This window comes from Megascapheus bottae, chromosome 3 (assembly GCF_031878675.1).
Source record: "Megascapheus bottae isolate mThoBot1 chromosome 3, mThoBot2.hap1, whole genome shotgun sequence".
Lineage (NCBI taxonomy): Eukaryota > Metazoa > Chordata > Mammalia > Rodentia > Geomyidae > Megascapheus > Megascapheus bottae.
In genome coordinates this window covers 12,340,602-12,462,497 of record NC_143511.1, presented here as the reverse complement: position 1 = coordinate 12,462,497, position 121,896 = coordinate 12,340,602, and the positions used below count along the sequence as shown (strand labels likewise).

The 121,896-nt window shown below is 40.6% G+C and overlaps 3 long non-coding RNA genes across 8 annotated transcripts; 1 reads left to right on the top strand and 2 right to left on the bottom strand.

Annotated features, from left to right (window-relative positions):
• Window positions 1-2,100: 2,100 nt before the first annotated feature.
• Window positions 2,101-57,797, bottom strand: LOC150064945 (uncharacterized). 6 transcript variants are annotated; one of them, XR_016534856.1, is made up of 7 exons: window positions 57,700-57,797; window positions 47,870-48,249; window positions 45,365-45,463; window positions 43,468-43,576; window positions 38,065-38,121; window positions 20,340-20,465; window positions 2,101-2,182 (listed from the first exon to the last, which is right to left on the bottom strand). It is a non-coding gene; the product is annotated as an uncharacterized LOC150064945 (long non-coding RNA). The 6 variants fall into 6 exon arrangements; XR_016534855.1 differs by lacking the exon at window positions 2,101-2,182 and having other exon boundaries at window positions 20,067-20,465; XR_016534857.1 differs by lacking the exons at window positions 2,101-2,182; window positions 38,065-38,121 and having other exon boundaries at window positions 20,067-20,465.
• Window positions 57,798-58,028: 231 nt separating this feature from the next.
• On the bottom strand, window positions 58,029-68,978 carry LOC150064943 (uncharacterized). Its single transcript, XR_016534862.1, has 5 exons — window positions 68,688-68,978; window positions 66,484-66,598; window positions 62,501-62,666; window positions 58,202-58,317; window positions 58,029-58,062 (listed from the first exon to the last, which is right to left on the bottom strand). It is a non-coding gene; the product is annotated as an uncharacterized LOC150064943 (long non-coding RNA).
• On the top strand, window positions 59,809-62,431 carry LOC150064944 (uncharacterized). The gene is made up of 2 exons (XR_016534863.1): window positions 59,809-59,861; window positions 61,309-62,431. It is a non-coding gene; the product is annotated as an uncharacterized LOC150064944 (long non-coding RNA).
• Window positions 68,979-121,896: the final 52,918 nt, after the last annotated feature.

The following is a 121,896-nucleotide window of genomic DNA, read 5'->3' as shown; positions in this document are numbered from 1 at the left end:
ACCACAGACCTATGGCCACCTAATCTTTGACAAGGGAGCCAAAAAAATAGAATGGAAGAAAGACAGCCTCTTCAACAAGTTGTGCTGGCAGAACTGGTTAAGCACCTGCAGAAAGTTGGATCCTTCTTTGTCACCCTGCACTAGAATTAGCTCCAAATGGATCAAAGACCTGGAGGTAAAAGCTGACACACTGGAAACTTTACAGGAAGGAATAGGAGACACACTATGCCTCCTTGGCACAGGTCGAAACTTTCTTAATAAGGACCAAGAATCACAACAAATCAGAGAAAGACTGGATAAATGGGACTGCATTAAACTGCAGAGTTTTGGTAAGGCAAAGGACATAGCTAGTAAACTAATCAGGAAGCCTACAGAGTGGGAGAAGATCTTCACCAACCAAACAACGGACAAAGGCCTCATATCTAAAATATATCAACAACTCAAAAAATTGAATCACTCCAAAACTAACCTCCAAAGTAACAACCATCCCATTAAAAAAATGGGCCAAAGCCTTAAAGAGAGTCTTCTCTGAAGAAGAAACAAAAATGGCCTACAGACACATGAAGAAGTGCTCAACATCTCTGGTCATAAAAGAAATTCAAATCAAAACAACTCTAAGATTCCATCTCACACCAGTTAGGATGGCCAGGATCAGGAAAACGAATAACAACAGATGCTGGAGGGGATGTGGCCAGTAGCGATCACTACTACACTGTTGGTGGGAGTGCAAACTCGCTCAACCACTATGGAAAGCAGTGTGGCAGTGCCTCAAAAGGCTAAACATAGAACTCCCCTATGACCCAGCAATTCCACTGCTTGGCATTTACCCAACCATCCAGAAACAAGGACATACTAAATCCACTAGCACAACAATGTTCATTGCAGCACTATTCACCATAGCAAAGATATGGAACCAACCTAGATGTCCCTCAGTTGATGAGTGGATCAACAAGTTGTGGTATTTGTACACAATGGAATTCTATGCTGCTGTCAGAAAGAATGACATCGCCCCATTTGTTAGGAAATGGAAAGACAGAAAAAATCATATTACGTGAAGTAAGCCAGACTCAAAGGAACTTAGGCTCAATGATTTCCCTCATTCGTCATAATCAGTAGAAACCTTGGGCTCTACTAGCAGAGATCTGCAATAGAGCAAAATCTTGATACATAAGGCCATATAATGTGAAGCTAATTGAAAGGACCTCCAGGATATTGAAACAAAAGCCATATAATGAATGATTGTTGTCCTTAATGTACTATGTTGTCTCTCATCTCCTTTGCTGTCCCTTGGTTATCTCATATTGGTATAGTATCTCACTTTGTTATCTGATATATTGAATTTATTTGTATTTGGATATTTGAAATTTGATAGGGAAGGGGGGAAAACCAAGACGGGTGGGGGGTGTTGGGGGGAGGGAAATGGGTACCAAGACATGTGAAAGGGTATCAAGGTATGTGAATTAATGCACCTTCTATCTGGCAAATATCAGGTAACCCTTTTACTAATTACAATAAAAATATGGAACAAAATAAATAAATGAAAGGCCTGGGAGTTTGGCCTAATGGTATAGTGCTTGCTTAGCATGCACATACATAGAAAAGGCTAGAAGTGTTGCTGTGGCTCAAGTGGTAGAGCTCTAGCCTTGAGAAAGTCCAAGGTCAGACATCAGGCCCTGAGTTCAAATCCAGGACTGGCAAAAAAAATTGAAAAAGAAACTGCACCTGTCCAACTATAGCAAGTCCCACACTCTCCCCAAACTAGACCAGAGTTGGATGGGGCTGGGACTGCAGGAGTAGACTCGACCAATTCTGCCTGGATCACAAGATTCTGGCCACACCCTCTATTAGTTCCTGTTTTTCGCTGACCAATGGGATAGGAGATTTGGGGCCACGCCCACGTTCCACGCTGCCTAGCAATACTGGTATTCTGTCTGTTGACTTATACCACTACCAGCAACTGTTGAAGGGAGAGGTGGCTGAGTGGTGATCGAGAGAATCCAGGTGATTTGGCGATAGACTTGGATACTCGCTTACTTATTAGTGATTGGGTACGTACAGGAGATTTTGAAGAGCCTGGGAATATGGCCGGTCCATCTTTTCCATCCCAGAGCTGGCACGTCTGAACGATCAAATCCAAGAAAGAAACGACTGCAGGAACATCAGCAGAACTATCTTCATGGATCTGAAAAGATAAGGAAGAAAAATAAAAGGGGAGGCAAGCCCACGACCAACACCACTGGGGTCTGTAATTCACGTGAGGGTGCAGCCAGAGACCAAGCTGACCCTGAGCCTCGCCTGCCTTCAGGCACAGTCGGAGCAGCCAGGGTCAAGAGTGTCACAGGTCCCAATAACAACAAGGCCCACATGGAACAGGAAGTCAAACGAAGTCAGGTGGAGCATGAAGATCTGTCCAGCCGCCTGCAGGCTTCTCAGCAACGCAGCTTAGACCTAGAGATGGCCTTGTCTGCCCCCACCACCACGCAGAAGGACATTGAGCAGAAGAACAGACAGCTCATCCAAGACCTGGGTGATGTGAAGCTGCAGCTCGAGGAAAAGAGCAGAAGGTGTGACAACCTGCAGGAGCTGAATGCAGACTTACAGGGGAAGCTGGACGTGCTCCGGACCCAGAAGTCCAACATGAAATTGAAAATAGAAAAATTCCAACGAGTGCTAGAGGAGCGGGCAGTGCTGAAAAGAAGAATAGAAAATGTGCAAAGTGTGGTGAGTGCATTGAGGTTGGAGAGGGACAAGATTGCGGAGGACCTGAGGGTGGAGAGGTCCACGTGGATGGAGAAGGTGCGGCGGCTCTCACAGGAGATGAACCAACTCACAGACCAGCGCGAGGAAGACCTGTGGCAGATGGTGGATCTAGAGAACAAGCTGGCAGAAATGGAGAACAAGCTGGCAGAGGCACAGCCCCTTGCAGGACCATCTCAGGCTGACTTAAAGAACCTGGAGCAACAACTTCAATTCCAGGTTCAGGAAAACCAAAGCCTCAGTCTCCAGAACCTGGAGCAACAGGAACGGCTGCTGATACTGCAGAAGAGAGTGGGCGACAAGGCTCAGTCCAACATCTTTGAGACCCAGAAATGCACAGACCTGCAAACGAGAGAGCTGAAAGAGCAGCTGGAGCAGCTGCAGGAAGCTTTCCATAGGCTGAGCACTGAGAAGGACCAGCTCACCAGCCTCCTGACCTCAGAGCAAACGGAGAATGAACACCTTCTGGAGAAGCTGGAGCAGCGAGAGATGGAATTAGGAGAATGGAAAGAGGTGGCTGAAGGAAGTTTTCAAACAGCCCAGAGTCTTCAGGAGCTCAAAGCTCAGTACCTGGCCCAGCTGCAGGAACTCAAAACCACCTGTGAAGAGAACATGGCCTCCATTCAGCAGCTGAGTGCAGAGAAGGAGGAGCTGCAACAGCACCTGCTGAGGCACGCCCAGCTGCTGGAGCAGCAGCAGCAGCAGGACCTGACCCTGACCCAAGAGTTGCAGGACACTCTCCAGTGCCTGGAAGACACTACACAAGAGAAGGAGCAACTCCAGGCCCAGCTGAGCTTCCTGGCTTTCCAGGAAGGTAAAGAAGGGGACAAGGAAGAAGCAAGGGCTGAGGAGGCAACTCCAGCCACCGTGACCATCCCAGAGGCTGTGGACATCCCACAAGTCATGAAGGCCTTTTACCCGAAAGCAAAATCAGTTGCTGAGGTGAAAAAAGTGAAACACAGCCAACAGCTGCAGGAGCAGCAGGCCCACTGCCAGTGCCTGGCCAACTTGGCAGCCCAGTGCCACACCAAGCTGGAACAGCAGGCCCTGTTTCCCAAGAGCAGGAACCATGGTCCCTCAGGGGACAGGAAGCAGGACACGCGGGTGTCTAAGAAGATGAGAATGTGCTTCCTCCAGGCCCTGCCTGACAAAGTGGAGCACCAGAGTCCAGCAGGGGACCTCCAGCACCGGTGTGCCCAGCTGTCCAAACACATCAGCACCCTCGATGACTGCATAATGTTGTACAAAGAACAGATAGAAGTCCTGGACCAACTCTATAAGGAGAAAGATGAGTGTGTCATGGAACTCTCCCAGGAGAAGATGCAGAAGAAGGAGGAGCTGCAGGAACTTCTGGTGCTCCTTGTGGTTGAAGGCACACAGTGCCAGGGCCAGACGCCTGCAGACCCTGAGACCCCTGCTGCTGAGGTCACTTCACAACTGCCAAGCCCCTCAAACATTGAAGACAGCAAGGAGCAGAAAATCTTTGCAGATGCCCAACTCAAAGAGAGTGTGCAGCCTGCCCAGGTAGAGGCAGGGGGGCCTTGTCCCCGAAAGGCCTCCACCCAAGAGCCCACTGTGATGCTGATGCCTGATACCCAGCCGACTGAAGAGCTTTCGGGCCAGGGCAATGAGCAATCCCGATCCTCTCCTTTCTTCTCCAGGCTGAGGAAAATGATGTGCTGGCGATAATGGTTCTTTAAATACTTATTAGCCACCATGGCAATCTTTTAGGCCCGCACCTAACGGGTGATGACTGGACTTCAACCTCAGGCCAGATAGGACAGAGACTGCGGGAGGTGGCCCTAACTCAAAGTCATCTAAACAGCCACTGGTTGCCGGGGAAGGAGGGCCCTTGATATAGTTTCCACAAATAATCAATTTTTACAAAGAAAAATAAAATGTTATATTTACCGAAACCATCATGTTCCTTTTTTACATAAATGACTAAACACAATGTATTCTGTGAACATTTGGGGAGTAATATTTTGAACATGTATAGAAATAAAACTTTAGTTTACAAGTAAAAAAAAAATCAGTCTTTAGTGCCCAGTATGGCTTTGAACGGCAATCCTCAGTTCTCAGCCTCCTGAGTAGCTAGCCTCCATGCCCTGCTCAACAATTAAAATTTAAAAAAACAAGAAAAATAACTGTTTGGCTTCAGAATAGACTGTTGAGCTTCAGGGTACAGTTGGAAGGTTACAAATAGCACCCGCTGGGTGCCACGGGCTCACACCTGCAATCCTAGCTACAGGAGGCTAAGATATGAGGATCACAATTTGAAGCCAGCCCAGGTAGCAAAGTTAATTGGAAACTCATTTCCAACCAACTACCAAAAAAAGCTGTAAGTGGAACCATGGCTCAAGTGGTAGAGTGCTAGCCTTAAGCAAAAAAAGGTCAGAGACAGAGCCTAAGTCCTGAGTTAAAGCCTTAGTAACAATTCAAGAGAAAGGAAGCATGGAGGCAAGGAAGTGAGAGAGAGAGAGAGGGAAAGAAAGAAAAGGAAGAAAAAGAAAAAGTGAGGAAAAGCACATACTGTGCACAAGAGACACACAGAGAGGGTGGGAGTGAGAAAAAGAGGGGAAAAAAAAGAGAGGGAGAGAAAGGGAGAGAACATTACCAGTACAGGTAACCAAAATTGCAAACGAGAAAACAAAACAAAACAACAACAACAAAACAATGCCATGGTGATGAAGAAGCACTGCTTTCAACACACACACACACACACACACACACACACACACACACACACAAATACAAATAAAGATGGAGGAGGAAACAGACAGCTTATCTAAACCAAGAAGACACCAGGAGAAACCCAATCACATCTGGAAAAACAAGAAAAGCGAGGAAGAAAGATGGCGTCGAGACAGTAGGGACGCAGCCTAGCCCTCTCTGACAAAAAGAGAGAACCAGGAAGTCCCACGAGCCAACTACCTAAAGAAATCCACAACAACAAACTCAAAAAGCAACGGAGGAGGACTCAAACCGGAAAAGAAATCCAGATAAAGCTCACATCCAACTTTCTGAAAGAATTCGGAACGAAAAGATCCCTCACCCACCTCTCGCCGGATCCAAGCCACGAAAGCCGCGGAAAGCCGCGAAAAGCGGCAGCTGGCACCGGACCAAGCCACGAAAAGCGGCTTGAGCGGGTGCCGGCTCCACGCTGGGAAAGCGGCGGCGGGCGCCGGATCTAATCCACGAAAAGCGGCGGCAGTGGAGGGCGCCAGGCTGGGAGCCCAACGGCTGCGGAAACCAGCACAGAACCGGGCCAGCAAACGGTGGAAGCAGCGCAACCCAGACGTGGAACATAGGCGGCGGCGGAGACCGAGGGGAGTGAAAGACTCCCCACCACCGTGGAGCACCCGCAGACGGACGCAAAGGCGTGAGTAATACAGCGCGTCCCCAAACACATCGGGAAAGCAGAGTGGGTGCCAAGGAATATAACTTAACTCAGACCCCAACACCCCGCCCGAGAAAGAATGGCGGGAGCAGGGGGGCAAGGAATATAGAATCCTGTCCCTTCCCTCAACAGCCCCCTCCCTCAGGCCATTGACTGGAGATTGACAGGCGGGCTACCCATAAGACCCAGCACCCCACCAAGGGAGGCGGGGCTGTCCCAACTCCCACCCGCCCAACGGGCTCAACCCCCAGCCCTCTGACTGGAGACTGACAAGCGGGCCGACCCTAAGACTCAGCACCCCACCAGGGGAGGCGGAGCTGTCCCAGCTCCCACCCCCCCACCAGGCTCCTCTCCCAGGCCACTGGATCTGGAGAGTGGAGGGCGTTGGGACCCTGCCTTACAACAGTGGGTAGGGGGTGCGGGAAAATAGGAGCCAGCATCTGCACCCCCTCAATTCCTGAGCGGGGCATCCTCCAGCAGGGAATCCTGAGCAAGACACCACCGAGGGCCCCCCCCCACAGTCACAGACTCTGACAAAGCAGTGGAAACACAGCAGGGATCTGAAGGGCCGACCAGCAGCCAAGCTCCCCTTCTGAGAACCAAAAAGGCCCGGCTCCGCCCTTGGAGCCCACGTCCCCAGCTGGGCCCTGCCCCTGGTAACAGAAGGGTCTCCTGCTGGTCCTGCTGAGAGTCTCTGAAACTCTCAACCCTCAGACCCTTGGCTTGGGGCCGCCCCTGGAAACAGCACAGGAAAACATCCGCCAACCGCGCTCAGACGGAAGCTCGCAGAGCCATCCCATGGTCCACTGTGAGGCCACTGGTTGGGCTAAAAGCTAGTCGTGCAGCAACACATAAGTTTTTTTCTAATGCTTTCCAAACTTTGTACTCAAATACGCTACCTACTTACCCCCTCTGACCTCTCTCATTCTATTTTTCTATCTCTGGACCTCTGTTCGTCTTTTTCAACCCTTATACTGCATGGATCTACACTTGATGGCTGTTGAGCAACACTGTATATCTAGGTGTTTAATTATTCTCGAGGCTCAGAGGGACTTAAAGACAGTAGAGATTGGATTGAGAGGCTTATTGTTTTGGGTATAAATCGCTTATCAGTGGCTTATTAGACTGGTCGGTAACTGCACAAAAAGAAAGAGTGATAACACCAACCAAAACTTGTGAACATCTAGATTCTGCCAGCTACAGAGGTCTAGGTTGGTTATATCTGAAAAACTATAATCGTGTTTAGTATTAATCTTGCTCCCATTTTCAAATGGGCAGAACAAGAAACTCAAGAAAAATGTCAAATCAGGAAACAACATCCCCCACCCAATGTAAACAGACAATGGAACAGTCACTGGCAAACCTAGAGGAGAGTCTTCCAAGTGCTATACAAATGCAATTGATAAACATCATTAATGAAAAATGTGAAAATGTAAAGAAAGAGATAAGGGAGGAAGCCATAGCTGAACAAGAGGAAACCATAAGCAAGGTGATAAGTGAAAAAGAAGAAGCCATAAAGGAGGCCATAATAAAGGCTTTTCAAAGAAAGATGGATGAATTCATAGAATCCACAAATAAAACGGTGACTGAACTCCAGCAAATGTTCAAAGAAAGTAAAGCTACTGAGTTAACCATTCAAATGGAAATCAAGGAGCTAAAGAAATCCATACACGATCTAAAAGAAGAGATGCAAGGCATCAAAAATGAGCAATTAGAAGCAAGGGAGATGAAAAATAAAGTAGATAGCTTTGATAGCAGGTTAGACAATGCAGAGGAGAGAATTTCCGGGGCTGAAGATAATTTAGTTATTCTAGAGAAAGAACAGAAAATGAGTCAATCCAAATCTAGGAAAAATGAGAGAGCGCTTCAGGAGGTCCAAGATACAATTAGGAAGCCTAATTTAAGGCTAATAGGTATTGAGGAGGGCGTGGAGAAAGAGGTCAACGGTATTGGAAATATACTTCCGGGAATCATCTCAGAGAATTTCCCAAACATCCAGAAGGGCAGGCTCATCCAGATACAAGAAGCTTTTAGAACCCCAAACAGACCTGACCAGAAAAGAACATCCCACCGCCACATCGTAATCCAAACTGGATCAATAGAAACCAAAAAAAGGATCCTAAAGGAAGCCAGGGAAAAGGGTTCAGTAACCTATAAAGGAAAACCAATCAGAATAACCCCAGATTTCTCAGCAGAGACCCTGCAAGCAAGAAGTGACTGGAAGCATATATGTCATGCCCTTAAGTCAAATAACTACCAACCAAGAATCCTGTACCCAGCTAAGCTCTCATTCATAACTGAGGGAACAATAAAAACATTCCATTCCAGGGAAAAGCTGCAGCAATATGTCGCAACAAAACCAACACTACAGAGAATTCTCAAAGATGTTCTATACATAGAAAACCAAAATAAATGCAATATAGGGAAAGAAATGGCACCTAAACAGCATACCATCTAAGGACCACAAGAACTGTCAAGACACAGGCCCAAATAAAAGCTTTTAAAAATGGTAGGACCTAATAAATATCTCTCAATCCTAACTCTCAATATCAATGGACTTAACTCTCCAATTAAACGGCATAGGCTGTCTAGTTGGATCAAAAAGCAAGAGCCATCGTTCTGCTGTCTTCAAGAGACACATCTTACCCAAAAAAACAATCATCTTTTGAAAGTGAGAGGTTGGAATAAACTATCAAGCTAACGGCCCCCATAAACAGGCTGGAGTTGCCATCCTCATATCAGATAAAATAGACTTCAAACTAAAATTAGTAAAAAAAAAAAAGACAAAGAATGTTACTACATACTACTAAAGGGATCTTTCCTCCAGGAAGACATAACGATCCTAAATATTTACACACCCAATCCCGGAGCTCCAAACTTCATCAAGCAAACTTTACTTACACTGAAACCATACATAGATCCAAATACAGTGATTGTCGGTGACTTTAACACACCACTCTCACCTATGGACAGATCAACAAGGCAAAAACTCAACAGAGAAACCTTAGAACTGAACAACTATATAGACCAACTAGATCTAACAGACATCTGCAGAATATTCCACCCAGCAACAACACAATATACATTTTTCTCAGCAGCACATGGAACATTTTCCAAAATAGATCACATCTTAGGCCATAAAACAAACCTGGACAGATTCAGAAACACTGAAATTATTCCATGCACACTCTCAGACCACAAAGGCATCAAATTGGAACTGAACACACATCTCCACCAACGAAAACCCTGTGACGTATGGAGACTGAACAACACATTGTTGAATCACCAATGGGTCATCGAAGAGATCAGAACAGAAATCCAACAGTTTATGAAATTTAACAGTAAGGAGCACACAAAATACCAACTCCTTTGGGACACAGCAAAGGCAGTACTTAGAGGAAAATTTATAGCGCTGAGTGCCTACAACAACAAGTGGGAAAAATTGCAAACCAACAAGTTAATGTCTCACCTTAAGATCCTGGAAAAAGAGCAACAAACCAACCCTAATCCCAATAGAAGAAAGCAAATTAGTAAAATCAAAGCAGAATTAAATGATTTGGAATCCAAAAAAAAACTATAGAAAGAATCAACAAAACAAGGAGTTGGTTCTTTGAAAGAATTAACAAAATTGACAAGCCCTTAGCAAATCTTACCAAAAAAAGAAGAGAGCATATCGAAATAAACAAAATCGCAGATGAAAATGGTAATATCACGACAGAAATTACCAAGATCCAGAATATCATGAGGGAATACTTCTCAAACCTTTATGCCAACAAATTTGAGAATCTAGATGAAATGGATGAATTCCTAGCCAATATTAACATACCCACACTGAACCAAGAAGAACTAAGCCAACACAACAGGCCTAATTCAAGCTCTGAAATAGAAATGGCAATTAGAGAACTTCCACCTAAGGAAAGCTCAGGGCCAGATGGATTCACAGCTGAATTCTATAAGGTCTTCAAAGCAGAGCTCACGCCAATACTCCTCAAGCTCTTCAACGAAATTGAAAATGAAGGTTCCTTACCAAACTCATTCTATGAAGCCAGTATAACCCTCATCCCCAAACCAGACAGAGATTCATCAAAGAAAGAGAACTATAGACCTATATCTTTGATGAACATCGATGCAAAACTTCTCAACAAAATACTGGCCAACCGTCTACAACACCTCATCAAAAAAATTATACACTATGATCAAACTGGATTCATCATGGGGAGGCAAAGCTGGTTCAACATACGCAAATCAATTAATATAATTCAACACATCAACAGGAGCAAGGACAAAAATCACATGATTGTCTCAATAGACACGGAAAAGGCATTTGACAAGATCCAACACCCCTTTATGTTAAAAGCTCTGGAGAAACTAGGAATCCATGGAACATTCCTCAATGTAATAAAGGCTGTGTATGAGAAACCTACTGCTAGTATTACACTTAGTGGTGAAAATCTAAAGCCATTCCCTCTAAAATCAGGAACGAGACAAGGATGCCCACTCTCTCCACGCCTCTTTAACATAGTACTAGAATTCCTAGCCAGTGCAATAAGGCAAGAAGCAAGCATAAAGGGGATCCAAGGAGGGAGAGAGGAAATAAAACTATCCCTCTTTGCAGACGACATGATTCTATATTAAAAGAATCCTATAGACTCTACTTCCAAGCTCCTTGATCTGATTCAAAGCTTTGGAGGAGTAGCAGGCTATAAAATCAACCCTGAAAAATCAACTGCCTTCCTTTACGCCAACAGTGAGAGGAACTAGGCAATAATCAGGAAAGAAACTCCTTTCACAATAGCCTCAAAGAAAATAAAGTACCTAGGAATTAGCTTAACTAAGAATGTAAAGGACCTTTTTGACGAAAACTTTAAAACCCTAAGAAAGGAAATTAAAGCAGAACTAAGGAAATGGAAAAACCTCCCATGCTCCTGGATTGGAAGAATCAACATTGTGAAAATGACAATCTTGCCAAGAGCTATCTACAAATTCAATGCAATACCCATCAATATCCCAATGTCATTCTTTAAAGAAATAGAAGAGGCAATCCAAAATTTCATATGGAATAATAAAAGACCCCGTATAGCAAAAACACTTCTTAGCAGAAAGAACAGCGCTGGAGGAATTTCAATTCCAAACTTTAGACTCTATTACAGAGCTCTAATTATCAAAACAGCTTGGTACTGGCACAGGAGCAGGCCTGAAGACCAATGGAATAGAACTGAGGACCCAGATATTAAACCACAGACCTATGGCCACCTAATCTTTGACAAGGGAGCCAAAAAAATAGAATGGAAGAAAGACAGCCTCTTCAACAAGTTGTGCTGGCAGAACTGGTTAAGCACCTGCAGAAAACTAAAGTTGGATCCTTCTTTGTCACCCTGCACTAGAATTAGCTCCAAATGGATCAAAGACCTGGAGGTAAAAGCTGACACACTGGAAACTTTACAGGAAGGAATAGGAGACACACTATGCCTCCTTGGCACAGGTCGAAACTTTCTTAATAAGGACCAAGAATCACAACAAATCAGAGAAAGACTGGATAAGTGGGACTGCATTAAACTGCAGAGTTTTGGTAAGGCAAAGGACATAGCTAGTAAACTAATCAGGAAGCCTACAGAGTGGGAGAAGATCTTCACCAACCAAACAACGGACAAAGGCCGCATATCTAAAATATATCAACAACTCAAAAAATTGAATCACTCCAAAACTAACCTCCAAAGTAACAACCATCCCATTAAAAAATGGGCCAAAGCCTTAAAGAGAGTCTTCTCTGAAGAAGAAACAAAAATGGCCTACAGACACATGAAGAAGTGCTCAACATCTCTGGTCATAAAAGAAATTCAAATCAAAACAACTCTAAGATTCCATCTCACACCAGTTAGGATGGCCAGGATCAGGAAAACGAATAACAACAGATGCTGGAGGGGATGTGGCCAGTAGGGATCACTACTACACTGTTGGTGGGAGTGCAAACTCGCTCAACTCAACCACTATGGAAAGCAGTGTGGCAGTGCCTCAAAAGGCTAAACATAGAACTCCCCTATGACCCAGCAATTCCACTACTTGGCATTTACCCAACCATCCAGAAACAAGGACATACTAAATCCACTAGCACAACAATGTTCATTGCAGCACTATTCACCATAGCAAAGATATGGAACCAACCTAGATGTCCCTCAGTTGATGAGTGGATCAACAAGTTGTGGTATTTGTACACAATGGAATTCTATGCTGCTGTCAGAAAGAATGACATCGCCCCATTTGTTAGGAAATGGAAAGACAGAACAAATCATATTAAGTGAAGTAAGCCAGACTCAAAGGAACTTAGGCTCAATGATTTCCCTCATTCGTCATAATCAGTAGAAACCTTGGGCTCTACTAGCAGAGATCTGCAATAGAGCAAAATCTTGATACATAAGGCCATATAATGTGAAGCTAATTGAAAGGACCTCCAGGATATTGAAACAAAAGCCATATAATGAATGATCGTTGTCCTTAATGTACTATGTTGTCTCTCATCTCCTTTGCTGTCCCTTGGTTATCTCATATTGGTATAGTATCTCACTTTGTTATCTGATATATTGAATTTATTTTTTTTTGGATATTTGAAATTTGATAGGGAAGGGGGGAAAACCAAGACGGGTGGGGGGTGTTGGGGGGAGGGAAATGGGTACCAAGACATGTGAAAGGGTATCAAGGTATGTGAATTAATGCACCTTCTATCTGGCAAATATCAGGTAACCCTTTTACTAATTACAATAAAAATATGGAACAAAATAAATAAATGAAAGGCCTGGGAGTTTGGCCTAATGGTATAGTGCTTGCTTAGCATGCACATACATAGAAAAGGCTAGAAGTGTTGCTGTGGCTCAAGTGGTAGAGCTCTAGCCTTGAGAAAGTCCAAGGTCAGACATCAGGCCCTGAGTTCAAATCCAGGACTGGCAAAAAAAAATTGAAAAAGAAACTGCACCTGTCCAACTATAGCAACAACAGATGGGAAAAATTGCAAACCAACAAGTTAATGTGTCACCTTAAGATCCTGGAAAAAGAGCAACAAACCAACCCTAATCCCAGTAGAAGAAAGCCAAGACATGTGAAAGGGTATCAAGGTATGTGAATTAATGCACCTTCTATCTGGCAAATATCATGTAACCCTTTTACTAATTACGATAAAAAATATGGAAAAACAAAAATAAATAAATGAAATGACTGGGAGTTTGGCCTAATGGTATAGTGCTTGCTTAGCATGCACGGACAACCCGGGTTTGATTCCTTGGTACCACATACATAGAAAAGGCTAGAAGTGTTGCTGGACACAAGTGGTAGACTTCTAGCCTAGCAAAGTTAATTGGAAACTCATTTCCAACCAACTACCAAAAAATCTGTAAGTGGAACCATGGCTCAATTGGTAGAGTGCTAGCCTTAAGCAAAAAAGGTCAGAGACAGAGCCTAAGTCCTGAGTTAAAGCCTTAGTAACAATTCAAGAGAAAGGAAGCATGGAAGCAAGGAAGAGAGAGAGAGAGAGAGGGAAAGAAAGAAAAGGAAGAAAAAGAAAAAGTGAGGAAAAGCACATACTGTGCACAAGAGACACACAGAGAGGGTGGGAATGAGAAATAGAGGGAAAGAGAAAGAGAGGGAGAGAAAGGGAGAGAACATTACCAGGACAGGTAACCAAAATTGCAAATGAGAAAGCAAAACAAAACAACAGCAAAACAATGCCATGGTGATGAAGAAGCACTGCTTTAAACACACACACACACACACACACACACACACACACACACACACACACACACACAAATACAAATAAAGATGGAGGAGGAAGCAGACAGCTTATCTAAACCAAGAGGACACACCAGGAGAACCCCCAGTCACATCTGGAAAAACAAGAAAAGCTCTTTGATTCAGACAAATCAAAGATTCAAAGAAACTTCTTGTATGCTGGGATGAGTAGAATGCAGAGCATTAGAGTTTCTTTGAAAGTTTCCGGACAGCTTGGATCATAGATCATGGTGGAGTTCAGGAAAGGTGAGGTTCACCAAGTAGTTGATAAGTAAATAAATAAGACCGCATGAAGCAGCCAGCTGCTGGCAGCTCAATCCTGCAATCTTAGTATTCAGGAGGTTGAGATCTGAGAATCCAGATTCAAAGTCAGCCCTGACAAAAAGGTTTATGGAACTCTTATCTCCAATTAACTACCAAAAAGGCAGAAGTAGAGCCATGGCACAAGCAGAGGGCTAGCCTTAAGCAGTGCCCAGCCCTGAGTTCAAACCCCAGCATAAGGAAAACAAACAAACAGATATGGAACATTGTTACATGGGGAGCAGTGAGTGGCTCCTGATGTAGGGTACATCACAGCAAGCCAGGGAGAAGAAAAAATGTCAAAGGCCAAGCACATTAATACAAGGCAGACATTGTGGCTCACTGAGTTTTCCAGGGGAGACTCTCCCCCCTTCGAGAAAGAGATCTATGAATTTTGGAGAGGATTTCATAAACCAGCACCACTCACATATAAGGCCTTCCTCTATGAAAGGGGTAGTCATAAGGCCGCATTCTTCCTTTTAGAAAGCTTGTACTGAGATTTCAACTAAGGGCCTTACATTCCTGCTCAGATTTTTGCTTAAGATTGGCACTCTACCACTTGAGACACACTTCTTCCAATCCCTTCTCCTCTTATTCCCACTCAAAGTCTACATGAATGTCAGATATTAGTATGCAGTGCTTATGCATAGAATCCACTTTCTCTTCTGTGGAAAAAGCCAGAGCCCCCACACTGAAGCTCTCCTCATGACAGAAAAGATGGAAGAACAATTGCCAACAGAGGAGCCTCTATTATCATAGCCTAAGGACTCAAGCATCAGACTAAGCACAGAGACTGGATGGAATATGTTACAAACCTTTTTTTTAAAAAAAAATCTCATATCCTCCAGTCATGAAAGATAGGCTACAAGTTTCTTCTTATTCCTTCATTGGGCAATAAAAATTGAAGTAATCACCACAAGCAAAAAGGCATATAGCAGATGACACAAACTTTTCCCTTGTTACAACCACAATAACTTCAAAGGATGAACAAACAGTGCCATCAACACATTTAATCTATTCCATTCTTTTTTTCCTAAATAATTTCTTTTTTTAAATCTTTAAATTTTTTCATATATTTTTATTGTAATTATTAGAAGGGTTACATTATATTTGCCAGATAGAAGGTGCATTAATTCACCTCCATTGATACCCTTTCTCATGTCTTGGTCCCCATTTCGCTCCCCCCCACCTGCAACCCTCATCTTGTTCTACTCCATTCTTGAGAAAAGGCGATATCCCTATTTAGTGGTACTATAGGACTCTGGCTACACAAAGGAATTTTTCCTCATAAGTTCCTAACAATAAAAATATGTAGCTTTTTTAAAAAAAAAACTGGAGACAGAATGAGAGACTGCAGTTCGAGGCCCACTGGATTCCATTGATTTTCTATTCAAGGTTCACATCAAGATCATGCTCCCCATATTGGGAAGGACATCTTATTTACTTAGAACTTCTGTCCAAAGGCTAATACGCTTTTTTATTTGTTTTAATTATCTTTAAGTAGTTTTACAAAGGGGTTTCAATTCAGCAGGTCATTGTATGAGTACAATGCACCTTGATCGGTATCATTCCTTTCATCATTTTTACCCATCTCTCTCAACTCCATGCATCCTCTTAATTTTCCTAGTTCCATACATTAAATATTATGACTATATCTGCTATGCCCCCCTCTGCATTTGGCTCACCCTTTCCCTTGACCTCATCCTCCAAAACTCAAATTCCAGCTTCCTGATAAATGTTTTGATAGACTTAAGTTAAGTTGTTCAAAGGACTTACATTGGAAGTATCTCATGCATGATAACATATACAGGGTTTTTATGCATTTATACAGAAGCAAACTGACTACAGAAACATATATTTCTGGGAGAGATCCAAAGGTGTAACTCCTCTGAACAACTGAAGTACTCTTTATCAGAGTGAGTATCAGGAAGAAGAAACATGTTTTATGGAGGGGAAGGGAAAGGATGAGCACACAAATGGAGGAAATATTAAAAAATGCAGTCATTATATTTGATATACATTATGTAAAAATGTGAACTATGTAATTTGAGGGTAGGGGGAGTGATTTTTACCAAAAGGAATTATACTCATGACTTATGGAATTGTAAACACTTTGTACAACTACTTAGTGATGACAAATAAACCAAAGAAACTAACAGAGAACAAACTCAAAATGAGAATGAGCAGAGAACAAGGGGTTTTGTTAGTAACTATAACTAGACTAATCTCGAAAGAAAATACATCATCCAAGAAAATATTCAACAACTTAAGTCACAGGCTACATTAATAAAGAATAAAAAGGAAGAGTTAAAAAGAACTTCTCATATGCAAAGAGAACTTAATATTACCAAATTTCAACTAAGTTGTTGCTTGAAAACTTTTCTCAGTGTCTTAAAATGATAATCGTAATGGTTAAAATAAGAATGTTTGTACTACACCATTAAAAACATGGCACACCCAACAACCAAAAGACAATAGAAGAAAGGGAAAACGTCCAGGAAGATATAAGACAGTTTATAGAATGCATTATTTATACCATGTCTAGAGAGAAGAAATTCATAGATAGGGAAGGTCATGCTTTATAAAGGAAGACATTTGAGCAAACACAAAACATAACCACCACAGCCAAGAGCAAGGACTATGCAACACAGCACAAAGTATGTATCAGCTTCATCTCATATCCCCTTGCTGAAAGGTTTACAACACCCAAATATCCAATGGTTAAACCACTACTCCACCAATATTCCACCATGTTAGAATACTTCCCCAAGGAACTTTTCTACAAACAATTTTTCTGCAAACACATTTAGAGTGATATAAACAAAATCTTTCCCCAGGGTACTTTATCCAGTTTTCATGACATCACATGTGAGTTAACATATAAATTGGGATTCTAACACACCCAGTGTTATGAGAAATCTACATTTTTCACTTTCATGCTTCACTATATTATGTGTGTGAAGAAAAGAATGCCCCAAAGTGTTAATGTTTAAATTGTCCCCCCTCAAAATTTAAATTTTAGAAAATGAATCCCCTAGTTCATATGTGAAGTGTATTTGGAGATGATTAGATTTGGAGTAGGACATGAGAATAGGGACCCTATGATGTCATCAGTGTCTCTTTACAAAAAGAGAGACCTGAGCAAATGTACATCATAGGATACCCTCAACATGTTGTAATGCAGCAAGATAGCTGCTCACCAGGTGTACCATGCTTTTGGACTTTCAACACAGCTGAATAAATTATTTTAGTGGGAATTAAATTTGGATTGGAGTTTCCTCACAAAAACTAAACATCAAAGCCAGGCATGTTGGCTCATGCCTATAATCCCAGCTACTCAGGAGCCTGAGATCTGAGGATCAAGGTTCAAAGCCACTATGGCACTAAAGAACATGAGACTCTTATCTCCAATTCTGACATGGCTATACCACTCCTGGCCACCTACCCAGAACATAACAAGTAAGGCTATGGTAAAGACAAAAAAACACTCATTACCCTTGACACACTATTCACAGTAGCCAAATTATGGAAACAGCCCAGATGCCCATCAACAGATGAATGGATAAATAAAATACGATCTCTCAACTAGCTAGCAAGTTAAATAGAAAGCACACCAAATGGGAGAAGATCTTCAATAACTATACAACAGACAAAGGCCTCATAGCTAAAATATATCAACAGCTAAAAAAATTGAAACACTCCAAAACTAATCTTCAAAGAAACAACCATCCCATTAAAAGATGGGCCAAAGACTTAAAGAGACACTTCTCTGTGGAAGAAATAAGAGTGGCCTATAGACACATGAAGAAATGCTCGACATCTCTGGCCATAAAAGAAATGCAAAGCAGAACAACTCTGAGATTCCACCTCACTCCAGTTAGAATGGCCATGATCAAGAAATCTAATGACAACAGATGCTGGAGGGGATGTGGCCAGGAGGGATCACTACTACACTGTTGGTGGGAGTGTAAACTCATTCAACCACTTTGGAAAGCTGTATGGCAGTTCCTCAAAAGACCAAACCTACAGCTCCCCTAGGACCCAGCAATTCCAGTACTTGGCATTTACCCAATTGTAAACACTAGCACATACTAAAGCCACTAGCACAATGATGTTCATTGCAGGACTATTTACTATAGCAAAGATATGCAACCAACGCAGATGCCCCTCAGTAGATGATTCGATCAAGAAGATGTGGTAATCATACACAATGGAATTCCATGCTGCCATCAGAAAGAATGTCTTTGCCTATTTGTAAGGAAGTGTAAAGATTTGAAAAAAATCATATTAAGTGAAGTAAGCCAGACCCAAAGGAACATAGACTCAATGGTTTTCCTCATTTGTAATAATTGGTTCAAACCTTGGACTCTCCTAGCAGAGGATTACAATAGCTCAAAACCTAGATACATAAGGCCATATAGGATGAGGCTAAATGAAAGGACTTCCAGGATATGGAATCAAGAGCCATATAATGTGATTGTGTTCTTAATGTTCTATGTTATTTCTCACCTCTTTTTTTGTCCCTTGGTTAATCTCATATTGTTACTGTATCTGATTTTGTTACCTTGTCATTGTGTATCCATTTATTTGTTTATTTGAAATAGGAAAGGGGGAAAACAAGATGAGGAGAGAGGTCAGGGGAGGGAAATGTGGACAAAAACATGAGAAGGGATATCAGTGTGTGAAAAGTAATGCACCTTCTATCTGACAAATGAGACTGTAACCCTTCTATTAATTAGAATTTAAAGTTTATAAGGCCTAGATTCAAGATGCAAGGAAGCATGGAATGTTTCCAAGAAATGAACCAGGAGTCTTGTGATAGATGGAATGCAGGGAAAACTGTGATGAGCTCAGAACTTCATGCAGAAGATGAACAGGCCCCACGGGCACTGGCTGGGGAGGATTTCACATGCTCTTGGGCAGCCGGCCGCAGTGTGAAATTCTTACACACTCTCATTCCACTGATTCTGAATCCTCTGAGATAACCAGACATGGTGTGTAAAACAGGTGCTGCCCTAAACACGGTGTAGGTGAGCAGCATGGCCAAAACTCATGGAGAAGAACCCTGGCCCTGTGATGTGCCTGAACTCCAGTCCCTAGGGACTGGAAGAAAGGCTATATCAAGAACATGGTGAACCTCAGGGGCTCCCTGGTCGGAATATAAGCGTCAGCAAATACGATTATAATGAGAGAGCTACTTCATGGAGTGACAACAGGAAGATATTGGATGTGGGAAGATGTGTTTCTTGGTCTCACTTTCTAGAGGCCAACTGAAGGCCTTGGGGTAAACTCTGGAGGCCACAATTGTGTGAGGGAAGCCAGAAAGGTGCATGTAAAACTGTGCACCTGGGAGCCAAGAGAGGGGCCTAGGAGTAGACTGGCTCCCTAGCCAGCACGAAGCCCTAGGTTTGATTCCTCAGGACCACCGAAACAAAACAAGCTGGAAATACTTCTGTGGCTCAAGTGGTAGAGCACTGGACTGGAGAAAGCCCAAGGCCAGTGCTTAGGGCCTGAATTAAAGCCCCAGGATCTGCAAACAAAAATTCTTTAATAAATGAAAGGACTGGGAGTTTGGCCTAATGGTATAGTGCTTGCTTAGCATGCACGGACAACCCGGGTTTGATTCCTCGGTACCACATACATAGAAAAGGCTAGAAGTGTTGCTGTGGCTCAAGTGGTAGAGCTCTAGCCTGGAGAAAGTCCAAGGTCAGACATCAGGCCCTGAGTTCAAATCCAGGACTGGCAAAAAAAATTGAAAAAGAAACTGCACCGTCCAACTATAGCAAGTCCCACACTCTCCCCAAACTAGACCAGAGCTGGATGGGGCTGGGACTGCAGGAGCAGACTCCACCCATTCTGCCTGGATCACAAGATTCTGGCCACACCCCCTATTAGTTCCTGTTTCTCGCTGACCAATGGGATAGGAGATTTGGGGCCACGCCCACGTTCCACGCTGCCTAGCAATACTGGTATTCTGTCTGTTGACTTATACCACTACCAGCAACTGTTGAAGGGAGAGGTGGCTGAGTGGTGATCGAGAGAATCCAGGTGATTTGGCGATAGACTTGGATACTCGCTTACTTATTAGTGATTGGGTACGTACAGGAGATTTTGAAGAGCCTGGGAATGTGGCCGGTCCATCTTTCCCATCCCAGAGCTGGCACGTCTGAACGATCAAAACCAAGAAAGAAACAACTGCAGGAACATCAGCAGAACTATCTTCATGGATCTGAAAAGATAAGGAAGAAAAATAAAAGGGGAGGCAAGCCCACGACCAACACCACTGGGGTCTGTAATTCACGTGAGGGTGCAGCCAGAGACCAAGCTGACCCTGAGCCTCGCCTGCCTTCAGGCACAGTCGGAGCAGCCAGGGTCAAGAGTGTCACAGGTCCCAAGAACAACAAGGATCTGGAGAGGGGCTACCAATACCTGCTGCTAGCCCTGGACCTGAGCAAATTACGACATCAACAGCTCTTCAGTGAAATCCACCAACTAAAGCAGGTAAAGAAAGAGCTGCAGGAACAACAGCAGGAAGAAAATGAGAAGCTGGCCCAGGTGCAAGAAACACTGAAAGCAGAGTTAGAAGACCACAAGGTAGCCACACATATGTTGCTTTCAGAAAAAGGCCACTTACAATCTGCCCTAGCCCACATGGAACAGGAAGTCAAACGAAGTCAGGTGGAGCATGAAGATCTGCCCAGCCGCCTGCAGGCTTCTCAGCAACGCAGCATAGACCTAGAGATGGCCTTGTCTGCCCTCACCACCAGAAGGACATCGAGCAGAAGAACAGACAGTTCATCCAAGACCTGGGTGATGTGAAGCTGCAGCTCCAGGAAAAGAGCAGAAGCTGTGACAACCTGCAGGAGCTGAATGCAGACTTACAGGTGAAGCTGGACGTGCTCCGGACCCAGAAGTCCAACATGAAAATGAAAATAGAAAAATTCCAACGAGTGCTAGAGGAGCGGGCAGTGCTGAAAAGAAGAATAGAAAATGTGCAAAGTGTGGTGAGTGCATTGAGGTTGGAGAGGGACAAGATTGCGGAGGACCTGAGGGTGGAGAGGTCTACGTGGACGGAGAAGGTGTGGCGGCTCTCACAGGAGATGAACCAACTCACAGACCAGCACGAGGAAGACCTGTGGCAGATGGTGGATCTAGAGAACAAGCTGGCAGAAATGGAGAACAAGCTGGCAGAGGCACAGTCCCTTGCAGGACCATCTCAGGCTGACTTAAAGAACCTGGAGCAACAACTTCAATTCCAGGTTCAGGAAAACCAAAGCCTCAGTCTCCAGAACCTGGAGCAACAGGAACGGCTGCTGATACTGCAGAAGAGAGTGGGCGACAAGGCTCAGTCCAACATCTTTGAGACCCAGAAATGCACAGACCTGCAAACGAGAGAGCTGAAAGAGCAGCTGGAGCAGCTGCAGGAAGCTTTCCAAAGGCTGAGCACTGAGAAGGACCAGCTTACCAGCCTCCTGACCTCAGAGCAAAAGGAGAATGAACACCTTCTGGAGAAGCTGGAGCAGCGAGAGATGGAATTAGGAGAATGGAAAGAGGTGGCTGAAGGAAGTTTTCAAACAGCCCAGAGTCTTCAGGAGCTCAATGCTCAGTACCTGGCCCAGCTGCAGGAACTCAAAACCACCTATGAAGAGAACATGGCCTCCATTCAGGAGCTGAGTGCAGAGAAGGAGGAGCTGCAACAGCACCTGCTGAGGCACGCCCAGCTGCTGGAGCAGCAGCAGCAGCAGGACCTGACCCTGACCCAAGAGTTGCAGGACACTCTCCAGTGCCTGGAAGACACTACACAAGAGAAAGAGCAACTCCAGGCCCAGCTGAGCTTCCTGGCTTTCCAGGAAGGTAAAGAAGGGGACAAGGAAGAAGCAAGGGCTGAGGAGGCAACTCCAGCCGCCGTGATCATCCCAGAGGCTGTGGACATCCCCCAAGTCATGAAGGCCTTTTACCCGAAAGCAAAATCAGTTGCTGAGGTGACAAAAGTGAAACTCAGCCAACAGCTGCAGGAGCAGCAGGCCCACTGCCAGTGCCTGGCCAACTTGGCAGCCCAGTGCCACACCAAGCTGGAGCAGCAGGCCCTGTTTCCCAAGAGCAAGAACCATGGTCCCTCAGGGGACAGGAAGCAGGACGCGCGGGTGTCTCAGAAGATGAGAATGTGCTTGCTCCAGGCCCTGCCTGACAAAGTGGAGCACCAGAGTCCAGCCGGGGACCTCCAGCACCGGTGTGCCCAGCTGTCCAAACACATCAGCACCCTCGACGACTCCATAATGCTGTACAAAGAACAGATGGAAGTCCTGGACCAACTCTATAAGGAGAAAGATGAGTGTGTCATGGAAATCTCCCAGGAGAAGATGCAGAAAAAGGAGCTGCAGGAACTTCTGCTGCTCCTTGTGGGTGAAGGCACACAGTGCCAGGGCCAGATGCCTGCAGACCCTGAGACCCCTGCTGCTGAGGTCACTTCACACCTGCCAAGCCACTCAAACATTGAAGACAGAAAGGAGCAGAAAATCTTTGCAGATGCCCAACTCAAAGACAGTGTGCAGCCTGCCCAGGTAGAGGCAGGGGGGCCTTGTCCCGAAAGGCCTCCACCCCAGAGCCCACTGTGATGCTTATGCCTGATACCCAGCCGACTGAAGAGCTTTAGCGCCAGGGCAATGAGCAATCCCGATCCTCTCCTTTCTTCTCCAGGCTGAGGAAAACGATGTGCTGGCGATAATGGTTCTTTAAATACTTATTAGCCACCATGGCAATCTTTTAGGCCTGCACCTAACGGGTGATGACTGGACTTCAACCTCAGGCCAGATAGGACAGAGACTGCGGGAGGTGGCCCTAACTCTAAGTCATCTAAACAGCCACTGGTTTCCGGGGAAGGAGGGCCCTTGATATAGTTTTCACAAATAATCAATTTTTATAAAGAAAAATCCATCATGTTCCTTTTTTATATAAATGACTAAACACAATGTATTCTGTGAACATAGAAACAAATGACTCAGAGATTGGGCCAGACAAAAAAGAAAACAAAGTTCATGCAGTAGTATCCTGAGGATCACAGAACAGAAATAGCTCCTTAACTAAAAATCTGAAGCAATCCCAATAAGCCAAAGTTTACTTACCAGCATGGTATCAATTCTAATTGTCTGTTTTTATAATTATACAATGTTTATGGAAGATTTTGACATTAGGGAAAGTAATATGAAATGCTCAACTACTGCCTATGGACACTGTTACCAATTACTACAACTTTCTGAATAGCATTACAATAATTCTTTCTTTCCTTACTTCTTGGTGCAGGGGCCTAGGTACTCTCTCTGAGCTTTGTTACTTAAGGCTAGTGCTCTACCACTTGATCAATAATTCTACTTCTAGCTTTTTTGTTGGATAATTGGAGACACGAGTCATATGCTCTTTCCTCTCAGGCTGGCATCGAACTGAGTTCCTTAGATCTCAAACTCCTGTGTAGCTAGAAATACTCGTCTGAAAATCCAGCCAAACTGGCTTCTTTAAAGTTCTGAAAATCAGAAGTATCACTAAGTGAAAGTCAAGATGTCAGAAGAGCTGCCTTACTTCTCAAAACTTAATCTGATAACTGTATGATAAGCTACATCAGACAGACATTACTTTAAAATCACAAATTCAGATTTTCCAGGTTGAAAGACATAAAGGTCTTTCTCTTATCAAACTTGGGAGTCTTTAATGGTAGTGCTGTCTGAAAACTACCCCAGAAGCTATCTGTGAAAAATGCCATCACTGACCTGAGACTAAGAGTTCCTTTAGTGCTACAGTGCTTGGTTTAAACCCAGCTGTCCACGGAGACCTATGACTCCCTGCTCTCTATAGAAAGATCTGTAACTTTCCAGAGCCTCCCTGAGTCTCCAGATACATAGTCTGACATAAAAATATCTGATATCAGATATTGTGGACTGGAGATCAAACATTTCCCATGATGCACCACTATTGAACAATAAAAGAACTAGAAATAAGGAGTTGAAATCTGTGCTAAATCCTCTCCCCAGGAACATAGCCACAATGTATCACACTTTGGCTCTGCCATGCACTGTTGGCTCACACCTGTAACACCAGCTACTCAGGAGGCTGAGTGCTAAGAATTGCAATTCAATCCATATGAAGCAGTGAAGTTTGTGAGACTCTTTATCTCCAGCAAAAATCCCAGAGTTGAGCTGTGGCTTAAGTGGTAGAGTGCTAGCCTTGAGCGAAAAAGCTCAGGAACAGTGCCCACATCCTGAGTTCAAGCTCCAGAACTGGCATGAAATAGACTCTTGGCCCAATGATATCCTTGAAGAGTATCAGCGGGAAAACGGCTGCATTTTCATGTCTTGTCTTATAACATCCCCTAATATCTTTATTTTATTTCAGCCCCAGATATGCTTATTATTTATTATCAAAACCTTTCCTGAAGAAATTATTTTATTATCTTTGAGTAATTGTCCAAAGGGATTTCAATTCAACAGAATAATTTATGAATAAAAGCATCTTGATCAATGTCATTCCTTTCCCCAATCTCGCCTAACTCCACCCATCCTCTCAAGTTACTGGGTTCCTTTTTCACATAGATGCGTTGCATATTATTATTGTGCTCACATACACCTCATCTCTTCATTCACAAGTCCCCTGCTCTTGACTTCCTTCCCTCCCCAGCAACACACATTTCAGCTTCCTGGTATTTATTTTCTTACACTATTAGTTATTCAAAGGAATTATACCATTACAATACTCCCCTACATATACCATACTTTAGATAATACATTTAACTCTATAGACATATGACATCTCCTCAATCATAAGGAAATAGAAAGACTTGTAAAAACTCATATTAAGTGAAGCAAGCTAGACTCAATGGAACATAGACTCCATGGTTTCCCTCATTTGTAATAGTATACATCTAAGACTTTCCTAGCAGAGGATCACAATAGCTCAAAAGCTATGCACATGAGGCCATAGTGGATGAGACTAAATGAAATGAATTCTAGGATATGGAAACAAGAGCTTTATCTTGTGTGATTGTTTTTCTTAATGTACTATGTTATTTCTTCCCTCTTTTTTCCCCTAATGGTTAATTTCATGTGGATACTGTATCTGACTTTGTAACCTGGTATATTGTATATCCATTTATTTGTTTATTTGAAATAGAGAAGGGAAGGGAAGGGAAGGGGGGAAAATAAGATGTTTGGGAGGGGGTTGGAGGAGGGAAATGGGGACAAAAACATGAGAATGGTTATCAATGTGCAAGAAGTAATGTACCTACTACCTGATGAATATAACTGTAACCCCTCTATATAATACCCCGATGATAAAAAAGGAAATGAAAACTGCTTAAAACCAAGAAAAAAGTAGCATTGTATGTGTGTGTGTATCATGTTTTCTAATATATCCTTTCACAATAATACAATATGGTTTATAGAATTTATCCTTGCCTATTTCATTCCATAAACATATGAGAAAAAGCTTATTCTGGAGAAAAAATTGTATTTTTGATTATTTAAACCATATGTTCATTTCCCAAGAATGAAGAAAAGAATGATACAGGAGTTATATTTCTCTTTCTCTTGAACTGCAGGACAACCACTTTAAGGCTACTACCCACTGAAAATTCAGAGAAGTCGCAAGGTGATGTCTTGTAACCTAGGATGAGTAAAATTCCAATGAACGTGACAGATGCAGGAAATCTCTGTGAAACCTCTTTCACCAATAAGTGTTCTTTTTCTGACTTGTTCCTGGTCAAAATGAATTGAATGCTTCTTTTGGATTTTAGCTTTTTGACTTTTTAAGAAAAATTCTATGGCTGGATAAATGGCTTTGCAGTGAAGAGCTGGTAGATAGAAAAATGCATAGAATGAAGTCAAATAGAGAAGACATTCAGCATCAGGCAAACTCTGAATCTTAATAAGAGGAAAATCACCCCCCCAAGATAATGATCTATGTAAAAAAGGGAATAGTTAATAAATTACCTTATATTCTGAATAGATTATAAGATATGGCTTTTAAGAAATAACAAGTGTCATGAAGAGAAATATAAAATCTGTCTTGTCCCCAAAACATCTATTACTATCACTAAAAACAAGAAAAAATGCTTGATGATAAAAAAAATGCTTCAATGTCCCCCCCAAATTTTTGAATCTTCAAGAATAAGAAAAGGAGATGAAATTAGATTGACAAAGAGATCAGAGTAGTACAAAAGGAAGCTAACATCCCAAAACAATGAAAATAAGCATAATTGATTATTAGCTAACTCAAAGGAAGCTCAAAGTTCAAAATTAAACACACACACACACACACACACACACCAAAAAAGAGTAGACCAGAATATCAGCCAAGTAATTTATTTAAAATGTAGGTTCTGCAAAACTACAATAATTATTTACCAGTGTTATAAAAATAATTGAGCTTCTGGAACAAAAGGCCTTTGACCTTCTATCAAAACCAGTGAAGTACCATCTGAAGAAAGTAGTTAATGTGCTAAGAGATGTCTTCTAATAGAAATGTGATGCTCTTCCTGTAAAACCAATACAGTGATTCACCCTAGTGCACTTATTGAAAATAAAACTTTTAAAATAAGAAACACAGCGGAACTAGGGCATACTAAATCCACTACCACAACAATGTTCATTGCAGCATTATTCACCATAGTAAAAATATGGAACCAACCTAGATGTCCCTCAGTTGATGAGTGGATCAGCAAGTTGTGGTATTTGTACACAATAGAATTCTATGCTGCTGTCAGAAAAAAACGATATCATCCCATTTGTTAGGAAATGGTAAGTCTTAGAAAAGATCATATTAAATGAAGTTAGCCAGACTCAAAGGAACTTAGGCTCAATGGTTCCCCTCATTTGGCATAATCAGTAGAAACCTTGGGCTCTACTAGCAGAGATCTGCAATAGAGCAAAATCTTGATTCATAAGGCCATATAGTATGAAGCTAATTGAAAGGACCTCCAGGATATTGAAACAAAAGCCATATAATGGATGATTGTTGTCCTTAATGTACTATGTTATCCCTCATCTCCTTTGCTGTCCCTTGGGTATCTCATATTGTTACAGTACCTCACTCTGTTATCTGATATATTGAGTTTATTTGTATTTGATTATTTGAAATTTGATAGGGAAGGGGGTAAAACCAAGACGGGGGGTGGGGGGGATGGTAAAAGGTACCAAGACATGTGAAAGGGTATCAATATATGTGAATTAATGCACCTTCTATATGGCAAATATCATGTAACCCTTTTATTAATTACAATAAATAAATGAAAAAAAAATGAATGATTGTTATCCTTAATGTACTATGTTATCTCCCATCTCTTTTGCTGTCCCTTGGTTACCTCATATTGTTACAGTATCTCACTTTGTTATTTGATATATTGGATTTATTTGTATTTGGTTATTTGAAATTGGATAGGGAAGGGGGGAAAACCAAGACGGGGGGGAGGTGGAGAGGAGGGTAATGGGGACCAAGACATGTGAAAGGGTATCAATATATGTGAATTAATGCACCTTCTATCTGGCAAATATCATGTAACCCTTTTATTAATTACAATAAATATATATATATATATATAAAAAAAAGAAACACAGTGGGATAGGTGAATCAAAGAAAGTTTACCTCCCAAACAGAAGCCCTGGTGTTCCTTTTTTCTTCTTTCTTTCTTTTTCTTTCTTTCTTTTTTACAAGTCCTGTACCTTGAGCTCATGACATGAGTACATCCTTCGGCTTTCTCAAGGCTAGAACTCTACCACTTGAGCTACAGCACCACTTCTGGCTTTTTTCCATAGATGTGGTACTGAGGAACCGAACCCAGATCTTCATGCATGCTAGGCAAGCACTCTATCACCAGGCCAAACTCATGGCTCATACCCTGATATTCTTTTAATGAAGGTTCAGGCCTGTCACCCTGCCACACTCCCATAATACCAACAAAGTAACAAGTCTATGCAAAAACCTCTTCCATTACCCCAGAATCCACTATCTGGGCTTCCATGGGAAAAAGAGATTTGTTGGAAAACTAAACCTTCCTTAAATATTTATTTGGGAAGAATGGTGGAGACTTGAGGAATTGGATAGAAGAAATCCATATGTTGTGAAGCATGTTATCAATGAAATCCAGATATATAACACACTAGTGTATGTATGAGAAAATACCACATAACTGTGGCCCCCCCTCAAAAAATTTAAAAAGAAGCTGCTTTAAACACTCCTCTCAAAATCAAATTTTCTAAGTCTGTATTTAAAACAAAGTTTCTACTGATTTTATAAGACATCACCAAAACCAAATGGAACTGAAACATTAAAATTAAAAGGTTATAGTAGCTGTCCATTAATGATTATAACTCATAGGTAGCCATTTAAGTATCAAAGTGGAGTCCAAGGCAAAATGCATTAACTGGAGAAAAGGTTACTTTCTCTAGATAGAAAGTACAGTCCATAAAGAAGACTTCACAATCACGAACCTTTGAAAATGAATTACAAAGCATCAAAGTACAGAAACCCGACTATTAGGATTGCAGGAGAAAACTGACAGCCACTATTAACAGTAGAAGGCTCTCAGTGCTATAAAATGTCAAAGACAGATTAATTAGGCCAAAAACAATCAAGGAAATAAGTAAAAACATGAATAAGGATTTAGAGATTTCACACCACATAATAAATACATGTAGAGAAGTTTTATGACATGGACTTTGGATAGTAATGTCCTCTTCTCTTTTCTATCTTAGTCACCTCCCCACCATCTTCTATCACCTATAGTTTTCAAGCATATTTTTTTAAAGGAAAGCAGCGTGTTGTTAAAAAAGAAGAAAAAATACTACAGCATGCATTGATACATTTGAATTGGTGCAAGTCCCTTTAGAATGACAGAGAATGTTAATATTAAATAATCAAATGAGAAAAATGTTACAAATGGGTAGAGTAAAACACTCTAATGAGGGGCATGAAGCAGAAAAGCAAGCCACAGGAGTTGTCTCTGCCCTTGTCAGTCAGAGCCCTGATGAGGATTTCACAACCGTTCTTTGGTCTCATTACTACTTTCAAGGCACAGACTGCCTTGACTTCTGCTCAACTCCTCCTGTCCTTCAAGTCTATTGCTTCCACGTGAAGGTAAGGTGTTTTGTCACTATCTTCGATTTGATGCACTTTCTCCCTCCTAGTTGTGAGTTTTGTTTGTATCTTATGAAGACTGTGGGCAGTTCTTCTCAAGCTATTATGATCCAAAATGAATTGGGAAGCCTCATTTTGGAGCATTTGAAGTCAGACAAATAAAGGACTAGGACACTGATTCCTCCCTTAGTTGCCACCAGTTTTATTACGGCATGTGGAAAGTGACAGAAAGGATGGCCCAGCCTCAAAATTCCACTCTCAGTAACTGTGCAGCTGCTTCTAGAATAAATATCCATAAAGGAAGGAAGTGGAATTTGCCTAGCTCCACAACTAAGAAGACTGTCTAGCAATAAATAATTGCCAAGTGAATGTAATTTATTTAAACTAATATTCCTTGTCTAGTGTCAAGCATACTAGAAAATACATATAACTCATAATGATCTTATAGAGAGGAATAAATGACTGCAGAAGGTGGTTGGCACACAACAAATGCTCTGTACAGATAGCAATTATAGTCAGTAACATCATTATCAATATAATCAAGTTCAGAAGGACAACAAGCTTAGATATGGATGGAAACCTCCTGTCTTTGTCAGTTTTCATCTACTGTAACAGGATATAAAAGGCTGATAATATATGAATAGCAGCAACTTACTTGGCCCACAGTTCTAGAGATTACAAGGGGCCAAGAAAGCAGGGAAAGACCACAGAAGACAAACGCCTTACTTCTGTGACAGAATTACAAGCTAACCCATGTTAAACAGAGGGAGAATGAGACCAGACTGGTCTTTTTTACAATCAGGAACCTGTTCCCCTATGGTCCAGCAATCCCACTCCTGGGCATTTACCCAAATGATCACAACTAAGGCCAACCTTAGGCTACAAACACAACCATGTTCATTGCAGCATAATTCACCATAGTTAAGAATGGACTCAACCCAGATGGCCTTCAATGAATGAATGAATCAGAATATGTGACATTTATACACAATGGTATTCTATGCTTCCATCAGAAAAAATGACATAGACATTCCTAAGGAAATGGAAAGGCTTGGGGGAAAAATCACATTAAATGATCCAAGCCAGATCCAAAGAAACACAGGTTCCATGGATTCCCTTATTTTTATTAGTATCTGTCTAGGGTGGTCCCATCAGAGGATTACATACTCAGTGGATTACTTATATAGTTCAATAGCTACGTACATATGATCATATAATATGGTGTTAATCAAAATGAACTCCGAGATAGAAAAAGAGAGTATTTGGGTGGAGAACAGTTACGTATTTTTCTTTTTTGTTTTAATGCATTGTGTGAAATTATTTCTTTTCTCTTTCATTTGATTTCCTTTGGTTTATCCCCTCTTGCCACTGTTTGTTTTTTTTGCCAGTCCTGGGCTTGAACTCAGGGCCTGAGCACTGTGCTTGGAATTTTTCAAGCCTAGAGCACTACCACTTGAGCCACAGCACCACTTCTGGCTTTTTCTATGTATGTGGTACTGAGGAATTGAATCTGGGTCTTCATGCATGCTAGACAAGCACTCTACACTAGGCCAAACTCCCAGCCCTGCAACTGTTTTTTTTGTTGTTTGTTTGTTTGTTTGTTTTGGTACTCTGTGCTTTGTATATACATTTATCTGATTTGGGGAAGGAAAGGAGAATAACAAAATGATGAGATGAAAAACAAAGGGTGAACCAGTGGAAAAGCAAGACTCAGATGACACTATGTTGGAAATGAACTTTACAATTTGAGGGGAAAGGAGGAGTGTTGGTGAGTGGGAGAAAACAAAGGAGAGGGTACCACTGTTCAATAAGAAATGTACCCATTACCTTAACATATAACTGTGAACCCTCTGTAATCACCTATTTAACTATTTAATCCTATTTTTAGTCATTCCTGCTAAAATCCTCCTAGTTTACCATGATATATTGTTGTTCTTTGAATTTCATAGATAAATAACTATATTTATATTTTCACTTTTAAAAAATATAGATATTTGAAACTATAAAAAAATTCCTCCTAAACAATCTATCATAGGTTTGACTGGGTAAGTTATATGTGAACAGTATGTATTCTATGAAACAAATATATTATTTGTATTTATTTCAGTGGAATCTCACAGAACTTAATGAACTTGGAGATGCTGCTTTGATTTTTTTGTTATGAGGTTTCATGTGATTACCTATATGTGCAAGCATAGGTAATTTCTTTGTTCTTTATGCTGGCCTTACAAGTATGATTCTATCAGATGGAGGATTTGAAAGGAAGAAACCCTATTAGGTACATTTACATACTTTGATGCCATAATTATACTTTTCATACTCTATTCTCCAGAAATATTTCTAAATATGGAGACATATTTATTTACAGAGATATTTCTTATATTCTAACTTACTGATGAAAATGATTATTGAAATAACTTAAATATTCAACAATTGCTAGGCAATTTTTATTATTCCCATCTGCTGCAATATTACAAGTCACTAAAATTGTTTATAAAGAGATGGTAATAACCCATAATGCAAAACCAAATGTCGAATAAAAAATGGTAATTAGGAAAAAGCAGGCAGAGAAAAAATGAAAAGAAATTTATTTAAATGCTATTATTTCTTATCTTTGGGTAGTAAGATTCTGGCAAATATTTCTCTTCCCTCTTCTTTTTTACTTTCCAAATTTCATGAAGTTTGTTTTTGATAGGACAATATTCTCTGTTTTTATTTTTTAAAGAAAAAATAGAAATGTATTTAGTAAAAGAAATGGTAAAATGTGTTTAAAAAGACAGGTCAGCTCAACAAAAGTTAGGCAAAGACACCATCGACTTAAACGACACCATAGCCCAGCTAGGCTTAACAGATATACACAGTCTTCCATCCAACGCCGAAACTTTTTACATTTTTCTCAGCAGCACATGGAACATACTCCAAAATTGATCATATAATAGTTCATACAGAAAACTTAAGAAGATACAAGATGACTGATATAATCCCATGCATTCTATCTGATCACAGTGGAGTCAGACTAGTTCTGAACAATGCAGTAAAAGTCAAAAAACATTCAAATAATTGGAAGCTGAACAACACACTTTTGATTAATTCCTGGGTTACAGATCAGATCAAAGAAGAAATTCAAAACTTTCTTGAATGAAATGACAATAAAGAGACATCACAAAGGAACTTATGGGACACAGCAAAGGCAGTTCTGAGGGGCAAATTTATCGCACTAGGAGCACATATTAAAAAGACAGAAGAGCATGTAAATAACCTAAAAAAACCTGAAACACCTAGAGGAGCAAGAAAATGTTAATTCTAAAACAACTAGAAGGACAGAAATAACAAATATAAAATCAGAAATATCAGAGGTTGAAATAAGATCCACTATACACAAAATTAATAAATCAAAAAGTTGGTTCTTAGAAATACTTAGGAATTAACTTAACCAAAGATATAAAGAAATTATTTAATGAAAACCATAAAAGATCAACAAAAGAAATTAAAGAGGACACTAGGAAATGGAAAGACATCCCATGCTCATGAGTAGGGAGAACCAGCATAATGAAAATGGCTATACTGCCAAAGTTGATATACAAATTTAATGCAATCCCCATCAAAATCCCAAAGGTATGCTTTACTGAAATAGAAGATACAATTCAAAGGTTCACATGGAGAAAGAAAAGACCTAGAATAGCCAAAAAATTCTAGGCAAAAAGAGCAATGCAGGTGGTATTACAATACCAGATTTCAAACTCTACTATAGAGCCACAATAACAAAAATAGCATGGTATTGGCACAAAAATAGACCAGAAGATCAATGGAACAGAATAGAAGATCCAGAAATAGAACCACATACCTATAGGCAACTTGTATTTGACAAAGGAGACAAAGATATACACTGGAACAAACATAGTCTATTCAATTATTGGTGCTGGCAAAACTGGGCAGCCACATGCAGAAAACTAAAAATTGACCCTAGCCTTTCACCATGCACAAGCATTAATTAAAAGTGGATCAAAGACCTCAATGTCAGACCAGAAACGGTGAAGCTGCTACATGATAGAATAGGAGAGACACTGGAACTCATAGGCACAGGCAAAAGATTCCTGAACAGAATCCCAGGGTCACAACAGATTGGAGAGAGACTCAATAAATGGGACTACCTAAAAATAAAAAGTTGCTGCACAGATAAAAGCATAGACACTAAAGTAGAGAGACAGCCAACCAACTGGGAAAAGATATTTACCAATAATTCATCAGACAAATACTTAATATCCAGTATCTACAAGGAACTCAAGAAACTAATCCCTCCCAAACCCAACAAACCATTCACTAAATGGGCAAGGGAACTAAAGAGAGACTTATCAAAAGAAGAGAATAAAATGGCAGAAAAGCATATGAGAAAATGTTAATCATCCATGGTCATGAAGGAAATGCAAATAAAAACAACCTTAAGATACCACCTTACCCCAACAAGAATGGCCAAGATTTTGAACTCAGACAATGACAGATGCTGGCAGGATTGTGGAGAAAAAGGAACTCTACTGCACTGCTGGTGGGATTGTAAGCTAGTTCAGCCACTCTGGAAAGCAATTTGGAGGTTTCTTAAAGAACTGAAAATTGACCTTCCCTATGATCCCACCATAATATTTCTGGGCACCTATCATGAACATCATAACCCAAGATATGATAAGGACACCTGCTCAGCTATGTTCATCTCTGCACTATTAAAATAGCCAGGAGATGGAAACAATCCAGATGCCCTACTGCAGATGAATGGATACAGAAAATGTATATATATGGATACAGAAAATGTGGTATATATATATATATATATATATATATATATATATACACACACACACACACACACACACACACACACACACACACACACAATGGAATACTACATAGCCAACAGACAAGGTAAAATAATGGCATTTGCAGGGAAATGGATGAATCTAGAGCAAATCATGTTGAGTGAGACAAGTCAAGACCAAAGGAACAAAAGGCACATGGTATCCTAAAATAATATGTGACTATTAGATCCAAACAGCACAAGAGCGAGGACTCAATATTTGTGTACCCAGTGTTATGGACATGGTACTGGAAATAAAAACACAACTACATAGACATAAAAACTTATGACTCTATAGACATAATGTTTTGTTACATAGATTAATATGTATCTATGATATACAAACCCTTCGCCTAATTTTGATTATGTTCTAAAAAGTAAGTGCCAGTGAATATACATAGAGATTCCCTTCTTGAATACTTGTTTGTCAAACACATCATTTGAAATATGATGTAAAAATCAATGTTAATAAATTCTTTCATAAAAAATAAAGGAAAACTCCCAGCATCTATACAATGGCTAGGACTTGAAAAGGCTAGAAGACAAATTTGGGAAAAATGAAAGGATCGAGAAATTTTCTACCTTTCAGACTTGCCTCCATTCCTGTCCTACCCCTCCATACCTTATACTCTCTTCTGCTCTCCAAGTCAAAGTCTTCCCTTGGACAGCTCACATTTCAACAAATTTGTAGCTATTTGGTTTATCATCACTGGTTCAGGGACAATTTAGAGCATACTTAGGCAGGCTCTTATAACAATCCGCCCCGTGGTGTTCCTTATGGAAGACACCTGCTTTGCCAAGAAGATGCATTAGCTGTGGGTGACTGAGTAAGAACACAATTATGCTGTCAAAGATTCTGCCAGACCTGGGCACCTGCTAAGCCTGGGCACTATGCATTTCAAGGATGCCTTGTCTCATGTTGGCCTCAGTAACTGTCCAAGCAGAGGGTGGGGCTTCTTTCCTTCCTATATTTTGTCTCATGAAACACCAATACTGTCACAAGTTTCTTAGGATAGCGAACAGGGCTGATTGATATTTCATCCTCCATTCCTTCCAGACTCATTCTAACCTAAAACAATGCTGGAGCTTGCCTAGAGCAAAAGCAGCACCTAGAAATCTCAACAGAGCCAGAATGGGCTTATATCAGGGACCAGGTACTGCTTCAGTTGGGTCTTCACCTAGGTCAACTATTGATGAATGGAATGACAGCTGAAATTTTTTTCAGCAGAAAAATGGCTATTTTGGGAGGAAGAGAAGGCCAGAAACTTCTTGAACTTTTACATCATTTTTCCCCTGACCCCAGCCTAGTTAGATTCATGAAGAAATTGTTTTTGCTGTTGTTTTATTGGTTGTTTTGTTTTTTAAAGGGAAAAAAGCCTCTTTGTATTTTTTACTTTTATATTTATTGTTTTGCATTTACGTTTATTTTGATCATGTTAACTATCTTTAAGTAGTTGTGCAAAGGAGTTTCTACTCCACATGTGAACTTATTTATACAATATTTCTTGATAAATGTCATGCTTTTGGGATTTTTTTGCCAGTCCTGGGACTTGAAATTTAGACACTGTCTCAAGGCTTGTGCTCTACCACTTGAGCCACAGCACCACTTCCTGCATTTTCTGTGTATGTGGTACCGAGGAATCTAACCCAGGACATACAAGGCAAGCACTCTACCACTAGGTTACACTCCTGGCCCCGGTGTCACAGTTTCTATCATTCTTCTCCCTCTCCATTTTATCCCAACCTTACTCATCCCTTCAAGGTTTCTCGTTCCATTTTCAGCCTGTACATTGTGTCTTATGACTCATCTTGCCTGTCTCCATTCTTGGTTTTGCCCTCTCTCATCAATGCCTCAACTACCCAAAGCCTACAGTTTCTGAGCCTCTAGTATATCACGCGCGCGTGCACACACACACACACACACACACACACACACACACACACACACCTTTTAATACCATGTTGTTGATGGAAAGGGCTGGCAGCTGCAGATCTCGCTCTGATCCTTTAAAGCTGCAAGGCCGTGACCTCTAAATATCCTATACATTCAAATGTTATGTAAATAAAATTATATTGAGAAAATACCTGATAATGGCCTGATAGGTAATAGTTCCATCATCATACACTCAACCAGTGTATGATACTTACAGGAGTACAAGAGTATTTAGCCTCTTGAAAAATTAACTGAGAAATCCTCATTGTATAGCTGGAAAGGAGCTGACCTGGTTTTGTGATGGGGCAGGGCTTCCTGAAAGATGCATAAGCACATTGTGGCCTTCTTTCTCAGCAGTGGGTTTGGCGATTGGGAACTTATAAATCTACAGCTGGCTTTACTGTGCTACCACGCTCTTCCACTGTGTCCCTAGATGAAGCTCAAGGGAAGAACTTACTCAGGCTGTGGATCCCTCAGAAGACACCCACATCTCACCAAACAAGGGAAAGCCAGACTATTTCTTTACATTAGAAACAGAATGAACTAATTGCATGTGCTTCTCACCACAGAGACTGAAAGCACAGATCTTGAGCATGTGCCACAAGACACCTTCTGCCTGTGTGGGAGCCAGATCTGGCCCCAGTTATCAAGTATGCCTAATATTTCTTAGTTGGGAAAGAAAACATCTCCCTAGTAAGAAGAGAGAATTATGTTGTTATTCCTTAGAGAAATGTAAAACAAATAAAGTAATAATTTAAAACCTCATTAATCAGCTAGAATCTTCATCAATAAAGTATCATCTTCTTCATAAAGTCAGAAGAATTCTCCATGCCGACTAAGATGAATGGTGTAACTCAGACATTATATATTTTTCCAGTCCTGGGCCTTGAACTCAGGGCCTGAGCACTGTCCTTGGGCTTTCTCAAGGCTAGGGCTCTACCACTTGAGCCACAGCACCACTTCTGGCTTTTTCTATGTATGTGGTACCGAGGAATCGAACCTGGGTCTTCATGCATGCTAGGCAAGTACTCTATAGCTAGGCTAAACTCCCGGCCCTCAGATGTTATTTTTAAGAGAATAAATTTCTATAAAGTTTTAAAAGGAATTTGGAACCTGGGATATATTTTTATATTTATACCCAAATATATATGCCACTATGATTTTGCAAATTGTGATTGATTTATGGAGTTCCAAGGCATTATCCATCCATCTTGGAAAACATCTAATAAAGTTACTGAGACAATCCTCCTGTAGGTGGCAGTGGACTGTCTGGTGGACAGGGTACCTGTCTATACTTTATATGAAGTTGCCTTCATCAGCAACTGGCAAAGGTGATTTATACACATGAACATGGTAGCTCTATTTTTATGACAACTATGCAAAGCAACAATTTTCACCCATGTGGGAAATGTTTCATTTACAAAGATGTTCATCACAACATCACTCAAATAATGCAAACAACCTGAATGTCCAATAGTACAGAAATGATTAAATCAACTTTAGTGTTCATAGTTGATATTTATGAACTGCTTATAATATCATGGGAGAAAAGCCTTGCTATGCTATCATTATAATTTTATACTTAAAGGATAGAAAACTGCATATGCTGCGTAAATACCACTATGTAATGCAAACAAAGCAAATTAAAAGCTATTCATAATGAAATTGTAGAAATGTAATAAACTGAAATATATATTCGCAGCAGTTGTGTAGGGGGTAGGATTACCCATGCTATATTTTGCCTCTCTAATTTGCTCTATTTTCCATATCTTTTAATGAGTATGCATTCATTTTTATATTAGAGTCTACCAAGAAACTTTAGAAACAGAAAATATGCATTAGAGGTGGAATTAAAAGATTTCATTGCTGAAGCATAAAGACATTGAAGCACCTGATGTAGTATTTCAACATTTGTAGGAGATGCTTCAGTACCTTGACAGAGAAAAGTCTTCGTACTAACTTCTCCAGAAATCTTCATAAAGGACACACCTAGGAGAATGGGGAGTTCAGAAGAAAAGAGATGAGATTTCTGTAACAAGTGTACCATAGTATGATTTTCCTCAGATTTCTAAAACATTTCACCAGTCCCTGGTGAAGCACAATATCAACTAGCATGAGATCAGTAAGGAAGGAGCATGCATCTACACTGAAGGATGGGAATGAGCCACTTACGCCAAATTCTGGCTTCATTTAGAGCTTTCACAGATAAGCTCGTGCTTCCTATACCCTACAAGCACAGATCATTGCAATCTCATTACTTTACTTGAATTTTGCCTTGCCTGTTTATGGCTTCCCTTTCTCCAAGGGCTTTTCTTTTATTTCACTGATGTCTTATTCATGAACCTATCAAAGCTATGGCTTTTGCAAGAACTAGTATAAGGAAGTGACCAAAAGTAGCCATGCAGACAGAGCATCCTCGTCCTTCCTAAAAAGTCAGCTCTCAGATATTACCGGATATACAATAGTTTTACTGATATAGATTATTTTTCCCAAGAGATTTTGACTCCATATTCCTGGATAAAGGTCAGGAATCTAAATTATTCATTTTTTATTGTCAGGGTAATGTATGGAGGGGTTACAGTTATATTTGCCAGGTAGCAGGTGCATTGTTTCTCAAAGATTGATCCACCTTCTCATGTTTTTGACTACCTTTCCCTCCCCCACCTCCTCCCAATCCTCTTGTTTACTTGAATTGTCTTAAGGCTTGAGCCAAGGGCCTGGGACTGTCCCTGAGCTTTTATGGTCAAAGCCAGCACCCTACATTTAAGCCACAGTTCCACTTCTGGTGCTTTGCTTGTTCACTGGAAATAAGAGTCTCTTAGACTTTCCTGCTCAGGCTGGCTTTGAACTGCCATCTCAGGCTCCAAAGTAAGAGGTAGGAAAAAAATATGCTAATATACAGCAAACTAATATTAAAATTAGTATTAATTAATCAATTAATAAATAGTTAAAACCAGTATTACTAGTATTAAAATGCTTTGGGATGCAGTGGGGCATAGTAGTTCAATATAATGGAGCTGAGAGTTGAGAAAATCCAACTTAAACTTTGATTTTAATTCACTGTGACCTCAGACAATAATCTCTTTTCAATGTACAAAATAACTAGAAATAAACATACCCATTAAGAAGACAAAAAAAGCGATAGTGTTTCATTGTGAAGAGAAAATAAAATCATGTATAAAGGCATTTGCCAAAGAGCCTGCTACTTCTTAAATTCTTAACAAAGCTCTGTTTGATGGTAATGATTATGGTGATGATTGTGACAGTTATGATGATGAGGATGGTAGTAATTGTAGTGATGATGACAGTGGTGGTGATATTGCAGGAGGAATACTTAAATCTACAATGGGCTGTAAAGTATGATTGTTCATTCTGAGTGTGTCACATTTTTCCCAAAGAAAGCATCTGGTTTCTGAAGTTCTAGTCTCAGAGGAAAGAAAACTTACATGAACAAAATGGAGGAGAACAAAAAACAAAAGTCCCTCAAAGAAAATGGCCCAGATGTCACACACAGAAGACAAAATGTCAAAACTGGATAGAATCATTAGATGTATAATCTAATATTTTGTCATCATTGTTTCTTTCTCTTTTTTGTGCTGGGCCCAGAACTTGAACTCAGGGCCTTGTAATCTCATTTGCCTTCTTCACTCAAGGCTGCCACTCTACCAGTTCAGGTACAAACTCTTCCCCCATCTATTGGTCAATTAGAATTAAGAGTCTCTCAGACTTTTGATTTCCTTACAAATGGTCAATGTCATTCTTTCTGATGAAAGCCCATTGTGTATATGTACCATCTCATTTTCTTCCATTGAGGAGCATCTGGGTTGATTCCATATCTTAGCTATGGTAAACAATGCTGCAATAAACATGATTGTGCTGGGGTAGTTTTAGTGTGACCTGTTTTATTGCCAATTGGATTGCCCAGGAGTGGGGTTGCTGTATCATAGGAAAGCTCTATGTTTACTTTTTCAGGGAACCATACTGCTTTTTTTCCAGAATGCTTGAACAAGTTTACATTCCAACCAATAATGCAGTAGTGTTTCCTTTTGGCCCCATACCCACCAGCATCTCCTATTGCTAGTTTTCTTGATAAGGGCCACTGTAACTGGGGTGAAGTGGAATTGCAATATTTTCTTGATTTTCATTTCTTTTCTTTCTCTAGAGATGTTAAAACATTATATTAAGTGAAATAAGCCAGACCCGAAGAAGTGTAGGTTGCATGGTTTCCCTCATTTGTAATAATTAAAATGTGCCTATAACCCTAAAAGTAAATTCAATGAAGAGTAAAAGACAAAAATAACAGCTGGACATGATAAAACAGGACTCTAAACATTCGCACAAAGGAGGATATTTTCAGGAGAGGATCATGCCGGCTCAGTAGCTAGGTGCTTATAATCATATAAAAATGATGTTTGCTGAAATCAACTCCAAGAAGTGGAAACTAGAGTGGCTTTTTGTGGTTGTTTATTTTCTGTTTCTTCCCAACTTTGTCACTGTTTCTTTTCTTTTTTTTTAACTTCTCCACTTTTGTCCTTGCATTTAAGTTTATCTGATTTGGGAGGGGAAGGGAAAGCACAGAAACCATGGGACAACCCCTACACTCCACCCCCCCAAAAAACCCCAAATAGTAGGAAATCATGTCACTTCTTAAAACAAAAACGTTTCCAGACTTTTCCATCCAAGCTGGCACTGAGCTATGATCCTCGAATCTCAGCTTCCTGAGTAGCTGATAGGCATGAACCATCAGCTCATTCTTTTTTTTTATTTGCAGCATTTGAGCACTGATTTTTTTCTTTGGAAAGCCTCTCTCTCCCACTCTCTCATCCTACATATGTGGTTACACTAAAATCACTTCCAAAATCAAAGCGTGAGTTCTAGAACCAAGCTTCTCTGACCTGTGTCAGTGGGAAATGGCTGGCCAGGTCACTCAACCACAACATGTCTAGATCAACTTTTAGAATGCTCCCTGAAGTTTTCAGGAAAGAAGCTTGATGCTGCTCATAGATTGGGTTTATTAGTTTTAGACTTATCACTGCCTCAGTGGTGAAGATACATTCTTAAGAAAAACCCAGATATAAGCCAACAGGCACATGTGCAAAAGCTAGAGGTAACGTTAGAGAGAAGGAACACTCACCATCCCCACAATATGTTTGTGCTTCTGATTATTTTTGTGTATTAAGCCAGTCTTGGGGCTTGACCTCAGAGCTTAAGCACTGTACTTGAGCTATTTTGTTTGAGGTTATCACTATACCACTTTGAGGCACAGCACCACTCCTGTTTTTTTGGGTGTGGTTTTTTTCTGGTTAATTGGAAATAAAAGTCTCAGGGACTTTCTTGTCCTGGCTGGCTTGTAATCACAATCCTCAGATCTCAGCCTCTTGAGTACCTAGGATTATAGGTTGAGAGTCAACAGCACCCATTAACAGTACCTCTCCATCTCCAGCCATAATTCAATACTTTCAGTCTATTTCTATCTGAATCAATTCTACCCCTTGGCATCCCACATCCACATGTGTTCATCCATAGGAGTTTAAACAGGGTTCATTTCACTTATAAATAAGGTATTCTGGTCCAGGATGGAGCTGATGCCCAAGAATAAAGAAAATTGGGATGAGAATGCATTTTAGAGGACCTGTATTGGAGTCTGAGCTCAAGGCTTCACACTTGGTTCCGCTGATTCTCTATAAGCTAAGCCATGCATCCAGCTTAGCATTTTGCTGGTTATTTTGAAGATGGAGTCTCATGGACTGTTCTGCCTAAGCTAGCTCCCAATATGGATCCTCCAGATCTCAGCCCTCTTAGTAGGTAGGATTACAGGCATACCTTACCGCTGGCCAGGCACCTGCGTATGCTCTCTGTGCCTACATACATACATGTGTATTCAGATGTTCATGAAAAGGAGTTCAGATGAATGCATGTGAACTCTTCAGCTTCTCAACAAGCTAGAGCTAGCAATTATTATGTATACTCTCAGATATAAAGAAGAAACCTTCGAAGATATAATGGGTTTGGCTACTAATTAAAAAGGATGGACTTCATGTCATATTAATTGGGTTTTAATGCCCATATCTGACACCAGTTCTGACAACTACAGTTTGAGAGAATTAAAGGGACTGGTCAATAGAACCCGTGTGACAAATGGATAGGGCTTAGGTGAGGCAGTGGTACTAAGTGATAACAAGAGTAGCATATTGTAGGATTCAGAACAGAAGAGTTGATTGTCCTTTTTTTAGAGAAAAGCCAGCTGGGCAAGAAACAGACGTAGAGAGCAGATTTCAGTTCATAATCTTTCTTCATACACATTTGAATGATCTTGGAGGATTCCCTATATCTATTTCTTCAGTGAATTCTAAGAGTCTTTAACAATAGTATCAGAGATCAGGTACATATTAGAGAACAAGTAATAGTTACACGTGAAACAGGCAAAAAATTGATATGTTTGTTCATTCAACAAAACTTACTGAAAGCCTATAGATAACAATAATGTATTTCAGAATGACACTAGAGAAAATTTTGAAAGTCTTCAATATAAAATAATGATAAAGTAGGCAGGCACGGTGACTCAGGCCTGTAATCCTAGACTCATAGGAGGCTGAGATCTGAGGATCAATGTTCAAAGCCAGCCTGGGCACAAAAAGACCTGAGACTCTTATCTCCTACTTACCTCTAGAAAATGGGAAGTAGGGCTTGACTCAAGGGTAGGGTAGTAGCCTTGAGCTGAAGAGCTCAGGGACAGCACCCTAGCCAAGTTCAATCCCCAGGGATATAAAAAAAAAGTAATGATAAAGTGGGAGAAAAACATGGGAAGGGGTAACAATGTTCAAGAAAAAATGTACCCACTACCTGATAAATGCAACTGCTGTAACCCCTCTGTACATCACCCCAACAGTAAAATAAATTTAAAAATAGGTAATGATAAATGTTTGAGAAGGCAGATATGCTTAGCTGTATTTAAGCATTACGTGGGGTATATATAAATGGGAATATTTTGTGACAGTTCATTGATGAGTATATCTTTTATGTTCATATGTATCAGGTTAAACCTCTTTTTTTTTTAAACTGCCAGGTGCCAGTGGCAGACACCTGTAATCCTAGCTACTCAGGAGGCTGAGATCTGAAGACAGTTGTTCTAAACTAGCTGGGGCAGAAATTTATCTCCAATTAACTACCCAAAAAACAGAAGTGGCTGTGGCTCAAGTGGAAGAGCACTAGCCTTGAGCACAAAAAGGCTCAGGGACAGTACCCAGGCCCCGAGTTCTGTTCTAATAGAACAGAATAAAGAACTTTAATTTTAAATAACTGCAGGTTAAAAAAGAAAATCAAGTAAAAATTTACCATTGAGTTTGCTTTTAAAAAATTGGAGATTCTTGGATTATTGTAAAAACTTCTCATCAGTCCTCATTCCTGAATGTCACAAAGAATGGCATCGGTTTCAGAAGATGGCCTGGAAGGTATAACGGAAAATTAATAAAGGCTAGTGTTTCTTTTATTACTCAGGTAGCCAGTGAAGAAAGACAAGGAATTAATGTAGTGCCAGCACAAGTACCTCAGCTCCCTGTATATGCCTATGATTTATTACCATTACCTCTCTTCCACCCCACCTCTGGCCCACCTGCACACAGGCAAGCCACAAGACTATGGAGAACTGAGCCAACATTCTAGGCTTGTCTCTTCTAATATCGACACAGCTGGAGAGATGAGTTATTTTTCCCTACCTGTTCTTTGTAGTTGAAGATACATCTCTGCTTAGCCTAGGGCTCCCGGATTCAAAATGATAACTAAGCTCGAAAAGAATGCCCACAGAGCTCATATCCTTCCTGTCCTAGGCTGCTGGAGGTATGAGCATCAGGCATACCTATGAGCCCCTGTCAAAGTGGACCGTGAGTCCCAAATGCAAGGCCTTTCCAAGAACTAAGTGAGTTGCCTCTCATTGCAAACCAATTGGAGGAACCTTCGCAGGCTGAGCTGCCACCTGTGGAGGATAGGGCGTGCTGCAAACACCTGCTCTGGCAGGTGAAAAACTAGCTGGTAACTTGCTTCCATCTGGAGGGAATGGACATTTGAGAACATAATTCCTATTTGGGATTTCATTCCAAGACTTAAGGTCAATAAATCAGTTGTAGCAGTATAAAGAGGCAAAAAATGTACTTGTACTTGACTATGGTGCTACATGGAGCATCCAGATTTTCTGACCAAATCAAGAATGCTTGATAGGCAGGGGCTGGTGGTGGCTCACTCTTGTAATCCTAGCCTGAGATCTGGAGGATGGTGATTTGAGCCCAACCTCAGCAGTAAAGTCTGCAAGATTCTACCATGAAAGAAAAATAAATTTCAAAACCTTGAAACTGCTGGCCAATGCTTCACATTTGTGATCATAGCTATTCAGGAGACTGAAATCTGAGGACCCAAATTCAAAACCATCTCAACATCTCAAAATTGGTGAGATTTTTCTGTAAAAAGCCAGAAGTAGAGCTGCATCTCAGGTGGTAGAGCACCAGACATGAATGGGAAAAGCTAAAGATTAGTGCCCAGACTACGAGTTCAAGTCCTGATCCTGGCACAAAATATGACAAAATAGGACTGGAGGCCTGGCTCAAGTGGCAGAGCACCAAAAAGCCACCAACTAAGGTCAGGTTGACCACTTTATGTTGGTTAATGGATATGACAAGAACAAGAAAGAAGTGACTCTACTTTTACAAAAACTCTGAATTTCTCATTGTCTGCATTACTGATAGGCACGCTTTATGGGCTACTTTCTTCTCCATCATTAGCTTGTAATGATAAAACTCAAAGCATGTCTTTCCATGCTAGGTGAAAGAAAGGTAAGTAAAATAAGGAGCACTAAGACATTTGTTAGTTACTTTTTCTGCACCAGACACCTACCAGACGCTTTTTATTAATCACTGTATATTCTCACAAAAATGCCTGCAAAAGATGATGAATCATTTTCATTTGCGGATGAGAAAGCTATGAGTGAGAGACCTAATGTTGCTTAAGAGCATAAGGCTAAATAAGAGAAACATTCAATTCACAAATCCAAACCTCTCTGATTTCCAAATGTCTACACTCAGAGATCTTCTACTCATGGGAATACACACATATTTGCACATCTGAACACACACCCACACACACACACACACACACACACACACACACACACACACCTGGAACCCTTTTGCTTTAGGCACAGAGGCACACTATAGGAAGGGACAGACGAGCTGTGTATGCATACCTGCCTGTGTACATATTCTCTCCAGGCTTAGTCTTCAGCTCTTGAAATAAAAGCTCATGCTCCTGTGAGTGAATGATTTTACTCCAGTTGACTCCAATACTAGAAAAACAAGTTAAAAGTAGACAAAGTGGTATTGCCACCTTCAAAGGGCTGGATACTTCACTGACTGAGTCAACAACTGCCAAGGGATTCCCAGGAGCTCTTGAACATCTGGATCTACAGCTACTCATAGACATTTACCAAGACTCTGGGATTTTCCTTCTCCCAAGTCCTGAAATGCTTCTATGAGGAAAGTAATGACTTTGGTTTAAGTGCTGAATTACATGAGGACTGAACCCAAAAGAAGAATACTTCAGTCCTTAGGCAGGCCTTAGTCTAAGCCCCACACACAAAGTAGTAAGTCACTGCTCTGTGTAGTGGCTCCACTTGCAAATCTTCTTCTGTGAGTGAACATGTTTGCTATACTGCAAGTCTGCAACTGCTCAGAAAAAAATCCAAATCGATTTATCTTTAAGCACAATTTTTTTGGATGAGAAAGAAGCCTTTGGCAGCTTGGTTGAGTCTCTCACTTTCCAGATGGCATGGGCATCCTTCAGTGATGCCTGCCTGGTGATTCCATCAAACCACATAGGCCCTGTGCCCCAGAAATAGACTTCAAACCTGAGCACCTGAGGCAAAGTGCTCTCTGCTTCCTTGGGCCACTTCTCTCTCTCAACCCCAGAAGACTGACTTCCTGTCTGTCAGTTCATCTGCTTCCATTTGGCTACCTTTGTAATCTCCTTTAGGTTTCATTCATTTGGCTTTCTGCTCACATATAATTCTTTGGATTTACATTATTTCTAGCATCTGCTGGAAGATTTTTGTGTGTGTATTTTTTTGTAGGTGCTAGGGCTTGAATTTGGTGCCTGGGTGGTATCCCTTAGCTGTCTTCTCTCAATGCTGGCACTCTACAAATTCCACACCTCCACTTTCAGGGTTTTGCTGGTTGTTTGGACATAACTGTCTCTCACCCTTTCCTGCAGGATCTGGCTTCTCACTGCAGTCCTCAGATCTCTACTACCTTGAGGAGCTAGGATTACAGGCATGAACAACAATGGCTCAAAAACATTTAAAACAGACCTAACACCCTCCTCGCCCCCCCAGAATCTCAATAAAAACGGCTCCTTTTCCGTTTCCCATCTTGAAGATCACTCCTCCCAATATGTCACAAGCTACTGAACACACAAGTCCATACAAAAATTTGAGAAAAAAAGGGAACTAGGAATCTGCTAGACCCATCGTTGTCATTATGAAAGGGATGTACAGTCTTCCATTCCTTGGCAAGTCTACTCAGTTGTACAACTTCCAAATTTTATGTAAGCAGAATTTGGCCTTATAAAACACAGCTCCTCCCCGACTCCCACCAGGGACTTTATCGGTAACCACGGCAACAGCCCAGGTGCAGTAACAGAGCCAGCAATTCTATAAAGGTAGAGAGCCCAGAGGAAACAAGAGGGAAAAGTTCTGGAATGCCCCACGAGCCTGGGACTGCCCAGGAGTCATCCATCCTCACTTAGTTCTGCCCAAGAGAGGCGGGAAACATTCACATCTGCTTCACCAGGTAAAATGAGCCTCTACTAGTAGCAAAATCCTTCTGCCTGATAGCAAAGCCTCAGATCCATCAATGTACTTTAGCTAAAAGAAATGGTCAGTTTCAGGACCTAAATCTCTAAAATCATTGGTTGACCCTGGAAAACAAAGCCCTATGTGTTTCAGTTTGCTTTTTCAATGGGATGAGATATTGCTTTCCATCTTTCTCTGGGTTTCGGTTTCAGTCTGTCCCTGTCTATCACTGACTCTTTCCTTCTCTCCCTCTCAATAACAAATGTATGTACACACGCACTGGCAGAAGGGAGGAGGAACAGGGAAAAGCTATGATGAAATTCCCATCACCTGATCACAAGACACACAGCTAGTGCTTTACAAATAATATTTTCTAAGTGCAGCAGCCATGCTCTGGTGTGTATGTGTCAGTCTCTACATCTCTATGTACGTGCACATACATAACTACACAGAGATTTAGCAACTCTCCTAAATTACAATAACTGTCAGAACTAGGCATACTCAAGGTTTATGGCTACAGGAATTTCTTTTTAAGATGCTCTTATTCAAAAGAATATCAAGAACTGAGCAGAGGCAATAAATTAATAATGACTTTTACGGCAATTTGACTAGCATTCTAAGCACACCACTGTTGGTGAAGAGAATAAACAGGATATCACTTCTGATGAGACTCGGGACCAGACATGCAACAGACATGTCCGTGGATCATGGCTGTGCTGGCCCCTGGGAAGGCTCTGTGACTACACATGGATGTCCTCTTCCTGCAGGCACACACTGATTATTGGAAGACATTAAGGTAGAAGAAGCCCTTGAGGACACAGTTACATTTTAAAAAAATGCCTGAAAATAAGGTATTAGAAAGGATTCTCCACTAAACACACACACCCAGAAATCATTTTTTACCTTGTGGTGAGGATCTCGTGATCTCCACCTTGGTACTGTCCTTTGTTCTGACAGAGTGACAGCCATTTGTTATGCATCCCTCGTAGGGTTTGACTCTCAGCTTCACTTCATTTACACTGGCGACTCTGACCACTCAACCAGTTCACTTTCCAGCTCTATTACTGATGTCTAATGGAAACTCTGCTCCACAGAATTGGAGAGCAAATCGCTCCTACACTTGGACAGTTCCTTCCAGATCAACTCAGTCAGGTCAGGGTGCGGCACTTGACACTTGCCGTGGCCTGCTCTATTCTGCTTCATCACGACACTTCAGTAACAGGATGTTAAGTGGGAATCTTCTTTTGATTCAGTACATCAGCTACGCCGCTCAAGTTGAGAACCTGGTAGTAAAGAAGAGATCCCCAAGAATTAAAACCAATCAAGAGGCCAGCAAAGAAATTCCTTTACGGTTGGAAAGCTGATTCAGTTTTGAGGTCTACATGGTTTTGAAATCTGTAGAATTTTTAAAACCTAAGTATATAATTTTGAGAATATTTTTAGAAATTTTATTGTCGGGATAATGTATAGAGGAATTACAGTTACATTTGTCAGGTAATAGGCATATTACTTCTTGGATACTGATACTCCTCATGTTTTTGTCCCTGTTTCCCTCATCCCACTCCCTCCCAATCATCTTGTCTTCCCATCTTCCCTTCCCTATTTCAAATAAACATACATACAATATACCAGGTACGAGATTTTATTTTGGAATGAGGAAAATGTTTTGGGATGATGTAGTGGTGATATTTCCATAAACTCTGTGAATAGTGTTTTGAAATATTGAATTATATCCTTTAAAAGATGAATTTTCCAAAAGTGAAAGTAAATTCAATAAAAATGTGTAATCTCAGTCTAATCATAAGAAAATGGTAAAGAAACACAAACTGAGAGTTTTATATTATAAAAGAAGTCTGAATGGGGCTGTGAATTTGGCCTAGTGGTAAGAGTGCTTGCCTAGCATGTAATGAAGACCCGATTCCTTGTTACCACATACTTAGAAGAAAGCTGGAAGTGGTGCTATGGCTCAAGTGGTAGATCTCTAGCCTTGAGATCAGGAGGCTGAGATCTCAGGATAGCAGTTCAATGCCAGCCCAGGCACTGAATATTAGGAGACTCTTATCTCCAATCAATCACTCGAAAATAGGAAGTAGGGCTGTGGCTCCAGGGTAAGATGGTAGCCTTGAGCTGAAGAGCTCAAGGACAGCACCCAGGCCCAGAGTTCAAGTCCCATGACCCACCAATGTGGGGAGCCGGAGCAGCCAAGACGGCGCCTGTCCCCTGCCTCGCTCATTGTATACAAATTTCTTAGTTCCCCTTAGTGGGTGTGTGAGTGCAGAGCCTTTGCTCGCTCCGCTGCGTCTGCGCGTATGACGTCTGCGCGTATGACGTCAGAGGCCTGACCAATCCCGAGTTTTAAAAAGACCTTAGCGGCACAGCAGCCAATGGAAAAAGTCCCGCATTCTTTGATTGTATATAAGCAGCTGCACTTCCCTGCCCCGCGCCCCTCTGCTTCAAGCCTTCCCTTCAAACGAGTTGCTCTTCATTAATAAAGCGTGATCGAGAAGGATCCTCGTGTGGTGTCCGTTCTTCCCTGCTGGTCAGGGGTGCCGGGCGCCGCAACTGGTGCCGAAACCCGGGACCTGCGGAGGGGCCGAAGAGGATCCAGAACTTGACATGTGAAGAGGACTCCTTCTAGGTATGTTGTTCTGAGAAGTTCCTGTCTGGGTGCTTGTTATCGTTCTTCCTCTGTGGTTTGTGTTAACTCGGTCTTTAAACATCAGTATGGGTAACTCTTTAGGAAGTGTGTGCCGTATAAGGGACTTCTGTGCCCCCTTACAGGCCCTTCTTAAACAGCGTGGGCTGAGAATTTCCCGCGACACAATACATAGAGTGTTAACAGATATTGAGATACACGCCCCATGGTTTGCGGAGTCTGGAGATCTCTCACTGGCCTGTTGGGATATATTAGGCGAGGACCTGAATAGAGCTCTAGAAAAGGGAGGGGTCTCCCGCGCCACGTTGCCCATATGGAGAATGGTGCGTGCTTGTTTGGAGGAGGGCAGAAATACTGAGATTATTAAAGAAGGGAGGAAGGTATTAATTAAGCACCAGGATAGTCTCTCGGAGTCATCGTACAAGGAAGGAGGGACCACCAAGAGTGGGGTAAAATGTAAGAGAAAACAAAAGAATGGAATTGAGGGACTGCAGCCCTCACAAAGTACAGTGCAGGAGGAGGAGAGAAGAGAAAAGAAAAAACAGGAGGGACCAAGGAGTTCCCTCTATCAGGATGCAGGAGAGTCAGATCAAAGCACAGATAATGAGGGGGAAGGGCCCCCGGAGGAACAAAGTTCAGTGGAGGAGGAGGAGTTACAGGAACAGGCTGCCAGGTATGAGGCTGACAGATACAGCCCCAGGGGAGGATTTGGTGCAGACAATGGCCAGGCTCGACCTGCCCCTTCTGCCCCGCCTCCCTACATCCCAAAAAAGGGAAGTTCCTTTATCAAAGCCCGCACCTGGTCTCGGTTGGCCTCTGCTTTTCCTGTTTTTGAAAATCCCATTACGGGACAGAGAGTTTTTGAGCCAGTTTCTTATAAAGCTTTAAAGGATCTCATGGCCGCTGTACAAAATTATGGTCATTCTGCAAATTACACCATTGCACTGGTTCGTCGATTGCAGACCACCAGCATGACTCCAACGGACTGGTATGAGGTTGGACGTTCTTGCCTGACGCATGGCCAGTACCTTGATTATTGTGCTTCCGCAGCAGATTTGGCCGCTGCCAGACATAGGGAGAATGTACTGGCGGGCTGTCCTCACTGGTCAGCTGAAATGTTATTAGGAAAAGGCCCTTATGCAGCGGACCAGACTGGGTATCCTAACGAAGTCTATCAACAAATTAATAATATTTTTTACAGGGCTTGGAAGTCCCTTGCCAGTCGGGGGGAGCGCCGTGGTAACCTTACTAAAGTTGTTCAAAAACCTACCGAGCCTTTTACAGACTTTGTTGGGCGAGTCCTAGAGACCGCAGATAAATTATTTGGGGACCTAGAGGATCACATGCTTTTTATCCAACAAATTATTTTTGAACAAAGCCTCCCTGAATGCCAAAAGGCTATTATTCCTATAAGAGATAAGCCCTTACAAGATTGGATTAGGGCCTGCCGGGAGGTGGGAGCCCCTGTGAGCTTGGATAAAATTGTTGCTGCAGTAGCTGAGACCACTAGAATTAATTCAGGACTATGCTTCAACTGTCAAAAGCCAGGACATTTTAAGAAGCAATGTCCCAATTTAAAATATTCAAAGCAGAGGCCCCCTCGCGAACCGGGACTTTGTCCACGATGTAAAAAAGGAAAACATTGGGCAAATGAGTGCAGATCAGTTAAAGATGTGAATGGACAGCTTATCCCACAACCTCAGGCCTTGGAGCCAAAAAACGGGTGGAGGGGCCCGCTGCCCCAGGGCCCGCAAAATCAGGGGATTCGGTGCCAGGAAACTTATCAGAGGCTTTCACCTCATCTCCAACAGCCATTTGTTCCCGCAGAGCAACCGCAGGATCTGCAGGGCTGGACCTCCGTGCCACCGCAGGAGTGGTCATAACGGAGGACATGGGGGCTCAACTCATAACTACTGACCTAATGGGCCCCCTCCCTGAAAATATGGTGGGAATAGTGTTGGGACGTGCTTCCAATACTATGAAAGGCCTTGTAGTGTTCCCTGGAGTTGTTGACCCTAATTACAGGGGAGCCATCCAAGTCCTCTGTTCAGTCTCTCGAGGGGTCATTTCAGTGGCTCCTGGAGATCGAGTTGCTCAATTAATCTTAGTGCCTTCCCATCATCAAGTTTCCCCGGTGCAAGAAAAGGAAAGAAGTTTAAGTACCTCAGGAGCAGACCTTGTCTGCTTGTCCATGGCCTTAAATAACCGTCCCATGTTAACATTAACAATTGAAGGAAGGACCTTTAATGGTCTGGTGGACACGGGAGCGGACCGGAGTATCGTCCAAATAACTCAGTGGCCAAAGACATGGCCCCTACAATTCTCTTCACAAACCCTGCAAGGTTTAGGTTATGCAGATACTCCTCGGGTCAGCGCAAAACAGTTGACCTGGTCCACAAAGGAGGGTCAAAAAGGAAAATTTCAGCCGTTTGTCCTCCAGGTCCCAGTTAATTTGTGGGGCCGGGATATCCAACAGCAAATGGGTTTAATTCTAACTACTGATTATTCTTCAACGGCACAGACTATATTGAAAAATCAGGGCTTTGTCCCTACTGGTGGGTTAGGAAAATATTTACAGGGCCGGCATGCCCCTGTGGAGCCAGTAGCCAATAGAGATAAGCAAGGTTTGGGTTTTTCTTGGGGGTCACTGAAAATTTAGCCTCTGCCAGTCCAACACCCATACCCTGGTTAACAAATAAAGCGGTGTGGGTGCCTCAGTGGCCCCTGTCCCAAGAAAAATTGGAGGCTATAACTCAATTGGTACAGGAACAACTAAGGTTGGGACATGTGGAGCCTTCTGTTTCTCCATGGAATACCCCTATTTTTGTTATTAAAAAGGCCTCAGGCAAGTGGAGACTATTACATGATCTCAGAGCCATTAATGCTCAAATGCAAATATTAGGGTCAGTCCAACGTGGCCTCCCACTGCTTTCTGCTTTGCCCCAAAGATGGCCCATTATATCTATTGATATTAAGGACTGTTTCTTTTCTATTCCTTTGCATCCCAGGGATAGAGAACGTTTTGCCTTTACCCTGCCTTCTGTTAATCATGAACAACCTGATGCGAGATTTCAGTGGAGGGTTCTTCCACAAGGGATGGCTAATAGCCCTACAATATGCCAACTATATGTTGACACAGTTCTTTTCCCTGTGAGACAGCAATTTCCCATTGTTAGAATTCTTCATTATATGGATGATATTTTAATAGCTGCCCCAGAGCAGAATATCCTTTTTCAAGTATTTAGTAAATTGTCTAAACTTCTTGCAAAGGCAGGCTTAAACTTGGCACCAGAAAAGGTGCAATTTTCAGAAAAGGTTCAGTTTTTAGGTTCCATAATTTCTCCCACAGTTGTTACACCTCAAAAGGTGGTATTAAAAATGAAGCATTTGCATACCCTTCATGATTTTCAAAAATTAATGGGGGACGTAAATTGGGTCCGAAATTTTCTTAATGTCCCTCGCTCTGAATTGTTGCCCCTCTTTTCCTTATTGGAGGGAGATCCGGATGTTACTTCACCTAGAAAATTGACTGTTCAGGCTAAGAGTTCCATTCAGCGTCTTGAACAGGCCATAGAAAATGCACAACTCTTGCGTGTAAATCCATCAGCGCCAATCTTATTGTGCATATTTAAAACAAAAAATTATCCTACAGGAGTATTATGGCAAGAAGGCCCATTGTTATGGTTGCATGGAAATTCTTATGGCTTAAAAACTATTCAGTATTTTCCAGAATTAGTTGCTTTATTAGCTCTTACAGGTTGCAAGGCGTGTTTGACTCACTTTGCAAAATTTCCTGACAAATTAATTATTCCTTATACCCGGCAACAAGTACAAGTATTGGCTGCCTCTGTTGACTGGTGGGCAGTTTTGGTGTGCTCCTTTCCAAATATAATTGACAATCATTATCCCAAACATCCACTGCTGAATTTTGTGCGTGAAGATTGGGTGTATTTCCCCAAAGTTACAAAAAAACTGCCTCTGAGTAATGCCCTAATTATATTTACAGATGGGTCAAAAACAGGCCGAGGTGCCTATGTAGTTCAAGGAAAAGAGCCAGTAACTTTAAATTTTCAACCAGAAACTCCACAAGTAGTTGAATGTCTAACAGTCTTAGAAGTATTCAGGAAATTTTCTGAGCCTTTTAACCTATATTCTGATTCACAATATGTAGTTAATGCAGTGGCATCCCTGGAAGTCGCAGCCTCCATAAAAGGTAGCAGTACAGTTTCAAATATATTATCCCAACTTCAGAGTTTAATTTTACAAAGGAAAAATCCTTTTTTCATTGGTCATATTCGGGCACATACTGGCTTGCCTGGTCCCATGTCAGAGGCAAATGCCTTAGTGGATTTGACTGCCAGAGCCCTGGTGGGCCTTTCCCATAATTCTGTTCAATTAGCACGAGATTTTCATCAACTTTATCATGTTTCTGCAAAAACCCTTCGTTATAAGTTTTCCATTTCACGCCAACAGGCTAGAGAAATTGTTAAAGCTTGTCAATCTTGTGTAGTATATCATCCCTCTTTCATAATTGGAGTTAATCCTAGAGGCCTTTGCTCTAATGCCTTATGGCAAATGGATGTTACTCATGTGCCTGAGTTTGGCAGGACAAAATATGTTCATGTTTCTGTGGACACTTTCTCTGGCATAATGCATGCCACGGCCCTTACAGGGGAAAGGGTGTCCAATGTTAAAGTTCATTGCTTGGAAGCATGGGCAGCATGGGGAAAACCATTAAAATTGAAAACAGATAATGGCCCTGCTTATGCCTCTGCCGGATTTCGCTCTTTTTGCACTCAAATGCAGGTAGTTCATTCTACTGGCCTCCCTTACAATCCCCAGGGTCAGGGAATTGTGGAACGCGCCAATAGAACACTTAAACAACTTTTATTTAAACAAAAGGAGGGAATAGGCCGAGATGTCTCCCCCAGAGAAAGGCTGGCCATTGCACTGTTTACCTTAAATTATGTAACAGTGGATGACAATGGACAATCAGCTGCTGATCGGCATGCTGGAAAAATGGCAATACCACCCACACAAAAAGTAATGTGGAAAAATGTTATCGATAACAAATGGTATGGACCGGATCCTGTAATTCAGAGATCCAGGGGAGCTGTTTGTGTTTTTCCACAGGGACAGGAACCCCCCCATTGGGTGCCGCAGCGCCTCGTAAGGATATTGGAGGAAAATCAAACGCCTAAAGAGGATGATGCGAAACAAAATCCTGGGAATAATCCTGTTAATAATTCTTCTGCTGCCACGACTTTGGATGAAGAGACAGAAGGGAAAAAGCAACAAAGAAAGGACAATGTGGGCAGTGATGAAGACCTTTCCATTACCAATGCCTGTGACTAATGCTTCTTCCATTTTCCCCTTTGTGCCACCAATTCTTCCTTGCAACTTCCCTAGGACTGCAAGGTTCCCTATGCCTTACCCTGTCAAAAAAAAAATCTGTCCTTCTGTGTTAGGCTGGTTTCTCAAAAATTGGGTCGCTCTGATTATTTTAAATTGTTCTGCCATAGAGTGTAAATTGAGTCAATGCTGGAGCCGTTGCCTACATTTGTTCCAGTTCCTGTGAATGTTTGTTGCAGTTTGTTTTGGGTTTTGTGTCTTTAGCCTTTGGTTGCTCTGCTGAATGAGGTCTCACAATAAGAGAGAGAGAGCAATGCTTGTTCATGCACTCACTGCCTTGGAGCAGGGACACTCCCCCAAAATTTGGCTTGCAGCTTTAAAGGCCAACTAAAACTGCCCTGTACTGCCTTTGCACCCTCAAGACCTTAGTCTATTGCACGAGGAATAGGAGTATAGGCAGCCAAGAGTTGTGAAATGATGGACAAAGTACCACTCCTGACCCTAACAGGTCAGGGAGAGCATGTGCGTCAGCATATGGGTCTGCACCCCTAGCCCATCTCCACAAAGGGAAAAGAGGACCTGGAGGGGAGGGATCCAGGGTTGGCCGCCTGGGTCACTCCTCTAGAGTAGGACCTCAAGTTTTACTTTGGAGGACAGCACCTCTACTCTCTTCACAACAGGTATGTTGGCCTGCTGCGTTAAAACAGAAAGGGGGAGATGTGGGGAGCCGGAGCAGCCAAGACGGCGCCTGTCCCCTGCCTCGCTCATTGTATACAAATTTCTTAGTTCCCCTTAGTGGGTGTGTGAGTGCAGAGCCTTTGCTCGCTCCGCTGCGTCTGCGCGTATGACGTCTGCGCGTATGACGTCAGAGGCCTGACCAATCCCGAGTTTTAAAAAGACCTTAGCGGCACAGCAGCCAATGGAAAAAGTCCCGCGTTCTTTGATTGTATATAAGCAGCTGCACTTCCCTGCCCCGCGCCCCTCTGCTTCAAGCCTTCCCTTCAAACGAGTTGCTCTTCATTAATAAAGCGTGATCGAGAAGGATCCTCGTGTGGTGTCCGTTCTTCCCTGCTGGTCAGGGGTGCCGGGCGCCGCACACCAAAACAAATGAAAGTAAGAAAAAGGGGAAAAAAAGGTAAAAAGAAACAAAAAATAATGACACAAACCTGAAATCAAGCTATAGAATGTGGCTATAGTAAAACTAATGTTGCTTTTTTGTTGTTTAAATTCATCACCAAATTTCAGGTAGCCATTACATCTGTCTTGAACATCTGCTTGAAAACATTTTTCCCCTCATCCTTATTCTTCTCCCTTCTCCTCCATCACAGTTTCTCAACTCTACCCCTAAACTTCAGGAGCTTGTTCACTCCAGGAGGAATGAGCAGACCTTTACATAAGAATTCCCAGGTCCTGTCCTGTCTACATCTCTCCTATCTCTTTATCCTGGCTGCCATTGTCAACTTTCCAAATTCACATCTCAACTTCCAACTTCAACCTATATTCATGCACTTCTTTTATCAGACGGTTATATCTCTCAAATCAAATTCCATCTTCCCCTCAATTCCAAATAAAGGTAACTTTGTTTCTCTTCTAAACTTCATTACTTCTCTGTCATTTGTTTAACAACCAGGAAATACTTCTTAGCCCTTTTTCTTAACATGAATGTGAACTCAAACAGGGAGTTGGCCTTTTCTTGACATTTAGGTGCAATGAAGGTCAAAATTGAATATTCACTTCTTTTCAAGACTAATCCATTGAATCTTCTTATTCTAGGGTAGCTGTAGTAGCACTTGGAGCCATGAAGTAATATTGCAACCACAAAATGCTACAGATGCCCTTAACATACAGTGCTTGGAAATTACACCTGGAGCCAGGATTCACATAGATCATATCTACTCTCTGTAAAAGTCCTTCATGGGGGGGAGAAATGTATAGTTATGCAAAAAAACTCACCAGATTATTTTTAATATATATATGTATATATTTGGGGCTAAGTCACTATTATCTTGAAAATAGATTTAACCTAATTTATAAGTTATAAAATATACTTCCTTGATATTCCTATAGGCTAAAACTTTATGGATAATTACCAGACTTCCCTTTACCTTGTTAGTATGATTGGAATTTTAAATTTTCATTGAGAAGGTAATTTTAGGGAGGGTATGGCTCAAATGGTAGAGGACTTGCCTAGCAAGCACAAGGCCCTGAGTTCAAGCCCCAGTAACACAAGATAAAAAATAAAATAAAAACAGGAATAGAAAATCATTAAAATGGGTAATGGCATAAGTGCAAAAGAAGTTCACCAAGTCAAATAATACATTGAACAAAAAGGCTACAGAATGATGACGTACTAGGGAGAACATCCAAAAAAAAAGGTGAATGATTTTGGTAGTAATTTCATCAATACTCTGTCCACTGTGGGACAAGGTAGATATGTATTAAACTGTTCATTTCTTCTACATGTTTTCACACGAGTAAGGACTGGCATGCAACTTTGTACTTTTTCTGGAATAAAGAACCAGAACACTTTCTGGTTAGCTTCAGCCAAAACTTAAGGGCTACAAGTTACCCAGCGCCTGGCAACAGTACCTTCTTCCTTGACCCAACAAGGCAGAGTGCCAGAGGAAACAGCAGAGTAGCACTATGTAAACAGGGCAAGTGGCACAGAGCAGAGGCAAGTTATATAACCAAAATATTTTAAAATATGTTCATATCTCGTAACAACCTTTGCCTTTGGTTGGTTTCTTGTTTGGAGTGTTAGTTGAAACAGTTAATTCAATATTATCTGGATCGCAGATCGGGGATCTCCAGAAAAAGGCCGCGGCCTCCGCCACCGCCGCCGCCTCCGCCGCCGCCGCTCCGGCACCGCTGCTTGTGGCCGCTGCCGCCGCCGCCACCGCCGCGGCCACCGCCGCCGCCTCTGCCTCCGCCGCTGCCCTGCAGCCCCAGCCGTTGGACTCGGTAGCACGTTGCTCTCCTAAGATGGCTGCCGCGACCGGTGCTGTGGCAGCTTCGGCTGCCTCAGCGCAGGCGGAAGGGAAAAAGATCCCGGATCTTTTTATCAGACAGGTTAAACGAGTAGAAGGCTCTATATGGAGGAGTAGAAAACAAATGATTAAATATTAATTCGAAAATATTTGTCATTTCTTAGAATTTTTTCCAGTTTTTATATACTGGATGATATCTTGGGGATGGTGCAAAGGAAAATTGAAACAAAAATGTTCTACCTTGTGGAACCTGCATTATGAAGGAGGTAGATATATTTGAAACAAACAAACAAGATGGAAAGTCAGTTTTCAGTAGGTAAGGGAAGGAAGGCTTTCTTGATGTTGACAGATTAAACCTGGAAATGAAAGATAAAAATGATTATGGGTCAAACTCTTGGAAAGATGAAATCACTACTAATTTCATTGAAGGCTCTAGAAAGTTTAGGGTGGTAGAAATAGTAGGGGGGGCTTTATTCTTGTTATGTGTGATCTGCCTCTTAGCCAACCAAGTTGAGATTTAGTGGTGATTGGATGGATGAAGATGTCTGGAAATCCAAGTGGAAGCCTTAGCTGGAACTATAAATATAAGAATCATTGGCATAGTCATATTATATAAATTAATTGCATTATATAGGCTTTTATAGGATTATGTGCAAATAAAAATTGAAGGCTAAGCATATGAAGACTGGAATATCTATTGGTCTGGTAATGTGGAGATTCTGATAAGAGTGGCAGAATTGTAAAACCTGATCACACAGTGTCCAGAGCAAAACAGAGCAAGAGAAATTGAACCAGTAAGTTAATGTAATTCATCAAATTCATTTCTTTATAAAGAGAACTTTGGTAGTAAATGGAATTTGGGGGTCGGAGTCAAGCATTTTTTTTAATAAGAGAGAAATGACATTGTGCTTTTGAATGTCCACTAGAAAGGGGAAAAATTATGATACACCAGAGGAGAGCTACATTTACGAGTATGTGTAAAGGACAGAAGCCTTGTGCACAAAGGGTTGACTATAGCTAGGAATTAATGCTGTTAATTCATGGCACTAAAAAAAAAAAAGACTAAAGTCATTCTACCCTGACTCTGGATGGGGCATACAGGAATTGGGGGTTATTTAAGGTGTCTGCCTATGGCTTTCATTTGACTGATGGGAGTATGTGAGGGAGATATAAAGTTAGATAAACTGCATTCCAGTGGATTTGGGGGAAGGCTAGTGCGAAATTGAAGTGCTTGGTTAACTGTGAAGGCAGTATATGGCTGGAGTCAGTGCCTTTCTAAAGAGTGGCTTTCTGTAGCCTGTCTTTTCCACTGTCACCCAGGAAACAATCACTAAAGTGATCCTACATCTTAGGTACTTATTTCTCTATTATTGTTCATTTCTGTATTCTAATGTTCTGGGTTGAGAGAGAAGGCTATTAGTTTGGAAAGTACTTGGATGTAAAGGTTAAAAAAATAGACCTTACTGTGTAATATCATAGTTTACCTTTACCCATAAGAAGGTATGTTCCAATACACCCAATAGATGCCTAAAATTGTTAATAACACTAAACCTTATACACAGGTTTTGTAAGGTTACCATAAGTGAGGTGACCTCTGAGAAGGCTTCTGAAGGACTAATGGGCATATAAAATCTAGAGTATGGTTTTATTGGACCAAAGAAGGATTCAGGTCTTAGGTGGAACAGAATAAAATGATATCGATATCATCGTATTTCCTGAGAGTGGCATGCAATTAAAACTTTATGAATGGTTTATTTCTGAAATTTCCCATTTAATGTCTTTTAGGCTTCAGCTGAGTATGGGTAATTAAACCTATGGAAGCCAAGATTGTAGGAAATAAGAGATAGTGTGTCAGTAACTAACTTGAGCCACTTTTAAATGATACTGCACGGTTCCAGAGGTAGGTTGGGAATTTCATAACAAAAAGAAGTAAATACCCCCTTCTATTATAACATTGCTGTTATTCATTTTGCTCATCCACAGTTACAAATACTCCTTATGTTACTGCTATCATTTTGAATAAACTGTTAACCTCTCTGATCAAATAAGAATCAGAAAATATACTGCACTGGTTTCTCACACTTGTAGTTTTAGTACTTTAGGAGCTGTGGTTGCAGTTCAAAGTCAGGCCAGGCAGAAAAAACAGTGAGATTCTATGTCCCCCAAAAAAGCAGATATGATTCAAGTGGAGGAACACCAGCTAAGCAGCAAGCTGAGCAAATGTGGAAGCTCTGAGTTTAAATCTTAGTACCCTCCCCAATGTTTGTTTTTGTCTTTATCTGTGTAGAATTGAGTTTCTGACCTATGTCATTTTATTTTTATTTTTGCCAGAAAGTCTTTTTCTCCTTCATTTTGGTAATAATGCCCCTTAAGAATACAGGATTCTACAGTTTGGTCAACTCTGCTTTTGCTCTCATGTTTGTAAATGGAAATCTGCAATGTCATTTGTATTTCTTTTGTTGTTGTTGCCAATTCTGGGGCTTGTACTCAGGGACTGAGCACTGTCCTTGGGCTTTCTCAAGGCTTAGAGCTCTAGCACTTGAGCCCCTAGCAACTCTTCCAGCTTTTTCTATGTATTTGGTACTGAGGCATTGAACCCTGGTCTTCATGCATGTTAGGCAAGCATTTTACCACTAGTCCATGCTCCCAGCCCTGTAGTTTGTATTCTGATTCTTATTTTAAAGGATAGTTTATTTTCTGTTCCTTCAAAAATGGACTGATTTTCCTTCTCTTTCCTTCTTTCCCGTCTTTATATCCAGGTATGTCTACCCTGGGTATTTCTTTTGTGTGGGTGGGATATGCTGGATCTCCTGGCATGTCAGATATGATGGATTATGTTGGGCTCACCACAGTTTCACACTAGAGCCTGCCCCTAGACCTTTTACATGACTAGTTAGGTACACTTTATTTTTTTACATATTTTCAAATGACTTATAGGCAGAATGACACACAAACACTCAATACTTAATATATACAGTTGGATAAGTTCAGAGCTAAGTAAGCATATGTGGTACATCCAAATCTACAATCTGTGTTCACAGCACATCCATCTACTAGAAGAAGAATCCCAAATGACCCTTACTGTACACTCTATTTTTATTGACAATGAAACAGATAGAGGAAAGCTTAGTTCCCATGGGTTTTCTCTGGAGACACATTCTTGACTTGTGGGAAGTTGATTTGCTTACTTACCATGTGCTGAGTATGGCTTTTCTAGAAGGAAATTTGGATGCTACCAAGTTAGAGTTTATGATGGTCCCATTTTTATTGTTTTTAATATGCTTTGCTTATACTCTTGCGAACCATTTCAGTCTTCCTTAATGCTATTTTTGTTTTTGTTTTTACAGGGCTCTAGCTGTAGAATGAACATGGAAGCTCTCCTTTTTGGCTTTACCAGAAAGTTATTCCAAAGCTGCTACTGCCACCTGCAGAGTCAGCAGTTCTAGCTTCTGAAATGAACTGGCAGTCTCAGGGCTAAGTCTGTGTGGAGGCAAGCACTCTGCTGGATGATGAATACAACCATAAACAGCCTGGACAATGGCCAGCAGACATGTTACTGATCTGGATGATGCCTATTAATACTCTTAATAAGGACATGCAAGTGTCTTTTCAATGTATTATCAGCAAGGACTATTTTACTAGGCCCCTAAATGAAAATAGTCTCAGGGAATTGTTTCACAAAGCTTGGGGACTTGGGAAATTCTAGGAATCTATTTAGAAAGCGGAGGCTGCATTTTTGCACAGTACCAGTCTTGATTTTCTTTAGAAGGGGGGGTATGGAGTTTCATAAAGTCCTTAAATCTGGTAGAAAGTACCCAAGGGCCTTGAATAGAGATGTAAGTGAACAAAGAGCATGGTGTGCATTGATCATGGAGAGAAGGTAGTGAATTTTGCAAAGGGAGATAAAGAGAAGATCAAATTCTTTAATGGTTTGCAAGGACTATGTAGAGGCCTGGATTGTGGAAGGGAAGAAAACATTAAAAGGCCCATGCAGATGATCCCATGGAAATGAAATAGAATAAAGTCACCTTTTGTAGGCAAATGTGACTTTTGCTCCTGTATTTCAGTTAACTCTCATAACAGCTTCAGGAGCAATTTCCAGAATGTAAAAATCCAAGGTTTATTGATGGCTAATCTTAGAGATGAAAAGTGGGATTCTATTTGACGTTACCAGCAGCTGAGCCAATGTCTGGTACTTACTGTAATGGGGAAGGCTGTAGAGATAATTTATTTGGAATTGAGGGGAAGGTGGAATTTGATTTGAGAGATATAACCGTCTGATAAAAGAAGTGCATGAGAGTGGCTCATTGTGCGCAGCGTTGCACGGCGCCGCGGGCCGCCGTGGTCTAAGGTGGAAGTTCGTGCGGCCGCCGCCACCGCCTCCGCCGCCGCCGCTCCGGCACCGCTGCGGCCGCTGCCGCCTCTTTTGCATTGCAAACCATTAAAAGTGGACAGCTTCATACAATCCAATTAGTGACCCCTGCTTTTCACAGGAAACCCATCATCGATGGGTTGCAATTCTCCATGAAAATCGTTTACCTTCCGGGAAGCTGCTGCTTTTGATGTGGCATTCCAGGAGGGTGTTAGAACAGCCTGTGTACCTCTGCTGTTTCAGAAACTTCTCCAAATTCTTTTGCGTTCAGTGATTATCCCAAATTATTTAAATTGGTTCCCAGTCATCTTTGATGCAACTCTGGAATCTTTTCTGAATGTAAGAAAATCACACATATAGCACAGAGAGAAGATTACAGAATCAGAATGACTTAGTACTTCCCAGGGAAATTCTATCAGAACCAAATAGCAGGTGTTTGAGTTGAATTTGAAGCTCCACAGCCACACTTCTATTGTACCTTTACCCACAGCTCATAGATGAGTACATAAAAGTTCACAATAATTGCTCATAAAAAATTCTCCACCCAAATGAGGAGCAAGTAAGGCAATCACCGAAGTTAATGTAATTATACAATCAAAATTTTATTAATATGTCCTCATTTCCATTCCCCAGTTGTCCCATATCATTTTATCACGCTGTATTATTCTCCTTGCTTCTCCTGTTTTGCAAGCAAAGGAAATGTCAAGTTAAGATACATCCATTCAGGGGGACCAAAAATAGCCATTTCTCACTTCCCATGATGCTTTCTGTTGTCATCTTTCATTGAGCCTGCCTCCTGTATGAAGTGTTATTCTTCTGCACTTAGTAGAGTCTTTTTCTGCCAGAGGCCTCAGAAAACTAGGTTCCAACACACACACACACACACACACACACACACACACACACACACACACACACACACACATTCCTTAAATACAAAGATATTTTCAGTAAGTGTTCTAGTATGTAGATGTGGGATTCCCTCAGAGAGGTCTGAGGAGTCATAGGTATGGACCACTCTAGTAACTATTTCCCTTTGACCAAGGCCAATGTCACCATCTGTGTGACATATGTCACACTAGAGCTGCATACTAGTAAATTTTCAGCCCCTTTCCAGGAATGCTGTAGGGAAGAAATCGTTTTGAATTTGAGTTACACATTAACAGATTTTCATTAAATATAAAATCTTAGGTAGTTTTATCATCCCTATTTAAATTTCTGAATAGGCATAATTTGGTCACTGAATTTCCTATAATAAAAGAAAATGCACAGTATGCTCAGTGGAATAAGACAGATGAAAACGAATGAACACTGTATGATATCACTTGTACATGAAATTCAATAAAGTTAATTTCATAGAAACTGAGTAGAATGGTGGAACTACCATGGTGGTACTACCAGAGAAAGTGAGATATTGATCATGGGTAAAAAGTTTTAGTAGGGGGGCCGGGGGTTTGGTCTAGTGGTAGAGTGCTTGCCTAGTATGCACAAAGACCTGGGTTGTAGAAAAAAGCTAAATGTTGCTGAGACTCAAGTGGTAGAGCTCTGATCTTGAGAAAGCCCAAGGATAGGGCTCAGGCCCTGAGCTCAAGCTCAGGACTGGCAAAAAAAAAGTTTTAGTAGGACTTGAAGAACAAGCTACGATATGAGCTATTGAAGTACTCTGTGACCACAATTAATAACACTGTACAATTCAAAATTGCCCAAAGAATTGATTTTTAACATTTTCTTCACAAAAATGGTGAGTTAGAAAGGTGATGGATATATCAGTTACCTCTATTGAATATTTCCATACTGTATAGACAGATCAAATATTATGTTGTACTCTATAAATTTGCGTAAGTAATGCCAATAGGAAGGAAGGAGGGAAGAAAGGAAGGAAAGAAGGAAGAAGGAAGGAAAGAAGGAAGGAAGGGGGAAGGAAGGAAGGAAAGAAGGAAGGAAAGGAGGAGGAAAGAGAGAGGGAGCATTTCTAGAATGTACATAGCTGATCCAAGAAACAATCTCTTTTCCAAATGTCTGAAATTCTCCACTCTACTAAAGCTTTCCTTCCATGCTATCCATGCTGTACACTCCAAGCTTTGTTATCACTACTAGTAACTACTTTACCACCGAGCAATCTCCAATACATGGATCCTCTTTATCGAGCCTCCACCTGCTGTCGTTCCCGCATACTGTTTATGATATTGCCCCCCTGCCATTCAATGATGTGATTGGGACCAGGAATCCTTCCTGTGACTTCCCTCAAGTCTTCCCTTCCCTTCTTGCCAAGCTGGGAGCCAATTGCAGAACATACTAACCTAAAAGTTTCATAAACACCCTCCCTCTTTTCATTGTCCTCTTGGCGAAAAACACTACATGTATCTTCTGCTGTCACTAAACTAAACTAGATGTCAGTAAGCTATAATTTTGGACCAAATGCAGACCACTGCCAGGTTTTATAAATGAAGTTTTATTGGAATAAAACAACATTCATTCATTTCTGTATTATCTATTTCATGCAATAATGGCTGTGTTAAATACTGGGACCAAAACTGTGGCCCACAAAGTTAAAAGTACTTTATGTGTGTACTGAATACATTTGTGAAACTCTGAGTTAAATTATTCCTTAAATCCAGATTTGCCAACCATTCTTAGCTTTGATTTATAAACTCAAGACTCTAATCAACACCCAACTCTCTAGCTCACATCTGTATTCCTGACTACTTAGGAAGCTTAGATCTAAGGATCCAAGTTTGATGTCAGCCTAGATAATCATGAATATCATGCCTCAGTTTCTTAACTCTAATTAATCAGCAAAATTTGGAACTAAAGACATGGCTCAAGGATAGAATGTCAGCCAGGAATAAAACAGAAAACCAAGCATATGAGGGCCTGAGTTCAAGCTCCAGTAATGACAAACATGTTCGGATGCATATTCGGGCATGTATAACACTGACACACGGACAGACAGACAGACAGACACACACACACACACACACACACAGATAGAGACAGAGAGACAGACAGATAGAGACAGAGAGACAGAGACAGGGAAAAAGGTAAATCAGAGGTCTTAAAGCCAAAGCATGGGAATGCCTTTTGGAATTTCCCTCCTTGCACTCTCCCTATTTACCTTTGCTAAGCTGTGTTTCAGTATTTCATTATGTTCTGTTTTGTATTCTGTATTTATTTGAGACCAAGCCTTGCCATGTAGCCCAGACTGGCCTTCAATTCACCATGTTGTCTAGGCATGCCTTAAGTTCTCTGTCTTCCTGACTCAGATTCCTGAGAGTAGAAGTATATATTACCATACTTCACTTTTGCTGATTTTTTCCCCTAGAAACGGTCACAGCAATGTTCTCATCTCATTTGCCCATTGAGTGTGATTTTAACAAGTCTTCCACAACAACTAATATCTAGATGCCCTCTCTTTGTATGAGAACATGCATGTATGGACTTCACAAGTAGAATGTGACCACAGTGGTGCTTCCTGAAGCAAGTCATGAAAGAAATTACAGGTGTCCTTGGTTCTCTCATTCTCAGAGCCCAGCTGCCAAGCTGTTAGGAAATCTAAACAACCCGTGGAGTGTCTCACAGAAAGCTGCCTATATAGAAAAGGAACAGAACCCCTGGCTTTCTACCCAGCCAAGCTCCCAGCCAATAGCCAAGAGTATCTTACCATCTGTACATCTCAGAAGTAGAATATCCATGCTAGGTACCAGTGGCTTACCCTTAACGACTCAGAGAACTGTGGTTCAAAGCCAACCTAAGCAGAAAAGTCCATGAGACTCTTATCCCCAATTAAACATCAAAAATGGCAGAAATGGACTGTTACTCAAGCAGTAGAATGATAGCCTTGAGCAAAAACGCTCAAGCATAGTGCCCATACCCTGAGTTCAAGTCCCAAGACCTGTACACAAAAATAAATGAAGTAGAAACGCCAGTTCTGCTCCAGTTTTCCCATTACACAAACTACAAATTTTTGACGTATAAAATTACAGCTATTTTGGATTTTAGTTTTTTAAGATTAGAAGATTGGGTATATACAAAATGGTAAGACCCAACATAATTCACAAGATTCATTACATTTGATGTGCACCTTATACAGATAATCTGAAAATAATTTTATATAGTATTTGACTGGGTCTGCAATTTGACTATGACTCACCACTTGGGTGTGGAATTTTCCACTTGCAGTCATGTCAGCATTCAATATGTTTCAGATTTTGGAGTGTTTCTGAGTTCAGGTTTGGTGGCTGTTCATCCTGCACCGTTCTCAGTGACTATGGGGGAGGGAAAGGGCGCTCATTAGTTACACATGGCACAAAACAAACCAAAACAGCAGCCATCTGGTCTTTTCCTCTCTAGGCCTAGCTTTCTTATCATACAGACGAGGTGGTGCGTCCTTTGACTCCTCTCTCAATCATCATGGGACAGTTCTGGCCTCTCACCTCACTCAGAGTCAATATGCTATTTGTCTTTCAGCTTCTGAACTAAGCACCACTACTAGGTCATTTCTGTTCCTGACATGTATTATTTTAGGCCCACTCCCAGCTTCATGACCTCCTTGGGAAGCCAAGTGTGGGAAGCCATATTCTCATAGGCCCATACCTAAAGTGGTGGGTTGTCTAGTTTCAGATGCACTTAAGATTGATGCTGTTGAAAGCATAGGCTGAGAAGGAAAGGACAGGTCTCCAAAATTTGATAGTTTCTCTGTATGAATTATTAGTGCCAAGACAAACTGTGACACAGTCAGTCATCAGTAATGGGTGACGGGTTGGCAGCACAGCATACATAGAATCCAATGTGAGTCAGAGCAGGGTTGTCAAGCAAGGCAGTAAGTAAATGCTTGAGAAAAACTCATCAAAACAACAACATTCTACTAGTAATCGGTCCTTGAAAGAGGGTCTTGAGTGTCAATCACTATCTCTGGCAGTAATTGCTGAGGTCATTCTCTTGGTAACTTGTCATATTTAGGAACTCAATCAAATAGATTGCTGTAGTAAAGCAAATTATGTCTTAGTCACCACATCTTCTTTAACACATGCACAAATGTCCCCCATGTCTCTTTATGTCTCTCTTATTCCTGTCTCTCTGTCTCTATCTCTCTCTGAAATGTGCATACATGGATATTTACACATGCATGTGTGTGTGTGTGTGTGTGTGTGTGTGTGTGTGTGTGTGTGTGTGTGTATGTGTGAGAAAGCAGATCCTATGTCACCACCTGGCTGAGCCAAATATAAGAAAGACAGTTCATACTGATCTTCCACCTCCAAATTGTGGAGACAACTGGACAATGTGTAATGCAGATTTTACCATTTATCAGCTATGTGACCTTTGGTTAGTCACTAAATCCTTCTGAGCATCTGTGTCTTAATTTACAAATGAGACTTATATTAGACAGAGTATGACAAGACTGTATGGTGTGTGTGTGTGTGTGTGTGTGTGTGTGTGCTCACACATGAGTGCATGCAGGTTCTTGGGCTTGAACTTAAAGTCTGGTGCTATCCATGAACTTTTTTTCTCGAGGCTAATGTTCTACCACTTGAGCCACAACTTCATTCCCAGCTCTTTGTTTAGAGATGAGAGTCTCATGGATTTTTCTACCAGAGCTGGCTTTGAACCATTTTTCAGTCTCTTGAGTAGATAGATTATAGGCCTAAACCACTGGCACCCAGATGAACTTATTTTTGTTTTTATGACTAAATAAAATCACAAGGAAAGTATCAAGTATTTCTAGTGAATGGTTCATACATGTTGAATTTCCTTCCTCTGCTGGACAAAACAGCCTGGTCTAGGACTGCAGTACTAAGCCATTTGTCCCCACATTTTATTTAAAGTTTAACCTAGCATATCCTAACTTTCATGTTTAATCTAATTAGTCACTTCTAGTCTGTAGCTTTAGGAGTCCTGACACCATGCTAAAAACACTCATCAGAAATTTTCTCCCTTACTTTGGCCATTAGTTTCTTTCTCATTTTATCACCAACAAAATCACATTTTCTTCCTTAGCCCTGTCGAAAGCAACAAGCTTACCACTGAGATGCTTGGACTACATCCTGCAAAGCAATCCTGCCCCAGAGCCAGGGCCTGATTTAACATGGTGCCAGTGGCTCTCTTAATGAAAGGCAGGTGGCAAGGCCTTCAGAGATTCTGTCACAGTGGGAGCACAGCAGGAAACAGATTGGGTTAATCCTCGATGTGCCTCCTGATTTGCCAAGCTTTCAAGCATAGCAAAACTGAAAATAGCCTACTTTCTCACATTTTCGCATAGGCATTCCCTTCTAAATCATCTCTCCCCCCCCCCCACCGAATGCCTCATCTTTAGGGATATATATTGTTAGCTAAGACAGGAAGTATTCTGGGAAAAACCTCTGTGTTATGCCCCGCGATGACTTGAAGGTGGCGGTGGCCTCGAGCCCAGGCTTCATCTTGCCAGGCCCAGACGCAGGCTTCGCCTGGCTGCCGAGGACACGGCGCCCTTGAGTGGTGGCGGGCGGGCATGGCACAGCAAAGCCAGAAGAATGGCGGAGGCTTTGTGGGGCAGGAGGACGGAGACCCTAGGCGGCCTCGGAAGCTCACCAGCATTCCAGGCCGCGGAGCCCGCCGGTCCTGGGCCTGGGGTGACCTCCCTGCCCCGCCACCAGGACCGACGAAGACCCTAAAGGTCCTGGAAGGTGAGCGGAGCCCCAGAGGCCGGCAGGTGCAATGGTTGGCTGTCAGAGACCAAGGAGTTAAACGGAACAAAGCAAAGACCCTCTAGCCTTGAGCAAATCGCATCTGGTTGAGTCATCTGCACAAAATACTTCTCCGAATAACCGCAGGTTGTTGCTTGGGTTAGCACAACGGCCAAAAGAACAGCCTGACCCACCCCTAACCTTGAGATTTCCCGTTCTTGTTATCACAAAAACTCTCCATCCTCCCCCTCTATACTACCTTTCTTACACTCAGGTTATATAAACCCTGCTTTACTTTTAATAAATGAGACCTTGACGTGACTCAGATTGTCTCTGTCTTTCTTTATGCGCCTGGTCTCCTTCCTCTCTTTCCCCTATTGGTTTTCTTCTTTTAGGAGGTGCCTCTTCAAGCCGCATGAATAGCTGAACCCGCGGGTCAGGAGAAGTGGCGCCCAACATGGGTTCGAGGCACGGTGACCTACCGGACGGCGTGGAGAACAGGGGACCCCGATTATATTAAGGTAGAGACACCCACACCGCATCGCTCGTGCACCGTGGGAGAGTCTTGAGGTAAGTTCTGCCGTCCCATCAACCATGGGCAAAGCGTTATCAAAAGAGGTTTTATTTATAAAAGAAATGAAAGGATCACTTAGGGAGAGAGGAATAAGAGTTAAAAAGAAAGATTTGGTAAAATTCTTTTGTTTTGTTGAAAGAAAAATATGTCACTAAAACCTTATAAAAATATTTATCCTATTATTCCTAAGACTTCTTCTGATAATGGCAGGCTCAACCCCCCCTCTGAGGTGGAGCTAGAGGAGGAGGCAGCGCATTATGAGGAAGAAAGATATGGCCCTTTTTCTCTTCCCCAAGTTTCTGCAGCTACACAGACTCCAGAGATAAGGGCCCTTCACTGGCCCACCCCTCCCCCCTATCCAGACACCTCTCTCCTGTCAGCCCCACCACAGGAAATGGTGAGATCATTCTCTGTTCCTCCGGAGGTGCAAGGTCTCCTTAAATCCAAAGACTCTCTCTTGAAACAAGTGACAGAATTAAAAAATGTGCTTCATTTAAAAAGAAAGTTAAGGGACCTCACTTTGCAAATTCATGATTTACAAATGAATCTTGTTGGGGAAGCCGTGACTACCCCCCATGCCTCGGGTAACAAGCCCGCTAAAACACCCTCGGCCTCAAAGAGCCGCAATAAGAGACTCAGATCCGGGGCGCAAACTGTTTCCCTCTCCTTCCCCGTAATTACTCGCTCTAACACTCAACCTCGGGAACAAGAGGGGGAGGGAGGAGAAGCGGGAGAGGAGGAGGCAGACACCACCAGAAGGCAGGAGGAGGGACAAAACCTAGATTCCTCTGCCTCTGAGGAGGAAGGGGGTGATCAGGAGGAGGCAAGGAGACATTCTCAAATTACATATAGGAGATTGACGTTTAAACAAATTAAAGAACTACATTCGGCTGTTAAGAATTATGGAATTAATGCCCCTTTTACTTTAACAGTACTGGAGGGCCTCCGGGGTGAGGGACATTTATTGCCTCTTGAGTGGCACAAGATTGTACAGTCTGTTTTAACCAGGAGTCAATATCTAACCTGGAAAGCTGAATTTATAGATAAGGCAGAAAATCAAGCTATTACCAAAAAAAAAAACATACACAAATGGCTTCATGGTCTTCTGATAAAATTTCAGGGAGGGGCAAATTTGCCTCGGAGGAAAAACAACAAAAACTCCCTGCAGGAATATTAACCCAGACTGCTCAGGCTGCCCTGGCCGCCTGGAGAGCAGTGCCTGCTGCAGGAGCGGTTACTACCTCTCTTTCCAGGGTAGTACAAGGCAATAATGAACCATATTCTCAATTTGTTGCCAGACTGTTAGAAGCAGCTGAAAGAATATTAGGTGAGGTAGATACAGATGATATTATAGTTAGACAGTTGGCCATAGAAAATGCTAATGCAGCCTGTAAAGCTGCTTTAAGAGGCAAAACAAAGACCCTAGATTTAAATGGTATGATTAAAATTTGCAATGATGTGGATTCCTTTGAACATAAAATGTCTAAATCTATTAATTTGGCCATTGGAGCCATACTCCAAAACCAGACTCCACCTTCAGGAAAACTAGGACGAATATCTAGCCCTAAAAACTGTTTTAAATGTGGACAAATTGGACATTTTGCTAGAGAATGCCCTGGAACTATTAAACAACCCAACGTTCCTGGGACAATTTCTCAAATTGGACATTTTGCTAGAGAATGCCCTGGAACTATTAAACAACCCAACGTTCCTGGGACGATTCCCCTCCCCCTTCCCCTTGGCCTTTGTCCTAAATGCAAAAGAGGCCGTCACTGGGCTAGAGAGTGCCGGTCCAAGACCGATATAAATGGCCAGCCTTTATCTGCGGTCTCGGGAAACGGGCTATGGGCCCCAGTAGGGGGCCCTACCTACCCACCACGACAACCAATGATCCCTCCCGCCCAAAATCTGCCTCTGATGCAAACATCGCTGACTCAGACTTATTCCGAGCCACTGCAGGCAGCGCAGGACTGGACCTCTGTTCCTCCACCACCAGAATTATAACTCCAGAGGAAGGAACAGTTGTTATAAACTCTGGAAGGTTCGGGCCTCCCCCGCCAGGAATGTTTTTTTCTTATTATAGGCCGAGCTTCAAGCTCACTGCAAGGACTCTCTTTAAAGTGGTTTATCTGAATAAAAAAAGGATCTGAAAGGAATTCTCTTAAATGTTTGCTCAAAAGGGAAAATAATCATGGAATGTTCATGTAAGTCGTAAAAGGTTTGAGTATGTCGCCAATGGTATGAGTATGTCTTGAGTAAAGTTGGTATGCAGTTAAACTGCAGTAATGTAAATAGAGTCAGAATTGATACACTGATGTGAGGGGTTGCTATACTTGGATGTATATTTTCTAATTGTGTGGGTTTTCTTGGGTGCAGAACTGGGAGGGAATGCTGTATGCCCCTCCAAACCAAAGAATGCTGTCTGCCCAGCATTCTGCCCAGGTCTGATAGCAATTGTTAGCCCCCCACCACCACCAGGCCATATGTTATCTCTGGTATCAGAGGCAGCCCCAGGAGTCATTTAAAGGAAAACTTGGGAAAGCTAAACTAGCTGACAGTGCTAACCATAATTCAGTCCAGTCCTTCCAGGCCTTACAGGTTGATCTAGGGACATGTTCATCGTCTGGTTTCTAACATCCTGGCTCTCCCACAGCTATCCCTAAAGAATATTTTAAAATTGTAATAGATATAAAAGACTGTTTTTTCTCCATTCCCCTCGATCCTGGAGATTGTAAAAGATTTGCCTTTTCCATACCCATGATAAACCATAAAGGCCCTAATCCCCGCTTTCAATGGCGAGTGTTGCCACAGGGTATGGCTAATTCTCCCACTCTTTGTCAAAAATTTGTGGCTCAATCTATAGACCCAATTCGTGTTCAATACCCTCATATATATATTATACATTATATGGATGACCTATTAATTGCTGCCAAACTAGAACTGGAGGCACATCAAGTGACTCAAATAATAGTTATTGCTTTACAAGACAGAGGACTTTTTATCTCCCCAGAAAAAATTCAAACTTGCTATCCCTTCTTGTTCCTAGGTTTTCAATTAGAACCCTCTTTAATATATGCTCAAAAAATTCAAATCAAAAGGAATAAGCTAAATTGTCTAAATGATTTCCAAAAACTCCTTGGAGACATTAATTGGCTACGTCCTCACCTTAAATTAACAATAGGGGATCTCAAACCCCTGTTTAATATTCTACAGGGAGATTCTGACCCTTCCTCCCCCAGAAAACTTACGCCCGAAGCTGAAAAAGCCCTAATAAAGTTAGAGGAGGCCATTACACAACAAAATATAGGTTACTTCAACCCCTCCTTGACCCTTTATTTAATCATTTTTGCCACAGAATTTACACCCACCGGTTTATTGTGGCAAAAAACCGTGCCCCTGTTATGGATTCATGCCTCCGCCTCTCAGTCCAAGGTACTCCCCTCCTACCCCTCTTTGGTCTCCCAACTTATTTTTCTGGGGCTCAAGACTTTTGTCAGATATTTTGGCAAGGATCCTGATATCATAATCACCCCTTACTCTAAGGAACAAATTAATTGGTTACAACAAAGACAAGATGATTGGACTGTTTTATGCACTGGGTTCCAGGGTAGCTTTGATACTCACATGCCCAGCGACAGACTTATTCAATTCCTTAATATCACTCCTTTCGTTTTTCTAAAAAATACCTTGATAAAGCCCATCCCCAATACTTTGAGCATCTTTATTGATGGTTCAAAAAATGGAAAAGCTTCATATGTTATTAATAATGTTTTCCACTTTGTAAATACTTCCTTTAAATCTGCTCAGTTAGTAGAATTATTTGCTGCGCTTTGTGTTTTTCGGTTATTAAAGACCCACCCTTTTAATCTGTTTTTGGATAGCCATTATGTTGTTAGAGCTTTACAAGTTTTAGAAATGGTTCCGGTTATTCAGCCTACTACACCTACTTTTCAATTATTTTTTGAATTGCAAAAACTTATTAGACAACGTTCGTACCCTTTCTTTGTAGGACATATTCGTGCTCATTCTGGCCTACCTGGGCCACTAACTCGGGGCAATGAATTAGCTGACTTGGCAACCCAAATAGTTACCCTATCTCAAACAGTTAATCCGGTGACCCTTGCACAAGAGGCCCATGCTGTTCACCACCTTAATGCTCATACCCTGCACTTAAAATTTAAAATTACTAGAGAACAGGCAAGACAAATTGTTAAAAACTGCAAAAATTGCCTAACCCTGCTCCCTGAACCCCATGTAGGTGTAAACCCTAGAGGGCTCATACCTGGACAACTTTGGCAGATGGATGTTACTCATGTCCCCTCCTTTGGAAGGTTAAAATATGTACATGTTACCATTGATACCTTTAGTGGATTTATTTGTGCCTCTGCTCATTTAGGGGAGGCCACAAAAGATGTTATAAACCATCTCCTATATGTTTTTTCTGTCATGGGACAACCCCAAACTATAAAGACGGACAATGGGCCCGGATATACCAGTCAAAAGTTCAAGCAATTTTGCTCCCAAATGAGCATAAAACATATTACTGGAATCCCCTACAACCCCCAAGGACAAGGAATAGTGGAAAGGGCTCATCAGACTTTAAAAAACACCCTCATTAAACTTGCCTCACAAGAAACATTATATTCCCTTAAAGGAAACTATAAGACTTTACTATTACATGCTCTCTTTGTTTTAAACTTTTTAACCCTTGACGCTAATGGCAAATCTGAAGCAGAACGCCTTTGGCATCCAACCACACAAACAGACTACGCCCAGGCCCTATGGAAAGACCCACTGACGGGAATATGGAACGGCCCTGACCCAGTCATTATCTGGGGAAAAGGATCAGCTTGCATTTATAATTCTAAAGAAGGGGGAGCTAGATGGTTGCCTGAAAGTTTAATAAAACCATATAATAAACAATAAAGCCATATAACTAATTCCAGGGTGGCGCCTGAGAACAAAAATATTTTTCTTTTACAGGTCAACAACCATGATGACGAGGCCTTCCCCGTCATCACTCGGCATGATGCTATTGACGGTGATGCTCTCTGGCAGAAGTTGTCCTCCAAAATCGACGAGGATTAGACTTACTTTTTCTACAGCAAGGAGGCTTATGCGCGGCTTTAAAGGAAAAATGCTGCGTATATGTAGATAGAACAGGACTTGTTAAGGATAGCTTAGAAAAAATTACAGCTAGCCTAGAAAAGCGAAAAAGAGAAAGGGAAAAACAAGAATCTTGGTATCAAAATTGGTTCTCCACATCTCCCTGGCTATCAACTCTTTTCCCCTCCCTCTTGGGCCCCCTTGTGGGACTTCTCCTCCTAATTTCTTTTGGCCCTTGGGCTTTTCAGCGCCTTACGCGATTTATAAAAAATCAAATTGATTCTGCCTTTTCCAAAAACTCAATCTCGGTGCATTATCATCGCTTAGAGGCTCAGGATGACCCTGTAGGGTCCGAAACAAGCACTCCCGAAAGAGGGCTCCAGTTTCATACACTTCTTGGCTGATAAACCCCAAGCGGCTAGAGAGCATCCAATGACGGGATTATTATGGAGCTTACCCTGGGTGGCACAACATACAGAGGCCATCGAGGCCGGCTCAACAAGGCATGTTGCCAGGAGTAAGGGTCCCTCCATATAGCCTAAGACAGGGTGTTCTCTCCACCTATAGAGACCTTGTTCTTTAAAGGAAAGGGGGAATTGTCAGAGACCAAGGAGTTAAACGGAACAAAGCAAAGACCCTCTAGCCTTGAGCAAATCGCATCTGGTTGAGTCATCTGCACAAAATACTTCTCCGAATAACCGCAGGTTGTTGCTTGGGTTAGCACAACGGCCAAAAGAACAGCCTGACCCACCCCTAACCTTGAGATTTCCCGTTCTTGTTATCACAAAAACTCTCCATCCTCCCCCTCTATACTCCCTTTCTTACACTCAGGTTATATAAACCCTGCTTTACTTTTAATAAATGAGACCTTGACGCGACTCAGATTGTCTCTGTCTTTCTTTATGCGCCTGGTCTCCTTCCTCTCTTTCCCCTATTGGTTTTCTTCTTTTAGGAGGTGCCTCTTCGAGCCGCATGAATAGCTGAACCCGCGGGTCGGGAGAGTTGGCGGCCCCGGCGGTTGGGCTGGTGCCAGCGGAGAAACGGTGGTGACGACCACGGGTGCCCACGGAAGCCCGCGAAGACTTACTGGCCGGTTCTAGGCCTGTGTATATAATATGAAAAAGCTGCTCTCAACCTCCCCCAACCTTCAAAAGACGACTTTTAGTCCTTCTGGACTTTGCAGACGTGAAGAGGTTGCCGACGTATGATACAGTAGAGGTAGAAAGTCACCCTTGTTGTCAGGGCCTATTTTCTGTTTTGTGGATGGAGGACGTGGAACAGAAGAGAAGAAGAGGCTATCGACGAATACGATCCAGTGACAGTCACGGATCTGTGTGCATCTCATCCCCCTCGCTGTATATAGAGTTGACTGTGCTTAAGTATCTTTTATGTTCTGAAGGGCCTGATGTATTTTTAAAGTAGGAGTAGGGGAATAACACATTGTGTAAACGTCTGTCTTATAAGCCTTGTGAAATGCATGGGGTGGGGGGAGAGGGGGACAGTCCAACGCTTGAGTTGTAGGCATGGTGCTTTGTAGGCCCTGGTTCCCAGGAGAAAGAAATGTAAAGAGGGCCACACCAGTGCTTACAGTGAAGAGTAACATTGTCCCATTTTGTTCTACTTTCTTGTGTATATAAAGGACAAAGAGGTCCTAAAGTACATCTAGGCTTTCTAGATGTTAAAGAGGTTGCCAGTGTATGACAAAAATAGTTAGTAGACTTTGTATGTTTTGTGTTAAAAATCTCTAAAAAAGGTCTTCTGAAAATTTGAGCATTCTAGCATACTGGGTAGGTGGACAAAGGTTCTAGAATGCTCATATTTTGAAGACACTTTTCAGATTATAATTTGTTACATATGTGCAGTCAGTGAAGACTGCTATGTATATAGTGGACAAACTGAGTCCTTACTTGAAAACATCTAGTCTGTCTAGATGTTTAGAAGCGCCCAATGTATGTTAAATGTAGAGATAGTAAAATAATCACTTTTTAGATATCTTTTTGCTAACATTCACATGAAACACTTGTCTTTAAGGAATGGAATGGGGAAACCACCACTGTGAGCAGAATGGCATGTACTGCCTGTACTCATTCATTGGTTTGGAGGAGGTGGAAGGGAGCAATTGTGAAAGGTCATATGCTAGTGTGTTCATACCTGGACATCCTCAGGTGCCATTTTTCTATAGTGTGCATTTTGTTTTGCTGTGTATATAGTGTATATATAATGGACAAATAAAGTCCAAATTTTGCAGCATCTAGTCTCTAGATGTTAAAGAGGTTGCCAGTATAGATTTCAATTTATTATTGAGTAGGATATGCACATCATGACAAGAATATGTAATGCTTTCCATTTGGTTGGGAAGCCAATAAAATAAAAGATTTTAGAGTTCCAGAAGCCCTATTGAAGTCTTGACCCCCAACAACCTTAAACCCCCATTAGTCCCCACCAACTAAAGCTTTTACCACCTCTCAGCAGTGCCAGAATAGAGACTACGCTTTTCACACATGGTCCACACTGAATTACAACACCATTGTAAGCAATTATTCTTTCTTTGTTTCTTTTCTTTTTCTTTCTTTAGTTATGGCACTTGAACTCAGAACCTGGGTGCTGTCTCTGAGCATCTTTGTGCTCACTTAAGCCACAGTATCACTTTCAGCTTTTAAATGGCTAATTGGAGAGAAGAATCTTACTGAATACTTTTCTGCCCCAGCTGGCTTCAAACTGCAGTTTCCCCAGACCTCAGCTCCCTGAGGAGCTAGGATTGCAAGCATGAGCCACCTGCACCCAGCTTGTTTAACCATTATTATTAAGTCACTCTATCAGGTCCTGTTTCATCTCATTTCAATAAAGTCTGCAATCTTGCTCTTTTCTGGGTTTTTGGTCTGGCTTCTGTTATTCTAGTTGTTACATTTTATTGTACTTTATCTAATTGTTTTGGTGAGGAAAGTCACTAAGAGAATACAATATTCTCTTTTGTTTTCTCTATTAAAACATCAGCTCTATCTCCTGTCTGTGTGCCTGTGAGAGAGAGAGAGAGAGAGAGAGAGAGAGAGAGAGAGAGAGAGAGAGAGAGAGAGAGAGAGAGAGAGAGAGTGTGTGTGTGATTTCTCGGGCACTGACAATCTTGTATTTTTAACTTTTAATATCTAGTCAGGTTAATATTGTACTATTTCACACCTGACACTCTCCACTTCAGATTTTATAATGATCCACTCTACCCTTCACACCTCCTATGGAACATTTTTCGAATGTATTAATTAAATAATAGTGTAATTTCATATGAACAATTCTTTCTTAGTGCTGGGTCATTTCCTGTGTCTAAATACATAGGGAATCCTATCTTTTGAGATTATGCTTTGTAGTACTTTGAATAGAAATGATAAGCAGAGAAAAGGGATATTCCTTTATTGCAGAACTCCACAATTTCTTTTACCATTGCCTTCCTTTATTTCCTATGTATCTGTTTCATATATGACTTCTCTTTGGCTTTAAAGGTGTTATTGAAAATTTCTTCTATTGAGCAACAAATTCTCATTTTTGTATATTTTTATGAACCATGCCTTTGGAAGAAGGTTTTCAACTTACACAGAATTCTGGTTTGACTGACCTTCCCTGCCAAAGAGCACAGTAAGGATGTCATTGCACTATGGGCTGCTCTTTGGGGAGTGGGTAGGGATAGTAAGTGCTGTGGCTTGAATTTAAGGCATGAATACTGTCCCTTACCTTTTTGACCAAGGCTAGCACTCTACCACTTGAGTCATACCTCCACTTTTGCCTTTTTGGTGATTTGTAATAGAACTCTTATGGACATTCCTGTCTGTGCTGGCTTTGAGCTGTAATTTTCAGATCTCAGCTTCCCGAGTAGCCAGAAATATAGACTTGAACAACTTGAACTTGACTGAGCTACTGTGTGCCTAATGTGACATTTTCCTCACCTGAATAATGGCAATATTCCCTTCTGTTTTGATTTCAACAATTTGATAACAATATACGTAGGAATGCATTTTCTTCTGGTTATCCCGCTAGGATTCCATTGAGTTTCTATCTGTAAGTCAATGTCTTCCATCAAATGCAACATTTTGGTGTTTGTAAAGCATCTCGCATTTTCTGTATCCTTATCAATCTATTTTTCTTTTAGAGACCCCATCCACACAGGTATTTGACTACACACACACACACACACACACACACAGCTCTGTATAGCCCAAGGCTCTATTTAATGATTTTAGTTATTTAGACATTCTTCAGGTTGGATGATTACCTGACTCCGTCATCTCTTTTTTTTTGTTCTCTATCACCAATCTGCTAATAGGGTGATTCACGTGATTTTTTCATATCTACTTTATTCATAATAATTTTTAGAGCCATGCCTGTAATTTCACCTACTCAGGAGGTTGAAATTCAAGGATCATGGGTCAAAGCCATCCCAGGAAGAAAAATCTGAGACTTTTATCTTCTAACTTTTAATTAGAAAGAGGGGGTATTTGATTAGTTCTTCATTGTTTCTTGTGATGATACCTGATTTCTTTACCCTTTTTGATAATGTTTCCTTCCATTATTCAAACAGATTTCCTTAGCTTCTTCAAGCACTTTTATAGCAGTTTTGTGGAACATTTGTTCTGGATTCCTCCTGTTCAAACCATATTAAGGGTCACCTTTTCATTAGTCTCCATTGAGTTCCCCAAAGCCTGTATCTATGTATCACACTGTATACACTCTGTCCATGCTCAGTAATGGTTGTTGCATATTAGACATCATTGTGCTTGCTTGTCTGGTCTTTGGATTCAGTTATCTTCTTCCGAAGACTGTTAACTTTCTTCTTGGAAATTTGACTACTGCCTGCTCCCCTTAGAACTACATAGGATTGATATATTCTCCATTGTGGAAGATCTATTGACAACCAAACCCTCTTCCTTAGCTTCACTAAATTGGGAAAATGCAAGCTCCAAATTCTCTTTTTCCTCTGCATTGTGATCAAGTTTGCTTTTGGACTTTGTTTCAGAGAGGTCTAAAATAAATCCTACTTCAAGTTCAAATCTCGCTGCGAGACAGTGCCTAAAAGCCTCCAAACTCCCACATCCCAGCAAAATGCTTGATCTGTACTACATTCTAACTCATATCTGAATTCACAGAATGTATCTCTTCATCAAGGACCTACAAGGACTCAGGACAAAACCTCTGCCCAAATCCCTAACATCCTGGTGCCTATTTTAAAAATTACATTACTTTTAGCTTCATCAAATTCTAATATCTGCCACTTTGATCAAGGATAATTACTGTTCCACTCTTGGAATCCAGCCTACTACACTGCCTTCAAGAAATCCTGAAAGATACTTCAGGCTGGGAAGGGTCGCACCTGATGAATTATACTTCTTTTGGAGAAACTGCCTTACGGTTTTCAAAAATAACATTTCTACCATTTCTTACCCTTATTAGCAGTGAAAACGCTTCAAAGAACTCGCCAACGTATGTTTTCTATTTTTATGGTGACAGCTTATGATCCTAATGTTTAAGGTGGGGTTCCCTGCTCCCCCCCATCCGGGTTTGGTATGCAGTGATGTTGAATATCTTTTTATATGTCTATTAATCATGTGTATGTTTTCATGGAATTTTGTTTAATGGGTCATTTTGGTTTTTGCTGTTTTGAGGTGTAGGAGTTCTTGATGTATTTTGATTATAAGCCCCTTATCAGATGTTCTAATTTTTCACAATAAGCAAATGAAGTTTTTTTTGTTTATTTGATTTGTGTGTGTGTGTGTGTGTGTGTGTGTGTGTGTGTGTGTGTGTGTGTGTGTGTGTGTGTCCTAAGGCTTGAACTATGAGCTTTATGCCTCTGAGCATTTTTGCTCATGGCTAGCATTCTACTACTTGAGCCACAGTCTCACTTCTAGTATTTTTTTTGTGTGTGTTGTTAATTGTAGATAAGATTTTCACAGACTTGGGCCAGGAGTTTAGCCTAGTGGTAGAGTGCTTGCCTAGCATGCACAAAGAGACAGGTTCAATTCCTCAGTATTGCATACATAGAAAAAAGCCAAAAATGGTGCTGTGGCTCAAGTAGTAGAGCCCTAGTCTTGAGAAAGCCCAAGGACAGTGCCCAGGCAATCTCAGCTCTCATCCTCCTAGATAGATAGGATTAGCCTAGCCACCAAATAAAGTTCTAGTTATGTCAATGACATCCTGCCCATGCACTGATGAAAATTTTCCAGGGGATTTCCACCCTGTATAGCAGGAAGAGACACCCAGCACCTTTAAGGTTGCAATCAGATCCTTGTCTACTTCCCTTTACTAAGGTATTGTACCATGTAACGTAGGACCTGGGCATATTTGACTTCAGAATATTTGTACCTGCCAGATACCTGGATTTTAACAGGTTCCACTTTTCATATGACCATCTCTTTCTCAGTTGTAGAATTCATCTTACGTATTATTTCAGGAAGCTAGTGTCTCTGCCCCTCCTCCCATGGATTTCCGGCACAAGGTCCTGCCAATTGACTTTCTGTTAATACCCACAGTCCTAGATTTTTTCTGTTTACTTATTTAGATGTCCTAATTTTTCTGCTGTGAAGGGAGCCACTTGCCTGCCTTGATGTGATATATGAACTATCCAGAAAGGACTGTCTCCCTCATTCACTCTGGTGTGTTACCTTGACAAAACTTCAACACTCACAAATGCATTGGCTTTGCTAATCATGTTTGTAGCTCAAAAGTAATCTCAGTAGCTCTCAAAGGGGGACTTTGATAAAATTATACATTTTGTGCTTGGTAAAGCTTTGAAATCTGAAACACAGTAAGATGATGGTCCATGTTATTAAATATTGATCTGAAAGTGGAACCCAAATCTGATTAAGGTCTATATAGCATATATTAGGATGAAGGGAACATGCTAACTGAAATGGCTTTGTGATAGGATTAATTGAACTGACCCTCTTTCTTAACAGAATGGGCTGGTAGTTATGATCTTTGCCCTGTACTTAAAATAATCTACTTAGACTCCTGACTTGTCACTCGCTGGCACTGCCTCACTGGTAACTTAATCTCTGCAAATCTCTGTAGCAATGAAAGGTTCAATTCACTTTGCACAAGGACCTAGATACCAAGTAGAAACTCAGTCAGTGTGAGCCATTGCTTTTTATTGGTAATGTTTCTAGGATGAGTTTTGTTTTTATTAGACACATTGAAAGAAAATTTATTAAAAGTGATTAAGGGCTGGGAGCCTGGCTTAGTGGTAGAGAGCTTGCCTCGCATGCACAAAGCCCTGGGTTTGATTCCTCAGTACCGCATACCTAGTAAAGGCTGGAAGATGTGCGGTGACTCAAGTGGTAGGGCTCTAACCTTGAGAAAGCACAAGGACAGTGCCCAAGCCATGAGTTCAAGTCCCAGAACTAACAAAGAATAAATGATTAAGCAAATGAAAACAAATGAGAAATATAAACAAGCTATAATTTTTACCTACTAAAACCTGCCTCTTTAGCTGAGTCTCTCCCCACACTCCCAGCCTAGGCTTCATTCTTTTTGGATACTGGAGGTTGAACTCAGTGTTTGCACTTGCTAGGCAGATGCTCTATGACTCTAGCCATGCCCCTAGCCCTTTGGGCACTGGTTATTTTTGAGATAGTCTCATTCTTTTTCCCAGGCCAGACTTGTCCTGTTCCTCCTTCCTGCCAGAGCTCAGATGACAGGCTCATGTTACCACATGTAGTTTTGGGGGTGAATTGGAGTCTCACACACATTTCTAAGGTTGTATCCCTGGTGGCATGAGTTTGAAGGTTAACCTAGCACTTGCCTCCTATGAAGGAAAACAGAAGCATAGCAAAGAGAATAGAATGTTTCGTGTTTCTGTGCAGGTGTCTCATACTTCTAACCCCATACTGGATCTGTCCTTTGCAGTATTTTGATTGCCTGTGAACTAGAAGACTGGATTACTCTTGCTTTTCTCCTACCCTCAGCACTACTATCTGTACTTTGTCTTCAGTACCTACCTATTTTGTGGTCTAAGAATAAAAAAAGGAAGGATGTATGGGGGAAAAAAGAGGGAGTCAGGAAAAGTAGAAGTTTTCTCAAATCCAATTGCTCATATCATAGTGTTATTACTACATTGAATTGCTTGCCTTTTCTTTTTCAGTAGCACTTCTTAAAATAACCTAAACCTATGAGCCATGAAACTGGGAAAGAAATGAAATCAGAGGTAATCTGATTTTGCTCTTACTCCCTTTGCAATTGTCTCTGAAACAGTTGAGAACAACTGAGAGACCATGGCACATGGGAGAAATAAAGTGTGCTATGTCAGATGCAGCATGTATAGCTAAGGCACAGATGTGTTTAAGGCAAGCCTTGTTGAAGTTTCTGGAAAGAATTTAGGGTGAAATTTTCTCTCTATCCTCCACCATCAAGAGACCCATCCTAGCAGAGATTTGCAATAGAGCAAAACCTTGATACAAAAGGCCATATAGTAAGACACTAAATGAAAGGATCTCTAGGATATAGAAACATAAGCCATATAATGAATGATTGTTGTTCTTAAGGTACTATGTTATCTTTCATCTCTTTTGCTGTCCTTTGGTTATCTCATATTGTTACAGTATCTCACTTTGTTACCTGATATATCGCATATATTTGTATCTGGTTATTTGAAATTGGATAGGAAAGGGGGGAAAACAAGATGAGGGGTGGGGGTGGGGGGAGGGAAATGGGGACCAAGACATGTGAAAGGGTATTAATGTATGGAAATTAATGCACCATCTATCTGGCAAATATCATGTAACCCTTCTATTAATTACAATAATAAATATATGAAAAAAGAGACCCATCCCTCAGAGTGTCAATTACGCTTTTTCAACTTCTTCATCCTGTATGCCTCCTGTGGCTGAAGAAAGACCTTTCCATCACAGATAAGTGTGCTTACTAATTACCCTGAAGGCTTTCAGTAGCCAGACAATGGTGAAATTATACTGAATTGATAAGATAAATTAGGACAGGAGCAAAATATGGCTTTAAAACAACAGAGATTCCCAAGAAAATATAGTTGGTCTTCTGAGTCCATAAATCTGGATGGATTCATCCAGATTAAAAATATTAGAAAAACATGTGCCTGACCTGAGTAAATAGACATTTTTGCCATTATACCTCAAACCATTCAATATGACAGTTATTTAAACAGCTCTTATATTGTAATGGGTATAAGTAAACTAGAGATAATATAAAGTATCTGGAAAAATAGGCTAAGCTTATATGAAAATTTTATATAAGAGTCTTGAACATGTAGTGCTAGGGTAACTGACTGGTGGCAGAATCAATGTCTTTGAAGTCACTGAGAAGCACCATTTACTTTTGCCTTTGTTCTGGTGATGTGCATCCAGCCCTGTGTTCCATTTTTCTGAGGTGTGTGTGTGTGTGTGTGTGTGTGTGTGTGTGTGTGTGTGTGTGTGCATGTATGTACCTACAAGTATGTGGGATGAGGTTTTGTCTATGAGTTCTGTGTATGTCAATATCTGAAAAGGCCTACAGCGGCAGGCAAGGCTATACAACCTTCAACCTTCAAGACTACCCTGGTCTGGTAAATGTCAGAGAGCATTTATGCTCACTGTTACCCTCACAAATTGAAAACATACTAATTTGTGAGGTAATATATTCTATCCCCCTAGATGTGTTGTCCTTGAAAGGAAAAAGAGAAAATACAAATAAGTGGGGAAAGTGGAATGCAGAGCTACATGTAAGACAGGAATGATAAATCAGAAAGATTATGAATTAAGATACCAAGTAGAGCTGGTGTGGTGACATACATCTATAATCTAGCCTATTTAGAAGAGGGGGCGGGAAAATTGTGAATATGAAGGCAGTTTGAGGGCAGCCAAGACAAAGTCAATGAACCCAAGGCTTTCAGTGGTTTCAGCCTAGTGGCTCAAGTTGCTTGAAAGAGGATCTAAGGAAAGAAGAGAGGGAGAGTAGGAGGAAGGGAGAGGGGAGGGAGGAAGGGAGAGGGGAGGAAGAAAGGGAGAGGGGAGGGAGGGAAGGAAGGAGGGAGGAAGGGAAAGAGACATAGAGGAAGGAAGGAAGGAAGGAAGGAAGGAAGGAAGGAAGGAAGGAAGGAAGGAAAGAAAAGGAAGGGAAGGGAAGGAAAGGGAAGGGAAGGGAAGGGAAGGGAAATGACTGTGGGCACTGAGCTAGTAAAATGGGTCCCACTCTCTGAGACTGGAAAAGTCATGAAAATGGAACATGGAGGACTGGGTGGGCTGAACGCAAGAATTGCAGGTGTCTGGGGAAGAACCACTGGGTGAGGGACTGCAGCAGAAGGCACAGATGAGGAGAGGCTTGATTGAGAAAGGGAGTCTGAATATATAGAAACCATGTCTGGGTTCCAAATCTTTTTTTTTGCCAGTCCTGGGCTTGAGTTCAGAGCCTGAGCACTGTCCTTGGACTTTCTCAAAGCTAGAACTCTACTACTTGAGCCTCAGCACCACTTCTGGTTTTTTCTATATATGTGGTACCAAGGAATCGAACCCGGGTCTTCGTGCATGCTAGGCAAGCACTTTTACCACTAGGCCAAACTCCCGGCCCTGGGTCCTTAAGATTTGAGATTCACTCTGTGAGTTGGAACATTTTTTTCCCTTAGACCTCAATGACATAGTGACCAAAGTTTCAGAAATGTCCTTTCATTCACTCCACAATTGTTATTCTCATTTTTACCAACGAGGGCACAGAAGAGTTTGAAACACTAAGAAGCTTGCCTGTGATCTGTTTGACAACCTGCGTTCATTTTAGTTTGATCGCACCACCTCTGTCGTGGACTGTATCTCCTATTGCTAATCTGCTTGCTAGGCTTGCAGCCTAGGTAACTTGATATTGAAGTATGGATCTTGACCGAGGGGGTTGTGAAGTCTCCCTAACATTCTAGGCATGTCAAGATAGGACAAAGCGGGCACAATTTGAAATGTACCACTAAAGAACAAGAGTTGCCTGGCACTGGTGGCTCACCCTTGTGATCCTAGTTATTAAAGAGGCTGAGATCAGAGAGTCTCAGTTTGAAGCCAGCCCAGGCAAGAAAATCTATAAGACATTTCTTGACAGTTAACCGGTAAAAGTCGGGAAGTGGGAGCTGTGGCTCAATTGGTAAAATTCTAGCCTTGAACAAAAAAGCTCAGAAACAGCACCTAGGTCGTGAGTTCAAGCCCCAAGACCTGTACACACACACACACACACACACACACACTATAAAGGACTGACATTCATGACGGATTGCCACAAACAATGGACTACGGTTCTCTATACGGGACATTAAAGCCATTAGATGAGGAAGTTACCACTTCACCTCCCAATGTATCTTTAACAATGTGACCCTGTATAACTTTCTTAACAGCTCTGAGCTTTCAGGGCTTATGATTTGCTTAGATTTTGTTTATTTTTGGCAGCACTGGGTTTTGAACTCAAGCCCTCATATTAGTCAAGCAAGTGCTTTAGCATTTGAGCCAACCCCTGACCCCATTTTGCTCTCATTGTGTTCTGAATAAGGGCCCACTCCTTCCCCAGGTGGTCCATGAAACTAAGATAACAAATGCATATCAATGAAATAAACTTTGGTTTGGTTGAGATTGAGTCTCCTGAAACTTTTATCCCTGTCTAGCCTCAAAGGGTGAACCTTCCAATCCCAGTCTCCTGGTTGACTGGGGTTATAAATGTCAGCTGCCATGCCCAGGGAGCTTTGATTTCTTTCTCTGGCAAATGAGAATAATTGTACTGATTGAAGCAGCTGCATTCAGAATCAAATGAAAGGGCCTTCTATTCTTTTGTATAAATTAGTGAGTGAGTAGCTCTCCCCCTCTCCATAGCCAGTCTCTCTGAATCAGGGTCATTCTGGTATATCCTGCTGGCCCAGTTCTCTGGAAAGTGGAAATAGTAAATCCCAATTTGCTATCCACAATGATCAAGTCCTAAATGATGCATTCCGAGTGAGATGTGAGGATGGAGGGATTATTCCAAGTGCACAAGCATTTTTAAGTTACTATTCAACCCTTCAGGCTGGTACCTCAGAGAGGGTGTCAGGTTGGCAGGTCCTGTAGACACAGAAGAAATCTTTAGAATGATCCCTTCAAAAAAATGAGATAGGCTAACAAGGTCACAGGCTCTCATGGGATACTATTAGCTGAGCATCCTGGGCAGAATCACAGATCAATCAGGAATAGTCTCTGGAAATCCCTGATAAACTCTACCTGTATACTGCCCCAGAATAGGGATGCAGAGCTCTGACCAGTATAGTTTCCCTAGAAATGGGAATGAAGAAAAAGGAAGTCTGGAAAGACCTAAGGCCAAAAAGCAAGGCTAGCATGGGACCTATGCAGGAGTCAGCTATTAGGGCCAGGGCACTGTCCTCACGATGCCTTAACTAGACTAACGGCCCCTCCTCCACTCTGAAAGAACTGCTGGCCATGATCTGCCCAAAGGAGACCCAAGTTAGTAAAGTACATGTTGATTATACCTGTCCAAATTCAGCTTGTCATTTGACTCATGTTTTATCTCATTAATCCTCACACTGATGTTAGGAAGAGATAAAGAGGCCCCAGAGTCCAAATCTAGTCCATAGTCATATATTATGAAAATGCAAAATAAAGAGGAATTTTCTTGGTAAACGGTTCAGGCTCAGACATTTTCCAGGTCACATTTACTTTGTGGCCACAGTCAGAGTTGACATGAGGTCTGTCAGGGCTGAATGAGGTTGTCACACATCCAGGCATTGGACTGTGTATGAGACCAAGGGTGAAAGAAACTGTGAGCTGATCAATTGCGTACTTACTTATCTTTCTGCTGAAATTCCATATTTACTTTGTGGCCACAGTCAGAGTTGACATGAGGTGTTGTCAGGGCTGAATGAGGTTGTCACACATCCAGGCATTGGACTGTATATGAGACCAAGGGTGAAAGAAACTGTGAGCTGACCAACTGTGTACTTACTTATCTTTCTGCTGAAATTCCTAATCTGTCCTGCAGATTTGGGGCTCACCTCTGATTTAGTCAGTGCCCCAATGTACCTGCCTCCTGCATGTGCTCAGGTTTCTGGGGTCCCCAGCAAGAGGCCTGAATCATGTCCATGCTCTCCTGCAAAATGGCAGTGTCAGGATAACACAGGATGCTGCTAGGTGACAGGAGCTCTACCTTCTGGAGCTTTCTGGAAAACCTTTAACCTCCCACCTCCTACTTGAAAGAACCTGTGGCTTTGATCAGCAATGAAACACAGACACAGATTAACAGTAAGTGCAATGAAATGACCACACCGTTACAATGGGCCATAAGGCTACAAGGAGACTTTGGTTCCAGTTCCCCTCTGTTCACCTCCTGGTGACCTGCAGGGGTGGAGAACTTAAATGGAGGCAAAGACAGTTGGTCCTCTGCTTTGTTGGCTCATTTTTATTGCCCTCCTTAATGACACACAAACAGCATCGAAAAAACGACTGTGACCTAAATATGTAACACACACAGTGAATGAGTAAAAGTCCATTAGGAACCAAATTGGTCCTTCACTGCTACTTTTCTGATAATGAGGGGAAGGAAAGTCTAGAAAAAAAATTACAAAGCAAATAACTGGGACATGATTGGACCTTCCCCACGAGAGACAGGCTTATGCTCAGGAGCAAGGGCCATGTCTTAAAGAAGGTAGATATAATGCAGCGACTTTGGCCTAGAAGTAGAGTGCCTGCCTACTATGCACAAAGACACGGTTCAATTCCTTAGTACCATACATATAGCTGGGAGTGGTGCTGTGGCTCCAGTGGTAGAGATCTAGCCTTGAGAAAGACCAAGGACAGTGCTCAGGCCTCGAGTTTAAGTCCCAGACTGGCACACATACACACACAAAAAAAGAAGATACATGTAAAACTTCCTTTCCAGAAAACAGCATTCTCCTAAAACAACTTGGCTATTGGTGACAACTCTTGAAAATAACTAAAACTATTGCTGTCCTATCTTCATTCCTAAGGATTTTCAGGAAAGTATAAAACACGTCATTTGAGATTTATTTTGTCATTGATCATGGCAGCAAATTCTTAAAATAACTTGAAAGGAGAACAATATGGGAATAATTAAGAGCATTTTCATGGGGACAATGGAAAATTATGCCACCATCACAAATAATGTTTATAAAGAATCCTTCCTAACCAAGGAAGATACTTTTTAATAGACTTGTAAACCAATCAAAGCTCAGACATCTAAAAATGCATAGGGATCTTCATTGTTTTATCTACCAGCTAATGTCTTTATCCAGCTTTAAAACTCATTATACATATATAGAACTTGTCAATACTAGATTGAGAGAACTTGAGTGAGTTTAAAAATTCTGTGTTATTTTTAAGTATCTTGTAAATTATTTATAAATGATATGTAATACTTACTAAGCTGAAGATTAATATGTCCTTTTTGTATTAAAAATTATACGTCTGAGAACAAAGGAAGGGATAACATTCTCCACAAAGAAATGTACTCAATACCTGACTTATATAATTATATTCCCTCCATACATCACCTATATAATGACAACTTTTTTAAATTTAAAAGTTGTTCGTACTCCTCTTCTTCATCTCTGTTCCCATGCCAAATAAGGCTGCTTTTTGAGATCAGGGCTATAAATATTTTCCCTGCAACTCGTGTTCTCCCCAGAAGAATTTTGGTGCCCTTACAGCAGATTCTCTGCTTCTTTGGGATCTCCAGAGAAGTAATTGTTTTTGCCTCTTCATGGACTTAACCCACTCATCAAAAGCAAAGTAGCTGGGTACCAGCGGCTTATACCTGTAATGCTAGGTACTCAGGAGGCAGAGATATGAGGAACATGGTTTGAAGCCAGCCCAAGCAATAAAATCCATGAAACTCTTGTCTTCAATTAACTAGCAAGTAGAGCTGTGGCTCAAGTTGTATAGGATTAGCCTTGAGCAAAAAGCTCAGTGAAAGCACACAGACCTTGCCCAAACCACAGGACCAGCAACAACCGCCCCCCTCTCCTAACACCGACATATACATACAGAAGCTAAGTAGTTCAAGGACTCATCTCTTAATCAGGTGGCAAAATCCAGCTTTCAGAAGTGGTTTCAAATCCCCAAGTAAAGACTAAAGAGACTGGGTCACAGGTACAGGCTCGGCTGCCAACTTCCCCAAGTGCTGAACTGGGGTCCCCAGCATCAGAATCACCCAGGAGCCTGTTACAAATTCAAGCGTGTGGGCCTGACAAGTCTTTGGGAATCTGCATCACATTAACAAGACTGCTAAGAGAATCTTGTTACAAATGCATATTGGAAGGCTTCTCCAAGAAAATCACTGGGACACATACATAGGACAGGAATCGCATGTCAGAATCCTGACAGGCTACCTGCTGGGCTGAGAGTGGCAGCCAGGGGAACCAGAAAGCACAGTTATAAGGGATCCAGTTTATGTGAGCTGAGGGATGGGGGGGTCTATTGTGGTGGGGCTGCAATTTATGGTTGCAGCTGCATGAGCAGGAAATTGCTTCAGGGGGATCTGTTGTTACCATTTATGGTTGTAGCTGCACAAAGGGGATACTGCTTCCTGGGGGAGCTGTCATTATCGATTGAAGTTGCCAGTTTCGAAGGGCCCTGTGTCAGCTAATTTCAGGGAAGTACCATGCTTTAGTACAAGGCCTAAAATGGCAGAGCGTCTCCTGAGATGGAGGACATCCAGCTAATACATATTTGTGTGTTTTAGCCAAGTCTTTTGAAACCTACATTAACAAAAATGTGAAGCACACTTTAAATAAAATGTTTGGGAGATGTTATCCAATAAGATAGGTTTGCAGAAACCTAGTGTATTAAATAAAGCACAATTTGATGAGATAGGACACTTGGAAATTTTTTCATGTATTTTTATTGTATTTAATAGAAGGGTTATATTATATTCACCAGCTAGAAGGCGCATTACTTCACAAACATTGATGCCCTTTCTCATGTCTTGGCACTTGGATATTTTATTCCAGCTCTATAGCCCAAAAGTTACATGATCCTGAAAAACTAAATGTCCTTGTTTGAAGGAAATAACAAAGGCTGGGGGAAATAAAGTGTCCTCCATTATAGGGTTTGGGCGTGTCAACTTAGTTGTATAAAAACCTCTAGAACACTACTGGGACAAGAATAAGAATTAAGTGAATTTTATCATCGTGGTGATGATTATGCATGACAGTTGTAAGGATCAAAGGAGATAATGAAAACTCAAGGCTGCTGCAGATGTAAGAGATTCCTGTGCAGCTGGGAATAGAGATTATTTTACAGATGTTAGGAATCATTTTCATCCTGAAAGCTAACTGTGAAAGTTGGGGAAAACAGCAGGAAAAAAAAAACAGAGCCTCCAGAGCGTGTATTCCTTAGGGGCTGAACTGACAGGAGCAGAGCAGAGTGGGTGGAGGGAAGCCTCCCCTTTTATTCAGTGCCTTCCAGACAACTTTATTGGGAGATTTGAAAGAAATCTGCTCTCTCTCACTCTCCCCAATACCCTTTCCAAACAGACCTTATCCCCCTGAGGCTATCCATGAGTCATCTTCAGAAACTTTTCCCAAGGCCTTTATGGCCTTGAGCTAGAAGGAAAGGCTGAGCTTCCTGCAAGCCACATCAGCTGTCAAACAAAGCAATCAACTAACTGCCCTGGACAGTGAAGTAGCTAAGCCAAGTTTTCGAGGATGTTTCATAGCACTTTGAACTTGAGCACAAAAAAAAACACCAGGGATGTATCTCTGTAAGGAGGATTGAGTTTGAATGATCCAGAACAGAATAGACAAAAGCTGGGAACAAAAAACAAAGCTAATATTCACAAACAAGAATGGACTGGGCATTGGTGCCTCATGCCTGTAATTGTAGCTACTCAGGAGTTTGAGATTTGAGGATTATGGGTCAAAGCCAGCCTGGGCAAGAAAGTCTGTGAGACTCTTATGTCCAATTAACCACCCCAAACTGGAATTGAATCTGTGGTACAGCACTACTAGACTTTAACAAAAGAGCTCAGGGACAATGCCCAGGCGCTGACTTCAAGTCCCATGACCAATCAAAAAAAAAAAAAGACTGGATGTGAAGATAGATGTCAGAGAAGAAGGGATGAAGACCATGAAGAAATGGATTATGAATTTGCTCTTTAGAAGTAGTTTCTAACCACTTATGCAAAATCTCAGTTGCATTCTCAGAACCCTCAGGGCTCTGTCAATCATAAAACACATTTACAATAAGTTGGTCCTTATTGTGCTGATTTGTGGACCAGACCTGAGGGACTGCTTTCCTGGTACTGTCAGTCACTTGGTTTTGCAAAGTTGCATCCAGTGGAATGTGCGTCTTGCATGATCTTCCTTTGACAATAAACTTGTTTTTCATATTTTCTTCTCTCTTCTAAGAAGCCATGCTTTCTCTAGGCCTCAGTATGCCATTATGACTACTCTTCCTCTCACCCTTTCACTCTGGACTTGCCCAAGGTGACCTGGTAGCATCTAGAGTACCATTATAATCTAGCTGCCAGAGAACATCGAGTCCAATGTTTTGACTAAAGGGAGGAAGATGAATATGTCTATGTATAAGGAGTCTAGTGGAGAATGGAAAGCAAAATGATATGTTCTTTTTTTTAAGGGTTTAGGCAGCTCACACCCATCATCCTAGCAACCCAGGAGACTGAGATCTAAGAATCACAGTTGAAAGCCAGCCCAGGCAGGGAAGATGATATATTTGTCTTTAATTAACCACCAAAAATGAGGATGTGGCTCAAGTGGTTGAGTGGTAGTAGCCTTCAACAAAAAACTCAAGGACCAGGGCTAGGCCTAAAGTTCGAGCCTCAAGACACCTGCACACACACACACACACACACACACACACACACACACACACACACACACACAATCTAGGACTTCTTTCTTTGTCCTTGTTTAATTGCCTGGCTCCTATTGATTCCTTACAGTTCCACTCATTTTTTTAACCCTTGTAAGAAGTCTTTCATTAATAGTCCTGCAAAGGTAATATGTTAAAAATAAAATAGTCATCAGCCTATTGGGAGAAAGCTGAGACTTTAGGAGATAGAGCTGAATGGAAGCCTCCAGGATGCCCCTAGGTCATTATTGGAGCTTCCCTCCTCTACTTCCTTTTCCATCAGGAAGTGAGCAGCTTTCTCCACCAGTTGAAGCTCTGCTTCCCCACTGGCTTCCAAACCATGGAGTAAACAAGCAATGAACCTATCAGACTGTAAGCCACCATAACCCTTTCTTCCATGCAGGTTGATAGTCTTAGATATCTTCTCATAGAATCAGAGTGCTGGCAAACACATTTACTTCCTTCTTTCTTCATGTTAGATCCTTTCTTTGTGAAAGGATCTGAATTCTGCCAATTTAGAAGTTCTTATCTTTTTTTTTCTTATAACCAAAAATTTCTCTTTTTGCTCACCCGTACTTTAGAAGCTCTGTAAAGGACAGAAGATGTGTCAATTGCCTCTCTATTTGCATTCCTAGTGTGTGACAAGCAGCTGCCACTAATTAAACATTTGTAGAATGAATGAATGAATGGTTCGCAATTATGCTTAGAAGATTCTACTGGCACAAAATATGTCATTTTGCATAAGAACAGTATCAAAATTATTAAATACTTTGTGGGAATTCACTTGCCACATGGAAATCATTCAATCAGTGGTGAGACCTTATTTGCACTGCAGTTTAAAAAAAAAATTACTCAAGAGAGTGAAGGAAATGAATGTATATACAACAAACCTGACCATAAGGTTTTTAATTACTTCATGAATCAGAATGTGTAAATACGTGCCTGATTATTTGATGGAGCTCATGGGATTATGGGAAAGGGCTAGAGGTAACTAGAGACCAATATTCATTCTAAGAAATACTTAAGGGGCAGCTAGTTAATGTCAGGTAAAATATATAGCAAGACTGAATTTAAATGCAGAGTATCTCAATAATAACCAAGCTATAATCACTTAGAAAGCAAGGGAAAATTAGCCGGGCATGGTGGTTCACACCTGTAATCCTAGCTACTCAGGAGGCTTGATCTGAGGATCGAGGTTCAAAGCCAGCCTGAACACAAAAGGACCTGAGAGTCTTATCTCCACTTAACCTCTAGAAAATGGGAAGTGGGGATTAGTTCAAGGGTAGAGTGGTAGCTTTGAGTTGAAGAGTTCAGGGACAACATCCAGGCCCAGGGGTAGGACAGTAGCCTTCAGCTGAAGAGCTCAGGGACAGCACCTGGGCCAAGTTCTAGCCCCATGACCCACCCCCCAAAAAGAGAAAGCAAGGGAATGTTCACTTGATTTTACTAAAATGTTAGAACTTTAAATATCTTGACAGTAAAATTTGATTTTTTTTGCCAGTTCTGTGCCTTGAACTCATGGCCTGAGCATTGTCCTTGGGCTTTCTCAACGCTAGACCTCTACCTCTTGAGCCACAGCATCACTGGGTCTTTGTGTATGCTAGGCAAGCACTGTAGGCCAAACTCCTGGCCCTTGATGATAAAAATTGAATTCAGGGTAATAGAAAATCCTAGCAATGAATGGTTACTTCCTCATAAAATCTAGTTCCATATTAGATTTTGAGTAACAATAGACTACTTGCACCTGCTGCCCAAACCCTGAGTTCAAGCTCCAGGACTGGCACATATGTACACATTCGTATAATTGTTATTTAGAAATAATGCCAATTTTGTTGATCTATATAAGAGAAAGATCAGACACAGCACTTACAAATCTGTCATTACAAATTTTGAATTTGTTGATATCTATCTACTCTGAGCCCTCAGGTTACCAGCACAGATAGATACCAATGTGACATCATCAATGTTGAGTTTGTCACCTGTGTTCAATTCCTATTCACCTCTGGCAATGGCAGAGAGGAAGTTTGAACAGTAGACATGACATAGGCTTAGGGGTTATGTGCATATGTACATAAGCAAATTGACTAAAGGATGGCATACACAGGGGAAAACATTTTGCCAGTCATGGGGCTTGAATTCAGGGCCTGAGCATCCTTGGACTTTTTTCTCAAGACTGGTGCTCTACCACTTGAGCCACAGCAATACTTCCAACTTTTTTTTCTATGTATGTGGTACCGAGGAATTGAACCTGGGTCTTTGTGCGTGCTAGGCAAGCACTCTACCACTAGGCCAAACTCCCGGTCCCAGGGGAAAACATTTTGATGTTGTAACTCCTCTGAACAACTAACAATTTGACAACATGAATACCAGGAAACTGACATTTATTTTATTGGGGGGGGGACACAAATGAAGAGAGGAAGAACAGTAAATACAGTTATTATATCCAATGTATTCTACATAAAAATGAAACTATGTCACTTGAGGGTGACACTTGGGAAAGATAGGGGAGATTGACAAAAAATGGTGACATCGATCAAGATGCATTGTACTCATAATCTGACTTACTGAATAGAAACAACTACTTAAAGTAGTACAACCGCTTATTTAAACAATTAAGGAAAAGTTTTGCAAATCTGAACAAATCGGTTCTCCTCTTGGAGGTTGGTTTAGGCACATATCGCTAGAAAATTATGCTACTTGTGTGGGAATGGCGGAAGATGCCAGTGAGAGTACGTAGGTCCTATGAGCTATGCACATCTTCAAAGAGAAGCCAGAGGAGACTTTCCAAGGGAAAATGAAGTTTTGTGTTTTGTACAGGGTATTTTGAAGCAATAATCCTTGACTATGAGAATTCATAGCAAGAGTTCAGAGTTGGACAGGAAGTCACTGGCAGGGTGTGTGTGTGTGTGTGTGTGTGTGTGTGTGTGTGTGTATGTATGCAAGGTTGTGTTACTTTTTGTGTAAGGTTGTGGTTCTGGTAGACTTCTGTAATATTTACTATCAGGCAATCATACACAAGAGGTCCTTTCCTTCATATCCTCCTGGCTTTGTTAAGTTTTGTGTTTAGAGTTGGCATAAATAATAACAATTTGATTCTGACACATTTCACATGTGAGACACCAGGACAGAATCTAATAAGATGATTCTGGTTTTATGGGAGAGTAGCTGTCTTTCCACTCTCTTCCTTATTGTTCTGATCAAAAGTTCAATGTCATACAGAAGAAACATAATTTGGAGCCAAGAATCCAAGGACAAGGACTCTTTCTCTCCTTTTTGTAAGGTCTCTTGAACTGTCCAGCTTCTTGCCTTAACTAACCACAGCATGAATAAGACGGTCAGGTTCCCTGGAGAGGGCTCTGGAATTATTGTTTTCCATTATGTATAATGACAATACTTGGAATGGATGTGCAAGTGACCATTTGTTATTATGTGCTCATACTTTATCTTCATTTCATGTTGCTGTTTAATCAACAATAGCTTGGAACACTTCAGCTTTCGGTTTCTTCCTTTGTTAGGCAAGTAATGATCTGTAAATAAACATTTAAATAAGTAGTGCCACCTAAAAAGAACTTCACATCCTTTTCTAACATTATCTGGATGCCAATGATATGTGATGCACCCTCTAATGTAAAAGTAGGGTGTTCAGGGAGTCTATTTACCTATTCTGTTTAGAACTTCACTGCATATGATACACTATGTATGAGGTTGTTTTCGTTGCTGTTGTAATAAATTACTATACTTGGCAGCATAAACCAAAACTATTTTTTTTATCAACTCACATTTCTGCCAGTCAGAAGTCTCATGCAGGAAACTCAGCTGGATTTTTCACTAAGGACCTTATAGAACTGAAGTCTAGACACTGTCAAGCCAGGTCTGTTTTGGGAGCTCGAGGAAGAATCCATTTTCAGTGTTATTCACACTATTAGCAGAATTCGGCTCCTGATTGTTTTAAGACTGAGTTTTCTGTTTCTCTGCTGGCTGTCAGCTGCTGGGATCGATTCTGTGTTCCTAAAGACAGAGACCACCTACTTTTCTGCTCATTTGGTCCTCTCTGTCTTGATGCCAACAGTTGTTTACTGCATCCTCCATGCTGCCTTGTGCTTTCTTCTTCTGATAACTTCTAAAGGACACTCATTAGAACACAGGTATACTTCAGTCTTTGCAATGACAAAGTGATGGGGATCAGTTCTAAGCAGAATGCGAGCAAAAGGGAAATTGTAGTCAAGATTCAGGCTGGAAGTGGTGAATGGAAAATGACTAGGAGAAAAGATCAGGAAGGAAGACAATGACAAACCAATGCTACAAGCCAGTGTTGTTATCTGTCATCATCTAAGAGATGAGACAGTAGAGAGCATGGAGTTTGATTAGATATGGAAGGAGATTGGATAGCTTGGATTGGGGTTCTTGGTAAATGGAGTTGGCATGGTTTTTGTTAAAACTGCATATTATAATGGGAAGCATTCATTAAATTGGAAGCTCTAAAAAAGGGTCATGAGCCTGACTAAAGTTTGTCAAGGTGAAGAATCTCTGTCTCCAAAAAAAGTCTCGTGCATTTAAAAAACTTTGGCTAGATTGGGGCAACTGTACAATATAGCATAACCATGGGATATTATATTTCCCTAGATATGAATTCCAGAGATTAAGCCATAGAATCTGAATATTAGTCCTTCCTAGAAATTCTGTCTAGAGAAGTATATCATATTTAATGTAGAGGAAGCTATTAATTTGGGCTAAGTGCTTGTATAAGGCCCCAGTGAACCCCACAACAATTAAAACAGAATCAGCCACACTAAAATTTCACCCCACCAAACTGCAATGAAGATATCAACCAATCTTTCAAGAAATCAATCGTAACCTAACTTTCCTTGCAGAATAACAAAGTTTCTCCTGACCTAATTCTTATTTTAAAAGGCACCATGAAGAGGGTGTTTACCAGTCCATTGTTTTGCAATTGTTCTGTTCCTTTGGCCTTGCTTGAGAAGGGAAAAGACCTTAGAATGACCTTGAAATGCTTTTTGTTCTTGATTTCCACTTCTTTTGCCCCTCCCCTGCCAATGAAACTTCCTCTGCTCAATCTATCTGAACATGCATTCTATTATATGGAATGAAGCATTGTTCATTTCGAGAATCAGAAATAAACCCTACTGAGATCTTTGAACTAAATTTGTTGTGCTTTTGTCCTTTGATAATCTCTACAAAAAGAAAAATGACTCCACACTCTGTCTCCTCATCTAACTACCCTTCCCATGACTTCTCTTGAGGAATGTAGTCATATCCCTAGGCAAGAGTAACTGGGAAATTGGATAAAAGTAGACAAAGTACTGGTAGCAGAGGAAAAAAATCAAATAAAAACAGGGATTTATCAAAAAAATTCTTAAGTTAACATCACCAAAAAATACAAATTTCTGTAGTAGAGGTGAATTCAAGTTCCCAAAAGATGGGCTGGAGGTAGAGCGTGTGTGCTCTCTCTCTCTCTCTCTCTCTCTCTCTCTCTCTCTCTCTCTCTCTCTCTCTCTCTCTCTCTCTCTCTCTCTCGCTCGCTCTCGCTCTCTCTCTCTCTCTCTCTCTCTCTCTCACACACACACACACACACACACACACACACACACACCTGCACACACAACTGAAACAGGAACACACATGGAAGTAAATATAGCTGCCTAGAAAGGTCTGAAAGGAATTTCTTCCCAAATATGTGTCTCTGATAGGCTGATTATTTTAAATTCAAGGAATTCAAAGAGCTGGTCAAGCTGACTTTGAACCATGATCCTCACAGCTCAACATCTTGAGTAGCTAGGATTGCAGACATGAGCCACTCATGTCTGGCAAGCAAAAGCAAGTCTTAAAAATGTTTATATATTTTCAAACAATTGTATCACAATCATGTCTTCATATCCAAATATTGACCCCCTAGGTATAGGTTGTAGACGAAATTCCATAAAACTCAGGATGCAAGTGACCAGGTTGTCAGTCATTCCTGACTGAACTGCATGCAAGGCCTATGCTTACCCCATGTCAACACTGAGTAATGATAATATATCCCGTCTTTGTCCCCACAGACTTAACATTTACTTAAATCAGAGATATGCATCCATACAGCTGCAGATATTCCTGCACAGAAGTACCAGAAATGGGTCCTCTGGGACAGTGATCCCTAAGACTTGAGCTCAAGCAGTCAGCTACCAGGGGTTGTGGCTCCCGTTCGGTCAGAATGAAGGTTAAATCAAAGGGCATGTCCTTGTACACAGGGGCTCTATAACCTTGCATCAGCTCAAGGTCACCAGTTGATACTCTGAGAAGGTAGAGCATTCAGTCAGGAAGATGGACCATAGCGACAGCAAGAATTGTCTTGAGAATATAGGAGCTCTGTGCCATTAAAGTACATAACAGAATTCTAGCTTGCATAGGAATTTGAGTAAGACAGTGCTTCAGGCAGGGAAGTCTAACTGCCTTTCTCTCCGCTAATCCTATTACAAGGATTGATAGGTAACAAAAATAGGGAGAATTTTCATCAGGCCTGAGCTGCCATCAAACATAAAATAAATAAATGAATAAACTTGAAAGATTTGTAAATTATATTTTATTTCCATCCAGGGGAAAATAAAGAGGCATGGCTGAATCTCCAGAGGGGTATCAAGACGGCTGAGAAAACAGAGTCTAAAAAGGGCATTCGTTCACAAGTAAATTCCAAAAGTGAATTTGGGAAGGAAAAAAATATTCTGATTGAAATATGCAGATGCCGGAGACAGAGGCCAACTGAGAATGGAGAATAGTAGGAAAATACTCTCCTGAACTTAGCACAGGAGGGAGAAGAAAGGAAGAACATCAAGCCCAAGATAGTGACACAACTATCCTCCCAAGACCAAAGTTCTGTCTGCACAGAGTGGCAACAAAACCCAATCCTCACTTTTCATGACAGACATGAGCTCTTTGTCTATGAAGATAGTAGCTGCTCGGTACCAGTGGCTCACGCCTATTGTCCTAGCTACTCAGGAAGCTGAGATCTGAGGATCACAGTTCAAAGCTAGCCAGGGCACAGAAGTCTGTGAGACTCTTATCTCCAATTGACCACCAGAAAAACTGGAAATGGCAATGTGGCTCAAGTGATAGAGTGATAGCCAAGAGCTGAAAAGCTCAGATACAGAGCCCAAGCCCAGAGTTCAAGTTCCACAACTGAAAAAAAGGACAAAAATCAGCCACTGGATGCAAAGCACAGTCACATCTCCATAGAGATTCTTCTCTTTTGTATCCATGGAGCTCTCTCTCACTAGACAGCATCCTTCTATCACTACCTGCCTCATTCTTGGACTTCCAGCTCTGTAGCTACCTGCAGAAGTGTGACTTTGTACTTTGCAGCCAATGGCCAGCCTCTTTATTGACATCTGATAAGTTTTGCAATCTTTTATGACATTCAGTACATAATAAATAATAATATACTGCCAGATGATTTCGATATGACAGTTGCAATGATGAACCACTCAGGAGGAAGTAATAACCATGAGTATATAGAAAAACAAACAAAGGAACAATCTGCCCAGCTACACCTAAAAATAAATCTAGGAACACAGATTCATTAGAGAAGGGGGTATTTTGTTGACAACTCTGTAGTTATAATAGAGGCATTTAAACCTTTCTTTTCTCTCCTCAATGCAGCTTCATTGTGCTATGCTAGCACACTTGTCAGCCTTTCCCTTGCACTCAGATGGAGGCAAAGAGGGCCAGCCACACCGGTGCCACGGAGAATGAGTACATGGTCCCCTTGTCATAGTTTGTGACTTGAAGCTGTGACTCACAGTATTATAGCTAAAGGATGTAGTTTCATTCTGAATGCAGCAAGCCAGCAGTTAAGAGACACAGAAATGGACAAGAATGAAATAATGGGGTGTGTGATTTTTTTAACAGACCCTAGTCAATAAATGGGATGTATTGTACATTTTTTTTGGTCTCAGAAAGGGAATATCACTGGATGTCTGAATGTCTATCAGCAATAAAACATACAGTGCCCCAAATTGGATTCTGTTAAAAGAGGAAAGATATACAGTCTGATTCCACTTATAGAACAAATCTTGAAATGACAAAATTATAGTGATGGAGAAGAGAGCAGTTGCTGTGCCAGGGTTTAGGTCTTGGGGAAAAGTGGTTGCACGAAGGCAGCAGGAGAGAGACATTTTGTAGAGATGGAAGAGTTTTTATCTTGATGATGATAGTGGTAACACAAATTCAGAAGGGTGGTGCTCTTCTATAATACAACACACCAACCACACCACTCCACAACCCCTACCATCAAACACTTATGTCAATTATATGGTTTCAGTAATATATTTTGGCATATAAGATCTAGTTGTTGAGAAAATTTGAAAGTCATACTTGGAAATGTTTTTCCAACTTCTCTGAGTTTTAAGTTAGTTTAAGATAAACTATTTTAGAGAGAAAGAAGGAAAGCAAGAAGGAAGGAAGGAAGGAAAGAAGGAAGGAAGGAAGTTGAGAAGGAGGGAGGGAGGGGGGAGGGGAAACCCCAACATAGCACTGACTACCAAACCAAGATAACCCATGGCAAGATTGTTTTAGAATTGTGTAATGCAAATAGGAGCAATGGATTGAGAATGAAGACCAGAATTCAGGGTACTGCCAACATGGTAGTGTGTTTATGTGATATTACCTAGCATCCCTGGGTCTGAATGCAGTTCAGATGTAAGCTTGAAGTCGGCCCTTAGCACATTCTGAGACCTCCCAGCAAAGCCTTTCAATTCTGGGATAAACAGCTTGATACACACATGCTTTAGTCCTGAAGAGACTTCATTAAGTTGTTGTTGTTGTTGTTGTTATTTTTGTAGTTACTATTGCTGTCATTTGGCCTTGAACGCCCAGACTTCAAACAACAGCCTTTAGGTCAGTGTAGGTCCAATCATCCAAGAATAGGGGAGACTATCATTATCTTTTTCCATCATGGCTTTTTTTTCCAGTTGACCCCAGACAAAGGATGAGAAGGGGACATAAATAAAAACCCAGGGGTTTATGTAACAGTAACAAATAATTCAATATTCATCCCCTTAGAATCCTAGATATAGTGGATAATCTGATAAATTTAAAACTTTCTTCTTTTCATTTTTTGAAATATTTTTTGAAATACTAGTGGTTGAACCCAATATTTTTGTGATACTGAGATTTGAACTCAGGGTCTTGTGCTTGGCTAGGCAAGTGCTTTACCACTTCACCCTCATTCCAATCCTATTTTACCTTAGGTTATTTAACACAAATAAGATCTTGTGTTTTTGCCCAAAACCAGACTAAGACAAAGATCCATCTACACAATCTCCATGTAGCAAAAGCTTCTCCAAGAAAAAAAATACACTTTTCAAACAATGGTAATAAAGTAATTTGGCACTTAATAAGCAAATAAACCTTAGCTTACATATCAAATCTTAAAAAAATTAACTCAGGATCGATTATGCTTATAAAGCACAAAGCCAACATTTTTAAAATGTATTTTAATGTTGGGATAATGTATAGAGGGGTTATAGTTACATATGTCAGGTAGTTGGTGCATTACTTCTTGAACATTGATACCCCTTCTCATGTTTTTGACCCCTTTCCCTCCCTCACCCCCTCCAAATCATCATGTTTCCCCACTTCCCTTCTACATATATTTTTTAATATTAACTCCATGAGGATTTCTTCTAAAAGATGGACTCAGTACTGAGGCTCAAATGGTAGAGCTCTAGCCTTGAGAAAGAAAGATGGACTCAGTAAACTTCAGTGATTCCTTGTGACTAAATTCTGAAATACTGAATCTCATGATTTACAAAAGAAAGCAACAAATCCAACTTCTTAAGAAAAAAAAACCCTAAGTACCAAGGGCCATGAAAAGCTTTAGAATTCTTATTCAAGCCTACATATCCCTGAGCCATAAAAGAAAAAATAGTTGACAAGTTGGACTTTATCAAATTTTACAACATTGGCTCTGAGTAAGACATTATCAGAAGAATAAGAAGACAAGTTACCGACTGGGAGAAAATATATACAAATCACTTATTTGATAAAGAGCTGCTCCGTATAATAAATAAAGAACTCTCAAAACTCAACGGTATATAAATAAACAACACATTGTTTTCTTTTCCAAATGGATAAATCAGTTCTCAAAAACAATTCTCAAAGAAGATACATGGATGGATAGCAAATAATCATATGAAATGATGTTCAATATGATTAGCCGCTAAATGTAAACTAAAATCATGATGAAATACCAGTGCCAACAACTAAATGCCTGAACTATAAACCACTGACAATATCTAGTGCTGGTTAGGGTGTGGAGGGATTTCTCACATGCTGCAGGTGAGAGTGTGAGATAACCACTCTGAAAAATGATGGTTGGGGAGGATTGCGTTTATCTAAAACTGTCATATAGCTGAATGCAGGTGGTTCATGCCTCTACTTCTAGCTGCTCAGGAAGTTGAGAAAGGAGGGTTGTGGTTTGAAGCCAGCCAGGTAAGGAAAGTCTATGAGACTCATTTCCAAATAACCAGCAAAAAGCCACAGGTGGAACTGTGACTCAGGGGGTACAGCACTAGCCTTGAGTGTAAAAACCCAAGTGAGACTGTGATCCTTGAATTTAAGCTCTAATACTAAGGGGTAGAGGGAATAACCTATCATGTACTGACCATTTAGTCTAATATCTTACTCCTGTATGCATCCTAGAGATATTAAAACTCAGTGCTCACACATACAAAAAAATTTGCCTGGATCAGAAAGAACATGGAGAACTTAAAGAAGAGAAGAAAAATAAGAGGGAAGGAGGCAAGGACATGAATGATTGACTGAAAAGCCATTCTGCCAGAAATGCTTGAGTGGTGTACAAGGGAACTTAGAACAAATTTACATCCTCCACCAAATTCTCAAATTCCTCTCCTCTTTTCCAAAAGCCCATAGTGAGATTCATTACTCACACAAAGACATACACTTATTTATGCATATGAAACATCTATTAATCCTCTTCAACCCTCAGTACCCTTTATTTGCCCCTTCTTCAACCTGTTGAACCTCTCCTACATCATTTTTTGTGTATATTCAAGCCTTATTACTACAATTGTCATTATCATCATTTTACTATCATTATAGGCTTATAGCTTTGTGTGTACACAAAACCTACACTTGCTGATCCTGAGGGTTGAACTCATGGCCTGGGCACTGTCTCTAAGTTATTTGTTCAAGGCTAGTGCTCTATAATGTGACCCACACCTCTACTTCCGTCTTTTTAATGCTTAACTATAGAGATAACAGTTTCACAGATTTTCCTACCCTGTTGTGGTTCTCAGACCTTGGCCTCTTGAGTAGCTAGGATTGCAGATATAAGCAACTGGTGTCTGGCAATATGTAGTTTTTTGAGTTTGGCTTTTTTTTACTCAACAAGATCTATCCAGTTTCTTACAAATGACAAAATTACTTTCTCAGACAGTGAAGATTTTTATTGACCAACAGCGTTTGAGAAACAAAACTCTCTGCTAGAAACCTTTAGAGCAATCAGTCCACACCCAGGAATGGTTTTGTAACTTGGACTGGGAATAAACTTCCAGTGAGATCCAGAAAGAGCACATTGCATGAGATGAAAATGAACTGAATGTTCACGTGGAAGGAGTGCTGGTGGTTGAGAGATGTTATAGAGGATGTTATAAACCAAGAGACTGGGAGGAGATAGTGGAAAAACAGAATTAAATTCTGCTTCCGGTAGATTTGCAGAGTGATGTGCCAATTGGTGCTGTTTGAGTGAAAGTTCCTTAGGAGTCCAGAGAAACTGTGTATGGGTGCATTCCGTGATCCATTAACCCACAAAGAATTTCTCTGAAGTCTATAAGAGAGAACTTCAAAGAGGAGAGGCGTTTACTTATCCATCTCTATAAGAATGAAAATATGTCTTTTATGGCCAGAGATGCCAAGCATTTCTTCATGTGTCTATAGGCCATTTTTATTTCCTCTTCAGAGAAATCTATCTTTAAGTCTTTGGCCCATCTTTTAATGGGATGGTTGTTTCTTTGAAGATTTGTTTTAGAGAGATTCATTTTTTTTAGCTGTAGATGTATTTTAGATATGAGGCCTTTGTCTGTTGCATGGTTAGTGAAGATCTTCTCTCATTCTGTGGGCTTTTTATTTAGCTTGCTAACTATGTCCTTTGCCGTACAGAGGCTCTACAGTTTAATACAGTTCCATTTGTCTAAACTTTCTTTAATTTGTTGTGTTTCTAGGTATTTATTAAGGATGTGCCAAGGATACATAGTGTATCTCATATTCCTTCTTTTTTTTTCCAGTCCTGGGCCTTGAACTCAGGACTTGGACTTTCTCAAGGCTAAAGCTGTACCACTTAAGCCACATCTCCCTTTTTTTGGCTCCCTTATCAAAGATTAGGTGGCCATAGACACATGAAGAAATGCTTGATATCTTTGGCCATGAAAGAAATGCAGATCAAAACAACTTTGAGATTCTATTTCACTCCAGTTAGAATAGCCATGGTCAGGAAATCTAATAACAACAAATTCAGCCAGGGATGTGGCCAGGAGAGATCACTACTACTCTGTTGGTGGGAGTGCAAACTCATTCAATCACTATGGAAAGGAGGATGGAGATTCCTCAAAAGACTAAACATAGAGCTCCCCTATGATCCATCAGTTCCACTCCTTGGCATTTACCCAATCATCCAGAAACAAGGACATACTAAATACACTAGCTCAACGATGTTCATTGCAGCACTATTGACCATAGTAAAGATATTGAACCAACCCAGGTGCTTCTCAGTAGATGTTTGGATCAAAAAGATGTAGTACATATACACAGTGGAATTCTACGCTGCCATCAGAAAGAATGACATCACCCCATTTGTAAGGAAATGGAAAGTCTTGGAAAAAAATCATATTAAGTGAAGTAAGCCAGACCCAAAAGAACATAGGCTCAATGGTTTCCCTCATTGGTGATAATTAGTACACATTTAGGACTCTCCTAGCAGAGAATTACAAAAACTCAAAACCTAGGCACATAAAGTCATATAGGATAAGACTAAATGAAAGGATCTCTAAGATATGGAAACAAGAGCTTTATCTTGTGTGATTGTTGTTCTTAATGTACTATGTTATTTCTCTTTTGTTGCATTTTGGTTAATATCATATTGTTACTATATCTGATTGTGTTACTTTGTACATTGTATATGCATTTGGTTATTTGAAATAGGAGAGGGAAGGGGGAAAACAATATGATTGGGAGGAGGGAAATGGGGGAAAATATGAGAAGGGGTATTCATGTGTGAAAATTAATGCACCTACTATTTGTCGAATGTAACTGTAACCCCTCTATACATTACAATATTTTTTAAAAAGAATTAATAAAGTTAGAGGAACAATAAAGTAATTATATAATTATAGATGAGGATATACATATGTGTATATATCTATATACATATGTAGATATAGATATGGATATGAGAGTACACATAAAACACCACAAGTAAATATCTAAAAACTGAAGTGGCTTACACCTGTAATATATTGCTAATCAGGGTCTGAGATCTGAGGTTCCAAATGTCCAAAAAAGGCCTTCTCCAATTAACCAGAAAATAGACCAGAGACATGGCTCAATTGGTAGAGAATCAATTACGAGGGGAAAAAACATCAAGAGAAAGTATGTGGGCCTGAGTCCAAGCCCCAGAACTGTCAACGAATACATATACACATACATACGTACATACATACATACATACATAATCCCCAAGGAAACAAATTTTATCATATGTGGAAGGTAGATCTTAAAAATAAGCATATATGTAATATAAATACATATGAAGTATAAACACATATATATGATATATATCTAAATACATATATACAAATATATGCACAAATAAAATATATGTTTATATGCTTGTACATAATATAATAAATATATTATATTTATATATAAACATATGTCTGTATGCATTATATGTGTTTGTATAAAATAACTATACTTATACTGAGTATAAACATATATGTATATATAATTGGAGAGAAAAGTCTCCTGGACTTTTCTGGCTTTTCACCACCATCCCCAGAGATCTGCCTCCTGAGTAGCTAGAACTACAGACATGAGGCATCCAGCTGCAACACTTCTTAGTAAGTGTCACTCCTTTTATCATTGTCTACCTACAGTCCTCTTTTGATTAAAATTTCAAGCCTACCTCTCCTTTTATGGTTTATATTTTTTCTTGATATACTTCAAAACCATTTTCTAATACCAGGTTCATAAAGACATTTTACAATATTTTCTACTAAACATTGTTAAATTTTACTGTTCACATTTAGACCTTTAATTGACTGGAATTGATTTGTTTTATTATACGGAGATGGATCTATTTTTTAACAGAGAAGTTGTTCCCTAAACTTTTTACTGAAAAATCTCTTTACTAAACTGACTTGTACTGGCAACTTTATTTCCATTTTCTGCTCATTCAATGTGTGTGTGTGTGTGTGTGTGTGTGTGTGTGTGTGTGTGTGTGTGTGTGTTAAATCTATCACACATTCGATTCTGTTCCAATCATTAGTTACATATCAGTGATAAAATTCTGCCTGCGGTAAACATTGGTGGCTCACATCTGCAAACCTTGTTAAAATCTGAGGCTTACTACTAGAAGCCAGACCAGTCAGGAAAGTCCACTGGACCAATTAACAAGAGAAAAGCCAAAAGTGAAGGTATGGCTTTAGTGGCAGAACATCAATCTGAGCAAAAAAGTCAATTGAGAGCTCAAGGCCTTTTTGCTAAGTACTGGTACACACACAAAAGAAGCCATGCCTTTATCTCAGTATGGATTTGCATCTTATCCTTTTATTTAACTTAAAATCTCTATCATTAAAAACACATCATTGTAATGAATATAATATTTACTTAGTACCCTATTTACTCAAGATATTTTCTTACTTTTCCTCCTCTTAATCCTTTTCTATTTAAACTTTCTTGGTCATTTTACCATATATTAATACATGTTATCTGCATTCATTCATGTTAGTGAAATTAATTGCTATAATAAAACTAAGTCTCATGTTGGAGTCACCAATAGCAGAGCCTGAGAGTGGAGAATTTCCTGAAACTTTTCCTGAGGAAAAAAAACAGAAGCAAGAAGCAAGGGGAGGTAGGAAAGGCATGGTGCACATACCCAAGGATGATAGCTAAGGGAAAGAGACAGCACCAATAGCCTTCAAGGGATGGCAGATCTCTAACAAGATTCACACAAAAAAGGAAGAAAGATGAGAAAAAGTAAGCTGGGACAGAAGGGAGGGAGGGAGGGAGGGAGAGAGAGAGATAGAGGGTGAGAGGGAGGGAGGGAAAGAAAAGACCAGACCAGACCAGACCAAGCATTAGTGGCTCATATCTGTAATACTAACTACTCAGGAGGTGAAAATTTGAGAATCACATTTTAAAGGCAGCCCAGGTAGGAAAATCTATAGGATTCATTTCCAATAAACTACTAAAAACAAAAAAAGACAGAAGTAGAGCTGTGGCTTGAATGATAGAACACTTGTCTTGAATACATAAAGCTTATGGACAGTGCCCAGGCCAAGTACAAGCGCCAGGGCCAGCACAAAAAAAGAAGGAAGGAATAAAGAAAGGAAAGAAGGAAGGAAGGAAGGAAGGAAGGAAGGAAGGAAGGAAGGAAGGATAGAAGGACGGAAGGAAGAAAGGAAGGAAGGAAGGAAAGACCTTATGCCATGTATATTTTACGCATTGGGGTACTATGTGGGTGGAAGAGAAAAATCGAAATATTTGGAATGAATTTACAATACACTGAAAAGATTTGTGATGGATGATTGAATGGCAAAATATTGTTAATGCACATCATTGTTTCTGTGAAATAATAAAAGATTGGCATAAATAAATACACAGTAATCAATAAATACACAGTCCCCTCCCCAAATACACAGCCTTTATAAATATTGACTTTCCAAAGCTAAGGGATGCCTTGCGAAAAACTGGTCTATAATTTATGTGGATTTTGTTGAGCTTTTGTAGTTCTCTTGTAATGAATCAGTGTTCAACCACTGTTCAGTGATAGTTTTTAATTGCAAACTTCGGGACATTCTTAATTAAGGGGAGTAAAGCCAGATTCACTAAAACCCAATATATGCTGATGGACCTATTTTTCTCCCCCAATGTGAACTTATTTCCAGCCTCAGCTCTTACATGTATTTGCATTATAAAGAAGAATATTTTTGTGCTCCAATTTATTTCTGCCTAACTCCACAGGAATATTCTTTGCAAAGACTTGTTTGATATCCAAGATAACTCCAGAGTTGTATTTTTCTATTCTGACTATTATGAAAGCTGAACAAAATTTATGTTTGCCAGTTATACATTTTGTCTTATTTTCCAGTCATCCAAATTCATGGGTGAAATTATTGTGATATGCAAAGGGAGATTGTCTTTCTTATAGCAATTGTGAAATTCACAAAAATCTCTAGTCTAACTTTTATAGAAGGTAACCAAAAGTTTACAGTGCAGTGTTAGAATGGGAAGTATTAGCATAAATATCTATACCAATGTGATTTCTTCCAATGTTCAAGAAAATAAGGAATGTAGAACTCACTAAAAATCATATGGGCCAGGTACCCATAGCTCAAGTCTGTTATTTTGAAGTTTAAGGATTGGGGTTCAAAGCCTGCCTGGGTAAGAAAGTCTGAGTCTTTCATTAATAAGAAAAAGGCTGTAAGTAGAGCTGTGGTTGTCAACCTTGAGGAAAAAACTAAAAGATCATGCCTAGTTCCTGAGTTCAAACTCCAATAAAACTCACACACACACACACACACACACACACACACACACACACACACACACACCTAAGTGGAATTGCAAGAGCTGGAGATGCTGTGGAATCCTAGATGGACAGATTGAGTTGAAATCACATTGCTATCACAAATACTGAAGTTAATGACTTGGTTTTGAGACCTAATTAATAAAAATTAGTAAATGGAGGTTTTGTCTTTCACCAAAACCACAGAAGAGTTTCTGAAGGACAGGAGGAAGAGAAGATTATGCCTTCATCATGTGGCACAAGGAAATGCAGAGTGAACATAGGAACTCTCATAGATATTCAGATGGAGAAATGTCAGGATGAAAACTTGACTATGCACAACCTAATGCATGGGCCATTACTACTGTGAGCCAAAATAAAACTTTAAGTCTTCAAACATAGATCAAAGACTTTAACATAAAGATATAAAATTCTGAAACCACCAGAGGAAAACACTTCAGGACTTAGGTATCAACAATGATTTCTTAATATGATCACAAAAGGACAGGAAATAAAAGCAAGAACAGACAAATAGGGTTGGATCAAATTAGAAAGGACACAGTGACCGCAGTGAAGAGACAATAGAAAGACTGGACCAATTTCTTGCTGGCTCTTTTTCTGACAATGGAGAAATACTTAGAATATATAAAGAGCTCAGAAAACTAAACACAAAAATAACAAAGAATCCAATCAATAAATGGAAAAAATGAGTTATACAAAGAAGTAAATGGAACAGTAAGTACAGTTAAAAAATTCCACAGCCTTAGTCTAAGAGGAAATGCAACTTAACAAGATACTAGGATTCCAACCTTGACAATCGCCAAGAAAACGAACAACAAACACAGAAGAACTGGAGTATCCTCGAGCTCTCAATGGGAAAATAAATTGGCATATCTTGCTGGGGAGGGAGTGGCTATTAATTAGTGCAGCCACCACAGAAATCAGGGTGGAAGTTCCTCAAAAATGTAAAAGTAGATCTACCATGGTGATGTGGCCACTCCACTGCTGGGTATATAGCTGGAAGAACAGAATACAATTGAGCTACCTGCAAACCAGCTTTATTCACAATAGCCAAGCTATGTCAACAGCCTAGAACTCAGTACATAGATGTGGTATATCTGCACGATGAGTCTGATTCTCCATATGGAAGAATGAAATATCACAGAAAAATGGCTAAAACTGGAGATCATAATTTTAAGTGAAGTAACTCAGGCTGACAAAGACAAATACTACATGTTTGTCTCACATGGAGGATCTAGATCAATAAGGAAAGAAAGATATGAAAGGTGAAAGGTATATTATTCAACAGGAACAGATAAGGGAGTGGGGGTGTGGAATAAGTGTGCTAAAAGTACATGCTATGCACATAAGGAAAGGTCACTTCAAGTATAGAGGCTCAAGCCAGAAATCCCAGCTCCCTGAGAGGCAGGAATGGAGAATCTCAGGCCCAAGCCTGTCTGGGTTTTAGGAAGACTCTTTGTCAACCAATGGATCTCAGGTATGGAGGAAGCACAAGGGCAAAGCACAATGCGTGCCTGGCATCTTTGTCAATGTAAGGTAGCACAAAGAGGAACACCTCAGCCCAGTTTTTCCTGGGCATGGAGTAAGACTCTACCTGGACAATAATCAATGCAAAAAGGGGTGGATTCACATTGATCCCCAGTACTGCCCCTTAAAGGAAGGGGAAAAAAGAAATAGGAAAAAAAAGAATAAAAAGGAAGGCTTATTAAAACTATTGAATAGTGAATGTTGGGGAAGGATATCATAGTATATTATATGATATATAGGAATATTATAATGGGACCCTTTTGTATAATTAGCATGTTAAAATATGTCTATGTCTATGTGTATATATATGCCTATCTGAGAATGTAAAATATGACATTCAATGTCAAATGTTCATGAAGACTAAAATAAAAAAATAAGTTCCTCATAGCCATATAATGAAGTATTATATAGCCATAAAACTTAATGACTTAAAATTTTACATAAAGGCATGTTTGACTGTAATGCATACAGTTTTGAATAAATATCTATATATCAAAGAATGAATAATCTTACCAATAAAATTTCCAAAGCTGGTAGTATTGACCACTGGTTATGAAGCTTACATATTGCTTCTGAGGATAAAAAAGAAGGTTGGGGCCAGAAGTGTGGTCTAGAGGTAGAATGCTTGCCCGGCATGCACAAAGCCCTGGGGTCAATTCCTTCACACCACATACACAGAAAAAGCCAGAAGTGGTGCTGTGGCTCAAGTGACAGAGTGCTGAGTTTGAATAAAATGTGTCCAAGGACAATGCCTAGGCCCTAACTGGCAAAAAATAAAATAAAATAAAAGGGATAGGGGCCGGGAGTTTGGCCTAGTGGTAAAGTACTTGCCTAGCATGCATGAAGACCTGGGTTCCATTCTTCAGCACCACATACACAGAAAAGGCTGGAAGTGATGCTGTGACTCAAGTTGTAGAGCACTAGCATTGAGAAAACTCAAGGAGAGTGCCCAGACCCTAAGTTCAAGCCCCAGTACTGACAAAAATAAAAGGGTAATGGCTGGGTACCTATGGCTCATGCCTGTAATCCTAGCTAATCAGGAGGCTGAGATCTGAGGATCTTGGTTCAAATCCAACTCAGGGAGGGAAATCCTATCTTATCTCATGTTAACCATCAAAAAGCTGGAGGTAGAGTGGTGGCTCAAAGTGGTAGAGCACTAGCCTTGAGCACAAAAGCTCAAGCAGAGTGTCCAAACCCTTAGTTCAAACTCAAGGACTGACATAGACACACAAGAAAAGAAGAGGTTAATGATTTGAAGAAAACATGAGAGAGGAGTATTGGCTCCTCATAATATCATTTTTTCAGCAAACCTAGTGATCAAGAAGATATTTATGTAACATTATTGGCAGGGCTATATTTCTATCATTTGTTTACTTTCACATATTTTAGACTACATTTTTAATATTATAGCCAAACAAGGCATAGAATTGTTGCAGAATATATATCTATCTAGACACATGCACTTTTATTTGAAACAAAAACACTACAAACTAAGCAAGAACAAATTTTTTTCCCTGAATAATGTTTTATTATCTTCAAGTAGATGTATATAGTAGTTGCTAGCTGAGAAAGCAGTTTGTGGATACAATTCTTATTCTTAGAGAAAATAAAGAATTTAAATAAAAATTCACAGTATATCTCTCCCCAGATTGAAAATCTCTATCGAACCAAGGTGACTAATGAAAAAAATATATTTATGTGTAGATAGTATAAAATTTATGTAGATAGATGATAGATTGACATATTGCTGATAGAGATAGATTATAGAAATGGATGGATAGATAGATAGATAGATAGATAGATAGATAGATAGATAGATAGATAGAAACTTTGATGTGAATTGATGAAGTTCCAAGAACAGAAAAACACACTGTAGAAAGTGTGAAACAGGAAAGTGCATCCTGAGTAAGCTTTAGGAGAAAGGACAGGCCAGCAATGCAAGTTGAATCTTGAGGCACCTGGGCCAAGGGTGAAGCTCCACCCTCCAGCCCTCTTCCCCACAGGCCTTCATCAGGTGCTTCTAGGAGCATGTCCAAGGCTGGCGGTAGGGCCTTTGCTGAGCATCTCAGTGAGGGAAGGACAAGAATGCACAGATCGGCTCCATAGGCAGAGGGAGGAAGGAAAAATGAGAGCCATGAATCTATAAAGGCAAGACAGGTCTCCCACAATCAAAAGGCAGAAGGCAAAGCAGGACTACTGAGAGCAATTACAGCTGGATATTTTCATGCTGCTCCCAGAACTCCTCATTGCTGGGATAAGTATACAAAAATTGGTAAAAGACATGATTTTAAAAATACTATTATGCAACGAAACTGTGTGGACAATATTGAACTGCAAAACTGCAGAATACCCATTATTTTCGATGCCACAGGGAACAGTCACCAATCTAACCAAAATAGTCTATATTGTAAAACAAATTTAAATCAATGCAAAAGAATGAAATCATAGAATTTTAAAACCCAAAGGGTTTAAAAATAGAAATTAATAGCATTAATATATCCAGAAAAATCCACAAATATTTGATAGCTTAATATCACATTAAATAATCCATTAGTCAAGCAAGTAATTATAAAGAAACGAGAGTATTTCAAATTCAGAGATAATGAAAACACAATATATTTAAACTTGTGTGCTTAGCTAAAGAAGTATTTAGAGGGAATTAAATAGCTTGAAAGAAATAGAAAAGAAGAAAGATATGAAATCAGTTATCTTGGCTTCTATCATAATAAGTTAGTAAAATGGAAATGACAGTCTAACATTGGTGGCTCATTCCTATAATTCTAGCTAATTAGGGGTCTGTGATCCGCTGTTCAAAGCTAGCCCCAGCAGAAAAATCCTTGAAAAATCCTTCATATCAGTTAACCAGCAAAAAGCCAGATGTGGAGATATGTCTCCAGTGGTAGAGCACCAGCTTTGAGGGATAAAAGTGAGTGTATACTTGCCCTGAGTTCAAACCTCTATAGCCTCTCTCTCTCCCTCTCTCTCTCTCTCTCTCTCTCTCTCTCTCTCTCTCTCTCTCTCTCTCTCTCTCTCTTTCTCTCACACACACACACATACACAAACAGAAATTATATATAAAAATAAGTAGGAGAGAAAGACTTGTGTATTTAATAAAATTTTAAGATGAAACACTGGAAAAAAACAAAGCAGAACTTCGAAAGTGATAAATGGTTAAAAGTTAGTCAGGTGCCTTGCGATAAAGGGAAAAAGTTGCTTTCAATTAAAGAGATAAAACAGAGAATATAAATACAGGTTTATCAACACTGTAGGGACAAGAAAGAAATATGAAAAAAGTTTATGACAAAAAAATCTTGTAGCATCAATTAATATACATGTGGTCAAAAAGTGAAGCTTTTCACATTAACATAGAAAAATAAATTTCAAAATAGATCCTGATCTCTATTATAAATAAATTCAAATAAAGTCTTTCTACAACAACAAACAAAAGATCCACACAGATAACTTCAAGATTATAAAAGAAACAATGCAAATCTTATACAACCCTTTTCTTTTTTTTAAAATTTTTTATTGTAATTAGTAAAAGGGTTACATGATATTTGCCAGATAGAAGGTGCGTTAATTCACATACATTGATACCCTTTCACATGTCTTGGTACCCATTTCCCTCCCCCCCACACCCCCCACCCGTCTTGGTTTTCCCCCCTTCCCTATCAAATTTCAAATATCCAAATACAAATAAATTCAATATATCAGATAACAAAGTGAGATACTATACCAATATGAGATAACAAGGGACAGCAAAGGAGATGAGAGACAACATAGTACATTAAGGACAACAATCATTCATTATATGGCTTTTGTTTCACTATCCTGAGGTCCTTTCAATTAGCTTCACATTATATGTCCTTATGTATCAAGATTTTGCTCTATTGCAAATCTCTGCTAGTAGAGCCCAAGGTTTCTACTGATTATGACGAATGACGGAAACCATTGAGCCTAAGTTCCTTTGAGTCTGGCTTACTTCACTTAATATGATTTTTTCTAAGTCTTTCCATTTCCTAACAAATGGGGCGATGTCATTCTTTCTGACAGCAGCATAGAATTCCATTTATACAACCCTTTTCTGTACAAACCTTTTCAGAATATAAATAGAAAAGTGTTATTTCTAACTCATTCACACTACAGAGAAAATATCGATACTTACACGTGACCAAAACATCTTAAGAAAAATAGTTTCAGATCAATACCTCTCATGAACATGGACATAAAATCTTTAATAAAATATTAGTGAATCTTTCCCAGCAGTATTTTAAAATGATAGTAAATCATGACTAAGTTCAATTTATCTCAGAAATGCAAGGTTATTTTAACAACTGAAAATCAGAAAATATAATTCACCATAACAGCAGAATGAAAGGGAAAAATGCAGAAAAGCATTTGATGAAATTTACAACTTTTAATAATGATAACTCAGGAAACTGAGAATACAAAAGAAATAATTCATTCTGAAAAAAGACACTTGGAAAGTAAAAACTAAAAAAAAAAACACTGTAACTACGATCAGGCTGAATGGTATAATATTGAAAGCTTTCTGTTTAAGAAAGGGAAAGTAGGAAAAGGTAAACATTATGCTAATTGACTTTGTGTTTACTATTTCCTAAAAATGCAAACTAAATGAAAAGAAAGCAGGAGAAAATGTAGTTGAAAGGAAGTTGAAGGAATTTGATTAAAATATTTTATATATTCTATATACTAAAATATGTACTATATACATGTGATAATGTGGATATATTTATGTGCATATATTAATCTATAATATATGTTTATCTTTTAAGTCCAGCTTCCATATATGAAAAAATAATGAGACCTTTGTCTTTCTGAGTCTGGTTTATTTCTCCTTTCTTAGTTTACTTCTTCAGCTTGACCCATTTTTCTAAAAACTACATAATTTATTCTTCTTTATGACTGAATAATACTCCATTGGGGCCATATATTACATTTACTGAGTCTATTCGTTCATTGTCAGGAATCTCCATACCTTTGGTTCTTTAAATTGTGATGTAATAATCAAGCTCTCTGTTGGAGCCCATCTAAAGTCCCTTTGGACTTTAGATCCTGTGGAAGTTCTATTTTTAGGTTTTCTAGGAGCCTTCCTATTAATTTGCATATTGAACATACCAGATTTCATTTCCCCCAGCAGTGGGGGAATTTAGAATTTACTTTTTGATGATGCCCACTCTGACTGGAATGAGATAGAATCTCAGTATCCTTTTCATTTGTATTTCCTTTATGGCCAGGAACGTGGAACATTTTTTTTTCATGCTTATGGGCCATTTGTACTTCTTTCAAGAATGGTAGGCTCAATTCATTTGCCCACAAGTAAATTCAGTTGGCAATTCTTATGAGTCTAGTTATTTTTTTAAATTTCCCTGTCTATTCAAGTTATTACTCTTTTATCAGATGCATAGCTGGAAGATATTTTCCCCATTCTTTAGGCTATCTCTTCAGCCTGGTAACTATTGCTTTAGAAAGTGTCTTTCGAAGAAATGAAGACAAGAAAAAGTAGGACATTGTTACCATTTTGCTACATTTTGTTTGGTTTTGTTTTTTGTTTTCTGGTGCTGCAAAAGGAACTGAGGGCCTGTACATGCTCTGTCACGCTCAACCACTGGGTTCCCAAACCCTACATTTTGTCACTTTCTAAAATGTGTGTCTTTTAGCAAAGACATTTTTAAACAAGTAGATTTTATGATATGTGGCCCCAAAAGCCTTCATATATATCCTCTGAATAAAGTTCTTCTCCAATGTGATAATTCCATATGCTACAATTGCACTTTAATAACAACCCTTATTCTATTTAGTCTAATATTCATGCTATTTAACTATCTGCCTCTTAAAGGCTTCAGTAGTGGATCTGTTTTGGTTATTTTGTTGTTGGTGGTGAATCTAGTATCTCATCAACATTTCTGCATTATCTTTATTTCTTAAGTTTCTGTACTTTATTTTTTTTCTTTTTTTATTATTTATTTTTTATTGTAATTAGTAAAAGGGTTACATGATATTTGCCAGATAGAAGATGCATTAATTCACATACATTGATACCCTTTCACATGTCTTGGTACCCGTTTCCCTTCCCCCCCACACCCCCCACCCGTCTTGGTTTTCCCCCCTTCACTATCAAATTTCAAATATCCAAATACAAATAAATTCAATATATCAGATAACAAAGTGAGATACTATATCAATATGAGATAACCAAGGGACAGCAAAGGAGATGAGAGACAACATAGTACATTAAGGACAACAATCATTCATTATATGGCTTTTGTTTCACTATCCTGAGCTCCTTTCAATTAGCTTCACATTATATGTCCTTATGTATCAAGATTTTGCTCTATTGCAAATCTCTGCTAGTAGAGCCCAAGGTTTCTACTGATTATGACGAATGACGGAAACCATTGAGCCTAAGTTCCTTTGAGTCTGGCTTACTTCACTTAATATGATTTTTTCTAAGTCTTTCCATTTCCTAACAAATGGGGCGATGTTATTCTTTCTGACAGCAGCATAGAATTCCATTGTGTACAAATACCACAACTTGTTGATCCACTCATCACCTGAGTGACATCTAGGTTGGTTCCATATCTTTGCTATGGTGAATAGTGCTGCAATGAACATTGTTGTGCTAGTGGGTTTAGTATGTCCTTGTTTCTGGGTGGTTGGGTAAATGCCAAGTAGTAACAGCTCTGGTATTGGGCTTAATTATGGCTGTTCATTTCCTTGTGGTATTGGATATTGAGCTTAAGTCCTCAAGTCACTGAGCCTAAAACCTCATGGTTTTTATTTGCTTATTTTCCTTTATAAGAGTCCAGGACACATAATTACTTATTTGATTTTCTATATTCTGGATTTTTCTACTTATTTAATTAGTACATATTCCTCAGTTTCTACAGTTCAGCTAACTTTGACCACAGGTTGGATTAGATTAAATATTTTGGCAAGAATATTTCATATATGAATTATAACCTTGATACCTCATATTATCAACAGACAAGTGGTATGATATTCTACTATCAACAGTGCTAACTTTGACTATTTGGCCAAACTGGTTACTACCATCTCACTATTGAAACCAAGATCCTCCATTTTAATTTATAATCCTTTGAATAGTCATATTTACCACTGCATGTGTGAATTGTTTTATTCCCCCAAAGCAATTCACCTGGAGATACTATTTCATCTTTGCTAATATAAGCTTGAATAAGATTTTATAGTGAGTATTTTAAATTGGGGATTTTCTTAGTATTTACAATGATTTTGTAACTACTTTCATCTAGCTCCTGCCTTAGAAAATTAAAAAACCAATGAATTAAAATTATGAAATTAGCATTTCAAAAGCCAACAAGACCTGGTGCCAGAAAATACTTAGGAGGATTTAGTTCAGCTTTCTTTCTTTCTTTATTTACTAACTTCTTTATTTTTGTGCCAGTCTGAGGTTTGAACTCAGAATCTGGGTACTGTCCTTGAGCAAAAAAGCTCAAGGTAGGCACTCTACTATTTGAGCCACAGCTCCACTTCTGGCTTTACTGTTGTTTAATTGGAGATAAGAGTCTCAAGACTTTCCTGCCTAACCTGGGTTTGAACAGCAATTCTCAAATCACAGCTTCCTGAATATTTAGGATTACAGCCGTGAGCCACTGGTGCCAGATTTCTCTATTTTTAAGGACATTGAGGCTGAGAGAGAGAATTGATCACAATGAGAAGGATCTAGCTTCCCTGCCAAGTCTCTTGACCTTTGAACTCTGATTCATGGAAACCATATTGATGCTTATTTCCATCTCATTATATCCTGAAGGACCTCTCAGATACTTCCTGGACTTTCCTGATGCTTACCTTTGATTCCACCCTGGACTTAACTATCATTTGTTCTTGATAGGGCCTTGCTGAGAGGAATTTGGCCCTATCAATTAACTCGATGAGCTATGTCTTCTGGCCAGGAAAAATGTCTGCAACTCCCACACATTCTATCCTAAAACCATGACTGTGACTTCCCAGGGTCTCATCTGCCCATTTAAGGTTGTTTAACATGAAGACAAAGTTAGCTGCTATCTCCTACCACTAGAACATACTAATTCCTGTTGGATTCCCAACGGAAAGAACTTACTCTTTGATCTTATTATGATATAACTGAAGTGACAGGTGCTGGTGGCATGTCTGCAATCTTAGCTACTTAGCAGACTGAGATCTGAGATCATGGATCAAAGCTAGCACAGGCAGAAAAGTCTGTGTGAATCCTTTGTTCAAATAATCAACAAAAGGCAAGAAGTGGAGTGGAAAAAGGTAAGGGAGGGATAGTGCCTTGGCACTGTATTTAAGACCCAGTAAGCACACACACACACACATTGATGGATGAATGGACAAAGAAAATGTGTGTATCTGTCTGTCTGTCTGTCTATGCATACACAAATACATGATTGCATACTATTTAGCCTTATAAGGAAAGAAATCTTGTTATTTGTAACAGCATGAATAAACCTAGAAGCCATTTTGGTAAGAGAACAAAGCAAGCATAGGGACAAACCTTACGTGATGTCATTTATATACTATCTTGAAATTTTGTCTGGATGCTTCTTTCCCCCTTTATGGTTCCTTTACATTAGAAGGTCTTGGAAACTGGAGACACCCGCAGCCCTGGTGATTTATTATACTTTCCTCCTCATAGACTTTTTGCTTATGAATGCTCAGTGCTCTATTCTGATAGGCCAGGGTCTCATATTCTTATTGGATATTCCACACATAAATGTTTGCTCAAGGTCTTACTACATTCTCCCTATGTAATTTGTTCAAATTTCACAGTAAATGCTGAAAAACCATTCCTGAGAGAATCCATATGCCAGGAGAAAGCACACCTGCAGATGAAGAATATGCAAGGCCTTCGCTTCCCTAACAGAGCTGTGGACTTCTTCAGGTCGAGTTCTACTTCCCGGAGAGGCTGTGGTGATTACATGACTAATTACCAATGGGAATGTAGGATCGTACCTCCTACAGAGTAGACAATTACTAACTGCTGGTGTCTTCTCTGTAACTAGGAACCAGAACAATTTCAATTCCATGTCTTCTGGTCTGCTTGGAAGTAACCAGACTCATAGACTGCAATACGATTACAACAGCATCAAGGCCCTATGAGTGCCATCTGGCAGGTACCAGAGATTCTGTGTCACCAAGTATAACATATGGGGGCTACATACTTCTGGGGATGCCCCTGGAGTCACAGTTAAGTCTATGTAGGTCCCCGGTGGATACAGAGTGCTGAATGCTCACGTGGACACTAATGGAATAATGCTTTCTCCAAATCAAAGTGGCTTTGGCACCAAGTAAACAAGAAAAGAATGAACAAAAGAAAATACAATCAACTGGCCTCTATTGTTTCTCTCCTAATTTCAAGCAGATTTGGCTAAAATAGAAACAAAATAATCACAATAAAGGTGGTGGCACTAAAACCAGAGCATCCTTTTAAGTAAACGATGCCTTGTCAAATACAGTGGGTTTACTCTGAGCCAGGTCATATAGGTACCTTCAGGCCTGGAAGGTCTCAAGTGGGTTGGATCTAGGATTGCCTTCCTGGGCACCCATTGTAAGGTAAGGAAGGTCAAGACCAACATTTCCACATGCTAAGCCTTAGAGCCACGTTCATAATAAAGACAAGGTTAGGATGTTGTTATCTTCCACAATAGCCATAGGTCGGTCCATGCTGATATTGTGCTCTCAGTTCTCAATTTTCTCCATTACAAATTCTTGCACTTCTGCACACTTTCAGCAGCCTGCACTTATAGCCACACCCTGAGGTCTATCATGAACTTCCTAAAATGTGAGTATCAATATCCACCCACTCCTACAGAGCTGCTCATCTTCTAGCTGGAAGTAACTGCTTGCCATTTAATTCTCACCCCAAGCTTTTGACATAGGAGCTATTATTATCTCTACTTTTCAGATTAAGTAATTGAGCTCCAAGTTCACACAGCTCATCACAAAAAGAGGCAAGGATTCACACACAGGTGTGTCTCACATCAAAGTTATATCACATTATTTATTTTTTTTTACTGGTTCTACATTTTGCCTATTTCCTTGAAATCTCCAGTTTAACCTATCAACTTCTGACTCAAGAGTCTTCCTTCACTTGTCCTAGTACTCCTATGCTAATGGAAACCTTCTGAGCAACTCCAGGTTCACTGCCTTGGTTTATCTTTCCAGCCTGCCAACCTGCACCCAGCTTTATTACCTCCTGACAACTGGTTACTGTTGTCAATCATTTTAACTACGTGTTTACCAACTCCCTCAGCTTCCCTGATCCCTTAATCTTTTTCCGAGCCAGCTCTGATGATGCCAGGCCTGTGTTAATACAACCACCTGTTTTCCCCTTTGCTGCTTTGGGAATTCAGAGGCTGCTACATAAAACCCACTACACATGTTTGAACTCAATCTTCTTCCTGGAGCTTTCAGTCAGACTCAAAATATTTCCTCCTACTTCGTTCTCCTGATCTCTCCCCCTCCCCCTCCTCTCTCGGTCTCTCCCGGCCCCTCCTATCCCCTGGAAGGTTAAGAGAGACCCTGTCAGACCACTGCTCATATTCTCACCATCTCTGTGATAAATTACTGGTCCATTAGAACAATATTGCATCATTTGCAAAGAAATGAAAGAACCTGGGGAAAAAAATCATGTTAAGTGATGTAAGGCCCAGGGGCAAAGAATACTTATTTTCTCTCATATGTCAATGCTAGAATTAATTTATAAACACATGAATAAACACTTTGGGGTAGTAGGAAAGGGTACACAAATGTATTAACTGGAATATGTGAAATTCCAGGGAGAATTTAAATATTGTAATTCCACAGACAGACTAACTTGCAGTCAAGCAAAATATACACTAGAAAATGGGTACTTGACAAATGGGGGATGGGACCAAAGGGAAGGGTAGACAAATCAAGAGAGAAGGGGGATAATTCAATCATAAAACTCAATGCATGCCCTACAAAATTAAGAAAAGTGTGAGAAAGGGTAGGAGTGGGAGCAATGGGAGAATATAATCAAATTGTGCAA